General features: G+C 43.0%; 1 protein-coding gene and 1 pseudogene across 2 annotated transcripts; one reads left to right on the top strand and one right to left on the bottom strand.

Annotated features, from left to right (window-relative positions):
- Positions 1 to 29,334: 29,334 nt before the first annotated feature.
- Positions 29,335 to 29,544, bottom strand: LOC144509608 (U2 spliceosomal RNA; annotated as a pseudogene).
- A 35,194-nt stretch (positions 29,545 to 64,738) lies between these two features.
- runx3 (RUNX family transcription factor 3) lies at positions 64,739 to 131,181 on the top strand. 2 transcript variants are annotated; one of them, XM_078237926.1, is made up of 6 exons: positions 64,739 to 65,811; positions 67,471 to 67,627; positions 74,342 to 74,446; positions 94,927 to 95,007; positions 109,989 to 110,162; positions 125,417 to 131,181. In XM_078237926.1, the coding sequence occupies exons 1-6, from the start codon at positions 65,542 to 65,544 to the stop codon at positions 125,938 to 125,940; spliced, it is 1,311 nt and encodes a 436-aa protein (XP_078094052.1). In that variant the 5' UTR covers positions 64,739 to 65,541; the 3' UTR covers positions 125,941 to 131,181. The 2 variants fall into 2 exon arrangements, with proteins under 2 accessions (XP_078094052.1, XP_078094053.1); XM_078237927.1 differs by lacking the exon at positions 94,927 to 95,007 and having other exon boundaries at positions 64,747 to 65,811.
- The last annotated feature ends 12,998 nt before the right edge of the window (positions 131,182 to 144,179 follow it).

Genomic DNA, 144,179 nt, shown 5'->3' with positions numbered 1-144,179 from the left:
TTCCGATTCCAGCATCCACAGTATTTTGCTTTTATGTTATGGAAGCTAATGTATTTCAGGAAGCACAGGGTTGATGTGTGGAATAGGATAGAGGCAACACAAGTTTATGATGAGCCTAACTCTAACCCTAACCCAGTTGGAATGAGCTGAATGAAAAGTGGCAGAGCAAGTAGAAAAGGGGACATGTCCTCTCTCTGTCCAATCCCAAAAACCTAACCCTAACAAGTTAGGCCATGACTCTGCCCAGGAGAACTTTGGAATAATTGTATCTGGAGGTGACAAAGGCATCGATTAGTGTTTCATCAACAGGTGACCTAAGGCAGAAGCGGAGATGGACAATGTTACAGAATTGGAAGCAAGCAGCGATGATGATGTCTTCTTTACAAGATGAGTAGAGAAGGTATGATGAGAGATAGAAGGGAAACTAGAGAAAGATGCAAATTCAAGGCTAGGACAAGGGGAACACTGGGGGAAGTTTGGTTTAGTGTGCTTGGGGAAAGGAGAAAAGCTAAATGGATAGTTTCAATCTTAGTCACAAAGAACTCTTTCCCTTGTTGAAGGTGAGGGTGAAAGTGACACGGGTCCATTTAAGAAGATGGCTTGAAGCAGAAAAGAGAAGCTGGGATTTATCTTTGAAAACCAGGAAAATCCTGGAATCGTGAGCAGAATTGGCAGAGAAAAGCAGGATCTAAAAGTGCGAAATGTGGTTCAGTCAGGTTTGATGAGGAGTGGTGGAACGAGTTGTCTGTCAGCAACCTTCAAGTCTTCATTCTCTGCACTAAAGGAAACAGAGTTGGGGGCCTTATCAGAGAAACAGCCAGGTAAGAGAAATTAATTATTTAAATTGAAACAATGGTATCAAAAGTGAAAGTGAGGATGTGATTGAGCAGATGGGCAGCTGGAGAAATATGGTGAATGGAGGGTCAATAGCCAGACAGAAGGGAATTTGAAAGTGTCATTGTAAGTGACTTGGGAAAAGCTTTATTCATAGGGGTAGGGGACGTGAGTGAAGGGAGATAAATGAGATGGCTTTATCTCTGAGTGCATGCTGGTAGTAGAGAGGCCAAGTGAGACTATAAGACCATAAGACCATAAGACATAGGAGCAGAATTAGGCCACTCGGCCCATCGAGTCTGCTCCACCATTCAATCATGGCTGATATTTGTCTCATCCCCATTCTCCTGCCTTTTCCCCCATAACTCCTGATCCCCTTATTAATCAAGAACCTATCTATTTCTGTCTTAAAAACACTCAATGACCTGGCCTCCACAGCCTTCTGCGGCAAAGAGTTCCACAGATTCACCACTCACTGGCTGAAGAAATTCCACCTCAGCTCTGTTTTAAAGGATCGTCCCTTTAGCCTGAGGTTGTGCCCTCTGGTTCTATTTTTTCCTACGAGTGGAAACATCCTTTCCACCTCCAGATGTCAAGGTTGAGAGGATGACTGTGGGAAGAAACCGGAGCACCCGGAGGAAACCCACAGAGACACGAGGAGAACATGCAAACTCCACACAGACCTGAAGCCAGAATTGAACTTGGGTTCTTGGCGCTGTGAGCCACCATGCTGCCCACTGTTCTTTGGAACCAAGAAAACAATTCATGAAGTCCAATTAAGGTAGATGAAATTCAAATTCATATATAGATAGGTAAGTTTATATGAAGCAGTGATTAGCATGGACGTACATACGGAAAAGCTAGACAAATACATGAGAGGGATAGAATAGAATGATACAATGAGATGAAATGAAGTGGAAGGAGACTTGATTGGAGCATGCATACGGCACAGACCTTTTGGGCTGAATAGCCTGATTCTGTACAGTAATATTCTGTGCAATTCTATGTAAGGCTAGCGGAAACCCACATCTGAGGTTCTTTTCTAATTCTCTCACATGATCAAAACTAGGCTGAAGGCCACACAAGGCCTGATTAATATCATGCAGTAGCTACCTTGTGATCTCTGGTCTTCACAGAAACAGTTACAGGCCTTGCAAATTGGGATTGACTGAATGAGCTGGCAGCCTGATCCACAAAACCACCGTTCATCAGGTTTTAAATGCAGCAAAACAGATCATTTGGCCCAAAGTGCCCACTCCAGTGCTTATACTCCACGTGAGCCTCCTCCCACTTTGCTTTCCCTTAAATGCATCTATGCTAATCACCTAAACCACTCCATGTGGTAGTGAGTTCCACATTCTCACCGTTTTCTGAGTAAAGCAGTTTCCCATATTCTCTGGGCAAGGAGCCACGTCCTAACATCTAACCTAGCTCTGGCATTATATAACTTGAAATAGTGACCACCGGGTCCTCCCTAACCTAGTTAGTTGAAACAAGATGCCCACTCGAATACAATCTGTTCCCTTCATCATCTTATAAACCATGATCAAATCACCCCTAAATCTCTGCTTCTCCAAAGTATACAGTCCCAGCTCTTTTAGTCTATCTTGGTAATTAAGATAATTGTTTCTAAATGGTTGGCTTGCTTTACTTTTTCAAGTTTTCTGCCACCAGGCACGTAACTAGCTGCTTTTTCCAGCATTCATATTATTTAAGTTTTGGGTACGTTTGTTTTTTGTACCAGCCTTTGGAGATGATTCACCAACAAACAGACATTGCAACCACAAAACCTCTTGGATGGGACCAGCTTTAATCTCTCCAATGTTTCTAAAAGTTTAAAAAGCTTATTTATTAATGTCACAAGTAGGCTTACATTAACACTGCAATGAAGTTACTGAAAATCCCCTCGTCGCCATACTCCGGTGCCTGTTCAGGTACACTGAGGGAGAACTTAGCATGGCCAATCCACCTAACCAGCACGTCTTTCGGACTGTGGGAAGAAACCGGAGCACGCAGAGGAAACCCACAGAGACATGGGGAGAACATGCAAACTCCACACAGACCATCACCCGAAGCCGGAATTGAACTTGGGTCCCTGGCGCTGTGAGGCACTGGGCTAACCACTGTGCCACCGTGCTGCCCACTGTTCTTTGGAACCAAGAAAATATCACAATTCATGAAGTCCAATTAAGGTAGATGGAATTCAAATTCAAGAAAAATAAGACATCTACTTGTATTTAAAGTACAAAAAAAAATCAACGGATACAAAACTACAGTTGAGTGCAGAAAAGGTTAATTGCTAATAAATCATGTGTGCAGATTATATGCATATCATTCTCACAAATTAGGGTAAGATACATCTGAAATGATGTTTCCACGTGACAGATATTTTTTCTTTGGGAATTTGCCATTTAACTGTATCTGAGTATATATACCCTTCAGACTGTATGCTACCACAGATGAAAAACAAAACCAACATTGCAATTTGCTTCTGCAAGTCAAGCAACCTGCAAAGCTGTGCTCACAGATAAGGTTCAAACTTCACCACAAGAGCTATAGTCCTCACGCTATGCTAAACACATAACCCGCCATTTTGTCTGGCAAGTTCTGCATTTCGAGCAGGCTTCGAGCGTACCAAACCAATTTTCCTGCCTGCGAACGAGACACTTTTTTTTTTTCTCTCTTCTATGTCTGAAGCTTGAGTTTCAGTCCTGTCCACAGACAAACAGCTGACCAAGTCAGACAGACATCCTCTGTGTGGCCACAAACTCCCAATAAGGAACTGCTGCAGACTTCTCAAGAGCATAAAAGATTGTGGCAGCAATTGTTACTCAACCATCTGCTTCACATCAACTCATAGAAATGCTAAATCATTATAATAGAAATTATAAAGTAGCAAAATATAGCTTTAACGGGAAGGAAGAAGGTGGATACATTTTTAGTTTAATTCGACTGATTTACCAGACATGAAGATTTGAGAGAGTTTTGAATACTCTGTGCCTTTCATTTTGGAGCATTTTTAATTTCATATCAACATCAATCAATTTATTTCCAGTGTTGCCTCTTTCTAAAGAAGAATGTGAAGAAATGGCAATATCCTCCACGAGTCCTTGAAGTGATTCCTTACAGTTAACATGAACTGGACAGAATATCAGAATTTCCCACAAGAATAGACATTCTGGCCCCGATTTTAAAATAAGGTACAGATCACCTAAGCCCGAAAGCAGGTTTTGCACCCAGCCAGAGAGACCCTGCTGCTTTTAATGATTTAAGGAAAGCTTGCTGGAATCATACCCAGCACCCAGTCAACAGGAGTTTGGTTTCAAACAACCATGGCTGACAACCAGCAGGAGTGATTTCCCCTAGCAGCAGCAGTCAGCGGATGGATTGGTTCTGGTGGGAGGTGGCGTGGGGAGAAGCACTCCTGTTCCTCCTGGCCCACAGGAGTTCAAATGGCAGGACATCTCTGCTTGTCAGTCAGCCCCTCCCACTAAGGATCTGCTGCCAGGCAGCAGATTGTGCGGAACTCCCCCTGATTTGCCTATAGCATTACCTCGTGGCACAGATGATGTTAATGAGTCACAACTTTTGCATCTTAAGTAGGATCCACCTGCTTTCAAATCAATCTCTTTCAGAAACTGAGTTGACACCACCAATATTACAGCAACCAGGAACTGGTAACCAGGACTGGAGTGGGTATCAAAATTGGGGTTTAAAATCAAGGGCCCAATTCTCCAACCTCACCCGCAGTTGGGATTCTCCAGTCCCGCTGCAGTGAACGGAGATTTGGCTGAGTGCCAAATTCTCTGTTCTCGCCAGCAGCGGTGGTGGGTGTAAACGGCTGGAGAATTCTAGCCCCTGTGTGTCTATATCAAGACTCAGACCAAAGTGATTCTGTGCAGCACACATTTCATCATGTAAACATCTCTAAACAATAATTATCAAAAATCAGTTCAATGAGATATCAATGAGCTGGAAATACCCAAGACAGATTTAAATTCTTTGGAACGTAAATATTCCTAATGAAAATGGCACTTTCCGTCAATAAAAATAACATGGTTATAATTTCAATTAATTTACCAAATAGTAGCAAATTAATTAATGAACTGCAGATGTGCATTCCCCTGAAAGAATGCCACTGACTCAAATAACTAACATAAAACGGGTATCAAAATGCATCTACTTTTTAAAAGGTATTTTTAACCAAAGTTTATTTTTATATTAGAAAATGCTTTGGACTTAACCTAGTGTCAAATTAATAGTATTTGCAATTGTGCAGACATAAGAGTTCATTGACCCCAGGAAACCAGACTAGTCACCTCTCTAACCTGCTGATACATAAAATAAGTGCCTAAATTAGGAAGTGCTTTCGACAAAAGAAAACCATAAATTTGCACAAAATTTTACAACATCAATTTCTTTCTTTAGCAGATGCTATTTTTGAGGAACATATTTTCAGTAGTCTTGTCAAAATTAATACCAGGTGTTCAGTTGTGTCCAAGATATGTGGACCTTTATGTACATTATGTGCAGTTTCCAACAAGAAATTCGCTGCATATCCCATTTTGCCTTCAATTATTTACATTTTCAGTGGATCCGATTTGTTTCAAAATAAATTTGGCATGTTAAGATTTACATTCAAATAATCTTCAAACATGCAATCAATAAAACAATGGAACCATCAATATGGCGCAAACTTAAGAAGAAACTGGGCATGGAAAAACTCCTTCAGATCTGTACAATACTTCAAAATTTTAAAAACTCTGTCAAAGAATTGGAAAAATGATCTGAATTTTCTTATTTAGTGAGACAGTGAATTTAAAGCATGAGTTTTAGACTCCCAGTTAGGCCTGGAGATGGTGAAATTAATGAGGGGAAAGATTTCAAAGGATTGATCAGAATGGTGACAGAACTCAATAGCATTAAGAGATTTTCTGCCCTACAACGAAGGTATAGCTGTGAAGTATCTCTCAGTGGAGTAGCAGTTGAATAAGAGCAAGTAACTTGAAAGTATTAATTTCATCACAAAGTGCACAACACACAGCAAATACAACATCCTAATAATACAATTGTCAACTTCCTGAAATGACAGAGTCAATACGCGGGACTTTACAGCCTCGCTCATCCCGAAACTGTAAAATCCCACCCGAGGTCAACGGACCTTTCTGTTGTCCGCCCCCACCTGTTCCGATTCCCATGGCAGGCAGGGCAGTAAAATCCCAGCCAATGTACGAGAAGTTTCATTCACACAGTGAAACGTTGATGGGACTTATCAAACACAGAGCTACAGAAATATTTACTCACTTACCCTGAGCATTTATGCCACATGGCCCTTTGATTTGATTTGATTTATTATTGTCACATGTATTAGTATACAGTGAAAAATATTGTTTCTTGTGTGCAATACAGATAAAGCATACCGTATATAGAGAAGGAAAGGAGAGGGTGCAGAATGTAGTGTTACAGTCATAGCTAGGGTGCAGAGAAAGATCAACTTAATATGTGGTTGGTCCATTCAAAAGTCTGATGGCAGCACAGTTGTTATGTGACCTCAGACTTTTGTATTTTTTCTTGATGGAAGAAGGTGGAAGAGAGTATGTCCAGGGTATGTGGGGTGCTGGATTATGCTGGCTGCTTTTGCAAGGCAGCAGGAAGTTTAGGCAGTGTCAATGGATGGGAGGCTGGTTTGAGTGATGGACTGGGCTTTGTTCGCAACCCTTTGTAGTTTCTTGCAGTCTTGGGCAGAGCAGGAGCCATACCAAGCTGTGATACAACCAGAAAGAATGCTTTCTATGGTGCATCTGTAAAAGTTGGTGAGAGTCATAGTGGACATGCCAAATTTCCTTAGCCCCCTGAGGTGGGGTTTCTTTACTATAATGTTGGCGTGGAGGGGCCAGGACAGGTTGTTGGTGATCTGGACACCTAGAAATTTGAATCTCTCAACCATTTCCACTTCGTCCTTGTTGATGTAGACAGGGGCATGCCCTCCACTATGCTACCTGAAGTCAATGGCTATCTCCTTAGTTTTGTTGACATTGAGGGAGAGATTATTGTTGTTGCTGCACCAGTTCACCAGATTCTCTATCTCTTTCCTGTACTCTGTCTCATCATTGTTTGAGCTACCTAGAAGGCACAAGACAAGAGCCAGTTTACTTTATTTGAATTTTGGGCAACTGAAGATTTATTTATTTGTACAGCTCAAACCATTGGTAGACTGATGATTAATTAAAAAATACAGGCATGAGCATTGCTGGCCGGGCCAACATTTATTGCCCATCCCTAATTGCTCTCCAATTCAGAGGGCATTTGAGAATCAACTACATTTCTGTGGATCTGGAGTCACATATAGGCCAGACTCGGTAAGGACGGCAGATTTCCTTCCCTAAAGGATATTAGTGAACCAGATGGGTTTTTACGACAATCGTCATCATCAGACTTTTAATTACAGGTTTTTATTGAATTCAAATCTCACCATCTGTCATGGTGGGATTTAAACCCTGGTGCCCAGATCTTGCTCTGGATCTCTGGTTAATAGTTCAGTGACAACACCACTCTGCCACTTTCTCACCAATGACCTGCAAATGTACTGATAGACTGAGACACTGATAGAATGATACACTGACACATTGACAGACTGATACACTGTTAGACTGATAGACTCGTACATTGATAGACTGATAAACTGATACATTGATAGACTGATACACTGTTCGACTGATACACTGTTAGACTGATAGACTCATACATTGATCGACTGATAAACTGATACATTGATAGACTGATACACTGATACGTTGATGCAGTGATACAGTGATAGACTGATACATTAATAGACTAATACACCAATAGACTGATACACTGCTATGATCTAATAAATGTGAAAGAATTTTATTCAGTTGTGCAGTACTAGTTGGATTTTTGTTAAACATATTTGTCTCCAAGATGTGCCTTCTAAGCATATCTTCCTTTGCCTGAGGTGGCAGCACTGGTAGATAATGCAACAACTACTAAGTTTCAGTTGATGGAGAAAGTATTTCTGTAACTAGCCCAGATATCTCTGCATCATTGAAGAGGTTCCTTTGCTGTAGTTTGAGGTCATTGCTTTCAGCATCATTTACTATCACTAACTAGGGGCTATGTGACAGCACAGAATGGCCACCAAACACAAATGCCAACCAGATAATCCCAGTCACTTCATACATGATACTGCTGAAGGACATCTGCTTCTGATGTTCCCTGAACTACTTGAGCAGAGAACAGCGGACAGCTGTGAAACTTCAGAATCTGCCCAGGGTGTGAATGGCTGGTAAGATCACACTCAACATTCAACCAATGTTCCAGGGCATCACTCATGAGAGTGACAGTGAGTGTATCTGAGTGTTGGATTGGCCCACAATATCTATCTGACCATCTATTACAATAGGCAGGGGTTAAGCAATGAAATTATTTCTTTGAATGGTGACCCACTGATATCCAACCTGACAACAGCAGAGTGAATATTATGAGTACATAAAAACAATTATCCAGTTAGGTATTGTCATAACATCTTTAATATGAGAAGGGGAGGCAATGGCCCAGTGGTATTATCGCCAGACTATTAATCCAAAAGGTCAAATAATGTTCTGGGGACCCAGGTTCAAATCCCACCATGAGAGATGGTGGAATAAAATTCAATAAAATCTGATTCAATAAAAATCTGGAATTAAGAATCCACTGATGACCGTGACACCATTGTCAGAAAAACCCATCTAGTTCACTAATGTCCTTTAGGGAAGGAAGTTTGCTGTCCTTATCTGATCTACTGACATGTGACTCATCCAAAGATGTGGAGATAAAAACAAAATATTGTGGATGCTAAAATCTGGATGACTAAAGGTCATCCGGACTTGAAATATTGGCTCTGACGAAGGATCATCCAGACTTGAAACATTGACTCTATTCTCTGCTGTAAGACCGGCTGAGATTTTCCAGCATGTTCTGTTTTTGTTTGCCAAAGATGTGCAGGTGAGGTGCAGTGGCCATGTTAAATTATCCCTTAGTGTCAGGGGGATTAGTAGGGTAAATATGTGGGGTTACAGGGATAGGGCCTGGATGGGATTTGTTGTTAGTGCAGGCTCAATGGACCGAATGGCCTTTTTCTGTATTGTAGAGATTCAATGACTATGTTTGGTGATATATAGTCAAATCTGATTTTTCAACAGCTCAGCTCTTTTTCTACTGTCACAATTGGCAGGAAGATTAACAATTATAAAGCTTTATGAATTGCACTTCCACACACCAATTAAGACATATAAGGGTGGGATTCTCCAACCTTGTTCAACCTAGCCCCACTGCCAGTAAGAAGGGAGAAATTGGCACTCAGCCAAAACTCCATTCACCGCAGTGGCACTGAAGAATTCGGCCTGGGACGAGGTTGGAGGTTTCCGGCGATAACTTCTTAAGACATATAGGACATCTTAAAACATTTAAACTAGACTTCCAGCTGGGTCAGCTGAGTAATTAAAACAGTGGTGCACACACTACAGGCACCATCTCAATTGTCAACAGCCCTCTTGCATCATTTTTGAAGTTATATGCATTGCAGGATCTCATCATTAAATTGGGATTTTCTCATTTCTGAACTATTTACAATCAGAACTGTACACTCCAAACCTGGATTAGCAAACATTTGAATGCTTACTCTTATTAAGCGACCTAACATCTGACCGAGGAGTGTTACGATCAAGATGGCTCTCAAATTATATCTGTGAGTTTCCAATTGTTTCAAAGTTATATATTCTTGCAATTTTGTTTGCTGAAAAGATAAATGCTCTTTTTCTTTAATTAAGAGGGGTATTGGGATCACAAATGATTTGCCAGTGTTCTGTGGAAGGCAGAGTTACTATGCTGTTGTACGAATTGATTTGCAGAAAGGGATGGTTGTGTTTCCTATACTCTGTTTTTCAGTTGTGTTCAGCCCATTTAACTATGATAGGCATTTGATCATTAATCGTCACCAATGGGGAAGGCAATGGAAACAATGCTATTTTGTAAAAAATTGTTCATTTGAACATATGAAACTTTGGGGATTTCCACCACTTTTCGTTAACTTACACCTCATCTCAGTGCAGTTACAGTCACAGTTCGCTTAATGTCCTTGCAATTTTAATAACGTTTGGTGAAAACATATTGTTTTTGATCATTTTCTGTTCAGTTTTTTTAACAAGTATAGAATTTAGGTTATTTTTCTTTTAAAAATACAAGAGCAAAGAAGTTTGTGGAGGTTTCCTCAGGCACAGTCATTTTCTATTATAGGAAATGAACATGTTAGCAATGTAAATCGGAGAGAACAAAGTTAAAATTTCCGTGGTGATTGCAGAATCCCTGAGTGTGCATTTTATGGAATCTCAGGCGTGCACCTATAGTTTTCATAACAGCCTGTTCCAATGTTCAATTAGATCCTGGCTAATCTGTACTTCCATTTCCTCCATGTCTCTTACCTAATAAAAATCTATCAATTTCGGTTTTGAAAATTTCAATTTACTGAGCATCTTTAATGTTGCACATTTTCATTACACTTTGTGTGAAAAAGTGCTTCATAATATTCCTACTAAATGGCTTAACTCCAAACCTAAGGTCTTCTCATTCTGGATTCCCCACCAAGAGGAAATGGTGGGCAGAATTCTCTGGTTTCGCACACCTTGCTACAACTACCAGCGAGAATGGAAAATTTGGCACTCAGCCAAATCTCCATGCATTACAGCGGGACCTGAGAATCCCAGCCGCGGACGAGGTCAGAGAATTTCAGCCAGTTTCTCCGGCAAGGAAAACACATCAGAAGCCGGCGCGAACCTCATTTACATCTCATTAATGAGATGCAAGTGAAGGCCCACTCCCTCACGCCAGATTCTCTGCAATGCCGATGTAGACGTGAAGCATGTTTAGAACAGTGTGGTTTGCAAATGTTGGGGCTCACCTGAATAATGCCTGGAACTGCCTTCAGAGTTCAGGTTGGAGGCCACCCACAACACTGGACCCTGGAGCACCACAGCTGTGGGTCAGGAGTACATCTGCAGGTGAACCTTCCAGATTGGGGGTCCTGGAGAGGGTCCATCTTCCAGCCTCAGAATGTTCCTAGAGACCTATTTTTGTTCTAGGAAGGTCCATCTTCCGGCCTCAGAGTGCTCTCGGAGATTTATTTTCATTTGCAAGAGATCCACCTTCTGTCTTCAATAATGGGTCAATGATGTTGGGCATCTTTTCAATATGGCCCCTGGACACGATGTTGGACTAACCACCATCAGGCCTGCCCCGCCCCGGAATACAAGGTGAAACACCTGGGTGTATAATTAATGAGCTTGGTGCCGGATGATTTGATGTGTTCTCCTGCAGCCTGCTGCAGAGGGAAACATTCCACATTCCCGCCCTGGCCACAGCACGTAGGCTGGAATTCTCCGGCCACTCCCGCAGCAGGGATTCTCCGGTCCCGCTGCAGTGATTGAGATTTGGCTGGACACCAAATTCTCCGTTTTTGCTGGTAGCAGTATTGGGGTTTACGAGACCGGAGAAATCCGGCTTTCATCTCAAAATGGGGGAATTCCGTTCATTGTTTTGAGTCCAATGTGACTCTTCTTCGGAACTCCTTACTTCCAAGATTTCCTTTCTTCCTGAGTCCAAAACTGAATACTCCAGATGGAGTCCAGCAAAGGCTGTGTACAACTGAGGGATTCACCTTCTCACTTTTGAATTCTACCACCTTTCAACCCTTAATATGAAAGTCAGCTTTCCCTGAGACTTGCTTGCTAAGTTTTGGACCTGCACACTAGCAGTGATTTTTATAAATGGCGTCTAAACCTCTTTGCTCCTCCACTAGTCTCTAGCTTTCTCGGGTCCAAAATGGATGACCTCTCACTTCCACACTTTGAACTCTATCATAGTTTTGCTTGCTCTGTTAGTCTATATGTCTTTTTTAAATCCTTTCATGGGATGTAGATGTTGCAGGCTGGGCCATTTGTTGCCCGTCCCAAATTGCCCTTGAACTGAGTGGTTTGCTAGGCCATTTCGGAGGGCAGTTAGGAGTAAACCACATTACTGTGGCTCCAGAGTCACATGTCGGCCAGACCAGGAAAGGAAAGCAGATTTCCTTCCCTAAAGAACATTAGTGGACCAGATGGGCTTTTCCGACAATCGACAATGGTTTCATGTCATCAGTAGATTCTTAATTCCAGATATTTTTTATTGAATTCAAATTCCACCATTGTCCCTTTGTAACCTGCTGATCCGATCCAAAGAAGTTAGTGTGCATCTATCCATTAGCTCTGATAAATCAAAAATCAAGGACTTCACCCCTACAATGAGATTCTTATGAGTATTGCCCCTACCCAATTGGACCATGGAATTAGATACCTTGAATAGGGATTCTTCATCTGAAGTCTAGCAGTTGGAACTGCTTACCACCCAAATTGACAGATCTGCTGTGTACCCCTGCATTATTAGTTGTTATTTCTGTGTCAGCACATTACTGTGGCTCTGGAGTCACGTGTAGGGCAAACCAGGTAAGGAGAGTAGATTTCCTTCCCTAAAGAATATTAATAGACCAGATAGGTTTTTCTGACAATTGGAACTGGGAGAACTCCCTCCTCTTCTTAAACTCTTCTTGGTGCTATTTAAGCATGGCTTTCAACCTACCTCTTATATTTGCAATTTTGTTTTAGTTCTTAGTTCCTATTATATTGTTTTCAAGCAAGTAAGTCAATCAAGTTGGCAACTGGCAGTCACTTAGACATCGGTGTTTCGCCACCATTGCTAACTGAACATGTTCACATTGGATTTAATCTTAAACTATGAGGGTTGTAATTTTTCACAAGAATGGTAAGGTTCACCATTAAGTAAGCTCAGGTTTCAAGTCATTTTATTCTTAAACTAATTTCGAAAACATTTTACTTTCAGTTTTACAAAATGAGTTTGAGTTTGCCTCACTAAATGGAATGGAAACAGAAACTATGACATGGAACTGTGGTCGGGTTGCCTCACACCAGGGGGCTGATGTTAACTTGGTCAAATCAGTGTTAACAAATGGGGTTCTCACGTGTGCCACACCAGATGAGACCACTTTAAGGGGGACCAGCCATTGGGTGTTCCAAGTGCCCGTCTATTTTGGATGGTGGACGCTTTTAAATATTTAAATCAGGTCCTATGAAATACATAGAACCCCGATTGTTATTTTAGGACATAACAGAGCAAAGTGTGGAATTTCATCAAAGAAATAATACATGACGTTAACAAGGGCTGAAATAACTGGTCAATATCTGATTCCATTATAAAATACCATTGTTTGGTTTGATCTATCATCATAGCGAGACAACCGAACATCCTTTCTCCATCGCCTACTGGCCTAAGGAACTAATCAAATTCTGTCACTGCCATTGTGAATAGAGTAATCCCTATTTGTTACCAAGACTATCAGCTACCAGTGTTTTTAAAAAAAAGACAAAATTCCTCTTGTTAGTGCCAGCACCTATTCATCCTTCTAATGTGACAGCGTTAAGTAGGGTATGCACAGTAGCAGCTCACCTATAGAAGACATGTTTTCATTAATCAGTCCATTTCTAATATAAACTGAAATGGGTGATATGTATGGCTTTTCATAATGAATGTAAGATTGTGTTGGGTTGAGAATCCGTAATGACTGTTATTTCTGAGCATCTGGAAATTTTCCAGATGACATTGCTGACAACCATGTTCACAATCCTTACTGATGCACCATGTCATGGACTCATCCTGAATTTAGTGCATGCACACCTCACCCTCTCCTACCCCTTTTTATATAGCATGAAGCTAACATGGAATTGTTAAGCTCGAATAAATGAGTCAATAAGAAAGAACTATTGTTTATATAGCACATTCATTTCTGGCCCAAAGTCCTTTGCAGCCAATTAAAATGTTTTTTGAAGTGTAGGTAACTGTTACATTGTAGGAAAATGCAACAGCCATTGTGTGCACAGGAAGATCCCATGAACTGCAATGTAATAAATGTCCAGGAAATGTATTTTGGTTGTGTTTTAAAGTCTTTTTGGTGCTATTTAAGCATGATTTTCAACCTATTTTGAGGACGGCACAGTGGTTAACACTGCTGCCTCACAGCACCAGGTTTGATTCTCGGCTTGGGTCACTGTCTGTGTGGAGTTGCACGTTCTTCCCGTGTCTGTGTGGTTTTACCCTGGATGCTCCGCTTTCTTCCCAAACTCCAAAGATGTGCAGGTTAGGTGGATTGGCCACGCTAAATTGCCCCTTAGTGCCCAAAGATGTGCGGGTTAGAAAGAGTAGTGAGTTAAATGCGTGGGGTTACAGGGATAGGCCGGGGCGGTTGGGCTTGGGTAAGATGTTGAGTCGGTGGAGACTTGATGGGCCGAATGGCCCTCCTTCTGTACTGTAGGAATTCTATGATTCGATGAAATGGGTTAACCTCTGTGACAGCGAAATTTATGTCAGCATTTCAACAAGTAATCCAAAAGTAGCCCAGAGGTAATTAAGTTTGCAAGGGTCAAAAGCGTTTCTTCTATAATTTACATGTGCTGCATCATGCCTTCTCATTACATGTAATTTTTAACAGCATCAGAGACTTAACAGCAAAACTCATTCGAGTGTGGTGTCAATCCTAACTTCTTCTCACTCTAGGGAATGATTGTTGGTCACAAAAAGGGTTAGCCTTTTGTGATTCTCTCTCGAAAAAGAGGCGCAGGATCAATGTGAGATTCTAATGGGTTTTCCCCAAACCCGCAATTTAAACAAAGTACGACCTATTGCTTTTATCTGTTGTAGTCATATCAATATCATAGCTCTGAAATGACCTTTACTTGCTCTGAGTAAGTTTCTCATGGGTGCTCGGTTCAATGAGACTAGTTACCTGTCGACTGTTTAAGAAGCCACAATAGGCATGATGCAAGATTGGAAATGAGATTATCGTTACCTCATTACATAAAATCATAAAACTGAAATGAGACTATCTCCCCTCTACATAGCGAATGTAACTTTCCAAGATGGACATTTTTGATCATTTAGTGTAAGCAAACACAATTACAGATCTTTAAAAAGCAGCTTTAGCAGGGGTGAAGAATAGGAAGTGTTTTTTTAATGTGTTCTTCCTGGACTGAAATTCTATCGCTTGCACCATTCTTTTTCAGTAGTTCTACATTAGTCCTCAGAATGTTTAGTGTTAGCCCCTTACGTGACTGCATGACAATAAATTTCTAATGCTTAAAAAAATTGACACTAATCAACATCTCTCTGATTTAATTCGATTCGCTATTGTCACATGTATTGGTATACAGTGAAGAGTATTGTTTCTTGCGCGCTATACAGATAAAACATACCGTTCATAGAGTACATAGAGGAGAAGGAAAGGAGAGGGTGCAGAATATAGTCTTACAGTTACAGATCGGATGAAGAGAAAGATCAGCTTAATATATAATAGGTCCATCCAAAAGTTTGATGGCAATAGGGAAGAAGTTGTTCTTGACTCAGTTGGTACATGTTCCCAGACTTCTGTATCTTTTTCGCGATGGAAGAAGGTGGAACAGTGTATGTCTGGGGTGCGTGGGGTCCTTAATTATTCTGGCTGCTTTGCCGAGGCAGCAGGAAGTGCAGACGGAGTCAATGGATGGGAGGCTGGTTTGCGTGAAGGACTGGGCTACATTCACAACCCTTTGTAGTTTTTTGCGATCTTGTAAGATCGTAAGGAGCCATACCAAGCTGTGAGACATCCGGAAATTATCAATCAGCTTGAATCAGTGCGAACACGGCAATGTTACATGGTATGAAGTCCACTCCTTTTCACCGGTCAAAGAATTAGAGATCACTATCCCTTTAACCAATCATATCACAGAACTTTTAATCAATCAAGTCCCTTTCCTTTTGTCTGCTGAACCAATCCAGACCTAGAACCAGAAAGGAAACCAATGACAGAGCCACATTGTGGGGAAGAATCTGATTTCTGTTGTGTCATTCCTGACTGGCTTACCATGTTAGAGCAACAAAAATTCAACTGCTTCACGATGAATCACTAAATTTTATCATATAAAGAACAAAAGAACAAAGAAAAGTACAGCACAGGAACAGGCCCTTCAACCCTCCAAGCTTGCGCCGATCATGATGCCCGACTGAACTAAAACCGTATGCATTTATGGAGTCTGTATCCTTCCATTCCCATCCTATTCATGTATTTGTCTAGTTGCCCCTTAAAAATGCCGCTATCGTACCTGCTCCCACCACCTCCCCGGGCAGCGCATTCCAGACATTCACCACCCCCTGTGTCAAAAACTTGCCTGGCACATCTCCTCTAAACTTTTCCCCACGCACCTTAAAACTATGTCCCCTGGTACTTGACACTTCGACCCTAGGAAAGAGCATCTGACTATCCACTTTGCCTATGCCACTCATAATCTTGTAAATCTCTATCAGGTCACCCCTCAACCTCTGTCATTCTAGTGAGAACAAATCGAGTTTATCCAACCTCTCCTCATAGCTAATACCCTCCAGACCAGGCAACATCCTGGTAAACCTCTTCTGTACCCTCTTCAAAGCTTCCACATCCTTCTGGTAGTGTGGCGATCAGAACTGTACACAATATTCTAACTGAGGCCTAACTAAGGTTCTGTACAGTTGCAACATGACCTGCCAATTTTTATACTCAATGCCCCAACCGATGAAGGCAAGCATGCCGTATGCTTTCATCTACCTATCCACCTGCGTTGCCACTTTCAGTGATAGGTGGACATGTACCCCTAGATTGCTCTGCCTGTCAACACTCCTAAAGGTTCTACCATTTATTGTATAATTCCTACATGCATTAGACCTTCCAAAATGTATTATCTCACACTTGTCTGGATTAAACTCCATCTGCCATTGCTCAGCCCAAGTCTCCAATCAGTCTTTATCTTGCTGTATCCTCTGACAATCCTCTTCACTATCCACAACTCCACTAATATATAACTGACATATTTTTTAAATGTCAATATTGTCACTCATTCCAGGTTCTGAACCAATTTGAGCCTAATGTCCTATGGCCTTACAAAATGAATTCCTGATTTTTTCAGGATATGAATGCATTCATCTGCTGACAACTCTATCACCTCCCACTTCCCAGTGTTTTTCAAGACCTCAGGGCATATCAATGAAGCATTTTGAAAGTGTATTAATGTAATGTAGGAAATATGGCAGCTAATTCGCTCAGCAAACTCCCACAAATAGCAATACATGTTAAACGAACTGGAATAAACACCAATTGGGAAGTTTGTTCCTGACTGCTTTAGCTATCAGCATACTACAGCTTTTCTTCCATTGTCCTCATATTCTTGAGGAAAGCTAAGAATGAAGAAATGGAACAAGGTTCTTTCCAGCATGCAGACTCAACAATAAGTGCCTGGTATACTTCTGTTTAGGCTCATTGACCTTAATCTTTCGCTCATTGGGCACACGCACTGAGTGGGCCTGGAAACGGGCACAAAATGCGCTTTCGGTCACGAGTGACCCCAAAACGCAATTCCACTCTACCTGGCCAATTGACGGACAGCCAGAATGAAACACACATTGGGAAAGACTCAGTGCTGCCGGAGAGGGTGGGAAGAGGATGGGCACAGAGAGAAGGGGAGGGGGCAGTGCCAGGCTGGCAATTCTAATGTGCTTGCTCAGGGGGACAGCTGCTGCGGAGCTGTCTCAGGGAGCTGCAGACATGTCAAAAGTAAATTGCGATGGAAACTCTATGCAAGGGGTGTCGAGGCAGCACAGTCAAACACAAACCTCAGTCACTTTTAAACTGTATTTCAGCCCAGACAGTTCATCCCGCCCTGGATCGAGGTTGCAGTTGAAAGATAAAGGCCCCCTTGCCAACCGTCCCAGCCGCCAACCTTAACAGCAGTCGGGCCACATAAAATTGAGGTGAACTGGCCACTTCAGGGGCTAAATTGTCGGCTTGATTGTCGGTGGGCACACTTCTGACTCACATGCACATCCGTCAACTGAAATATTGCGCAAATGCACCATGATGTTGGGACATATGCCTGACATCTTTTCGCGTGATTTCATGCACTTCTGGATCAGGAGAGCAACATTAAAATTCCAGCCATCAAATTGCTTCTTGTCCTCAAATTGATAAAGAAAACATATATCTAATCTCTCTCTCTACGCCCTTCAATGTTGCTTTCATATGGTTCCCAAAGGGAGTGTTATAGAGACAGGCTACTGTAATTTTCAGCATTAGAAATTTATAGAAAATCCAATACAGTTGACCCTAACTATAACAAAGTTCTCAGGAGCCAGACGTTTACTGTGTTACAATGAGGTGCATGCATAAAGCAAGAGGCGGTGAAACTCAGCTCCCTAAGCTACCTTACTCTCTGCGTGTCTCCATTACTTAACAAAAGACTGCAGACTGAGCAGTCTGAGTGTCTCAGTAAGAGTAATTGCCTCTGGCAAATAATGCTGCTCTCCTAAATACTGAGACCAGATAGTACAAAGAATGAAATTAAGGACTGCGTGAATTTCTGATTTGCTGTTATTAGACCGTAATTAAGGATGGGGGTCAATGATGAGTGTCCCTTCTAATATAATCTAATTCTCCTGTTGGCCTCTAACTGGCTGACAGCTATTTCAATTATTTACTTAGGAGGAAGCACTTGTTCAGCAGACTGATACTTGCTCTTAACTGGACTGTTGTAACATCACTGACATACGCAGTGTCACAATGTGTTACAATTACAAATGGCTTAACTTCTAGGGGGTTGCAGTGACAATCCTGTGATGAAAATTGGAAGTTTGCAAAGAGATCCATGTGTAAGGAATCATTTAAAAGTGAGGCCCTACTCCCAGCATGGAGACTCGCCAGTTACAAATGTGGGTGGCAGTATTTGCCCCATTTCCAATCTATGCAACCACCTAAGTGCGATTCCATCTGCTAGCCTCACCTCACGGAAGTTTCTCTACTATTCACTTCTCCTCACCTCCGATTCCCCACTGTTATTCTTCTCCCTTCGCTGGGGCAGGATGGGGCAGTTTGGTTGGCAAACTCATTTCTTTTCATTTCATTCAGGGAACGTGGGCATCGCTGGGCAGGTCCAATTACCCTTGAGAAGGTGCCAATGAGCTGCCTTCTTAAGTACAATTATGTGGCTTGCTAGGCCATTGCAGAGAGCAATTAAGAGTAAACCACATTACTGTGGGTCTGGAGTCACATAAAGACCAGACTGGGTAAAGATGACACGTTTCCTTCTGTGGACGATATTAGTGAACCAGATGAGTTTTTACAACAATTCGGTGGTTTCATGGTCACCATTACTGATACCAGCTTTTTACTCCAGATTTAATGAATTAATTGAATTTAAATTCCCTAGCTGCCATGGTGGGATATGAATTCACGTCTCCGGGTAATTAGTCCAGACCAGTAACATCACCACTGTAGTAAGTGCTCCTAAAATTGTCCTGAGTTTTTTAACAGGAGAAACATTACTGCGTTTGGTCCAGCAAGCCCCACTCCCACCCCACGCTCTCTTTTAGAGAGACAGATCTTTACGATGCTACAGAGTATTCAATTCAGCCAATGAAATGCCTCTGTTGAGTTTGCTTTGAAAGTTGAATTTGAGTTTCCTGCGCAGGAATAAAGGTTTGGGCTGTTAAAATAACTCTGGGATATTCCGGGATTTCAGTGAACAACGGGGATCAATAAAGTGGTTACCAACTCCATCAGAATCAAGAAGGAGTGCATTTAATGGCTTATTTACCTCCTGTAGCACTTTTACAGTTTATTGATGACACCGCGATTATTACAAGAACGTATATCGTTCAAGTCACATGAACGTTCCCACAAAAGATCTGCTAGGAGTATATTAAATATCTTCATTTGTGCATACTTGCTGCAACTGTCACACTAATTCCTGTAACACATTCTACCACAGATTTCTGTCACATTATTTCAATAATGTTACTACCATTACACCTCTCTGTCACATTTTCGTCCATATATGCCTATTGCTATTTCTTATCTTGTGTCAATTTTTCACGGTGGCACAGCGGTTAGCATTTCTTGCCTCACAGCGCCAGGGACCCGGGTTCAATTCCCAGCTTGGGTCACTGTCTGTGTGGAGTCTGCACGTTCTCCCTGTGTTTGCGTGTGTTTCCTCCGGTTTCCTCCCACAGTCCAAAAGACGTGCTGGTTAGGTGCATTGGCCGTGCTAAATTCTCCCTCAGTTACCCAAACAGGTGCCGGAGTGTGGCGGCTAGGGGATTTTCACAGTAACTTCATTGCAGTGTTAATGTAAGCCTACTTGTGACACTAATAAATAAACTTCAAACATTAAAAACTTTAACTTGTGTCTCCTCTTTGTTACCTAATCAACCATGAGTTCTGGGGGGATTCACTAGTAAGGCACACTGGAGAACAGTTAAGGGCAAGTTTTACTTACTCCCACAATAATACTGACATCAGAAAATTCTGCATCGTTACCATCTGCCTGACCGCTAATAACAAAAATCAACCACAGAAGCATTAAATCCACCACCACTCCTGTGGGTGTCCTATAGAAATTACTGGCAGGTACAGAAAGGCAGGTACAGCCCTCTGAAAGTAACTGAGGTTAGGCCATGAAATTATTTAAGACGCAGGGCCAGATTTTCATTCCCGGGTCGGGTATGCTCATCAGGAGAAATTGCTGCTCTGCGAACCTGACATTTAGAAATTTCTGTCCAAATGTCAGATTTTCAGGCTGGGACACGGGCAGGAATTAGAATTGGGACAGGCTATCACGGAAGAAGTGAGGAGTCTGTCAGGTGGTGATGTGGGCTGGACTGTCTGGGGGCTCCGTATTCTGTCATAAGATAACAAATGACGATTAAAACTAAACATCCCTCCAGTCCTCACCCCTCCATACACTCCCCATTCCCCATCAATGCCAACTCATGCCACTTTATGCCCTCTGCCCACCTTCATGGCCCTTCATAGTTTCTATGCCAACTTATTGCCAATTCATGCCAACTCATGCCCACACCCACCACTTGTCCTTATACCATGTCTACTCGCCTTGTATCCATCATGGGCAGACCTCAGGACCCATGCAGAGATGAGATAAAACAAGGCTTTATAAAATAAAGTTCTAAATTTCCATTGCAGACTTTATAAATTGAAAATTACATTTCTTCAATTAAATACATCTTATTAACAACAAACATTTCATTAAAGTGCATAATCCCTTATAACAACAAACATTTGAATTCATGGTCCCCATATCAAAGAGTCTATAACCACTTGTAGCTGTCAATCAAACCATAAAATGGAAGGCACCTATGATAATGGATGGTTGTGAAATCAGTCTTGCAACACTAATCCAGTAATAGAATCCTTCAGGCTAATGTCAACAGACAAGAGTGAAATAACAAGCAATCTTTTCTTTAACTCTCCAGACACCTTTTCAGAGATTTACGAGATTGGACTTTTAATTGTTTTTAACAGCTTGACAGTTACCCTTGACAAGACTTTTGACAGATGCTTCTGACTGTTTTGGTGGTTGCTTTTGACAGTCTGTTGATAGTTAATGGTCGGAATTCTCCAGCCATGCTGGTCTAAAAGCCGGAAATTCCCACCCGACTGGTAATGGAGTTTCACATTGTCTGCCAATCGGCCACTAAAATTCCAGTGGCAGGCAGAATGGGAGAATACTGACCAATGAGTTTGACAGTAATACATTTATGCACTTTTGACGCATGTTTATGGCTACTTTTACATTTCAAAAGGACACTTGACCTACCCCAAAGGGCACCTGACTTCCCCCAAAGGTGTCTGGAACCAGATCAAAAAAGGGTTCTTTGCCTCCCTAAAGTCTGGCTATCCAAATAAATTCACCAGCTCTCCCTGGTCTGATCTGCACATAGGTTTCACACTCCTTCAGGACTTCTGATTTTCAGCCATTTCCATTATTCTCACCACAGTCAGAAATCTGGGCCATTGTGTTCCTCATCCAACCCATATGTAGAAATAGAAACTCACTTTTCAATCTGAGAATTGTATGATTAAATCAAACAAAAATTCAGTTTAATTTCACACAGAAGCTTGTCTGACAGATTGAAAGATAAAATCGTTATAATTTCTCAGTGAAACAAACTGCAGGCTCCTTGAAAATCGTGCTTGTAAGATAGATAAAAATCAGATAATATAGGGCATTAGGTTTTTCATTATAAGTCTACAGCTTATACAGAGATGGTAGAAATAACTGTTCACCTTCATTCTATATTTTCTGCAAGTAAGTTTGAACCGTAACACTTTGTCTCTTGTACTTAGTGTTAAACTGATAGTTTTACCTTATACTTCGATACCTGTTTTATCACATCGTTGGAAATTGAAGTGATTGCACAATAGAAAGAAGAAACTCAAAATGCTACAAGGAGTTTATTTGAGTGTAACACTTAATTAGCGCGGCACGGTGGCAGAGTGATTAGCACTGCTGCCTCACAACTACAGGGAATCAGGTTCAATTCCAGTCTAGGGTGACTGTGCGGAGTCTGCACATTCTCCCCATGTCTGTGTGGGTTTCCTCCAGGTGCTCCGGTTTCCTCGCACAGTCCGAAAGACGTGCAGGCTAGGTGGATTGGACATGCTAAATTGCCCATTAGTGTTCCAAGACGCTTAGGTTAGATGTATGGTAAATGTGTGGGGTTCAGAGAGAGGGTGGGCGAGAGGGCCTAGGTGAGACACTCTGTTAGGGAGTTGGAGCAGGCTTGATGGGCCTAAAAGCCTCTTCTGCACTGTAGGGATTCTACGATTAATTAGATTTAAATTAAAATAAGGTTTTTCTCTTCCCTGTACCTCCCTGAGCATACTGGTGCCTTGCTAAGGACCAGGTTGTGCAAATAGCAAACACTTTCCAGCATCTTTCTGAAGTGGCCATTATTTTGTCTGCATTTTGTGAGCGACTGCTGATAGGGCCAAGTAATACAACAGATGGTGCTTTCACCCACAAAGCCACAGAGGGGGGACTGAGGGAAGCAAAGTGGTTCATGTATCACCAACACAGTATGGCTGCATAAATATAAGAGCTTGCATTGATGCAGAATGTTTTGACTCTATATTAATGCACATAGTGTGGTGTGACCTAGGTGCGAGGTCACCAGAAGTGCACTTAAGTGAGAGGAGTGACACGACCTTGACAACATGACCCCCATTGAGTTTGAACTTCACACCCACTGAGGTACAACTGCAGCCCAGTTTAACAAGTTCATTAGATTCATTTCACCATCTGGGAATTATTGTAACTTATTTTTCCGTGCTAGCAACAAACCACTGAGACAAACAGTTCCGTGCTAATATTCAATGAATATTCAACAAGCATTTAGCTGGTACTGAAGGGATCTCTCTGCAAACACGCATAGTTCCTTTCTCACAGACCAAAGACTGACACAGGCCTGGCAGTGTAGCTTCTGCCAGGAGGTTCCAGAGCTCTCAGCAGGGTACAGGACTCCAACCAAGGCCTGTGATAACGCACCTTCAAAAGCTTTTAAGATGGGCGCGTGGATCATGCAACTAATAGGGTCATTCACTTGCACAGCAGAGTGTGATTGCAGTCTTTTGACTTCTGTAATTAAGTAGCACTGAAGGTTGAAGGGCTACATGAGTGTGATCATGTACACTAACCGCAATGTCTCAAACAATGATTAGGGATCCCAGTATCTCATTCGAGAGAATCTGCAGCATAGTACTGGGTTTTACCTCACAATAGTTCACAGTATAGTTCGACAATCTTTTGGTATAGAATTGAATAATCAAATAAATAATTGTATCTCACTCATACCAGAACCAATGTAGTGCTATAGCCTGAGGTAAGAGGCTTTAAAGGTTTCTTGGTCGGATCACAAAAAAAACCTCTCCTGTTCCTCGCTACAATAAGCAAATATTATCCTATTTTTCCCAACAAAGCTGCACCTTGTAGGACTGAGGGGAAGAGAAATTTCTTCACCCAGAGAGTGGTGAATGTGTGGAATTCACCACCACAGAATTTAGTTGAGGCCAGAATGTTGTGATTTCAAGAAACAATTAGATATTGCTCTTGAAGCTAAAAGAATCAAGGGGTATGCGGGGAAGGCAGGATATTGAATTTGATGATCAGCTGTGATCAAAATGAATGGCGGAGCAGGCTCGAAGGGCTGAATAGCCCATTCCTGCTTCTAGTTTCTATGTTTCTCTTTCTCTTTTATGCACACGTACAAGCACACACTCATTGAGCTACTCAAGCACAGAAATGGGGCTTCCATGCACTCTTACACATGGAAACACACACTCTCTCTCTCTCACACACACACACTCACACACACACACACACACACAGTGGTCCCATTCATTCACTTACTTCTCATTAACTCTACTCTAACTCTCTCACAGACACATGGAAATCCTATCAGTCAATCTTACACATGGCGCTTTCGTTCAGCCAATCACAATGCTCCCCCTCTCTTACCCACAGACAACACTCCCATTCAATCAACTTCAGATATAAATGGACTTCCTGTCACTCAATGACACACTCAGACTGACCATCCGACCCCCCCCCCCCCCCCCCCCCCCCGCCGCCCCAACCATTCACTTGTTCTTGCACAAATGCAGAACATTCTAGAATCCATGGCGCTCACCCTCTGGATTCTGCTACATTGCAGTTAAATGTTTTTGAATTTAAAATGTAGTCATTAGTCCACCTCGTATCCAATCAGTGGAAAGAGCCAGAAGACAAAGCCAGGAAATGGACACACTGCAGTGCCGCACACCTGCACAAAACAGATGTTTTCAGTAGCATTTTTGGTGCCAAGCCTTAATAGATTGCATTGTTTTAATGGGAGGAGTGAGAGTTGGAGAGGGAGAACTGCAACTTGGAATCAAAATGCAAAACTTTACTATCTTTGGCAGCTTGATCAGACTGAAAACAAAAATGCTTTCCACTCAGTTTTTTTCAAGCTCCAATTATGGTGGGCTCCTTCATCCAGAACTATGAAAATAGTCCTACTCCATCAACAATAGGGTGAGAATTGGTGTTTTGGAGGACGGTGCAATTCACTCACATTGGAAGCTGGCCAGGCCTCTCAAGTCTCCCAATACTGTACTAATGGTGAGGATTGCCCAGTCAGCAGCCTGGGTGGTTCTCGGGCTGCTGTTCCACATTGCCATCTGAGACAAAAAAGTGATGAGCACTTGCCACTTGGACAGCACGGTGGCACAGTGGTTAGCACTGCTGCCTCACAGCACCAGGGACCCGGATTCAATTCCGTCCACTGGTTTGTGTTTGCATGTTCTCCCTGTGTCTGCGTGGGTTTCCTCCGGGTGCTCCGGTTTCCTCCCACAGTCCAAAAATGTGCGGTTTAGATTAATTGGCCTTGTTAAATTGACCCATAGTGTCAGGGGGATTAGCAGGGTTTAAATACATGGACAGGGCCTGGGTGGGATTATTGTCGGTGCAGACTCAATGAGCCAGGTGGCCTCCTCTGCACTGTATGATTCTGTAAGTCAATTTTCGCCAGGGTCCTGAACATCTGAGAACTTCATTGCTGGTCACAGATTGTAAACTTTCAGCTAAGGGATTGTAATAGCAGAAATCTGGGCATCAATGTCAGTGGAGTGGATTGTATTTGCCCTGGTTTTCCACTGAGCAGGTGCTGTTCTGCAGCATCAAGTCCCATTACAGCACTCATTAGGGGATTTTCGCTGCTGGTCTGGAAATCCACCTTAAACAGGCCTGCACTCTTCACTTTCCGAATGAAAACAGATAGCACTTTTTAGATGCACAACAGCTATGGAAAGCTTTGCTGAGAGTAGCCCTCAATTTTATTGCCATTTTTGATTTTATTTTATTCACTCACGGGACATGGGCATCGCTGGCTGGCCAGCATTTATTGCCCATCCCTAATTGCCCGAGGGCAGTTGAGAGACAACCACATTGCTGTGGCTCTGGAGTCACATGTAGGCCACACCAGGTAAGGTCGGCAGATTTCCTTCCCTAAAGGAAATTGGTGAACCAGATGGGTTTTTCCGACAACTGACAATGGTTTCATGGTTCTTAATTCCAGATATTTTTTATTGAATTCAAATTCCACCTTCTGCCGTGGTGGTATTTGAACCCGGGGACCCCAGAACATTAGCTGAGTTTCTGGATTAATAGTCTAGTGATAATACCACTAAGCCACCGCCTCCCCAATACAACTTCTTGCTGGTTAGCATTGGTTTATTTATTACTTGTTAATTTGGTTTCAATTTAGCTGCTGAACCTCCATCCAAAGCATCAGTCCTAACTTTGTATTTTATTAATTTGAACTTCAGACTAAACGTCCGTCCCTCACAGTTTAATTTGGGGTAATTTTCTTGATGTAACGTTTTCATGTAATTTATCCTTGCATCTTGTTTTTAAGGAACAAGGTATAACTGATGCCCATTCACAGGTAGAATGACAGCAGGCAAGTAATGAGACATGTGTTACACACTTCTGTTTAATGGATATGGGTACACATTCATTGTATTTTTAAATTTGCTACTGTTTTGTATGTGATGATTATCATTAATGGCATGTAATATTATTTTGGATGGAAACATGAAAAGGCATTGCAAGTATTGCCATGTTGGAATAGCAGCGGTCAGGTTCTGTGCACTGTTCAGAAAAATCATCATCTATAAATAGTCAGAGTTTGTTTCTCGATCGCCAATATGAATGGTTGTATTGTACGAAAAGTTATGTTCAAGGATAAACAAGTGCTTAAAAAGTTTTTAAAAATCCAAATACTGAAGTTCTGTGGGTAATCTCATCTACGAAGACAGTGAGTTAGACTGCCTGTTCTACAGTGAATTGTGTTAAGTTTTGCCTCAAGGGAAGTCGCGTAGACTAGATAAAAACAAATTAATGCGGATGCTGGAATCTGCAACAATACAGAAAACGATGGAAAATCTCAGCAGGTCTGACAGCATCAGTGGAGAGAGAACAATGCTGGAATTCTCCAGTCTCGTATGCCCCACCACTGTTGCCAGCGAGAATGGAGAATTTGGCACACAGCCAAATCTCCATTCAGAGCAGCGGGCCTGGAGAATTCCTACCGTGGGCGAGTTCGGAGAATTCTGGCCCAGCACTAACATTTCAAGTCTGAATGACCCTTCATCAACTCTGATGAAGAATCACCCAGACTCGGAATGTTGGCTCTGTTCTCTCTCCACAGCTGCTGTCAGGTCTGCTGAGGTTTTCCAGCACTTTCTGTTTTTGTTCCACCGAGACTAGAACTATCCAAGTAAACTTCCATTTGAAGGAAAGCGGTAGATTTCCATCTTCGCCACAAGTGTGATTGGTGAATGTTAGTGGGATCAAAATAAGACAGGTTCTATAAAAGGGAAAGTGATCCACCAGAGGACGGAACTGTACCCTAAGATCAAATGTCACTTTCTTCTGTTTCGAAAGGGAGCAGGCGGCATTTTTGTCATTTTATGTACCAAACAAAGTGGAAGGATGGAATATTCAGTTTTACAGTTCATCATTCATTCACCTAAAGTTAATTTATTAGTGTCACAAGTAGGCTTACATTAACACTGTGATGAAGTTACTGTGAAAATCCCCTGGTCGCCACACTCTAGCACCTGTTCGGGTACACTGAGGGAGAATTTAGCATGGCCAATGTACCTAACCAGCACGTCTTTCAGACTGTGGGAGGAAACTGGAGCACACAGAGGAAACCCACACAGACATGGGGAGAACATGCAAACTCCACACAGACAGTGACCCAAGCTGGGAATCAAACCCAGGTCCCTGGTGCTGTGAGGCAGCAGTGCTAACCACTGTGCCACTGTGCTGCCCTACCTTGTATAACAAAAACATTTGTCAGTTTGGAGCTCGGACTTTGTTCTGTTACAGTCAAATCCACTTTTCAGAGAGTGGAGAATTGTGTGGCAGCACACGATATATTCAAGAAACGTGTAAGGGAGAGAATATAAATTCCCTGTTACTATCCCTGATCTCACTGAATATTGAGCAAAGAAAGGCAGTATGGGTTGTTGGGGGTATGAGGTTTGCTTACAATATAGTCAGCAATACTGAACATATCTCGCATAAAACTTACAAAATGTGTTGGGCCACACAGTTTTTGTTTGGGGCGGCACGGTGGCACAGTGGTTAGTACGACTGCCTCACAGCGCCAGGGACCCTGGTTCGATTCCCTTGGGTCACTGTCTGTGTGGAGTTTGCACGTTCTCCCCGTATCTGCGTGGGCTTCCTCCGGGTGCTCCGGTTTCCTCCCACAGTCCGAAAGACGTGATGGTTAGGTGCATTGGCTATGCTAAATTCTCCCTCAGTGTACCCCAACAGGTGCTGGAGTGTGGCGACTGGGGGATTTTCACAGTAACTTCACTGCAGTGTTTATGTAAGCCTACTTGTGGCACTAATACTTAAACTTAAAACTTAATTAGCAATGGAGAAGACAGAAAGGAGTTCTTCTTCAAATAATAATGTTAACAACAGCTGCTTTTTTAAACGTAGGCTAAGATAAGGACAAATTGGCATTAAAGACCTGGCCTAATCCCATGCCTTCTGCATGCATCAGATGCCCTCCTTCTTACCTACTTCAATCAGAACAAAAAGCATTAGAGACACTGAGAAGTTAAACATTTGAAAGTTCTTAAATCACTGTTTAGTCACAGAGTTGAAAGTTTTCAGTAGCTTTACGATGTAAAAAGTTGTGCTTTTACAACCCAAGCTATTTTCCTAAATCCCAGAATTTTCATTCATGTAGCAAAGTGCTGCGTGTGAGAGAGGGGGAGGGAAGTGATGGGAAATTGACTTGGTTGAAAAGTTATTCTACACCTGGGTGTATAAATAATGTCTTTTTTGATTCCATGGGGAATGGGCAATATGAACGGTGCAAAAAGGAAATAATTACTGGTTTACACTGGGTATTTGAATGCGATGTTGTACAATGACATCAGTCCCATCAGAGGCTGTAATTCAGCTTAATATCCACCGCTACTTTCCAAATCTACACACTGTCAGTGACAAGGCAACTTCTTCAATGATTATTTATAATCACTGAAAATTATAGAATTGCCCCAGTCAAAGCTGTGTTTTCCAACCACAGGCATGACAGCGTCAAGTGTGCCACCAGAAACCACAGCAAACCTGGGTAAGGTAGGGAAATATCAACAGTTGCTGATTGCTGTCCAGTGACCTCTGCTGGACACAGCATATGTATGGATGCCAAGTGATTGAGGCAGCATTAGACTTGGCTATGATGCCTCCATAGTCAAATTGCTCACTGCCACTCAGTCTCTGTACCCATGCACGTAGAAACAGTTACTATCTTCAGAATACTTTGTGGTCAATAGAATGTGGAGACCCAATATCAAATTATTTTTTTAAAATATTTTTCCAATTCAATCAAATCAAATCCAATTCAGAGTCTCAACAAGTTGAGACATTTCAGATCCAGGCTGACAAGACAGGGCGAGCGACCAAACCACCCTGTCCTAGGCCTGATCTACATGAGCCAAGTTGATTAGAGAAGGGGGAGGTTCCTCCTCCAAGACTTGAGCTCATTTGCATCTTAGCCAAAAGGCCGAGATGCCACTTTTAAAAATTGCTTCATATGAAACATATGAAGCTTCAATGTAACCCAATGACCTCAACCAAGTGCAGCATCCTCTCCATACTACACTTGATCTTAGCCAAAAGGCCAAGAAGCGATATCAAATACTATATAAATCCAAGGTGTACTCGCTTTTCACTTGGAGTAAAGAGCCAGAAGAAACCATGCCAGATAATGAGTTAATGCCTTCATAGTGAAGAGGATACTGTTTCAGGAGCAGACATGGGCAGACAATTAGGGGAATGATGAGAACCAGACAACTTTCCACTATTTTTAGTATAGAAATGTCCCAAAGTTCCTAAATGAAAAGTATGAAAGCCTCCCACCTATTCCTCATCCCAATCTTACCCAACCAGGTTATTCATCAGTCAACCTCCCATACCATCCTAATTCTACCTACCAAATGCGTAAAGCCACGTGTACAACCACTGGATTCGTTATTCCATGAAGAATTAGCAGATAACTGGGGTGGGACTTTACAGCCTCGCTCGACCGTGGACCGGAAAATCCTGCCCGAGGTCAATGGGGCTTCCCACTGTCTGCGCCTCACCGCTCTGATTCCCATAGCGGGCGGGGTGGTAGAATTCCAGCGCTGGTGTCATCTTGTGCATCCAGATTCCTCACCCATTGGGAGTTCATATTGGAAATTGTGCACATCGACATTAAAAAATAACCCCATCATAGGATGATTGAATCTTACCCCATTTAAGGGACCACTTGCCCAGCGTGCCTGTATTGTCCCACTGAAAGAGCTACCCTATTATTCCCACTCTCCTGCTTTTTTCTCTGTAGCCCTGCAGACCTTTCCTTTCCAAATATTGAGGGGGAGGCGATGGTCTACTGGTGTTATCGCTAGACTATTAATCCAGAAACTCAGCTAATGACCTGCGAATCCCACAATGGATGTTGGTGGACTTTGAATTCAATAAAAAATATCTGGAATTAAGAATCTACTGATGATTATGAAACCATTGTCGATTGTCGGAAAAACCCATCTGGTTCACTAATGTCCTTTAAAGAAGGAAATCTGCCGTCCTTAACTGGTCTGGCCTACATGTGAGTCCAGTGCCACTCTCAATTGCCCTCTGAACATGGGCAACTAGAGATGGGCAATAAATGCTGGCTCGCCAGCGATGCCCATGTCCCACGAATGAATAAAACAAAACTGCCTTGCGCATTCAGAACATTTCTGCCCTCCCTGTCCACCAATGCTGTTTACTCTGAGGTAAAAAATAAGCAAGATCAATCACTGAACAAAGAACAAAGAACAAAGAACAGTACAGCACAGGAAACAGGCCCTTCGGCCCTCCAAGCCTGTGCCGCTCCTTGGTCCAACTAGACCAATCGTTTGTATCCCTCCATTCCCAGGCTGCTCATGTGACTATCCAGGTAAGTCTTAAACGATGTCAGCGTGCCTGCCTCCACCACCCTACTTGGCAGCGCATTCCAGGCCCCCACCACCCTCTGTGTAAAAAACGTCCCTCTGATATCTGAGTTATACTTCGCCCCTCTCAGCTTGAGCCCGTGAACCCTCGTGATCGTCACCTCCGACCTGGGAAAAAGCTTCCCACTGTTCACCCTATCTATACCCTTCATAATCTTGTACACCTCTATTAGATCGCCCCTCATTCTCCGTCTTTCCAAGGAGAACAACCCCAGTCTACCCAATCTCTCCTCATAGCTAAGACCCTCCATACCAGGCAACATCCTGATAAACCTTCTCTGCACTCTCTCTAACGCCTCCACGTCCTTCTGGTAGTGCGGTGACCAGAACTGGATGCAGTACTCCAAATGTGGCCTAACCAGCGTTCTATACAGCTGCATCATCAGACTCCAGCTTTTATACTCTATACCCCGTCCTATAAAGGCAAGCATACCATATGCCTTCTTCACCACCTTCTCCACCTGTGTTGCCACTTCAAGGATTTGTGGACTTGCACACCTAGGTCCCTCTGTGTTTCTATACTCCTGATGACTCTGCCATTTATTGTATAACTCCTCCCTACATTATTTCTTCCAAAATGCATCACTTCGCATTTATCCGGATTAAACTCCATCTGCCACCTCTCCGCCCAATTTTCCAGCCTATTTATATCCTGCTGTATTGCCCGACAATGCTCTTCGCTATCCGCAAGTCCAGCCATCTTCGTGTCATCCGCAAACTTGCTGATTACACCAGTTACACCTTCTTCCAAATCATTTATATATATCACAAATAGCAGAGGTCCCAGTACAGAGCCCTGCGGAACACCACTGGTCACAGACCTCCAGCCGGAAAAAGACCCTTCGACCACTACCCTCTGTCTCCTATGGCCAAGCCAGTTCTCCACCCATCTCGCCACTTCTCCTTATATCCCATGAGCCTTAACCTTCTTAACCAACCTGCCATGTGGGACTTTGTCAAATGCCTTACTGAAATCCATATAGACGACATCCACGGCCCTTCCTTCATCAACCGTTTTTGTCACTTCCTCAAAAAACTCCACCAAATTTGTAAGGCACGACCTCCCTCTTACAAAACCATGCTGTCTGTCACTAATGAGATTGTTCCGTTCTAAATGCACATACATCCTGTCTCTAAGAATCCTCTCCAACAACTTCCCTACCACGGACGTCAAGCTCACCGGCCTATAATTTCCTGGGTTATCCCTGCTACCCTTCTTAAACAACGGGACCACATTCGCTATCCTCCAATCCTCAGGGACCTCACCCGTGTCCAAAGAAGCGACAAAGATTTCCGTCAGAGGCCCAGCAATTTCATCTCTCGTCTCCCTGGAGCACTGTGCTCCATGCCAGTGCTGAAAACTGCTGCCTCTGCTTTTGGCAGCTCACCTCCCAATGATTCTTCTTCTGGAAATTTATTATGACAAATTAAAAATTCAAAACTCCTTCCTGAACTTTGGTGACCTGAAATTTTTTATATAGTTCAGCAGATCCAAATCTGTGATCAATAAGGTATTTTTAGTCTTCTGAGATCATCTTCCAGTTTCCATTCTTTGATAGAGAAAAGTGCATCCGGTCAGCCGGTATGGGAAATAATAGTTTTGAAATATGTTTCATTAAAATTACTCGAACTCTGAAGTGAAAAAAGGACAGAGAAGGGCAAAGAAAGAGAAGAAATTGATGTTCCAATTTCTTCACTCTGAAGTTATGATTCCTTGTGGAGTGCAGGAAGGCAATGGTGTCGTGAGATTGTCACTGGGCTAGTAATTCAAAGACCCAGGATAATGCTCTGGGAACCCGGGTTTGAATCCCAAAGTGGCAGTTATTGAAATTTTACAAAACCCTGGAATTAACAGTCTAATGATGAACATGAAATTGTTGCCGATTGTAATTAAAACCCTCCTGCTCTGGCCGACATGTGACTCCCAGGGCCTGAATTCTCTGGCCGCTCACGCCGACGGGATTCTCCGGTCCTGCCGGCCCATGGGTTTCCCGCCAGCATGGGGTGATGTCAACGGGAGTCCCCATTGACAATGGCAGGATCAGAGAATCCCACCACGAACAAACAACGTGCCACCTCCCACTGGTGGGAAACACACGGCTGGAAGGCAGGAGAATCTCGCCCCAGATCCACAGCAATATGGCTGACTCCTAACTGCCCTCAGCAAATAGGGATGGGCAATAAATGCTGGCCCAGCCAGTGATGCCCGCATCCCATGAATAAATAAAACAAAAGTTCCAGCTACCCTTCAGTATCTTGTCCATCTAGTTAGTCTTAATGGTTGGGCCCACTTGACTCTAAAGGTGCCGGAGCGCATTCTCACCTGATATCTGCACAAGTGCATTTCCAATAGGGATTGTTTCTCAGCAGGAACCTTATTAACTTTTTCTCTTCACTTCTTGGGGAGGCTGTGGTGAACTTTAGTGTTCTTCGGAATCTGAGCAGGCATCCCGGATCAGACTAGAGACCTGCTCAATATGACCCCGAACAACATTCTCACCCGTTGAGCCATCTGAGCCACAATCATAGCAGGTAGTAAGTTCAATGCCACCATGGCAGATCGAAAATTTGAAATAAGGAAATTTATTAATTTTTCAACACCAATAAGAGAAGTGACAGTGAAGCTGGTGGTAAAAACTCAGCTGGTTCACTGGTGTCCTTAAGGGAGAGAAACCTGTTATATTTACCCAGTCTAATCAATATGTAACTTCACTCCCACAGCAATATGGTTGATTCATACCTGCTCTCTAAAGTAGCTTTTCATCATTAGATTTCAGGCCACTAGGCATAGACAATAAATGCCAGCCGCTTCAGCAATTTTAAGAATTAATTTTGAAAGAAAAATGTATTCTTATTTGTGAGGCCACAGCATTAAGATTTGCGCAGAAGACCTGCTATCACCCCTGTGGGCATGAGATTCCATAAATTTTCAATAGATCTTGCTCAGGATTTGGGGATAGCAGCAGAATCCCTGTCTTTCAGTTGAAAAAAGTAATCAGTTACACAGCAAAGCAAGTGGCGGTCTCTACATGGGACTTTCGTTTCACTGAAATTATGTATCAGGAACCCACTTTTCCATCAGCTGCTCCAATGCAGTGGGGAAACCAACTCTCAAAAATCACTTGCTGTCAGAGCAACTTTTGGAAACCAATGGAGTGAACTTCAAAAATGAAGCATTTTGTTTCATAACTGGTTGTAAGACATCTAATAGGAAATCCCTCAGCATTTACTGACTAATAGATAGCAATGTGTCATCTTCCTGAACCTTTCACAAACTGAATACTGACACTTTCTCATGCTTTTGTCATGGGTCATAATTGGGTGACTAATGCACAAGCCCTTAGATAAAAGGGCACAAAGTCCACGATTTACACCACATGTTCTTTGGACTCATTCATAAAAGAATACGTTGAATGTACTGGCATTTGAAAAGTTTTCAGAATTTTCCTGGACAAGCTGATTAACAACTACTAGGCATTCCACAACCATTTCTCGTTGTGGTGATTTGGACAAGGTCAACATTTATTGTCCATCTTTAGAATGACCCTGGGAAATGGTGGCAGGCCTTCTGCTTAAACCACTGTGGTCCCTGCTAAATTGCCTCCTAGTGTCCCACAATGTATAGGTTAGGGGGAATAGTGGGGTAAATGTTGGGGTTATGGAGATAAGGAGGAGGGGATGGGCTTGGTTAAGACATTGGAGATATCTATCAGAAAGTCGGTGCAGACTTAATGGACTGAATGGCCTCCTTCTGCACTGTAGGGTCTCTATGAATACTGCACTCATTCCCTGGCATTTGGTGTGCTTTGTGGCATCTTGAGTAATTGTTACTAACTTTATATTTTATTCATTGAAGAATGTTACCAATGGTAAAAAGGCTTCTTTTTGTGCAATGCAATTGCAATAATATCCTCATCCAAAATGGCATGGTGCCATCGGCAGCCATTAATCCCTATGTGAGAATCAACTAAAGTTCCCAGTTTACAGTGTACATGCTAATATGGATCAATCCAGGAGAAAATTGATATGATTGGAAAGTGAAATGGTTCATCCATAATGGTAATATTGCTTCATAAACTGATAGGCACAGACTCTGCTCTGGATCAAAGGCACATGTAACAGGAGTTTGATGGGATAGAAGTTTGTCTAGTTTGTATTTTCAAGCAATATCATAAAAGTACCAAGAAAATTCCCTTCCATTCTTATCTCTAGCAATGTGTAGACTCCTGTTTCAGAGGCGGCACGGTAGCACAGTGGTTAGCCCTGCTGCCACACAGTGCCCAGGGACCTGTGTTCAATTCTGGCCTCGGCTGACTGTCTGTATGGAGTTTACAAATTCTCCCTGTGTCTGCGTGGCTTTCCTCGAGATGCTCTAGTTTCCTCCCACACTTCAAAGGATTAGGTGGATTGGCCATGCTAAATTACCCCTTAGTGTCAGAGGGACTAGCAGGGTAAATATGTTGGGTTATGAGGATAGGGTTTGGGTTGGATTGTTGTCAGTGTAGGGATTCTATGATGAATGCTTTCACAATTTTGCTAGGAATAGCACATACAGGAAATATTTCTGTGACATTCGCGATATAACTGGAATATATTAGCAAAGGGAAACCTTTCCCAAACTTATCCAACAAGTCGTGGTTACAAATTTAACCTACCTACAGCAAGAACAATTTGCTTTATAAAGCACCTTTAGCATTGCAAAACATACAAAGGCTTTTCACAGGAGCATGATAAACAAAATGCTGTCAAGCTAAAGAACGAGGTATTAAGACATGATCAAAAGCTTGGTCAGAATGTTTGTTTAAAAGGATGGGTTCAAAGGAGCAAAGAGAGCTGGGTTGGTTTAGTGAGGGAATTCTTGAGGTTTCAATTGGCTGAAGGCTCAGGTATTGACGATAGGATGAAAGAGGTCAGGCATGTAAACACTCCAGAATTTGGGGTGGCATGGTGGCATGGTGGTTAGCACTACTGCCTCATAGCGCCAGGGACCCGGGTTCAATTCCTGGCTTGGGTCACCGACTGTGTGGAGTTTGCACATTCTCCCCATGTCCATGTGGGTTTCCTCCGGGTGCTCCAGTTTCCTCCCACAATCCAAGGAGATGTAGGTTAGGTGGATTGGCCATGCTAAATTGATCCTTAGTGCCAGGGGGACTAGCTAGGGCAAATACATGGGGTTATGGGGATAGGGCCTGGGTGGGACTGCTGTCGGTGCAGGCACGATGGGCTGAATAAACTCCTTCTGCACTGTGAGGGTTCTACTCTATGAAATTGGAGAGAAGCAGAACTCTCAGAGGGTTGCCAGGCTGGAGGAGGCTACAAAAGTAAGAAGTGAGAGGCCATGGAAGACAAGAGTGGGAATTTTAACTTCCAAGTCTTTATTTTGGCGTATCACCACAAACACGTATTCCCAAATATGTATTCCCTTTGGGGAATAGTGGGAAATGGGAGAACCATTCCCGAGCTGATTATCAGTCCATTGAAGCACATTTTGAATACTCCTTCCATGACCAACAAGTCCTGGTAATGAGGTAGAACTTCTGCTCCAGCATTAGGGATGCTACCATTGTGCCACAAGACCTCTCTTTTCCAGGTGTTAGTGGCCCAAGATTTTAGATAGAGACTTTACTGGCTCAACTTTATAGCCCTTTTTATAGCCTACAGATTAGGAGGAGTAAGTGATCTGATCCTTTTAGTCTGCTCCACTCTTTGATAGGATTGTGGCTTCAATTCAACTTTTCTGTCTACTCCCTATACAGTTTGACCACCTTGTCAATCAAGAATCATAGAATCCTACAGGGGGCCATTCAGCCCATCGTGTCTGTACTGACCACAATCCCACCCAGGCCCTATCCCCACTACCGCATGCATTTACCTTAGCTAGTCCCCCTGACTATTCTAAGAATCTTAAAAAGACCATTCAAGTAAAAAACACAAAAATTGTTTCAGAATATTATGTTGTAATGTCATAGAATAGAAGAACCCCTCCAGTGCAGAAGAGGCCATTTGGCCCATCGGGTCTGCACCCACTCTCTGACAGAGTATCTTATCCAGGTTCTCTCTCCCACCCTATCCCTGTAACCCCACATGTTTACCATGGCTAATCCATCTAACCTAATCCATCTAACCTACCATCTAATCCATCTAACCTACCCCTCTTGGTGACACTAAGGGGTACTTTAGCACAGCCAACCTACCTAACCCGCACATGTTGGAGTGTGGGAGGAAACCGGAGCACCCGGAGGAAACCCACACAGACACAGACACAGAAACTCCACACAGTCACCCAAGATCAGAATTGAACCTGAGGTCATGTACCAATTGACTCAAGAATAGCTTCTTCCCTGCTGCCATCAGACTTTTGAATGGCCTTACCTTGCATTAAGTTGATCTTTCTGTACACCCTAGAACAAACCAATCTCATCTTGGTAATGTTTGCATCCTGCTGATTTAGCTGGCTGATGCATGATATTAGAGGAAATTATATTTGAAGATAGATCAATAAAAGGAAATCACAACACTCAAACACAGCATAAGCTAGTGATAAGCTCCACTAGCTATGACTGTAACACTACATTCTGCACTCTCTCATTTTCTTCTCTATGAACGGTATGCTTTGTCTGTGCAGTGCGCAAGAAATAATACTTTTCACTGTATGTTAATACATGTGACAATAATTAATCAAATCAAATCAAAGAAAACCATGCAGACACAGGGAGAATGTGCAAACTCCACACAGACAGTCACCTAAGGCTGGAATTGAACCCGGGTTTCTGGAGCTGTGAGGCAGCAGTGCTAACCACTGTGCCAGTGTGCCACTGTGCTGTGGGCTACAGTCAACCCCAAAGCTGATCCAAGCAGAATTCTAAACAGAGTATTCTATTGCACCATCCAATTCCCTTTCCCTTTGATCCAAGCAAAGCAATTAGATACAAAATCTCAAACTGGAGTGAAAATATTTCCCTTGCTCTAAAAGTCAGAACACAGAAAATAATCACCTGAAACACTTGAAGATACTGACATGTCAATTGCTTGCTTCTATTTAAATCCGCCTGGTTTTTTTTGGTCCTAAATGTTCTCTTCTTTTCGTTTTGGCTGATTCGCAGAATGGATAATTAAGTGATTGTCATTCAAGTATTTGATAATTGCCTGTTTTTTAACTGAAGATTATATATGTTGCAACCCCAGCATAACATTTATTCGCAAAGTAGTTATGCTTTTATCAGGATTTAACTGTAATGCAAATTGATTTCTTTGAATTTGTGAAATATTAATTAGAATTAGTAATGAATGAGACTTAAACCCCCTCCCCCAGCCCTTCCTCCATTCATGCATTAGTAAGAGTAGGCTCCATTAAAGGGCTCAACCTTTGCCCACTCTGTTGAGGATTATAAGATCTCTATTGATCAGAAATGGAACAGTTGGATCAGTCAAAAGGTCGGCAATGATTTTGAATGTTACTGTAGCAAGCAGCTATCGTAAGAGAGAAGCTCGTTTCTCAGAAGGCAGAATCAACATTTTGAAGGGTTGATTTTGAATGTGGCCTAGCAATGAAACGGTTAAGCCACGTCAGTCCTGGTTCTGAGGATAACCTGCTTTGGTTAACACTGTCCCCTCTGCATGGGAAGTAGTGGGTGGTTGATTCATGCCAATTCAACAGAAGGTGTAAGAAATGTATACGTCAAAACATAAGTAAGCTAAACATAGTAAACGAGTGTTGGTGATGTTTGCTCGTCATCCCCTGTCAGAATGAAGTCCTGACATCCTGTTTAACCCTTAGCTCCCTGTGACATTTCCACAACCTCATTTCCATCACTATAAATGTGCATTTCTTCTATCGCAGCAGTGCCCACCTTCATTCATTCTCCTGCTGCCAATCCTTAGAAAATCCCTCAAGACTCAACCAATTCAACATTCTCCTTGCTGGCCTCCCATCCTCCGTGAACTCTAACTTATCTAGAACCTCAAATAAAAATAGAAAATGCTGGAGAAACTCAGCAGGTCTGGCAGCATCTATGGAGAGAGAAACAGAGGCCGGAATTCTCCGGCCGTTCACACCCCGCCACCACTGCAAGCGAGAACAGAGAGCTTGGTGCTCAGCCAAATCTCCGTTCACTGCAGTGGGACCAGAGAATCATAGAATTCCTACAGTGCAGAATGAGGCTATTTGGCCCATCAAGCCTGCACCAACAATCCCAGTAACAAGTCTCACAACACCAGGTTAAACCTGGTGTTGTGAGACATCTTACTGTGCTTACCCCAGTCCAACGCTGGCATCTCCACATCATGGTCAACAATCCCACCCAGGCCCTTATCCCCTTATCTCCATAACCCCGCGTATTTACCCTGCTAGTCCCCCTGACACTAAGAGGCAATTTACCATGGCCAATCAACTTAACCCACACACCTTTGGATTGTGGGAGGAAACCAGAGCACCCGGAGGAAACCCACGCAGACATAGGGAGACGGTGATCTGAAGCCGTAATTGAACCTGGGTCCCTGACGCTGTGAGGCAGCAATGCTAACAACTATGCCACCGTGCCGCCTGCTTGCATGAACAGCCAGAGAATTCTGGTCAGAGTTAACATTGAGAGTCTGTATAACTCTTCTTCAGGGCTCTAAGACCTCACTGTGCATATGCTGTCCCATACCAAGTCCTGTTCTCATTTGTCTTTCCCAGTGCTTCGAGTTTAGCATCCTTGTACTTGTCTTTAAATCTCTCCACTGCCTTGCCCCATGCACTATCCACAACCTTTCCCAACTCTTTGTTGCTTTGACTCCGGCCTGTTGTGCAACGCCACCAACATCCTACCCCTACCAGCTCAACCCTTCTCCTATCACCTCCCCATTGATGGCAGTCTCTTCAGTTGTCTGAGTTCTACTTGCCGTAATTTCCTCCCTCAACCTTTCTGCAACCCCCCCTTATTACCTTCCCTGCAAAACCCCTTCAGGGGTCCCATGCACCCCGGACATTCTCTCTTCCACCTTCCTCTGTCGGGAAAAAGATACAAAAATCTGAGGACACATACCAACCGACTCAAGAACAGTTTCTTCCCGGCTGCCATCAGACTTTTGAATGGATTTATCTTGCATTAAGTTGATCTTTCTCTACACCCTAGCTATGACTGTAACACTACATTCTGCACTCTCTCCTTTCCTTCTCTATGAACGGTATGCTTTGTCTGTACAGCATGCAAGAAACAATGGGCAGAATTCTCCTGGCCTAAAAGCCAGAAATTCCTGCCCAATCGTCAATGGCGTTTCACATTCTCCGCAACCCGCCCACTAAAACTCCAGTGGCAGGAGGGATGGGAGAATTTGGGCCAATATTTTTCACTGTATACCAATACATGTGACAATAATAAATCAAATCACGTCAAATCAAAGCCCAACATCCAGAAGTTGAGGACCGTTTAAGAAGGGAATTAATGGTGAAAGCTGCCAGTTAGCCATTAACCCTTTCATAAAATCCACACCAATGATCTTTAGCCAATTATAATAGAGGTAACTAGCCATAATGCAAAGGGGACCATAGGCATCTCTCTCTGTTACAGAGTGAGAGAGAGAGAGAGAGAAGTGGTTATATAAATTGAGGAACAATACTCCACAACAAGCATAGGGCAAGGCAGCGAGGCGGGCATGACACAGCCTGTACGGAATATGAACCTGTGCCCTTGGCATCATTCTGCGCCACACTCGAGCCAATTGAGATAACTGATCCTCACATAACATTGGAATATTAAAAAATTTCAGGAAATAATTATCGTGGGTGAGGGGGATGGGGTTGGGGGTGGATAGGGAGGGGTTTTTTGTAAACTCTTCTGCTGCAAATCCTGAAGCAGATGAAACGTCAAAATAGCCACAAAAAAAATGGACTCAGATTGAGATTAATTCATTTTTGATCCAATGTATGCAGCAAGGTGCGGTGATGGAGAGCTGTATTAATAAGAAGCTAGGATTGTTGTTGCTGATTAATGGAATACAATTATTAGTTTGAAATGAGAGGAGGAGGATGACTGGAATGTTCAAAAATGAAAAATTCATGAGTAAGTCATGTTCAGTCTCACTGATGGAAACTAAAATTACGTAGGGGATGATCATTCATTTTGCCACACTTGTATTTTCACAAGTTTCAAGATTGGACAAAACGTTTTTTTTTAAAATTGGACTGTATAATCATTGGGCAATAGTTCTGAGCAGCTGAATTGTAGCAATCCTAGAAAAGAGAGAGATATTTTTAAACCCTGTCAGGCCATGAGTGCCAATAATTCAAAATAAAACACAAGACAACAGTTTTTGATATTACTTAAAGTTTAAAGTTTTAAACTTTATTTATTAGTGTCATAAGTAGGCTTATGTTAACACTGAAATGAAGTTACCGTGAATATTCCCTAGTTGTCACACTCCAGCACCTCTTTGGATCCACTGAGGGAGAATTTAGCATGGCCAATGCACCTAACTGGCATGTCTTTCCAACTGTGGGAGGAAACTGGAGCACTCAGAGGAAACCCACGCAGACACAGGAAGAACATGCAGACCTGCACAGGCAGTGACCCAAGCTGGGAATCGAACCCAAATCCCTGGCGCTGTGAGGCAGCCAAATGAGAGCATTGAGTTTTGATAATTGTAGAAGACATGTAAAGGGAGAGCAAAGGTACGACCAACTGAGTACAGAAGCTGGATGAAAGAGATATCTTAGAAAACAGGACTGTTGTGGTACATCTGGCCCTTTCCCGATACAGGCGGTTGAGTTGTTATTTCTATTTGACTTCTGCAGGACAAGATGTAAAATGAGCTTCTGTCTCACGGTCATGCATTTGACACCATTGCACAAACTCATGACCTGCCCCACAATGGTTTGTTTATATTACATGGTAGTGGGGGCAGGGAAAGATGAAAATAATTTTCTAAATGATTCAAACTTTCACTGGTGTTCAGGACACTGTAAGTGGGCATGGAGAGGCATCTGTTGGATGCTCGCATTAATGCCATCTCCCGCGTGGTAGCCCTGGCAGTTAACAGAAGTGGTGAAGGTGGGTCAGAAGCTTTGATTAGCTGGGAAAATACATTTATCATTTGTGTAAAATCTACAGCTTTCATTCCCCGTTCAAATTATACTCTGCTTCCCTCCCATTGCCCTTTCCGTCTCAGAGCAGGGCACTTTCTAACACAGAAACTTGGACATAAACGGGGTATGAATTAGCAATTGATTGATTTATTTGCTTATTAATTTATTTGGTTTGAGGTTGTGAATAAAGCTTTGAAATAATACATGTGACCATTTCCCAGATTGTAACATTGGGCTGGATTTCACAGCCTGCTACTGGGGGGTGGTGGGGGGGGCGTGTTTTCGGCAGGAGTTGGGGTGGGGGTGGGCGGGGTGGGGAGCATATGAAATGTGTTGGGTAGCTCACCTACCACCTTCCCGTCCACCCCCAGGCTGACCTTTGTAATACACTAGGTGGGTGGGTGCTGAAATTGGCACCCATATTTAAAAGAATTATTATAAGTCAATTAGGTTTATTAGCAAGCCTATTGACTGGGATAAGATGCATCCCATCCCATAATACAGTTAGCATGGGTGAGAGTGAGCAGGTTGTTTTTTGTGGTCTAGATTAAAAAGGGCAGGAAGGAAGGGAGGGCAATTCATTGGGGGGGATGCCCTGTGTGTATCGGGGCAACCTTCCCAAGATGTCACCCACGCACCCCCCCCCCCCCCCCCCCCCCGCCCCCGCACCCCCCCCCCCCCCCCACTTCCTTCCTCTCCGGCTACCCTCCAAAACATGGCCCCTGCCTCCCTCTCCCCCATTCCTTAAGCTCTCAGACCCATCCACACCAGGATGGGTCTGAGAGCTTAAGGCTCAGTTTTCTCTTTTTGCAGCAGCTTTCGCTTGCCTTCGAGCTTCTTCCTGCAGTCCTGGCAGTGCCCACTACTGATCTCCGGCCAATCTGGTTAGTCAGTAGCTCTTGAGGGCACGGCTTCTTCCCACTGAGGGACGGAAGGCCCACTCTCAGCAAATTTAGCCCACTCCAGCATGTTATGGCTGTATGGTGGTGGGCTTCTTTCTGGTGCGTGGGCAGTTGTCTGATTTTCCTTCCAGGGATAGCGAGCAGTTCGCATCACACACACCCCTCCCTCCCACCCCAATAATATACAGCCCATTGTTTCAAATAAGCAATGTCTTCCTGTTGCAGAATGTCAATGATAAATGTGGTACTTCAAATAAATAGGGTGTTTCTTTATTCATTCGTGGGACAAGGGGGTTTCTGGCTGGCCAGCATTTATTACCCTTCCCTGGTTGCCCGAGGGCAATTGAGAGTCAACCACATTGCTGTGGCTCTGGGGTCACATTTAGGTCAGATCAGGTAAGAACGGCAGGTTTCTTTTCCTAAAGGACATTAATGAACCAGATGGGTTTTTCCGACAATCGACAATGGTTTCACGGTCATCAGTAAATTCTTAATTCCAGATATTTTTTATTGAATTCAAATTTCACTATTTGCCATAGCGGAATTGGAACCTGGGTCCCCAGAACATTAGCTGAGTTCCTGAATTAATTGTCGAGCGATAATACCACTAGGCCATCACTCTTCAATCTGGGGTTCTGGGTAGGTGCAGCAACATGCACGTTTGCTGTAGTCTGGAGCTATGGACAGTGATGATAGAGTCTCCAACTTTCTTTCCATCGCATGACTGACCAGCAATCTCTTGCACTCCTACAATACTGGCTTGTGTTGGAAGGCTTTGCAGGTTGATACTCAACTTGTTTGGCCACGTTATGAATGCACCTTCCTTGGCCATCAGGTCCAGGAGTGGAACTCAAACCCAGAGCTTCTGACTTAGAGGCAGCGACAATACCCACAGTGCCACAAGACCTCCTCATATTAATATGAGTATATTTGTAAACTATCAATTCTTCTGTGTCTATTTAATACCTTTGATGCAATATTGAATGAAAAATTTCTAATCTGAATGAGATTATTAATGCTGTAGCAAATATATTAAAACAGAGATGAGGAGGAATTTCTTCAGCCACAGAGTGGTGAATCTGTGGAACTCTTTGCCGCAGAAGATTATGGAGGCCAGGTCATTGAGTGTCTTTAAGACAGAGATAGATCGGTTCTTGATTGATAAGGTGATCAGGGGTTATGGGGAAAAGGCAGGAGAATGGGGATGAGAAAAATATCAGCCATGGCGGAGCAGACTCAATGGGCCGAGTGGCCTAATTCTGCTCCTATGTCTTATGGTCTTATGGTCTATATTATAAATGGATATTGGATATTGTTATAGAGTGTTATAATAAACATCTTCCCATTTGAATGTTATATACTGATGTTTTTAGCGGATATGAGCTTGCGTGCGAGACATCACCTTTAACATGTGTTTAGTCTGACCACGAGGGAGCTGTGTGACTAGCTGCTTCCAGTCCTGAGTCCGTGCTGTACTGTATTTCCATATTTTTATAAGTAAAGAAGATTGAATAGATGAGCTCGACTACCTTCTTGTGGCCAAGGTGCCACAGATATATTTGCAGTACAAGTTCCAGATAGGCAGGTGATGAGGCTGTATACCACATGTTGTCAATAAATTGACCCCAGTTTCAAGTATTAAATCCTCTCCTATCTTAAAGGCTAATTGTTGCATGCAAGAAAATGGTTGACATAGTTCTCTGGGGGAGATATATTGGCCGGAATTTTCCAGCTGTTCATGCCGGTGGGATTCTCTGGTCCCGTGGACGGAGATTTGGCTGAGCACTTAATTCTCTATCCTCGCCAGGGTGAATGGCCGGAAAATTCCAGCCATGATCTGCATTTTCTTCCAAGAAACCTCCTCCCATCAGGAGGGAATCTTCCTCTATGCAAGCTCTTGCTGTTGGGAGGGAAGATGAGTTGACAGCCTTCTGCCCACAGCTTCCTTTGGCTGTTGAGGTTGAGCATATTCTTCTTCACAAAGTTTCTGTCTGTCAAGAAATTTGGTGAGTTGGTGAGAACCTTCAAAGACTAGCCATAGACCATAGTTGTTTGATGTGTATTTCATATTTAGAATATGGAACCCAGCGCACATCCCTCAACCTTCAAAGATAACACTTCAAAGTGTCAGAATTCCACACAACTCCCTGTTGAGATAATGAGTGAGACATTCATTGCTTGTGCTGATCTGTGACTTGCTTTTTAAAAATTCTTTCATGGGATGTGGTCTTCACTGGTTGGGTCATCATTTTTATTGCGCACCCCTAATTGCTCTTGAGAAGGCGGTGGTGAGTCACCTTCTTGAACTGCTGCAGTCCATGTGCCGTAGGTACACCCACAGTGCAGTTAGTGATGAGGAAGCTCCAGGATGGAACGGATACTTCCAAGTCAGGATGGTGAGTGGCTTGGAAGGAAACTTGCTGCCCTTGTCCTTCTTGGTGGCAGAGGTTGCAGGTTTGGAAGGTGCTGTCGAAAGCACCTTATCAGCCTAATGGCACAGGCATATGGAAACTGAAAAGGCAATCAAAGATAAGAATCCAGTAGGCCTGTGGATCTGAACTCTTAACTCAAGAACATGAAAATATTATCTTAGTTTCTGTTAAGATATCAGAAAAGTAGAGACTTAACACTATCAAGTAGATAATATTGTGTAATAGTAAAACAACAAAGAAGTTTCAACTAGCTATGGCTGCAAAAGTAGTGAGAATCTCACTTTAAACCCAGGTTGAATGAAAGACTGTCATTGAGAAAGGGAATAAGGCGGAGATGTGAAAATATTTACCCTTGCAATTAGGATCCACCTGATTGTAAAAAATGTGTGTGTATGTGTGCATGCACCAATTTTACAACTTAGTGGTAATGTTACTGGACTGGTCATCCAGAGGACAAAGCCAATGCTCTGGGGACATGAGTTCAAATCCCATCACGGCAGCTGGTGGAATTTAAATTCAATTCAATTAATAAACTCTGGAATTGAAAGCCAGTCTCGGTACCAGTGACCACAAAGCTATTGTCAACTGTTGTAAAAGCCCATCTGGTTCACTAATGTCCTTTAGGGAAGGAAATCTGCTGTCTTTACTCGGTCTGGCCTACATGTCACTCCAGGCACACAGCAATGAGGTTGACTCTTAAACTGCCTTCTGAAATGGCCAAGCAAGCCATACAGTTGCAAGAGCAATTAGCGATGGGCAACAAATGCTGTCCTTCCGGTAATGTCCACATCCCATGAAAGAACAATAAAAAGTAAACAATCTTGTCAAGCTTACAAACTTGCTGATGATATCAAAATGTAGCTGATATGGGAAGAAGAAACATATACAATGTATGCTTCAATTTGTTGTCGACTGGACGTATTGCCTCATCTTCTCTGCACCTTGGAGAATAGGAAGTTGAGCAGTAGGTTGGGGAGTTGAGTAAAGATGAACAATTAAGGGGAAAATTTGTCGATAGAAGATAAATAAAGTCAAAGTTTCAAGCCAAAAGATCATGAAGGAAATTCATGATAAACAGAGTGCATATGATTATGTACATTATGTTATTTGAGTCCAATATTAGGTTATGTTCTTTAATTTTCTGTTGAAAGGTCATTAATTTTTATTCTTTAATACGAACTTACTCTTTGCTTCCATTCGCAAGTTTTCCTCTCCTCTCCTGAAGATGTGGCTCATTCTTAAGTATAATTGATTGGGAATCAGTGGTCTTCTGTTTTTCATCTAAGCAACTACTCTGCATGCATCAGCCTAGAACATTAGCTTTATGAATGTTATCTGATTGAAACGGGAATCACAGTTAAACCTAATCCTATTCACATCCTACCATCCAGTCTCGAGATGTCTATGCGAAGGTGATCAGAAGCTGACTCCCTGTCCCACGTACACAGAATATTGACAAGAACAACTAACAAACGAGGCTCTCCAGCATTCATAAACTAAACCTTGTGGTGCCAGGAATTGAACCTGGGACGTACCTGACCTCTGTAGCTCAGTGATAACCACCACCCGGCACATTTGTCCCTGAGATAATCAGTGTTCTAACAGAGTGCACATTTTGAACTTTGGCTTGTGGAATCTCCACACATCTTTAAAAAAAACTTGCATTTATATAGCGCTTTTCATGACCACCAGACAATCTCAAAGCATTTTACAGCCAACTTAGGACTTTGGAAATGTAGTCGCTGTTGTGAATTTTTGCAATTACTTCAGTTCCTTGGCCAGTGGAATCAATTAATTCATGTTGCAGACACACCAAGATAAGCCAGGTGAGTTGTTGTTTCCCTTCCTCCACCTAGTCATGCACTAAGGCAGGCTTTCATCTATTCCCATAGCAACTTTTCCTGGAACAGTTTGCTAGCCTGTTGCCACTCCGCATCAAACATGGCTGACCATGGGTCTCTCTTACCGCCAGCCATTGGCGTGTTAGAAAGATTTGCAGGTTGACACAGTCACCCTATTAGACCGTGTTATGGATGCACCTTCCTTGGCCATCAAGTCCTGGGGTGCGACTCGAACCCGGAGCTTCTGGCTCAGAGGCAGGGGAAGTTACCCACTCTGCCGCAAGACATCAGTCAGGCGAGTGGTACCAATCATGTGGATGACAGAAGTCTGCAACAGGATCATAGCAATGAAATAGAATTTTAAATAACATACTGAATCCTGGCACCATCCAACTTAAGCATATTTTCAACCAAATCCAAGTTTATTCCTGACTCAGGCCGAGCCGTTCCTGTAAAATGGAATTCAAATTATAAACACCTCTTTCTCAGCCAAAGCCCACCTCACACAATGGGAATGTCCTAAATTACCAGCCTTAGGAACCTGGGGTGGCGGGGGTGGGGCGGGGGGGGGGGGGGGGGGGGGGGGGGTGGGGGGGGGGCAGGGAGGATGTTGGCGGGTGGAATAATGCAACTGGCAGATATTCAGACTACGTTCAATTGGGAACAATATTTGTTCATTCTGGGGCATTTTTTTTGTAAAAATGATTTCAGAGGAAAATGATCACTGCAGCATGTGGTTTGTGCCTTGAGGAGGAATGTTTTGAACAGCGTTCCATTGTAACCACAGTCAAAGAAAGATTGAGGTCTTACTGTGCAAAGGGCAGCCACTCAGCTCTCTTCTCATGGAAACTAATTGTATCTGAAAAAGGCATTAGGCAATCCTTAATGTTTCAGAAAACTCTTGTCGGTCTTTCCAGAACACACATACTTGGACACACCAGGGCAAAGGATTTGGGTCTGCATGTGTTTGACATACTTCACTGTTTCACTGATTGCTGCTAGTTGAAAGTAGAGATGTTGGAGATATGTATCAGTGAGCCATAGCTCACAGATAGCAGTAACATCGGAACTCGTAGCTCTTGAGTGACAGAGTGAGCAGTAACAAAGACCCACACTGAGTTGTTTTTTTTTAAACCCGAGTTTTTTGATGTGCATTTTATGCATGGTAAATCTATGTAAAACATTAGTTCTGCCCCAGTTGAAGTATTCTGTCTAATTCTGGCCACAACACTTTGGGAAGGAAGTGAAGGCTTTGGAGAGGATACAGAAAAGATTTACTGGAATAGTTCCAGGGATAAGGAGTTACAGTTAGATAGACTGGGCATGCTGGTGGTGTTCACCTTACAGCAGAAAGGTTTAAGAGGAGATTTGATGGAGATGATTAAGATTATGAAGGGTTTGGATAAGGTAATAGACAGATAAAGAGAAACTGTTTCTTTGTGGCTGAAGTGTTGATAAAGTATTTTTCACATCACCCTTAGTTCCATTGGAAGGGAGGGAAGAGATTTAAGGTGGTCAGCAATGAAACTAAGGGGTGATGTGAAAAATACTTTACACAGTATTTGGAATGCATTGTCTCATCGGGGGATTGATACGGATTCAAAGTAACCTTAAAAATGGAATTGAACGAATACTTGAAAGGGAGGGGATTGCAGGGATCTGGGGAAAGTGGGACTAACTAGATTGCTCTTAGCATCATAGAATCATAGAATCCCTACAGTGCAGAAGGAGGCCATTCGGCCCATCGAGTCTGCACTGACCACAATTCCACCCAGGCCCTATTTCCGTAACCCCACAGATTTACCCTGCTAATCCCCTGACACTAGGGTCAATTTAGCCTGGCCAATCAACCTAACCTGCACATCTTTGGAGTGTTGGGAGGAAACTGGAGCACCCGGAGGAAACCCACGCAGACACGGGGAGAATGTGCAAACTCCACACAGAAATCACCCGAGGCTGGAATTGAACCCGGGTCCCTGGCACTGTGAGCACAGAGAATAATGGGCAGAACGGCCTCCTTCTTTATTGAATGACTCTATGATTCTCTATCACATAAAACATGACATTTAGTGCACATCCCTCAACATTAGCACTCAACATAGTGCTTCAGATTGTCACACGTTGATTAGAAACAGAAAAATGGGGGAGGAAATCATGTCAAGCTACTTTTCCCTGACCCAATATCTGAAACTTTTGAGCAGTTATCATTGTCTTCTAATTAATTACAGAGCCTGGATTTCAACCCCGAGTGGAAATGATGCATGCAAGATTTTCTAATTTTGGCAGCATATTACTAACCATCTTCTCTCCAACTGCACATCACATATCATTTTAACAGATACATTTTGGGCAGCATGTATGCTGGGAGAGGTTAAAGTTAGGATCTGATGACAGCATTGATTCAGACCTCACTTGACGTTATTATAACTCTGGGATGTGTGATTCACACACAGTGAAAATCATACCTGGAGAAGTTGCTGCGAATAGCTTACTGGGCCAGAAGGATTTTAATTTTACTTTAAGATTATGTTGTACTCCAGGCTGGAATATCTCCTCTGGCCTCCACAAAGAAACTTTGGGTCTCTCCTACACCTGGCATTCTTGGTCTTTCCCAAAAATGCCATCAGCCCTGACACTAAGCCACTAACCTTATTCTGGGGACTCTGGCAGTGACATTCTGCAATTTTCCTCTTCTACCCACCAGCTACTTTTGCTGGCATCTGACGGGAACTGGGCCTGGGCTATAATACTGATACCAGGGAGTTAAACTGATTCTCATCAACAAATTGGGGTGAAAATGGGCCACTTGCCATGTAGCTTCTATGCTGAACTCTAACCTGGAGTTACAATCGGGGCTCATAGGGTTTACAGGCAGGACAAACGTCACAGGTCTTGTGGCGCAGTGGGAAGCATCTCTACCTGCTTCTGAGCTGGAAGCTCTGCGTTCGGGTTGCACCCCAGGACTAGAGGTCCAAGGAAGGTGCATTTGCAACATAGTCAATAGATTGATTATCAACCTGACGACACGATGGCACTGTGGTTAGCACTGTTCCATCACAGCGCCAGGGACCTGGGTTCAATTCTGGCCACAGGTCACTGTCTGTGTGCAGTTTGCACATTCTCCCAGTGTACGCGTGGTTTTCCTCCGGGTGCTCCAATTTCCTCCAATGCTCCAAAGATATGCGGGTTAGGTTGATTGGCCTTGCTAAATTGCCCCTTAGTGTCAGGGGGATTAGCAGGGTAAATACCTGGGGGTTACGGGGATAGGGCCTGGGTGGGATTGTTGTTGCTGCTGGCTCAATGGGCCAAATGGCCTCCTTCTGCACTGTAGGGATTCCATGGATTCTATGGAAAACCCTTCCAAATACCCCAAAGGCAAGCGGTAAGAGCGAGAGAGACACCTGGTCAGCCATGCTTGATATGGAGTGGCCCCCCTGAGGCCAAAAACCTCTGGTGACAGACTAGTGACCTGTTCCAGGGAAAAGCTCACAACGGGAACGATAAAAGGCTGCCTTGTGTATCACTAGGTGTGGGAAGAGAAACAACAACAACAAACATTAAAGCTATGATGCAGGTCCCCATCCAGCCATGGGAAATCTGCCAGTCAATATATACAATATATGCAGCGTATATTCAATGTAACACCAGATTCAAGAGCATAAGTACTCATGTCATATGATTACACCCTCCAAAATTTGGATACTTTGCAATAACATATTTGTTAGTAATCACTCTCCTGTGAGTTGATTATCCATTCACACTGTGCTGTACCTGGCCCAGTAGGTTCAGAGAGCTATAATGTCATTGTTGCTACCAGGCATGGGCTGAAATCGATCTACTGACTAAGTAATTGAGCTGGAGTTATTTCCAGCCTTGTGACCATAGTGACTCAACATTTTTAACAAAATGAAAAGATTTGGAGCACTGAAAAAGTGAAATGCTTGTATAAAGAAACAAATAAAAATCTTCAATGTAAGGATCACATCATTTTTTTGGTTTGATTTATTATTGTCACATGTATTAGCATACAGTCAAAAGGATTGTTTCTTGCGCACTATACAGACAAAGCATACTGTGCATTGAGAAGGAAAAGAGAGGGTGCAGAATGTAGTGTTACAGTCATAGCTAGGGTGTAGAGAATGCCCAACTTATTATAAGGAGGTCCATTCAAAAGTCTGATGGCAGCAGGGAAGAAGCTGTTCTTGAGTTATCATAGAAATCATAGAAACCCTACAGTGCAGAAGGAGGCCATTCGGCCCATCGAGTCTGCACCGACCACAATCCCACCCAGGCCCTACCCCCACACATTTTACCCACTAATCCCTCTAACCTACACATCTCAGGACTCTAAGGGGCAATTTTTAACCTGGCCAATCAACCTAACCCGCACATCTTTGGACTGTGGGAGGAAACCGGAGCACCCGGAGGAAACCCACGCAGACACGAGGAGAATGTGCAAACTCCACACAGACAGTGACCCGAGCCGGGAATCGAACCCAGGACCCTGGAGCTGTGAAGCAGCAGCGCTAACCACTGTGCTACCGTGCTGCCCACGGTAGCTTGAAATATATTTGGAAAACCAATGAGATGGGGCACAGGGAGAAAAGTCAGGTAGGGGGGGATTGCCCACCAATAAGAGAACCCACCTTTACCCTAGTGGAATGGAAATCACTGCTTCTGGCACAGGTATTACTTCCACCTGGGTTTTCCTCTCTGCCTCTGTGCCCACGCAATCCTTAATGGCCAGGCACTGAAGACAATAATCTGGAAATCTATCTAGAAGGATATGCTTCAGAAGAGGAGAGGAGCCTGCAGCACAAATGCCAGAATAGACCATTTGGGCCTTTGTGCCATTTATGGAACCCATTGAAGATATTTCTTTTTGAACAATGTTGTGGTAATTTTACATTGATTCTAGTCATTCTAGCCCTGGTGAAACCTAGTCAGGAATACAGAGCATTGTGTTGAGAGCAAAGTGATTCTTTGCAAGTGTCTGTCATCTTATTTTAATTCTGGTCAATGTTGGGAGTAGGGGAAACCTCAATTTCACATTAATAGAGTAGGTGAAAATGCAGCATCAGGACTGCCTTTTTAAATTAGTAATTATACAAGTTTAATAACACCAATCAATATTACTTTGATGATAATGTAACAGGCACTACCTCATGCCCATAACGGTCTCCTGATGTTCATAGTTCTGTCAATACATTTTCAAACGACTGTTTTAATTACTATGCTCGCAATCATTTATGCAAACAAATAAGTTGTTGTTCAGGAAACCGTTTTTTGCGTCTTTAATGTTCAGAGGCTGGTACACATGCTGGTACTTCAAATAAATTTCATTCACAAAAGCAAAACAGTTCCTGACATTAATTAGTATGTTTTTCCACAAGTACTGCCAATATTGTCAAGCCAAATCCTGTTACAAACTTCCCACTCCACCAAATACATTTTTAAAAAAACTTTGTAGTACATCCTTTGGTAATTTTTTGTATGAACTATGAAAGGAAAAAAAAATTACTAGATGAAGTATTTTTTATTGTTTCAGTGAAGTACCTCATTAGAGATATTCAAAACATCCACCCAAATGTTGCACCTATATTGAGCACAGTGAAGCCAGTTAGTAGGTAATAAATTGTTGGACCCCGTGTACCCACTACACACACACACAAACACACACACGCACACACACTGAAATCCTGGACTCTTTTCCTCAGGAATCAGCCCAAATATTTAAGTGTGAAGTAAGTGCAGGGCACAATGTGAGATGTGATCCTTATATAACAAAGTGATCCAATCCAAATGAGAAGCCACGTGTTCTGTTTTTGTTTGCTGGATGGAATTGAGATTTTTGTGAATGTTGAGGCTGCCTCAGGAGTGTTAGCTGTTTCTCCTGGTGAAAACAGCATGGCTGAAGGGATGTGGAAATTATGGCTGGAACTTGCCAGCGGGTGCAACTTCTAACCTTGTAGCTGGAGACCTGGTTAGTCCACTGCGCCTTAAGGTTTTATATATGTTGCTCACATATTTTATATCCTTCAGCATTAAGCCAACATAAAGTAAACACAAAGTCAAAATAACACAGTCGGCTTCATATGTCAAATCACACGCACTAATATTTGGAACTGGATTTGGGCAACTGCCTTTTATTTTCAAAGTGGTGAAACGCTCCCAAAATGGCCTTTTTTTTTTACCCTGTGTGCCAAATACTGTTGGGAGACACCCCACCGGAATGCAGAGAAAGAAAACATCTGCCAATCCAGGGCACATCATTGGGTCAAAGTCAAAATTCATCGGTGCTTGGCGTAGTATTTTTGCTGTTATTCTTGATTTAAAAGCATAGGATAAAAAAAGATGTGGTCCTCTTGGGAAATAAAAGGGTTGTTTCGTGAGTAAGGAAACAAGTAAGAAATGAGTAAGGATTTGACATCTGAATTAATTGGGGGTTTTGGAACGAAGATTCATCAGAAAATCGCCAGCCCAGCACAACTCTAGAGTTGACCTCCTGCTCTCTGTGATCACATCACTGTTTCTGACCCACTATAATGGCGAGAGGAATTGAGGATTTGCTGTAATATCCTAGTAAACGGTTTGATAAAGTGAAGGCATTCGGTGTGGTTTATTTAAATAAACAGTTACTTCATAACTGTTGATTCTAATGGACGTCACTCGAAAATATACTGAGGGAGTGAAGGACCCCTATTGTTCTACTGTGGAATCTGCACTGCTAATAGATTTATTTTAACCTATAGACTATACCATGGATTGCACTAGCTGAGTGTAGGTGTTTTCTTTTTCTCTTAAGCAGGTTTACTTTTCAATTTGTCAGCCAAATTGTGCTTCTGGACTCAGGGATCCCCATTGTTCCATTGCAAAATGTGCATGAACTTATCATTTCCCTTCATTTGATTTGACTTAATTCACTATTGTCACATGACGTGGTATACAGTGAAAAGTATTGTTTCTTGTGCACTATACAGATAAAGCATACCATTCATGGAGAAGGAAAGAAGAGAATTCTGAATTCTGTATTATAATTAGCATGACATCATTGACCCATTTCTTTCCAGGTTAAGAATAAAATCTTAACTCTGAAGCTCATTAAATTAAATTATGCTATTTAGAATTTGCAGCACAAAAGCAGGATATTTACCCTAACTGATATACCATACACCACCCTACTCGCACCGTACCTGATCTAACCTTATTTATTGTACTTTTCTCCCTCATATATTTCTCTAACTATGCCTTAGATCAGGTTGTCCAGCAGGCCAGACTCCTGCTTGCCAACCAGCCTGTGGATCAGTGAGCAAACTGCAGATAAGTGGAAGTGACAGATTCTGCAAGGAACTGCTCCTCCAATTATAGGCTGGTTTGCTCCCACATTTGCTGCTTATAGGTTCATTAGTGAACCTATCAGCAGCGAATGCGGGAAGTAAAGCAGTCTGTGATTGGAGGAACGGTGAGCAGTGTGGAAGGTGGGTGGTTGTGCTGTGGCCTAAACATTGGAGCAGTGCCAGTGAGTGTGCAGGGAGGGAAGACAGGCTGCGAGGAAGAGGCTGCCTCCTGGGGGTGGGGAAGGGGCTTCAAGGGAGAGATGCCTGCGAGAGGTGTGAGGGAGAGACTGCGAGGGAGAGGCTGTCTGCTAGGGGTGGGGGACAGACTGTGAGGGACAGGCTGTCTGCCAGGGATGGGGGACAGATTGTGAGGTAAAGGTTGTCAGTTAGGGGTGGGGTCCACACTGCGAAAGAGAGGCTGTCTGCTGGCAGGTGGGACAGATTGTGAAGGAGAGGCTATCTGCCAGTGGTAGTGGACAGACAGCCAGAGAGAGGCTGTCTGCTGGCAGGGGAGACAGTCTGGAAGTTGACAGTGTCCTCTATGATTATCTGTACAGGTAATTAATGGTGGCACAGTATTCAACCATCCAGAATCTCACAGCCAAGTCTGATTCTGTCCTGTGCACAGCACTTGCAGCGAGACTTACTGAACAGTGACCAAAGGCAGACTGATTTCTTCTTTCACTTCACAAGGTCTGGAGTAAAGAGGCCAATTATTGTCTGCTTGCTTCCAGCCAAACTAAGGTTATCCAGTCAGCCTTTGAATTTGGAATCTTCCTGGTCACATAGTTAGACTCGGCACATTGAGGTGCCTTTAGCTTTGGGCCTTCAATGACATTTGTTCTGTACTGCCTTGGGAATAGATGCATTATTTGCACAGAATGAATTGGGTGCTTTATTACACAGAATATGACAGATCAATAAGAGTCTAAGTCAAATTTTACTGATGTCGGTTTGAGAACAAAACGCTTTGGTAATATCTGGATGCTTAGGCGTGATTTTCCAGTCCCTCTGGTAGTGGGATCTTCCAGTCCCGCTGAAGTTAACAGAGATTTGAATAGGTTGCCGTATCCACCAGCGGAGACTGGAAAATCCTGGTCTTTGATCTTCTTGTTGCGGTCAGTGTCTGAATTTCCTCCGACTTTGATTTCAATGCAGCAGGATAGTATAGTCTGAAACCTGAAAGGATGGTACAAAACTAGTGACTAATGATTGTGGAAAGGATGCTCTTATACTATTTATACTGTGACATTTATCGCCGTTTGGGTTCCTGTGACCATTTGTGACACAGTGGTTAGCACTGCTGACTCACTGTGCCAGGGACCCAGGTTCGATTCCCACCTTGGGTGACTGTCTGTGTGGAGGTTTGCACGTTTTTCCTGCAACTGCTTGGGTTTCCTCTGGGTGCTCCGGATTCCTGCCATAGTCCAAAAATGTGCAGGTTAAGTGCATTGGCCATGCTAAATTGCCCCATTAGTGTCCAAAGATATGTAGATTAGGGAGATTAGCTATGGTAAATATGCGGGTGGGGAGGTGGGCCTGGTTAAGATGGTCTTTTGGAAAGTCAGTGCAGATTTGATGGGCCAAATGGCCTCCTTCTGCATTGTAGGCATTCTATTGTCCTATGGCTCTTGTTGCCTGATTAACAAGCGCATATAGGCCAGAATTCTCCGACATTATTGCAGATGGGATTTTCCAGCCCTGCTGCAGTGAATGGAGCCCCAGAAATCCACCATGATGGGTTGTGCGTGATAAGTACATGAGAGGTAATTTCTATGCAACATCAGGTCATTTAGAAATCACCTCCGACCTTGTTTCAGCAGCTACAGTGTCAGATACCTCATTAAATCAGTCTTCAACATTGTGACGAGAAAATAAGCTAATAAATTAGTCTTTTCAGTTGAAGCCTGTTCATAAAAATGCACATTTTCATTGTTTCAATTAATAGCAAGATAAATTTCTAATGCCTTATCTTTCTGAAACTTGCTCACTGGGCCTGTGAATGAAAAAAAAATAAAGTGTGGCCCCTGGTGTGGAAAGATTGGAAACCCCTGCCTTAGAAGTATCTAGATATTTATGTCAACCACTTTATGTGGTAGCAAGTTTCACAATATACCATTATCTGGTTTAGAATGCTTCTTCTGAATTCTCTGTCAGAGTATTGTGACTGTCTTATTTATATGTATGACCTCTAGTTTTGGACTCCCCCATAAAAAGACAACTTCTCTACAATTGCTTTTATCAAACCTGTCCATGCTTTTAAAGACTTCCACCATCCTCAACACCTCTCCACCCCACCCTCTCTCTGACAACATCACAAAATGTTCACCTCTCTATATAAAAGAGGCTCAGCCTGTTTAGTCTTGGCTGATATTCTGTAACCTCTCAGTCCAGAAACCTACTGTTCAGGAACAGCAGAGGCCATTTCCTCTGTTGAAACTGTGAGAAAGTTAAGATATTTGACTAATGAGGAAAAGGAGGTTAGTGATGGTCAAATTGTTTTCAAGGTCTTGGGGTTTTTGTTTGACGAGAGGGGTGTTGATGGTGAATTTGAAGGGGAGGGGAACAGCACCGACTCAACAGAAATTTCCCCATTTAAATAGCAGAAGCTATTGTCTCCAGTCAGTAATACAAACATTGCTCCCTGACCATCAATAGCATTTTTTCTCATTCACCACTGCCCAAGGTTGCATCAGACTGTTTGCAACTTTTGCATTGTATTTGACCCTGACCTGCATGTCTGACCTCATCTCCTCCCCATCACCAGAACCGTCTACTTCCATACCTGTGATATTGGTCATCCCTGTCCCAGCTTTAGCTCGTCTGTTGTTGAAATCATCATCTACACTCGAGACTTGACTATTCTGATGCCCTCATGGCCAGCCTCCCACCTTGTCCCCTCCATAACTTTGTTTTCTTCCAAATCTCTGTTTCCCTTATCCTAATTGACACCAAGTCCCTTTCGCCCATCGTCCCTGTGCTCGCTGACATACATTTGCTTCAGTCCAACATTTCAATTTAAAAATTTTCATCCCTATTTTTAATTCCCTCCAAATGGATTCATCCTTGTGTAACCTCCTCGAGCTCTCTCCGATTCTAACCTTTCTAATTCTCCAATTCACAATTTTCACCATTGGCAGCTCTGCCTTGGTCCCTGAGCTCTTGCTTTTGAAAGGAAACTCGTCCTTTCCTAAACCTCGCTGCCTCTCTCTCTTTCTTTAAGACACTCCCTAAAACCTATCACTTTGACCAAGCTTTCGACCATCTGTCTTAATGTTTCTTTATGTGGCTCGCTCTCAAGTTATACTTGATAACATGACTGTGATGCGTGACTGTTTTATTCTGTTCAATGTACTGTTTAAATGCAAATTACTGGTGCTGAATTATCAGAATGTGGATGCATTAAACTATTCTCTGATCATTGATAAAAATATAAAGCAATTCTTTTTTCAGATATTTCATACTGCAGTCCATTTAATTTTTTTTAGCTGCATGTAGAATCAATATAGAAAACATTATGGAAAATAGTCATGGATAAGTACTATCAGCATGCTTATAACAGACCACTCACAAATATGACTCAATTATTTTTTACCTCGCAAATATTCTATGAAACAGACTGTTTTGCGTATCAATAAACCTACTTTGGCTCAAGAGACTTAGGACAGTAACATCTCTGTGATGGGACAATAACATTTTAAACATCAATTTTGAATAACTTGTTCCAGTCCACCTTATTAAATTTTAATTCATAAAAAATTCCTTTTGTAGAATATACACTACTTTTTTCCTGGAGTTACAATCCCAGACCTATTATCCAAGACCTTTGCTAATACTACCCTTGATTTGATTTGATTTATTATTGTCTCATGCATTAACATACAGTGAAAAGTATTGTTTCTTGCATGCTATACAGACAAAGCATACTGTTCATAGAGAAGGAGAGGAGAGAGTGCAGAATGTAATGTTACATTAAGCATCGGTCAAAGCAAATCCTGGGCAACTTCATCGCTAATGTTCCAAAACTCTCAGTGAAAATTAAAATTCCCCTCCTGCACTCAGGACCAAAGCTGATATTGGGAATTCAGCAGGTGGAGGGCTACAAGTGCAACAAACGCCTATATCCCGCCACTGGCTCATTCTATTTAACTCCAGAATACCTGCCCCTGCAGTTTCCTGGAGGTGGAAGTTGTTTATTCTTTTCTTCCTTATCTCTGTTATAGGTGCTGGGGGATTTTACATAATAATTGATGCATGGCAAACCCTTAAGTGCGAACGAACAATTTATAAAATCAACTTGTTGTTCTGAGAAGATTGTTTTCCCTTGCACTGCATTAAGCACAACTTGGTACCTCACACTCGATCTTACAAGACCATTAATCAGCCAATGCTCCATCAGGATAAACCAGAGCGAAGAAATGCGAGAGATTTTCATTCACTTGTATTGGCACACATGGAGATATTTCCAGTATCTCCACACTTACTGAGATCACTATCATGTGGCTTAGGTGAGATTGATTTGATTTGATTTGTTATTGTCACATGTATTAGTATACAGTGAAAAGTATTATTTCTTGCGCGCTAAACAGACAAAGCACACCATACATAGGGAAGGAAAGGAGAGAGTGCCGAATGTAGTGTTACAGTCAAAGCGAGGGTGTAGAGAAAGATCAACTTTATGCTAGTTAGGTCCATTCAAAAGCCTAATGGCAGCAGGAAAGAAGCTGTTTTTGAGTTGGTTGGTATGGGTCCTCAGACTTTTGTATTTTTTTCCCGATAGAAGGAGGTGGAAGAGAGGTTGCATGGGACTCTTGATTATGCTGGCTACCGTTCCAAGGCAGCGGGAAGTGTAGACAGTGTCAATGGATGAGAGGCTGGTTTGAGTGATGGTCTGGGCTATGTTCACGACCCTTTAGGCAGGAGCCTAAACAAGCTGTGATACAATCGGAAAGAATGCTTTCTATAGCGCATCTGTAGAACTTGGTGAGAGTTGTTGCAGACAAGCCAAATTTCCTTAGTCTCCTGAGAAAGTGGAGGTGTTGGAGGGCTTTCTTAACTATAGCGTCTGCATGGAGGGAGCAGGATAGGTTGTTGGTGATTTGGACACCTAAAAACTTGAACCTCGACCATTTCTACTTGTCCCCATTGATGTAGCCGGGGGCATGCCCTCCACTATGCTTCCTGAAGTCGATGACTATCTCCTTCATTTTGTTAACATTGAAGGAGAGATCATTGTCATCACACCAGTTCACCAAATTCTCTATCTCTTTCCTGTACTGTGTCTCATCATTATTTGAGATCCAACCCACAACAGTGATGTCATCAGCAAACTTGAAAATCAAGTTGGAGGGGAATTTGGCCATATACTGAGAGGTGTATAAGTGTAGGTGTATAAGGAGTATAGTAAGGGGCTGAGGACACAGCCTTGCGGAGCACCGGTGTTGAGGATGATTGTGGAGGAGGTGTTGTTGCCTATCCTTACTGGCTGCATTCTGTGGGTTAGGAAGTCTAGGATCCAGTTGCAGAGGGAGGAGCCAAGCTCCAGGCCACGAAGTTTGGAGAAGAGTCTCGTGGAATAACAGTGTTAAAGGCTGAGCTGTAGTCTTTGAATAGGTGTCTGATATAGGTGTCTTTGGTATCTAGGTATTCCAGGGTTGAGTGTATGGTCAGGGACATGGCATCTGCTGTGGACCTGTTTTGGCGACAGGCAAACTGTGGTGGATCCAGGCAGTCTAGGAGGCAGGAATTGATTTGTGCCATGACTAACCTTTCAAAGCACTTCATAATGATGGATGTCAGAACCACTGGGCGATAGTCATTAAGGCACCTTGCATGGCCTTTCTTTGGTACCGGGATGATGGTTGTCTTTTTGAAGCAGGTAGGGACCTCAGATAGGCGTAAAGAGAAGTTGAAGATGTCTGCAAATATCCCCGCCAGCTGGTCCACACTTGACCTGAGTGCTCATCCGGGTACCCCAACTGGGCCAGTCGCTTTCCGTGGGTTAACTTTCGGCCATAGTGACCTCGGATACTGGTTTGTCTGAGGCTTCCGGGATGGAGGGAGTGCTCTCGCTGACCTCTTGCTCAAAACGGGCATAGAATGCATTGAACTCATTGAGATGGGGATGGTCGCAAAATGCATGAAAATAAGATTTAATCAAACGAAACGTGCGAATCCCATAAACTGCATTAAACTCATTCAGGATTGCAATGCTTGAGAGCTATGATCCTCTGTTACAAAAATGTTTAAAAACCTAAATATTGATACCTGCATCTGTAAAAACAAAATGCAGTAATGTCACTTGTGGAAACAGTCAGATTTACATTTTACAAACACAACTTTTTCACAGCTACCTACAACTTTGCTGAATGTTTTGCCTCCATTAGTACAACAGAGGCGCCAACTAGCGTCGACATGGTGATATTAGCGGCCAACAATTCCGAACCAGAGCAACATCTATTGAGGGAATTGCTATCTCCTGTACAGAGATGCGCTCTCCTTATATAGACTGAGAATCTAACCGCATTCTGTCCGTGAATGTAATCTCTCACTGAATATTTCGAGGGGGAGCTTTTTAATTTGATAATTTATAATAATTATGGCCTCAATTAAGGAACTAACGACAATTAGAATTTGAGACAAAATTTCAAAGAAATGCTGCCTCTAACTCATGAAAAGATTGCTGACTCAAATTTCTGAACTTAAAACGAAGATCAGGTGTGAAGTGCAAAAGGTGGTCGTGCCTTTAAGAGATGAGTTATTGTTGACTTGAGCCTTGTTTGCTTCTTATTCGGGGTGGGGTGGGGATAGCTCCCAGCTAGGAAACTGAACGATGCTGGGTATAAATAACACTGTGACCCATCCACACATCCCACAACCTGGAAGAATCTCCGGGAATGGGCATATTATAGCTTCGCTTTCGGGTTTACCTATTTGGCCTGTTTTACTTCGAAACAATATGGTTTTGCAAAGGCATCACTGATCGTCAATGCCAAAGCACTTAAGTTTGTAACGGGGGGGGGGGGGGGATAGTCCAAGCTGATGTTTGGATAATTTGAGAATAGGGAAAGGCTGGAGAATATAGTTTTATTTTCCCGAAACCGAAAAAGCAGGATTCGGAGCGAATAATTCCCCATTCCATCATTCAAACAGATTTTGTTTATAAAAACGCATTTATTCTTATAGACCAGACAGATTTCATTTACAGTTTGGATTGTGAAACAGTCATGAGTCTATATCCAACTCAATCATTTTGAAATCAAGGAGGGGGGATTTATTCGAGTGCACACCTTCAGTGGGGGGTTGGTCCAAGTTGATTTGAGGCGTCGGTCCCACAATTTGGAAAGATTGACGCCTCTCGGTGTCTGTGAATCAGCAAGATCGCGCGTGTTCGTTCAATAAATTTGCACCACTTTTTCTTCATTGCAAAATCTGGAGCTGTGTAATAACTGTCTAGTAGTTCCAGGTCGCCAGTCAACTGGCGGCAGACACAACGAGACACCCTCTCAGTGAGACACACTTACCTGTAAAAACGTCCTCTTCCCGAGTTTTCGTTGCTTGATTAGTGCTGAAATCTCTGGAACAGGGAATAAATAGTTAGTGAAAGGAACTACGGAGGGAGCTCTTAGAACAAGTATGAGGTCACACACCAACCGACTCAAGAACAACTTCTTCCCTGCTGCCATCAGACTTCTGAATGGACCTACCTCGCACTAAATTGATCTTTCTCTGCACCCTAGCTATGACTGTAACACTACATTCTGCACCCCCTCATTTCATTCTCTATGAACGGTATGCTTTGTCTGTATAGCGCACAATAAACAATACTTTTCACTGTATCCCAATACATGTGACAATAATAAATCAAATCAAATATTTGATGACTGGCCGATCCTTTCCACGATGCCTTAAATAACCAAGAGCCCGAAGCAATTTTATTTGGATAGTAAACCTTTGCCAGGAGCGGATTGTGTGTGTGTGTGTTGTGGAAACGGAACATATGAGGCGTCAGTGATTTCAACATTTTGATGAATAATGGCTTAGATTCCATATTTTGTAATTTACAAAAAGGCGCTACTTAAAACAAAACCGTGTTGGAGCCAGTATTACCTGTAGTAACTTGCACTCCAATGGGCAGATGAAAACAGCATCAGATCTCGGCAAGTACGCGCAGTACATGAGGAATTATGGCAATTTTCTTTTACCAGATTTGCTTATTCTCTCAAAAGCCAGAAGCCCTACCCATCTCAGTGCACTGTCTACATGCAACTGGGGCCGAGAGAGAGAGAAAGAGAGAAATCCTGAGAAGAAGCGGCTTCTGGTAAATTCTTGTGGCTATTTTATGGTGAAGTTTATTGACAGGTCTCTCACCGCACTTAACAAACAATCTGTCACCATTCGACAATTCTACCTGTCATTTCAACCAGCTAGCCACATACTTGGAAAACCTAATGTAAGTTTAAAGAGCCCTTGTTAAGTGGTCTGAGCGGTACTTTGGCGGGGAGGGGGGTAAGGGGGGTGGGGGGTGGAATCACTGGGTTTTACCACAAACAAACACTTTGAAACTAGGCTATTAAACAGAAAGACAATGATATCTTCAGAAAAATTAATTCAGATCTCAGTGCGATCTAAAATAAAGTAACGGAACAGCTTCGAGTTCAGCATCAAATTCACCAATTTCATTAGGCCAATCTGGAAAAAAAAGCCAGAAGGAAAATATTTTTTCTTGATTTTTATTGATCAATTAAATAACTGCAATTTAAATTCTTCGTTTGACGAAGAGGTGTTTTAAGCTCTTCGATTGGGTATTTGAGTTCGTCAGGCTTTCCTGTATCATTGAGTTCGTCAGGCTTTCCTGTATCATTTTAATTTCGCAACATTTCAGGAGAGAAGGGGGGAAACCCCTTTGATTTCCTGATTACAACTCTGCAAGAATTGGACAGGGATGTTCCTGCGTTGAGAGAATTCTGACCGCTACATTCGATTGTCTATCGGGTTTGATTGGGAGTGTGCGTGCTGACTTTATTTGTTGTAAGGGGATCGAGCAATCCTGCAGCTGGTCAAACACAATTCAAATCGCAAGCGTCTTGTAGCGGGGAAATGGCTGATTAATGCTCAGCAGAGGCATATGTATTTCCATCTAATCACACTTGCTTCCAAAATGTATGAATTATAGCGGATCATGTTGTATTTAATCAGTAAGGGAGCACACAGTATAGAACTGGTGATGATTATGTGCCAAATAAATCAGTCGAGTCGAATTTCATCCATGAATATTAAAGATGGTGATTTTGCCCGTTTACTGAACGGGCGATGAGTACAATGCCACATTCCTGGAAGGATTCCTGGGTCACTCCCCTCCACACACACACACACAAATTATGACATTAATCTAAGTTTTACCTGTCCTCGTCTAGTTGTGATGAAGACACCTTAATGATCCCCCCCCCTCCCCCTCATTAATGGAGTGGGCGGCTGTGTCATTATTAAAGTTACACCCATAATCAGTTAAATTATGCTATAGAAAATACACCATGACCCGCACACAAAATATCGTCCCGAAGGGGAGGGAAAACACCTAACAATCTAGCCAAACCTGTATGCTATCGCAATTATAAACGCGTGATTTATACACAGCACATGTAAATGACAGAACGACCCCCTGTTCCTGTAAACACGCGTGTAATATAAGGATAGTCATAAGCAACAGATTTTGTTTTAATCGTTTAGAATATTTATGTAAATATGTAGTACACGTGCAGGCATTCCATTTAATCTTTGTCCACAGGAATCTGAACATTGTACAGATAATTCTACATTACTGTTGTTTCGCCTGATCTGTTCCCCACAATTTTTGTTCGCCCTGAGCTGTGTCAGTCCTACTGATTTCAGCCTTTCGTTAGAATACAAACTAATCCCGTTCTAAACAGCACTGACTTGTCGCTCTTTACCCAAGGAAAGTACTGTTTGTGATATTCTGTTGAACTATGTCAGCTATGTAAACATATTAACAAAGCGCAAAAAAAAACACACACACACACAGGCATCTGAATAAGGTTGGGCTGAAAAGAATCGTGGGGCGGGGTGGGGGAGGTGGAAGAGAGGCTCCTCCTTCTTCTGGGGCGTGACCCATCCTCATTGGCTTTCAGTGTGTCAAGGGCGACATTGTAAGAGGTGATTGGCTGGGAGAGCTGTCAATCACTGCTGTTCCCTCCTCCCACCCCTCGCTCCCACCCTCCCCACACTCAGGTTAGGTGGCTGAATCTCTATATTGGCAGCTCAGTGCTCGAATCAGAGAAAAGCGGGGCAAACTTTCTGAAAGAAACCCAAGGATTTCAAGTGCATTGATGTGGAGATTCGTCTGAGCAGGCTGCAACCTTTAGGGATACTTTGTTTTTGAAAAAAAAAGATACTTTTTTTTTCTTGAGTGTCTGTACAGAGCTGTGCTCTGGAAGTCGCTGCAGCGCCGGTTGTGTGTGTGAGCAGACTGGAAGTGGCCAAGAGCTCAGTTTCTTGACAGAGGCAGCCGGGGGTGGGGGAACTGAAAGTGATCGTCGCCTCTCCCGGGGAGTTGGAAGTCGCGGCTCTTGACGATATGCTGTGACCACGGCGAGCCACAACGGAGGGGGGGGTGAAAATGCCGCTTTAAAGTTGCAGGACTCTTTGGCTTGAAGAGATCTTTTTCTTGCCCCATTCTGAGGTCGTTTGCAACAACAACAGCACAATAATAATAAGAAGCCTCTTGGCACCAGACGCGGATCCTCATACTTTCTGAGTGATCTATGGACCAGGAGGAATGGACTATTCAGTATCTCAATAGATAGGAAGGAGACAAGTATTTGGACATTTCCATTGACGATCTGAAACGCGATTGCGTTGGACTGAAAAAAAAGTTGCAGTTTGTTTTTAAAAAGTTGGCGTTTGAGGGGAAAGACTTTTTTTTCAAGCAATTTTTTTTTAAAACACACAAGAGACCAGAGGGGGTTATTTGATCGCAGCCACTATTGGAAGCGGTTGGTTTGCCGTTGTTCTGAACCCTTGTCTTTGCTGTTGTCTCTCTAACCCCGAGTGTTGTGATGCGTATTCCCGTAGATCCGAGCACCAGCCGGCGCTTCACTCCTCCCTCCACCACACTGACTCCCACCTCGGGCAAGATGAGCGAACCGGTCTCACTGAACCAGCCCAACCCCGCAGGGCTGTCCCGGATCCGGCCCGACACCCGCACAGTGGTCGACGTCCTGCAGGATCACGCCGGCGAGTTAGTGCGGACCGACAGCCCCAACTTCCTCTGCTCGGTGCTTCCCTCGCACTGGAGGTGTAACAAGACGCTGCCGGTGGCATTTAAGGTCAGTATCTTTCTCTGTTTGGCTGAAACTTATATATACATATATATATATATATATTCTCACTCTGTTGTTGGTTGTTTTGTCAAATTGGGAAAGTTTGCGTCGCATTACAACCACAACCGCAATATTTATACACGGCTCAGTATCTGGGTAGAGACGCAAGATCCGATTGGAATGAAAACATGAAAAACGTGTTTTAAATAAATATATATTTAAATAAACAAACAACTACTTTTAATGCCTTCAATATTAAACAGTGTTCCTGACAATGCAAGTGTGGGTTTTCTTAAAAGTTTAGACATGGTGCTCTTTAATTAATATATTGCTGTTATTAATTTAATGGAATTGACAAGGCAAGTGTATATTATTGGATTGTACCTCCAGACAGTGCGGGGGATGTAATGCCTGTCTGGTAGGAATATAATTAAACGGCAGCTCAAATACACAAGTGCAATATATATATATATATATGTATAATGGTGCGTGGTGCGGGACCTGTGATAACTCTGCCCTGGCAAATTGCAGAGAATCTGTGCTGAATTCACCCAAACATACACAAAATTGGCGGTAACTAACCTCCCCGGCAGTTTTTCGCCGTTTTAAGAAAATACTTAAATATGTTAGCCCCCTCCCTTTCTTCTTGGAATTAAGCAAGCATTACAAATGATTGGAAACTTCTTAATATTTCACCGTTCTCTTTCTAAGCGTGAGCCTCTCAGCTAAGGAGAATGTCCTGTAAGCTCAGTCAGAAAGTTGGGCCCTGTTGCTCTCTCTTCCTCTCTCTCTCTCTCTCTGCCGTGTTAAACACTGCATTCGGCAGATGAGGAACTGCTTGAATTTTTGTCAGTGAGAATTATGGCCAATGCGATAAAAGCAGCATCAATTCCACACGCAAATTGGACCATTCAGAGTTTTCAGATAGCCAGCCTGGACCAAGATGTTGGAGCAAACTCAAAAGAGAAAGCAGCCAAATCCGCCGTTATAAACGTGCAGGATATAATAAATCGAAATGGATTCAGCCTTCGAATTGTGTAGGTTTGAGCCGAACTCGCCTTGTGTAGGTGTTTAGTAAATATGCAATTCCTGTAGTTTTAGAAGAAAGGGATTGGAGAGAACCATGTTTATTCTCTCTCATCCCCAATGACTTAACCCAGTCTTGGTGCTGTCGGCAAATTGGGAAAAATAATAATAACGATGCGGGTTTTTCATTCCGCCAAAGTCTGGAGTGATGGAATGACACCGGATTGCTGCTATTAAACTGACCGAAAAGCAGGGCAGCCTGAAATTGGGTGGGAATAGATCCCAGTTCTGTCTCTTGTCTTTGTTGAAGATTCTGTTTTATCCTAAGATATTTAAAGACATGTTTCTTTACACAGGCGCCCACTCAGTGCACAGAATGTTAGTGTTTAACTCACTTTGCTTCCAAATAATATGAGGGGAGGGAGTAATAATGGAATCATTTATAGTTATATCTAAATGGTGTTGATTTTATGAATTTAGATGCACAGATTGCCTGTCTTGTCGTGTGGGCAGACTTTCCGAGCTGTCAGCGCTTTTTTTTTGGTTAGTGTGTAGGTTTCAGATGTTTATTTAATTTTCTGTGTGTGTGGAGATGCTTTAACCCCGAGTAACGGGCGATGGATTGGCTTTCTGTGGCAGGTGGTGGCTTTGGGAGATGTTCCGGACGGAACCCTGGTCACCGTGATGGCTGGAAACGACGAGAACTACTCGGCCGAGCTCCGGAACGCTTCGGCAGTGATGAAAAACACAGTCGCCCGATTCAATGACCTCAGATTTGTGGGGAGAAGCGGACGAGGTATTTGCACCAACGACACTCGAATGATTTGTGGTTTCTGGGGGTTCGGGGGTTGACAGCAACCTCCGTTTTTTGGTTTCTCCAGGGAATGTTTTGCGGGCTATGAGATATTTTACACACTTTTCCCTCCACCGACGTGAGATTATTTTAAAATTAACCTGCAATCATTTCACACCGCAGTTCCCCAACAATTCGACCCCACAAATCTTCTGTTCGAAAGGCTTTGATAAATCTTTCCTTTCCCTCAATTCACGCCTCTTTCTTTGAATTTATTCAATGCTTTCATTTGGAGTTGTTTATTTTAACATAAAGTGAAATTGACATTGAGGCTGATTTTCCTTATTTTTACACGAATTGATGCAATTTCTGCTCTTCTTGCGTTCCCATGTAAACACCTTACAACATTCTCACCTGTTCTGACTTTACTTCTCCTAAAAAAAACAGAATCAGTTTGCACACACTCAAGCAAAGCCCATTCGATTGTCTACATTAGTACAATTTCCCGTGATCAGAAAATATACACTCGAGTTATTTCCCCAGCGCCTAGCTTTTAACAACGGCTCGTTTCAAAACCCTAAACTCAAATTACTGACAGGGATTTTTTTTTGGCTTTTTCCTTTTTCCTCCCCATTCGCTCCCGATTTTACCACTAAACAAATCCCAACTACTTGCAGAACGATGATAGGTTATTTTCTTTGAGGACTTTGTATGAACAGATCCTGCTGAAATTGAATTACTTCTTATGGTGTGGGCGAGAGTTGTGTTCGAGCCGTTATCCACAGATTTTAAAAAATACAAACCGCATACATCTTCAATCTGGACCGATTTGGAGGTTTAATCTAGGTCCCTTTGTTCCATCCAAAGGATCTCGTCGCCTTTCGCGTTTGAGGACTCTAATCTTCTGCAGGGGGCCGGGGTTCGTTAGAATTATATTATTTCTCAATTAACTATTTAGAGAAATTAGTCAATCATACGTGAGCAACAAAAAAGAGCGGTAACTGAAGTGCGAATGTGCAGAGGAATAAGTTTATGGGTTAAAAATCGCAAGCTGTGTAGCAGTTGAATGCACCGATTTGTAGATAAGGCCAGTTAATAATGAAAAACACGCCTTCTACTTGGAAATCGTTGCGAGTAAACGCTACAGTTAATTTATTCCGAAATTAATCCCTGCCTATGTTTTGCCTCATGCATTAATTTATCAGTCAGAATGGCCTATAATAACCATTCACAATTACCCCTTATATTAGCCTTCATAGACAAAGCGGATGCTCTTAAATACCATACATACCGTCCTGGTTAAAAAGTACAAATGTTGCTCCCTATTACACTTAAGGCACATAAACTTCTGGGTACCTTAAAACTATTAGCTACAATCCGATTATATGCACATCTGTTTGTTTATAAGTAAGATTTTAACATTCGCTGTTAGAGTTATTGAATAAAGCAAGAAAATGTAAGACTGTTGCCATAAGAAAATTGGCATGCAATTCAAGTTATAAAAATGGTTCAGAAAATATTTAAGAAGGGAAGGCAATGTTTTATTAGCTGCATGACATATCTCTCGGAGACAATTTCCTTAGCAAGTGCTCTGTGTAGATGTGAAGCCAATGGTGATGATGTAGATGCTTTTTTTTATTCTTCCATGGGACCTTGCCATCACTAGCAAGGCCTACATTTCTCAACCCCAACTGCCTCTGTGAACCTGATCTTGGATTTTCCTTCTGCTTCTTAATTATTGGTACCTATTTTTGAATATCCCTGCTGGACTCCATCTGCTGTTTAATCAGCATTCCATTCACAAAATGCCACACAAAATGTTACTGCTTGCATGAGGATCTTATTTTAGCACTCACATAAAATGTTAATACAACCCCAGGTTCGATTTAGATTTTGGTTTCTGCATAATCAGCTTTATGATTGTAATTTAATTCTTATAATAGAAGGATTTGGCCATATTAGGACAATTTTAAAATCTATTTTAATGGTTTTATCATTTTTTTAAAAAGCCTTTGCTGATGATTGGAAAATCCTCTAGATTTTGTCACCAGATGCATTTTGTGGCCAAAACATTGAAAATAATTTCTGTTTGCATGAGGTACTGTAGAATAACACATCTCAGATAAATTTGGTCAAACTCAGTGCAAGAATAGGTCAGTGGCTGGAAGCTATTGGAGTATATTTGTGTACATTCATTGTGATTGATTATTTTATAAAACTGCAATGGGGGCAGTGGCCCCTTTCACTGTGTTTAGCTTATTCAGCTTTCTGCAATTCCAACTCTCACAATTGTATCTGTAGAAAGTGTTTCCATAACATACACACATGTATAGGAACCACAAAAGAAGATTCCGTTCTAATGAGTTGGCAATAATTGACAGGTGTATTCTTTTAATGCCCCGAAAAGCTTTTTTTTATAAAAGCCATTCCAAAACGTGAAACAGATTCAGGCAAACAGTAAACTTTATTTACTTATATAATTGCAGTGTTTGAACATGATGTGAAGCAACTAGTAGCTTGGAAAAACAAAAACTCCAGATAAATATTGTATATAATAAACCAAACCCGCAATTATACAATATAAAATTATATACAGAAGGAAATTTTGAACAATCAATTGACTTTGACATGGAACAGTTTTAGCAATTAAACTGACTTGTAAATATAGTATTCGATCTCCTGGCTCAAGCATTATTCTGCAAAGTTGGGGTTAACAAAAAAAAATGTTCAGAAGAAAATGAAGGAATTATTCCCACTTTTTGGTACTTGTGGCAGATAAAAAGTATCAGTTGACTTTTGAAGGCAGTCTGTAAATAAAGATACACTTGCACCTTTTTTTTGTAAAACAAAATGCTCCAGTTTAAAATTTAGCTTAATGAAAATTCTATGGCGTCTCTAGTGTTATGGTACAGTTTTAAAAATTGAGATTATTGTTGTTTTTTCAGTGATCTTACTATCCTATTAGTATTTCAATAGTCATTTTCACTATGCTAATATTCACAATGGCCTTACAAATGTAGTCCTCCTGTCAGAATGCAGTGGAGTACAGAATTCTATGTTAACATGTACCCCTGCTTGCTGTCCTCTACCTTACATTCTTAACAAAACAAATCTGCCTACTTAGAACCTATCACATTTCTTGTGCAGTACGCAGAGCTCCTTTCAATCAGTTCTAATTAATATGAATTCTCAGCTAATTACTTAGAAACTGTAGTGACCCATTTTCTGTGGGTTTTGGCTAGTGACGATAGGTGATGATATATATTGTATCAAAAATAGAAGCCAGTTCCTGTTGAGTGGAACCCCTGTTTACCACAATTTAATGCCAGCTTGGTGGCATTTCACTCAGTACGTTGCAAGAATATAAACAGATGATTGACTATTTCTGGTAATAAAATTGAAAACAAAGCAATGTGCTAAAATATCAGTCCAAATCATTTGTATATATATAAAATTTGACTTCTTCATTTCATTGAACATTTCTGTCAAGTGAATGGTTTCCCTTTCCCCTGGCCCACGTTTACATTTACAATCCCTGTTTCCATGCAATTATATGAGAAAAATCTATTCACAAATCCAACAAGAACATGGTAAGGGGACTAAGTCTTGCTTGGTGTTGTGCAATTTATCGTTAAATGAGAAAACTAACGGTAATTCAGGACTGCAAACAATGATTCCTATTGGTGGAACATCATTTCATTCATCACTTTTACTGTCAATATTTTTACCTGAAAGGTGTATTGTAACACACAGGACAATTCCACTTTAATCAGGTCAAACGCTACCAGATTTTCCTGTAATAATATTAATTCCCAAGCTTACCCAAATACCATCTGACGTGCTCTGTTCGAACATCGCCTTCTAACATCTGCGGGTGCTAATGTGCACAAAACTAGGGAAAGCATAGTGACATTATGGAAATGTTGTAGAGGATTGCCCAGACTATTATTTCCTTTCAATCTATTTGATACGTATTGCTGATCAGTGAATAGGATCTGAGTTGATAAATCTGACGACCGAGAAGCGGTTTGTTTTAAATATAATACTATTAATGAGGTGAATGCTGACTCAGGGCCTATTCGATTCTCCTTCTCACAGGCCGCAGCGAACCACAATAATGCCCCATCACAGCAGTAGATGATGGACCACATCACAGGACAGGGTTGAGAGCCACGTCACCGCTATTAAATGTTGAGCAGCCGCATCAAAATTTCAAATTGAAAACTTTAAGAACTAGTTCTTTAAATCTTATGAAAATTGGAATGCCCATTGTAATCCCAAGACCTTAATTCTCATTTGTGATCTGGCAAATCGTCAAAGCTGTTCAATTTGTGTGTAGTGTGATGCAAAAACAAAAGGAAGAAAATTGGAAGACGGTTGAATAATGGATAAGCTGGCCTGGTATAAAACCAGTTGTAATACTGCAGTGGCCACACACTCAGCTTGAGAAGTATGATTTTATCCATATTGTGTGCTCTCTTTTCCAGTAGCAAGCATTTATTTATTTACTGTTGCCAATGCAAATTTTCATTGAACCAAAATTTGGTGTAACAGTAGGTGGATTGTTCCCCGCAGTTGAAAGTCTATATGGTTACTGTTCTCAGCTGCGGTCACCACATTGTGAACAACCTCTCCAGACTTTAAAATGTTTAGGCTTTTTGCTTCCAATTTTCGTTCCTTAATGATTTTTCCCTTAACTTCCCAACCTTTGGAGATCGGGGTTTTGAGGACACTAAACAAAAATGTATTTCTCGACCTCACAAAGACTTGGGATTTCTCCTCACCTGTGTAGGAAAGACCAGCTGATTCTTTCCCATTCAAAAGCATAAGAAAGATTTATGGGATTATAACTGCTTATTCTCCAATCATTTCCATCTGCTTTAACTAACTAGATTCTAAAAAGATGCAAGATGATTTTTAATATTTAATGATACCACCTTAGGACTTCTCGTGCAATTTGAAAATTACACACACGAGGATAGAACCTCCATTTTGGGTGCTATTGTTGGTTTGGGTGAAAATTCTGCCCAAAACTGTGACTGTTTTAAAAAGTGTCCCATTCCCCCACCCCCCACAGAGTTTTGCTTCAACCTATTTGCATAAATTCAAAATCTGCCATGAGTCAATGCAATCAGGTAGTATTTTAAATGCTAATTGAAAAAAGAGTTTGTGATGAATAATTTTCCTTTAAATGTTTAAAAGGTGAAGTTTGATTAAAACAAGCTGAAATTAAGTTGATCGCAAAGATCAGCGTGACAACTCACCATCTCTGAGCCACGCAAATTTAAATGACCAAAATTCACCTTTTAAAGATATATGCAAAACTATTTTCCAGCTATATTGAAGTGCAGCAGTCAGTTTCTTTGCAAGTTAAAGCAGAAGTCACACTTTTAAAATCCTGGAAGTCCACCTTCGAATGTCTTCGCAAAAATTTATTTCTTACAAAATGTTTGCCAAAACAACCAGCTCCTCAAAGGCCTGCAAGCAAGTGTCGAAACCCCGAAATGTCATTCATTCACCCTAGGGCCGTGGTCAGTTTTGTGGACAGGGCCTGTTCACAAATATGTTTTTCAAATGAGCTCAATAGACTCGGCAACATGAGTTGCGCTGAACTTAAATCGCACATAAATTCTGCAAACCTTTGCGCTGTGTGCACTGATTCCACCTGAATTTCTCTGCAAAATTCGGCACAATCAAGTGCAAATTCCACCCCCTGTTTTCTATGCTTTGGCAAGGGTCAATGTTCAGTGGAGAGGACGTGCTGAACTGTATGAAGAGGGATATGATGAATTTGTTGATGAGTTTATCTATATTTTATCCATGAAATTATCTATATTTTATCTATAAAATTCTCCAGCGGCACTGCTGGATAAATTATTTTCGATTCAAAAGAAAGGACACAGTGAAAGTTCTGAGAGTAAGATAGTTAATTAAAGCACATTCCCTTTCAGAACACAGGAGTTCCTATTGTCCTCTGATGGACTGTACCACCCTGTCAGACTAACATGAATGACATCTATGTGTGAAAATAGGGAATTGTCTCATTCAGTGAATAGACACTTACAGAATGGCATTGGCAAATTAATTCACTTTAAGTATTGGTTGCAACCTCAATGTGAGTCAACGTTTGAAAGTGACCAGAAGATTTAGCTTCATGGTGAAGGCTGCCTGGATTTTCCACCCACCGCTCACAGCTGGGTGATTTCTTGATAGCCAAGGCAGTTGATGCCCACTGTCCTGCTGGGCATCACCTTCACGAGAACAGGAAAAGCCCAAGTCGTTCTATTTGAATTCCACCTTCATATAACATCCCATGGGGCAGTAGAGATGGTCACCAGGAGATGGCAACTAAGAAAGATCCCACTTTGTCAATGTGGGACAAGTCTAGAGGGGAGTGGGAATGGCCAAGAGGACATTTTTTAAGAGCAGGTTGAGATAAGGCGAGTTAGCTGTCCGTTCGCGAATGGTACTCCCATAGAGGTGTAGGCTGGAACCAATGAAATCCACCCGTAATACATCAATCAGGGTTTATTTCATAATAAACTTTACTTTGCGTGTTTTAAAAAAAATCAGCAGTGCACGGCAAAACTACTCTACATTGACAGGCTGGGGAATGTTGTTCCCTTCCTGTTCCCTTTCCTCCCCAGTCTTCAATGCTTGACGTGTCTGGCAGAAACATGGCAAAATAAACAATATTTTCTATTTCTCCCCTTGTAGGTAAAAGCTTCACACTGACAATCACTGTATTCACCAGCCCTCCTCAAGTTGCCACCTACCACAGAGCCATTAAAGTCACTGTGGACGGACCCAGAGAGCCACGCAGTAAGTTAGAACTCATTTTATAAATATCAAACATAGAATACATTCATTCAGGATTAATTATCAACTGAGATTGGTGCTTTAATCAGCAGTAATTACTGCAAGCAACGTGTTCATGAATGGGTTTATTCACTGCTTGAAATGTGAATTCAGAGTTGTGTTGTACAGTGATATCAATTATTACATATGTACACTGAAAATTTAAATACACGGCATAAAGATAACATGGAAAGTATTCATACAGGATTAACAGTCATTTCAAATCTGAGGTTACAATCAACATTGATTAATTACAGTACTTAACCCATGGAAGGGCAGATCCAGTGCTAAAATTGCAACTGATCTCTGAAGAATTATTCAGTATTTTTAAGCTGATGATAGGGATCTGAAGCTACGATGTTTAATAGTTAAAGAGGAAATTGCATCTGGAAAAACAAGGAATCAGCCAACATGAAGTACAACTTGCATTCTTAGTTATGGAATTGGTATGAGGTGCTGATGTTAAATCATGGTTGTAAATGAAACGGTGACATTGAATGGTTTATTTGCTCCTTACAGTAGTGTGTACATTATAAATATTCAACTTCTTTAGCCGGATAATTTGTTCCTGCTCCCTTACAATCAATAAATAAATTCCAGCATTAAAATAGACAAAATAGATGATTTTGTTCGACTTAGCCTTTCAGGCTATACTCATGATTGAAGTGTCCACTGTACTTACCCTTTATGTTCAGATAGTTAAAGCCATTGGCCGGAATTCTCCAGCCGTTCAAGCTGGCGGGATTCTCCAGTCCCGCCAGCAGCACAACCCCCACCCGTGGGTTTCCCCGCATGGGGTGACGTCAATGGAAATTCCCATTGACAGCAGCAGGATCAGAGGATCTCGCCACCAACAAACAACCTGCCACCTCCCACCGGTAGGAAACATGCGGCTGGGAGGCTGGAAAATCTTGCCCCTAATGTTTTCCAGCTAGAGTTTTGGTATACAGCAGTTTTTAAAATCAGGTTGCTGGGTCACAGAAATGTTGTACTTTCTATGTGTCAGAGACTGAATAGTGGAACTGTGCAGTTTATTTACTAACTGGGCTGAACTCCCCTTCTTCATTGGGAGTTCCAGTCAATCAAAGAATGAGGGACCGACAATGAAGAGGAGAGATCAGTGGCATGAGTGGCCAAGCTGGGAGTACAATCCCATTTGTATCAATAATAGGAAGAAAAGGTCAGGTCTGAATATGTTGTAATTTAGAAAAGGATAGAAAAGCAGGTTACGAAAAGCATACCTCCTTTCCAGCACTGGAATTCTGCGATCTCGCTCACAACTGGGATTTTTCAGTCCCGCTGCAGTGAATGGAGATTTGGCTGAGCGCCAAATTCTCCATTCTCACTGGCAACAGTGGCGGAACGAATGGGATTGGAGAATTCCGGACAAAGGAAGTTCAGAAGATGCCATTTTCTGTCAGTTCCAACGAGGTTTATGACATGCCTCGCTTTTCATGTGTTCAAAAGAATGCTTTGTGCGGGCAGCCATGGATAAGAAAGTGTTTATTCCATCATTTGCAGTTGTGCTGGGAGTGCTGAACCTAGACTATACTTAGAGATGGCTGTGACCGTTGATGGTGACATGATAATTTAATGGAAGGGTCTTCATTTAATCCAAGTAAATTATTGCCTGACAGTTAAGCGAAAACAATATTTACAAGGGATTTTGTAAAAGAAAAATAGTAAATTCTCTGTAATCTGTTCTAGTAGATTTGAGAAATACAGAATGGTTCATTGAGTTTCCAAACTGTACAATAACCACATATGAAAATAAATAAAATTTGTAATGACATGATAGGTGTTCACCCCTGAGAAATTGCCACTGAAGATCAACTCTGCAATAGCATTAATTATTTAACACAAAGGTTCCTCAAAATGGACACATCCAAGTAAGAAGGTTCTAGCTGTGTGAAAACAGGGAAGTAGCCCATCAAAGCTAACAGACTGCCTTGATGTGTATTTGGTTCCCATATGAGGTTAAGAGAGTCTTAGAGCAGGCCCAACTAGATCTGGGAACAACAATTAACTCTTTAAAATTACCCCCAAGTTTGAATGATTGGCAATTGAAGTCTTCCAGGAAGAAATAAATAAACCAGTCATCCAAATGGCCATTGGCACATGTGAAAGTGTCATGCTGTTACAATGAGGAACTTATGGAGGAGCTTGGCTTCCACAATAGCCAGGAACATGTCAAGAATGTCACTTAAATTGTGATTATCTAGCTTTGTTGAGAATGCATTGTCTGTTTTTATCTGTTGCTTCAGAGTGCATCCATTATAGATTTTTCCAATTTAAAGCCTATGCTGCTTTGCTTTTAATTGAGAAACCTCAAGTGATGTCCAAGGCCCATACTTCATGAACCTACCAGATATGAAAAGAGAGAAGATGAAGTAAAATGAGGAGTACAGATTCGGTAACACCCAGATCTGGTTCAAATGCCTATAGACTGTAAGAGGAAGGGAAGTCTAAGAAGTTCCTTGGTTTTGCAGTCATGAGGTTTAGAGGAGACTTTGCAGTGGGTTTGAGTGCAGTAAGTGAGGCCACCTGTTGGGTGCAAGTGGACAATCATTCCGCCAAAAGAATGGGGAATGATATGACATCCCAATCCTGCTGACGATGTGGCCAATGCCATCTTCCCGAGGGAACTCCTACTGGGCACCCAGAGGACAGGCCCTGTTAATATGCAAACTCGGGTACCATGACATACATTGATCCATAGCTCAACCAAAGGAAAGTACATCATGCAGATTATGCATGGGGATTATTTCAGCAGGGGATCTAGCGCTCAAAGAGCCCAGAAATTAAGAAAGGAAGAGAAGAAATGTTTCTCAAAGTTCCACCAAAACAAGCTGAGCCATTGTTGCAATGAGTCTTCCTCCATCTATCACCCAAAGCTTACATGAGGCCTGACCAGGCCCCTCAAAATAGAATGGATGCCCTTTTCAGCATTATTGACCGTTTGGTTAACTCACTGACTGAGTTGACTGACTAACTTGAACTGAGCTCCCAAAAGCTGACAGGAGCAAAAGATCTACTCCCAGATTCTAACAAAGGAAGATGACAAGATGAAATGTTATTTGCAGCTTGACCAGCTTCTGTCCTCACCTGACATCCACACCTGTGCATTTCCAGTCAGATTCATAATCCCCACCAATACCCTGGCATTGGGTCAGGTAACTTCATAGAGACAAGCGATTGATCATACCTGGGACTGTTTTTAAAAAATCATTTTTGGCACTTGGACAAGACCGAAAAGGGTCACATTTAGTATCCAGCTCCACTTGTGCTGGCAGCCTTTGTGGTGAGAATACTCTTGTAGTAGTGTTAGGTAGGGAGATTCAGATAGGTGCATGACGCTGGCGCGGACACGATGGGCCAAAGGGCCTCTTCCTGTGCAGTAATGACTCTATGACCATAGAATCCTAGAGTGCAGAAGGAAGCCATTTGGCCCATCGAGTCAGCACCAACCACAATCCCACCCAGGCCCTATCCCCATAATCCCATGCATTTACCCTAGCTAGTCCCCCTGACACTAAGGGGCAATTTAGCATAGCCAATCCACCTAATCCTGCACATCTTTGGACTGTGGGAGGAAACCAGAGCACACGGAGGAAACCCATGCAGACACGGGGAGAATGTGCAAACTCCACACAGACAGTGATCCAAGTTGGTAATTGAACCCAGGTGCTGTGAGGCAGCAGTGCTAACACTGCGCCACTGTGCCACCCCCATGAAGGAACAGAATTATATATATTTTGTTTTTTATAAATTACTCCATTCTTGAAGTTACAAAGCCAATGCTCAGAGTGGACCAGGCAAGTCCAAATCCATCTCCTCACTTGCTCCGAAAAGCAAATTCAAATTGAATCCAATTTATGGTCTCTACAAGAGAAACATACAAGATCCAAGCTGACAAGATAAGGCATTGCAACCCATCTTGGGCGTGATCCAATGCTTGATCTTAGCCGAAAGGTTGAGAGTGACCATGAAGGAACAGAATTAGGATGGTGCATGCCATTTAACTGAATGGCTTGGATCTTCAGGGGTCACGATCATGGGAGCACCCTTACCTTCATTATCTGGAAAGCCCAAGCATAACATTTCTTGGCTAGTTATTGTTTTCATCAAGGTTTAAAATATCATTGCAATTTTTTTTTTAATTTGTTCATGGGACATGGGCGTCACTGGCCAGTATTTATTGCCCATCCCTAGTTGCGCTTGGAGGGCACTTGAGACTCAACCACATTGCTGTGGCTCTGGAGTCACGTGTAGGCCAGAGCAGGTAAGGATGGCAGATTTCCTTCCCTAAAGGACATTAGTAAACCAGATGGGTTTTTCCGACAATCAACTATGGTTTCATGGTCATCAGTAGAATTTTAATTTCAGATTTTTAAAAAATTGAATTCAAGTTCCACCATCTGCCGTGGCAGGATTCGAACCCAGGTCCTCAGAACATTAGCTGAGTTTCTGGATTAATTGTCTAGTGATAATATCACTCGGCCATTGCCTCCCAGTTACTTCCAGTAAGTTTAGTTTATGGAAGTGTTTATTTCACCGTCCCAATATTTTAAGCTAGAAACTGTTGCATAGAAACATCTTTCCATCACAAAAAGAAATGAACACTTTTAAAAAGGGCAAGGAAGGAATTTTCCAGCTGTTCTGTCCTCACTGCCGCAGCAAGCGAGGACGGAGCGCTTGGTGTTCAGCCAAACATCCATTCACCGCAGCGGGATCAGAAAATCCCGCTGGAGTGAACGGCTGGAAAATTCCATCAAAGGGGAGTGAATTTTTAATGACAACAATTCCCTTCCTCACGTAATTGACCAATTGAGGATATTCCTGTTTTTAAAAAAAGTCAGCCAAATTTTTCTGTTCCACCCGCCATGGGGATCGGAACGGGCGAGGGGCGGACCATGGAAAGGTCCATTGACCTCTGGCGGAATTTTTCAGTTTTGGGGCGAGCGCGGCCAAACAACCCCGCCCCGTGTCAGTTACATGGCCTTGAGGTGATTTATTTTTGAAATAGAAGATTTTATGAGAAGATTCATATCAGTGAGGGAGCTCTCCTCGTACATTGCCTTTGTTCTCCACATGAGTTGAAGTGAGAGTTCATTCAAGTAGGGTGCAGTGATTTTAGTCTGTCTGCGAGACATCGGCTCTTTGCAAGTGGGCAGGACAATAATAAATTCAATGCAACTGTTGGCATGTCAAGCAACCAAGCTGATAACGCCACCCACTTTCACCATTGCAATATCCACAAAGTTCACAGGCCTGTCCCACAGCTTTGAAGTTCGCTGCTCGTCTTGTACAATTTATTACCTACTCACATTTGTAGAACATTTCAAGACAACTAAAATTAGGTGGCTCAATGTGGTGCAGAAAATTAGACCCAGAAGAAGGATTAATTGAAAATTCCCACATTGGCTGCCCGCCTTCATAGAATAGAATCATAGAAGTGCAGAAGGAGGCCATTCTGCCCTTGAACCTGCACCAACAACAATCTCTGTAACCCCAGGTATTTACCCTGCTAATCCCCCTGACACCAAGGGGCAATTTATCATGGCCAATCCACCTAACCCGCACATCTTATTGTGATAACAGTTTTAGCTTTAGGCATGAACGCGATTGCTACCCTGAGTGTTACATTTCAGAACCACTCCTGATTATGCTGTCACAGATCATGTTCAGGGTCTGGTCCAGATCCCCATTCATTTACAGCAAGTTACATATCTTTGAAATCTGTATTCTTTTCAAATGTCGCAGGAGCGATTTTCAGTGAGATTACCATGTCGGTTATGCAGCAAAGTTGGAAGTGATCTAGTGATTGTGGTGAGCTGCACCAATCTAACATTGAAGTCATTTCCAAACAAATGATGTATTATTCCCCACTAAACAAACTAAATATTCAGCCACCATGTTTACCCAACTTTACTTGGACTCGGTTTCTTGATATTAGATCATTTCTAAATGAGTGGCAGTCAACTGTCCTAAATCCAACAAACCGCTTGCTGCTGCTCTGAACTGTGGACTGTCAAACACAATTTTCCTTAAATGCTAAGATCATCCTCAGACAGCACCCTCCAAACCCAAGACCACTTCCATCTAGAAGGACAAGGACAACAGATACATGGGAACACCACCATCCACAAGTTCCCCTCCAAGTCACTCATCATCCTGACTTGGAAATATATCACCACTCCTTCACAGTCGTTGGGTCAAAATCCTGGAATTCCCTCCCTAATGGCATTGTGAGTCAACCCACAGAACATGGACTGCAGCGATTCAAGAAGGCAGCTTACCACCTCCTTCTCAAGGGCAACTAGGAATGGGCAATAAATGCTGGCCAGCCAGCAACACCCATGTCCCACGAATGAATTAAAAAAAAACACTTGGTGTTCAAGTGTTGGGTCAACAGTGACCACCTGAGGTTCACTAATGATTAGTACTGACTGAGCAAAATGATGCTTTGTTGTTTTGTGCCATTTGGTGGGACTTACAAAGGCCAATCGTTATCCTGCGGGATATGAAACAAAATGTAAAGATCTATTGTGCTGTCGCTGTACAAGCTTGTTCACTGATTCAGGTGTAATTTTTAAAAACAGTTGAAAGGCCCAGCAGTGCAGCTGCAGAATATCAAACGGCAAGTTTAACTATCCATTAAAAAGTAGAACACTGATCAAGTGTGTGACAGAGCAAAGCGTGAGAGTATTTTTGAAAGTTGCCAATCACACCTCATAGTAAAAGGTTTTAGCATGTAACACGCAGATACAAAGAAATGTTACTCTGAGTGTGATATATCGCTTTGAGGAGATGGTTATCATCTATGTTTTTCCGTTAAGAAACCACGCCTGCTGGTTTTAAAAAAAATACTGAGGTACAAAGTTGTGGTAGGAAGCTGCTTAACCCTTTGAGCACTGTAATATCTTCTCATACCTAAATGCATACTGCATATTACAGTGTGAACTGACAACGTGATAACAGTGTACAAGGAAAAACATTGTCAGCTTGTGTGAACTCCTGTTATCTGATTTAAAAATATTACTTTCAGACGTGCAAGGGAGTACGTCAGTGGTTGCATACTGCAAAAGGCTTTACTAACTTGTAGACCTGAACCAGTCTTTGGAGATTAAACATTTCCTGGTGAGCTCTCATTGTTGCAGCATTGATGAAACTGGACATGAACCAAAAATATAAACGGAAAACAAGAAGTAAAATAAAAATGAATCCTTTGAGGGCTTCATGATATTTCTGTACTGGTTAGCTAACATCTAAGCAGCTCGTTGAGTAGAAATAAAGGTGGGTTATAGTCAAATTAGCGTAACTCAACAATGGACAGACCATCATTGTGCCTTGAATAAGGGGTGATCTAATAGAAATGCTTCAGGACTTTAATGCATTAAAGGACTCAATCGTGTTCAGAGAGGGAAACAAGAGAAAATAACCTTAAAATTAGAGCTAGGCTTTTCAGGGATGATGCCAGAAAACAATTCATCGCATAAAGAGTAGTGGAAATCTGGAACTGACTTCCTCAAAGAGCTGTTGAAGCTGGGGGGGGAGGGGGGGGGGGGGGGTGTTGGTTGGAGCGGTGGAGGGTGCATTCAAAATTGCAAAACTGAGACTGATAGATTTTTGTTAGACATGGATATTAAGGGTTATGGAGCCTGGCGGGTAATTGGAGTTAAGGTACAGATCAGCCACCATCCAACTGAATGTTGGAACAGATTCAAGGAATTGAATGACTGCCCAAGTAAGAACCAGGGTTGGGACTGAACAATGGTGTATTTATCTTTGCAATGTATTTATATATGATTTGCATAAGTGTACTCTGGTTTATTACACGTCTTCACATAAATATAGAGCCCAATACACTTGGAAGTCTCCTTTACATTTAAAAAAAAAAATCACCTGATGAAAGACTATGCTTAAGGCAGCAAAACTGTAAGCAGTGTCATCACAACCACAGCGATACCAAACCTGCTCTGATAGTTACTTTATAAGTAAATTTGTTGATTGCTTTAGTGGAAGGACTGAGTGACACACTGCACACCATAACATTTGGTGTGTACTGCATACTCTTACATAACACATATTCCTAACATTTTTGTAAACGTAGGTTCTTAGGTTACACACATCTCAGTATTGTATCTATTTTCCAATAATGTTTGATTCGTAAAATCTATTCAATTGTTCCGTGGTTCCATGCAGAATAATTAGCATCGTTACCCACTCATTTTTTGGAATGTAATGTATTTTTCTAATAAGGACTGTAGTGAAGTATCTGGTAATTAGGGCTGCGAATTTGGAGAAATTTGAACTTTACGGGCGGGACTTTCCAGCCGCACTCGCCCCCAAACCAGAAAATCCCGCCCCAGGCCAACGGAGCTTTCCATGGTCCGTCCCTCGCCCGCCATGATTCCCGTGGTGGGCGGAATGGGAACATTCGCTCCTACATTTAAGTTGGGGGTATTTTGGAGGGAGGGAGGGAATTACAAAATTTGGATTCCATCAATTTGACATTTCAACAATGTGCCTTAAAGTTAGAGTTTATTTATTAGTCACAAGTAGGCTTATATTAACACTGCAGTGAAGTTACTATGAAAATCCTCTAGTCGCCACACTCCAGCGCCTGTTAGGGGTACGCTGAGGGAGAATTTAGCAAGGCCAATACATCTAACCTGCACATCTTTGGACTGTGGGAGGAAACAGGAGCACCCGGTGGAAACCCATGCAGACACAAGGAGAATGTGCAAACTCCACACAGACAGTGACCCAAGCCGGGCATTGAACCCGGGTCCTTGGCGCTGTGAGGCAGCAGTGCTAACCACTGTGCCAGTGGTGAGACAAGGAAGGCCGAACATACGTAGCCTATCGTTCTCAGGTTCAGATATATTTGCCTCAGTCAGGCTCAGGGAAAATAGCTGCATTGTTTTGCCCAACCAATGTCAGCTGAAAATGTGGACACATCCCAACTATTGGGAAACTTAACACAAAAGCAACTAAATCACAGGAACTCATCTGCCATCATTAACACAAATAGAAACTCAACCTAAACCATCAATTAAACAATCAGAATTCCAACTCAACCATGATGAAAACCGAAAACCAGCTAAAGCATTTCTATAGCACTAATCAAACTAATCATCAGTGGTAATGCCACTTCCGTGGTAATGCAAAACAGCTTAAGGTGAACATTGATGTGAAATTGGCACTGTAACAAAGAAAAGTAGTCACACACTGACTCTCGAGTGCACAACTAGAGTGACACAGTTTCCCCAAAAGACTTTACAAACTATTTGGGCTTTTTTTTCGCAAAATGGCAAAAAACTTCAAATTGATGTGAAGCCGTGAACTAAAAAGGTTGTACAAATCTGGTGGATTTCTGGGCGCTGTATAAACTTACAATCAAGAGTATTTGAAGAATTTCAGGAAGTCTGCCTATTACCCTGGCGAGTATTTCTCCTCAAAACACCAGTACTAAAATCTGTTTAACTAGTTATCTGTGGCATTATTATTTGTGGAATTTTGCTGGAACGGCACGGTGGCATAGTGGTTAATGCTGCCTCATAGCGTCAGGGACCCGGGTGACTGTCTGTGCGGAGTCTGCACGTTTTCCCTGTATCTGTGTGGGTTTCCTCCGGGTGCTCCAGTTTCCTCCCACACTCCAAAGGTGTGTGGGTTAGGTGGATTGGCCGTGATAAATTGCCCCTTAATGTCAGGGGGATTAGCAGGGTGAATGGGTGGGCCTGGGTGGAATTGTTGTTAGTACAGGCCTGATGGGCCGAATGGCCTCCTTCTGCACTGTAGGGATTCTACGGTTCGATGAGTGAAATGGCTGCTGCACTGGCTACATAATGAATGAAGGTCCCTGCACTTTATACTGGTCATCTGAGCCATTTGTAAGATGTGGTAAGGTGCTATATAAATGCAACACCCTCTGTAATGATGTGCACATTGCAATTCACACTCTGCTGTCATTAATAAGAACAGCTAAAAGAATACATCGTTGCTATGGTAGGTGTAAATATGTGAATGCGCATCTATTTTCCAATGGGCAGAGTGAGAGGTATCAGTCGTACTTTGCACTTGATGGCTATCAACTTCAATTTGTTAGTGTTTTAGGAAGGGCAGCCTAAAACAAGTGCAGAACTAGCGAAATGATAACTGCTTAACACTCAACAAAAATACGTATTAGTCTACTAAACCCCAATTTTAAAAGATGGGCTTATGGCATTAAAACACAAGTAAAGTACTGCCTACATTTTAACCACTTCCCTTTACCTGCAAACATCTATCCTGCTGAAAGAAATAAAATCAAACTCGAGGAGAGAAAATATTCCAGTAAATTGTGCACGTGCAGGTTGCCATTTTATTAAAGACTCAGACACACTCCAATGTGAAGTGTCCTAAATCAGTCCATATTTGAACTTATCAAAGTAAGCCAGTTAAGATTTGTATTGCCACAGTATACCATCACCTCAGAGATTTGGGTTAAAATCCAATGAGAAAATCGGGGGGGATGATAGAGAGCTAAGACTCCCGCATGGAAGCGAGGGTATTTAAAGCATCAAGGCTACTGTCCTTCTGTTTCAGTGAACAAAGTTTCATCGAATTATTCTTTATCTTACTGTGTACCTATATTCCCAAAGAATCTTACCGTGTACCTATATTCCCAAAGATCATCGTATAAGCATTCCGTCCATTTCACAGTATCCAGGGTTACACCAATTATTCACTATGGTCTTGGTCTCAGCTGAGTTTTTGCAGAGAATCCACATGTAAATACCAAAGGTTCTTCAGAGGTGATTTAGAGACAACGAAAAAGTCAGGGAGAGACTCATTGAAGTGACCACTTCGATCATTACTCAGTGGGCGAGCATTTTGAGCCTTTAGTGATCATTTAGTTGACTTTGAGCATATTGGCAAGATGAGTTCTTCGTGTTTGTTTTTTATGATGTGGAATTATTTTTTAGAAAAAAATGAAACACGTACCTCAGTTTGTTGCTTATACTAACACAGCCAATCTCCCTGTCACTTTATCTTCATGTAGAGTGGTAGATGTGAGGGAATCTGTTACCTGTGCCCCTGTACTCATAAGGCTGAAACTCATATAATAGATACACATGATTGACAGGTTAGTGTTAAATGTAACTTGAACAGTTATACCAAAGAAAGAAAGCCCCGTGTCATTTTGAAAATACCATTTTGATGGTGATTATGAGTTTAGAAAGCTGTGGTTACTAATTCTATTTCATTATCCAGTCCAGATTTTTAAAATTTGCATTCTGCAATCAGCTTGGCACAATGAATAAGAAATAAATATGGAAGTTATGTCATTGTGGAGTAAACTTGGAGATTGAATAGTGGAATGTTTCCCTTCTCCCATCCCGTTTGACCTTGTGGTTTGGAGGCAGATGCTCCAATTCTTTGGAACAACATTAGAGAAACTAAGTCTGTACACACTACTACTAAAACCAGGCCCACAGGGGTTCATAATCTCTTCTTTTATAAGTTTTGACTAACACGCATCCATCACACTTCAGATGGCGCACTTTGTTGCAGATGTAAACTAAGCTGCGATACAGAGAGAAAGAGAGCCAGCTCCTTTCATGTCGGGCTCATCTAACCTGCAGCCAGAGTTACAAGATCTGACAATTACTCTCTGATTGATCCCAGGAGTTTACCAACAGCTCCATCTAGCTGGCTTTGTCTATTTAGCTATCTTATTTGAACAGTGGCCTTAAATGAGGCAGACCACTTTAAACGTCACAACCACATTCAAGGCCCCCATTACCCTCCCCACAAGCAACACTTAGGGAAATCTGTGATTGTAGGATTAAATGCACCACCATGTTTGATTGCATTTATCTTATTCCTCCAGATTTTTTATCTGTCTGTTTTGAACTTTGAAAAACTCAAAAGCTGGGGAACCTGTTCCCATCTGATCCAATTTCTTTACCCTGTACTTACTCGCATTTCAAAGAACTACGTTGATATTTGATCGTGGATGGAGGCAAGACTGGAAGCATGATTGAAGCTTTGAGGGCTCCTTACTTGACCAGGCAAACTCCACCCTTAGTTAAATGCCATCAGCTTCAGATGTGGGCAATAACAGATTTCACTCGTTTCCAATGCACAACACTTAATTCGCAGGTTAAGGCAAATAAACTAAACATGTGATGCATAAACACCACTAGTTTAATTGAAATATTGGCTTAGATAAATGAGATATTTCATAAAGTTAAAATTTATTTATTAGTCATAAATAAGGCTCACACTAACACTGCAATGAAGTTACTGTGAAATTCCCCTAGTCGCCACACTCCGGCGCCTGTTCAGGTCAATGCACCTAACCAGCACGTCTTTCAGACTGTGGGAGGAAACCGGAGCACCCGGAGGAAATCCACGCAGACATGGGGAAAAGGTGCAGGCTCTGCACAGACAGTAACCCAAGCCGGGAATCGAACCCAGGTTATTGGCGCTGTGAGGCAGCAGTGCTAACCACTGTGCCGCCCATATTTTACCTTAGTACTTGCATCATGTACCATACTTATAACATTAACAAAAAAGGAACATTTTCATGTGAATCATTCTTAATTTTGCGTGCAAAATGTTGAATTTCATGATGCGGTTTACCACAACCCTTCGTTGTTTTTAGCAAAGTAATATTAATAGACTCTAGTCTTCCATTCCATGGTTTCTGTTAATGGCAGATGCCGAATTATGTTCCCTTTAGTCTATGTCACCTATAACAGTGTGATAGATATTTCTTTAACAAAAGGCAGCACTAAAGCTGTGCCTAATAACTCCCAAACGCTCTACATGCTGAATGTCCCACAAAGCACAAAGTGTGGATCACATGGTAAAGCTCGAAGTGACTCCTCCAGAAATCTCACTCAGCTTGTTTCTACACCTCCACATCAAGCTGCAGCACCATTTAGAATATTGTATACAATCCTGGTCGTCACACTACCAGAAGGATGTGGAGGCTTTGGAGAGGGTACGGAAGAGGTTTACCAGGATTTGCCTGGTCTGGAGGGTATTAGCTATGAGGAGAGGTTAGAGAAACTCGGTTTGTTCTCACTGGAACAATGGAGGTTGAGAGGTGACCTGATAGAGGTTTACAAGATTATGAGTAGCATGGACAGAGTGGATAGTCAGATGCTCGTTCCTAGGGTAGAAAAGTCAAGTACTAGGGGACATAGGTTTAAGGTGCATGGGGAAAAATTTAGAGGGGATGTGCAAGGCAAGTGTTTTGCGCAAAGGGTGGTGAATGTCTGGAACGCACTGCTGGGGAGGAGGTGGGAGCAGGTACGATAGCGGCTTTTAAGGGGCAGCTCGACAAATACATGAATAGGATGGGAATGGAAGGATACGGACTCCGTTAAGTGCATTCAATTTTAGTCTAGGCAGGCTTCATGATCGGCACAGGCTTGGAGGGCCGAAGGGCCTGTTCCTGTGCAGTACTTTTCTTTGTTCTTTGTTCAGTGCAAAAGCCAAACTGCTTCTTTACAATGTTACGACTGGGTTGTGAATGCATCAAAAATCTCAAATAATCTGGTGTATCTACATTGCAATGTGGTGAGACCTCAGTAGCACCTGGTGCAATGTCACCTACCCGTCCAATGCTCAACAGCAGAGTCGCAACAACAGTTTTCTGCACTATTCTAATATTTCACATAGGCACATAGCAAAGCCTTCAAATATCTCTGGTACCCAACCCATTGCATCTTTATTAAAACTAAATAAAGAGCTTTTTTTTTATTGGCACCAGTCTTAAACTTCCCATCAGATTGTAAAACTGAAAAGATACATAGTCAAGAATTTGTAAAAACCTAAATGGAATACATGCTGGCATCAATTTATCCTAAATTCCAGGTTGGAGATGGTAACCATGCACGGTTCAGACTTTTAACAAGTTACTGCAGCGAAATATGAAACGATATATCAGTGTCTTAGGTGCTGTCTTACACTGAGGACATTAACCATATCATGTGGTGTGGTCTTGCAAATGTTATGGGGCTTATCCTTTAAATGGATATTTCTCCCAGCGTAATGGTTGCTTTGCATCATAATGGTACCCAATTCTGATTTGAAGAAAAAAATACTTTTACTTAGCACCTCATCATATTCTTAGGAAGCGGCAAAGTATTTTGGAACCAGTAAATTTCCTCACACCACCCTTCCCCCTCGGCCCCTACCTGAATATAGCACTGTTGTGTAGACAGACTTGGTGGCCAATCTGCACTTAGCAAAGTGGCAAATGAATGAATAGTTAATCTGTTCAGGTGGTGTTGGGTGAGGGAGGAATGTTGGCCGGTACTCCAGGAGAACTGCCTGTTCTTCAAATAGTGTCATGAGATCGACTATGTACATTTCAGGGGGCAAATAGGGTCTGGGTTTAACATCCCATTTCTGACATTGCATCGCTCTCACTGTACTCCCTCTCCCTCTGTTGTCCAGAATATGTCCTCAATTCCTGGAGCGGGACTTGAATCCATACTCTTCAAGCTCAGAGCCAAGCTGATCGGGCTGATTAAAATATCCATGGAGTGGAATCTTTTGGTTCTGCCAGCACTGGGAAGTTTGGCGGGCCCGGTAACTTAATTTGGCATGAGGCCAAAAATCATTTTCAGGATGGAGGGAAGAACTTCAGCAATTATGTTCTCGGGACGTTAAAGGTGGGTTCGAGGCAGGTTGAGCTCCCAACAACCAATGCCAGGAAGCCCTTTGATTATGGATTAGCATATCATGCATGCTCGCCAGACTTAAGATCCCATTTCAAACTAAATTCCCCACCAGCGAGAAATTTGTGTTCACTTTTACGACTGCAAGGAACTGGGTGCGCTCAGCGAGCTTGACTTCTTCCATGATCAATGGTGAGCTGCCGCGATACTGTTGGATAGTGGCAGTGCTAGTCAAGTGTCGGGTGACCCAGGAAGGGTTAGTGGGGAAGGGTGGCCAGTGGCCAGACAAAGGTGGCAGGGGCAGTGCAGCTTATTCAGGTCCCTTTAAATATGGCACAGAAACCTTCAACCCCATGGGATAACGGCAAGTAAGGCGACCCGATTCTGTTGGCAAGTGGGATTAGGTGGGCAGGTCAGGGCCTTTCATGCATCGGTGCAGACTTGATGGGCCGAAGGGTCTCTTCTACACTGTAGTATTATGTGATTCTATAACCTCTGGCTTGCCCCCCATCCCCCGCCCCAAGAATCGGTGAATGCCTTTGCGGATGCATATTTAATGAGCTGGACAGCACAAGATAGCCATTCCTCCCCAATCCCCCCTCCCCTTCTCCCACAGCGGAAATCACTGCCCACTGCCGCTCCTACACCCGCCACCGAACTTGGACTTCAGAACAGAAGATTCCGGCCATTCAATTCTTTTTTCACATTTCACTCACTTCCATGGTGCAAAGTAGTTCAATGTCAAACGTCAAGCAACTAAAAGAAGCAGGACTGATCAAATTATTCAAGCAGCAACCCAGATTCTTAATATGAAATCAGCTTTTACTGGTAAAGTTGAAAGATATGCCTGGAGGCCAGAACCTCCACAGTCATGCTAGTAAAGCTTGTTTTTCTCAGCAAAACAGATGATGTCAGTCAATGGGAGTTGTTTTGCTGAAACATTCTCTCACTCACCATCCTGGCTGAAGAAAATGCTTCAAACGGTGGGCTAAGGAGGCAGGTTTTATTCGCAAACCTTGTGCCCCCTTGAAGGAAAATGCCAAGGAATAAATCTGCGTGGAATCGTCCACTTCCTCTCAAGTTACTTTAGTGTTAAAACGTAACATTCAGATATATTTTTGCAAAGATGGTTTGACTGGGGCCGGGATTTTCCGACTTCGTCAAGGCTGGACCCGTCACGGGAGATTTGCCAGCCCAGACAAAAATTCATTGACTGTCGGAGGGTCTGGACAATCCCGACAGTGGGCGGGGCTGGAAAATCCCACCCCGGATTTGAAAGAGATACCCAGCGATCTGAGAGGGCCCAACGGTTTTCCAGTGTATAACCCAATCTGACAGTTAAATCAAACAGATAATTGTTTTATTCGTGCGTGGGACATGGGCATTGCTGGCTGGACCAACATTTATTGCCCATCCCTAGTTGCCCTTGAGAAGGTGGTGGTGAGCTGAGTGGCTTGCTTGGCCATTTCAGAGGGCAGTTGAGAGTCAACCATGTTGTGTGGCTCTAGAGTCACATGTAGGCCAGCCTAGGTAAGGACGGCAGGTTTCCTTTCCTAAAGGACATTAGTGAACCAGATGTGTTTTTCTGACAATCGACAATGGTTTCATGGTCATCAGTAGATTCTTAATTCCAAGTAGTTTTTTTTTATTGAATTCAAATTCCCACATCTGCCGTGGCGGGATTCAAACCCGGGTCCCCAGAACATTAGCTGACTTTCTGGATTAACAGTCAAGTGATAACACCACTAGGCCACCGCTTAACATAATATTTTAAACATTTTCCCCATTGTTGTGTAACCTGTTTCATTCTCACTCCATTTACTTTATCTGACTGGCATAGACATTCTGTACTGATTGAGCCAGAACACAAGCAGCTCATAAAGCACAAGCCACCTACACAGTCGCACAACCTTCATAAGCAGAAAGTCACACGGGCCAGGCACTGGGCTTATTGAGAGTAGGGCAGACAACTTTTATCCGGAGTCACATTGGGTTGGCACAGTGCTTATAAAAGCCACCTATCCCATTTACAGAGCTTTCATATCAAGAGGATCACATAAGGCAGGCACAATGCTCATTGAAAGCCACTTTGCAGGCCACACAGCTCTGAGGCGGAGAATGTCGCAGAGAGATTAGTGACTGCCATCATACTGAGAAACGTATGTGCTGTTCATGAGGGAAATGCAGGCAATGGACCTCTGTCACGTTGATCTTAAACCTTCTGCTAGTAGCTATGTCAGGGCAATGTCTTGCCATCCCATTGTCCCCACTCAGTCCTGAGGGAAAGAAGCTTTGACACTTGAGCTGAGATACGAGTAACGGGAATCACGACCCAACTATTCAGCAGATTGATCCAACGCGTAGGCCATAAGTGGCAATATTTTGATACAGTGGCCCCATCTCCACTGCAATAATATCAGGGAAGGGGGAGAAGAAAGGAAAATCGAGGACCATAGAATTTCTGTGAAATCTTAATTAAGTTCAGACGATTTACCTTCATCCCAAGCATCAACGTCAAATCCTGTAACATGAAGCAGACGACTTTTAAGATGCGAGTCAACATGCCCTCACCTTCATTTCAGTAGCTGGGTTTAATTCTGACACTCCCCTTTAATTCAAAGCACTGTCTCTCTCCCCCGTCAATGTCTTTGAGTTCAGGTTGCTGTTTCAGTCCTGACACTCCTCTATAATGCTGAGTACATCCAAGCTTTGCAGCCACCAGTCAGTGCATGCTTTTATTTTCACTGCTAGCTCCTGTGCTAGCAAGTCGACAAAGTAAACAAATCACAGAATTGAGGAACCAGTTTTATTGTGCCACTTTATTTTAATGCAAATACCAGGATAGCTAGTCAACCTAGGGAGTCTTCATTACAGGGGAAGCTGACACACATAAATAATGTCTAGACTGCAGGCGTCTAGTCAAGTTCGATTTACAGCTGGGAGCATGTTAAGCAGTAGCACCCGTCTTTTGGCCAATATCTGAATGGATGGAGGACAAACTTGGAGGTCGCTGGCTGCTTATATACTGCCGCACTTCTTGTGAATGTGCAGCTCGTCCATTGCACAATGAAGAGAAGCATTTCTTTAATTAGAATCAATCGATTAACTCCCTCCTTCCAGTCCTGATTGGCTTTGTTAACTGGGCCTCACAGTTCAACACATTTGCTTCCTTACTTAAAACTGGTGAGAAAAGGTGCTTCAACATTAACCCTTTAGCTCCCGAATGCCTTGAAAACGTACAGCACTTCATGTGTGAAGACAAGTAGCACAGAATCAACCTTCATTGAGTCAGTGATGCCGTGGGTATTTTGTATCATTTTTATTTCTTTGTTGTCCACAGCAAGGCAAAGGGTGTTTGTGATGTGCAATAGAAATCTCTTCATTTCAGGCAGCCTGTGTCAGCTAAAGCACTGATAGAAAGTTCCCTCTGCTTTGCCGTAATCCCAGAAGAGCACCCTCTACTGCAGCAGTGCTGCACTTTCTCCATTTAACACAACAACCATTTTTATGGCTGTTTGAGTCAGACATATCCGATTAATTAGTGCTGTGGACCAATGCACACAACACCATTTGACTGAGATTGCCTGAACTTATTTTACATGTAGGTCTTACACACACACACACACACACACACACACACACACACACACACACACAGGATACTGCAAAGTCTAAGGGCCCCTGACAACATTCCGGCAAAAATACTGAAGATTCATGCTCCAAACTAGCCTATCCAAGTTGTTCCATTGCAGCTACAGCACAAGCATCTACCCAGCAATGTGGAAATTTGCCCAGGAACGTCTTGCCCACAAAAGCTAGGAAATATCCAACCTGGCCAATAACCGTCCCATCAGCCTACTCTCGGTCATCAGCAAAGTGATTGGAAGGTGTCATCAATGGCGTTATAATACGCAGCACTTACACAGCAAGACCTTGCTTGCTGATGCTCAGGCCAGGATTTTCTGGCTCCATCATGGCGGAACTCATCATGGGGAGCGCAGCAAGATAGCCAAAAGTCCACTGCTTTCCAATGGGACTGGACGATCCCAGCGGCAGGTGGGGCTGGAAAAACCCATCCTCGCTTTGGGTCCTATCATGGCCACTCAGCTCCTGACCTCTTTACAGCCTTGGTCCAGGCATGGACAAAAGAGCTGGACTCCAGAAATGAGGTGAGAGTGACTGCCCTTGACATCCACTGGTCACACAAAGGAAGGCGGTTGTAGTTGTTGGAGGGCAATCATCTCAGCCCCAGGACATTGCCGCAGGAGTTCCTTAGGACAGTGTTCCAGGCCCAGCCATCTTCTTTTGTATTAGGTATGACTCCGACCAGTGGAGAGTTTTCCTCTTGAACCCCATTGACTCCAGTTTTGCCAGGGATTCTTCATGCCATACTTGATCAAATGCTGCCCTGATGTCAAGGGCAGTCACTCTCATCTTGTCTCAATGCAATGTTCAGTACCATTCACCTCTCCTCAGATACTAAAGTAGTCTGTGTCCTTATACGGCAAGACCTGAACAACATTAAGACTTGGGCTGATAAGGTTCAAGCAACATTTGCATTACAAAAGTGCTGGGTAATCACAATCTCCAAAAAAAACCAATCCAACCATTGACATTCAGTGGTATTATTATCACTGAATTGCATTATCAACATCCTGAGGTTTACCATGTTCTAGAAACTGAACTAGCCAAATAAATACTGTGGCTACACAAGCAGATCAGAGGCTAGGAATCCTGTGGTGAGTAACACCTCCTGATTCCCCAAAGCCTGCCCACCATCTACAAGGCATAATTCAGGAATGTGGTGGAATACTCTCCACTTGTCTGGATGAGTGCAGCTCCAAAAATCCCCAAGAAGTTCGACACCATTTAGGATGAAGCAGCCTGCTTGACTGGCGGTCCATGCATCATCTTCAACATTCACATCCTCCACCACCGATACACTTAACAATAGTGTGTACCAACTACGAGATGCACTGCAGCAACTCACCAAGGGTTCCTTTGGCAGCACCTTTCAAACCGAAGACTCCATCGCCTAGAAAAACAAGGGCAGCAGGTGCATAGAAACACCACCACCTTCAGCTTCCCTTCTAAGTCACTCACCATCCTGACTTGAAAAGATATCGCTATTCCTTCTCTGTCGCTGGGTCAAAATTCAGGAACTCCCTCCCTAACAGCACCATGGGTGTACCGACACCACATGGATTGCAGCAGCTCAAGAAGCCAGCTGACCACCACCTTCTCAAGGGCAAATTGGGATGGGCAACAAATGTTGGCCAAGCCCGCAATGCCCACATCATGTGAAAGAATTTTAAAAAAACACAAACTGGAGAGACTATCCCTCCCACGTGTCAGGTTTTAATTTGAACCTATGATTCAGCAATGTAAAAGCATTGTCCACCCCTCTGCTTTGCCACCCAGTTCCCTTATTTTCAATTTTATTTCAATGTATGAATGCCATTGGCACCCAGAAAGTTAAAGTCCAGATCAGCTAACCATAACTTAATTGAATAACAGGACGGGCTTGAGGGGATGAGTAACCTACTTCTGTGCCTATGTTCCTAAAGGGGGTAAGTCAATCCCTGCCATTTATCTGAAAGCATGGCTGACCCTGATGCTACAGTGTTAAATGGTGATAGTTTCCAGCACTTAAATGACAGGCAGGGAAGCCCAGACATACATTTGTACGTCCGGAGATTGTAGGAAATGTTAGTAAAATGTGATTTCTTTTCCCTTTTCCACCCTTTACTTTCACTTCAGAAACCATTCAGTTCCAGACCGCCTTCTTCAACCAAGAGAGTCATTACCTCAATCAAAGATACAACATAACCATTCAGCAAGGTGAAAGACAATAGAAGACAGTTTCAGGATCGAGGCTAAAGTATTATATTGTGTTCATGTGTCCCAGGTTTGACCATACCAGACTTTTTACAGGGCATGTAATTGTGCAAATGGCTAAGCACTGGGTATAATCAAACTGAATATAGTTGTTAATTGATATGTATCTATATAAACAATAACAACAAGATTAGAAATTATTATCTTGGTGGCTGCACCAGTTTGCTTTTCCAGTTAATAGTGTTTGCACAGCGTGAAGTGATCAATGTAGCCAAACCTTTCAAATACTTAGCAGATTAGGGAAACTGCTTTATTGGCCAATATAACTAAGTATTGCAGATACTTTAAGTGATAAAGTTTGAAAGCGCATCCAAAAGACTCTCAATGTTACTAGAGACTACTTTGCTCTGTTGCATGTGAGAATGTCGATGGGTCTTTATACCAGGACAGGTTGGATCACAGTCATCTAGAACTGTGGCCAACTTCGATGTGCAATGAAAACGCAACTCTGAGCAAGGCTGTTTATGTGGTTTCATCAGTGACTTTAAGCTCCATCGAATAGCTTGGCTGAAATTGGATGAGACATGTCCTCAGATGCAACATGGCAAATCTGCTGATAGAATTTGAATCCGAAGGTTGGGGAGCCATGTTTGTCTGTTCCAGTTGGAGGATGGGGGAGAGAATGGCTGGATAGAATGGGAAGAAACTTAAGTTTGACAATCTCTGCCTAGGCCCGAGAAAACAACCTCTCAATATTACAAATGTCGAGCAATGGTTTGCAGGACTGTTTTAAGATTACAAAGGAGTTTGCGATGAGGATTTCTCCACCTCTGTGGGAATCCAAAACTATGAGCCATAAATATCATTAGTAATAAATTCAATAAGAAATTCAGTCAAAACACCTTTATTCAGAAAGTGGCAAAAATGTGGAACTTGCAACCATGTGGACTGAGGCAAACAGCAGAGGTACATTTGAAAATAAACTGAATAAACACGAGGGACAGAAAGGGTACGTTGCTGAGGCACAGCGAGAGGAGGCTTATCTGGAGCATAAACACTAGTATAGATATTAGGCCACATGACCTGTTTCTGTGCTCTAAACTCTGCGAAATTCCATCTGCTGCAATATGTTGGGGTTCAAATTAACTTAACTTCTCCCAGTCTGGTCATGCTTTGTCACCTCCACATATAAACCTGCACTGTTTACCAGCCAAGGTAGTTGGCCATGGCACATCTATTGGATGCAAGCCATATCCTAGTTGAAAGAGAAGCTTCATTTAATGCATGCTTGCTAACTCTGCTCACTGAAAAACAACAGGAGGAAAACTTTTAACTGGAAATTTACATTACAGGTGTGTCCTTGGTCAACTTTATTTGCACTGGCATTGTTTATTCGTGTATGCGTTTATTGTCCTGAGTCTAAACAGAAGGGATTTGTATCATGGGGGATCCATCAATCATATCTAGTTGCTGATCATGAAGAGCCTTCATTACCTCGGAATGAACAAACATTCAGGTTCGCTAGAACTGGCAGAAAGTCAACACATAGATACTCTGGCAAGTAAATTATGGGATGTGCAATCAATGCTTCCACATTTTCATTTCTCTCCTGCTGTTTCCTTTCTTTAAAGACTCATCACTGCTGCCTTTCACCCCCACTACTTCCTTCTGGACTCAGAATTATTTTTATTGACAGTCCTAGCATGGCGTTTTCCTAGCAGAAAACACCATGGTCCACAGTGCACGGAAACATAGAAAATAGAAGCAGAATTAGGCCATTTGGCCCTTCCAGTCTGCTCCACCATTCATTCTGATCATGGCTGATCATCCAATTTAATATCCTGATCCCGCCTTCCCCCCATATCCCTTGATCCCTTTAGCCCTATGCATGGGTTGAAAAAGGTAGAAGCTGAGTTAAGGCATGGACTAGTGAGTAACTGAGGCCAAACTTGACCATTCAAAGTCTAAAGGTTGTCAGGAGAAGGAAAGACTGTGGGAGGCATCCTAACACCAGGCCAAAAGATTCTTTGCCGTGCGTCTGATTCAACAGTGAAGCAGAGCGAGCGAGAGGAGTGTGTACTCACAGCTTGAGGAGGGGAGCTGGTCAGCCTTTAGTTAATAAAATAGAGAGAGGGGCGCCTGTCCAGTGGGTTCCTTCCTGATCCATCACAGTAGTGATCTATAATTAGTCAGTATGAGGTGCACTCTTGCAGGGTGGATTTGGTCTTGTATGCTGCTCTTTTCATTGCTGCATTTCAACAAGTGCTTGACCAAGAACATTATGATTTTCCTAAAGGCAACAGGGAAACTTAAATGCTATTCTGGATTTACATTCAGGTACAGCCCAATGATAGGGCATCTTTTTCATTTGATCTTAGAATTAGTTTGGCGTCAGCAACTGTACATTGCCAATTAGGTCACATTACAATTGATTGCTGATTGAGCTGGCAACATTAGAGTGCAGCCAGTAAGCACTATGTGTTTTACAATATATTTCTGTCTCCTAAGCACCTCGTAGATTATAAATGGCTGGATGAATTTGTACCATTATTAACGGGCCAGAAATTATTGCCAGAATCGGGGTGTGTATAATTTGCCTGCTATATTTTTTGTGCAAATTGTCCGGCAATTTGTGGTAAGGAAGGGGTGGCCAGTGCTTTGCAAGTCACCACAAACTGCTGGATGCTCTCCACCAACTCCACTATTACCGCATAGAACTCACAGCTCACCCTCCATTTCACCAACATTTTCAAGCAATTGCTGCATTTGTCCCTTAATTGTCCAGTAAACTCACTGAAGAAACGTAGGGCTGGTACTTAACTGAGTAAACACTCTTTCAAATGAGATTGATGTTCCTGCAATATCATTTAAAGTTGCCAGCCCAGAAAGGGAGGAATTGAAACTGCAGGTAGTAAATTGTTGTTTGGAAATTGTTAACATTTTGAATGTTTTAATATTGTTCTTTTCTCTTTTTTTTCCTGCTCTTTCTTAATCCAATCTCCCTTTCACTCTTTATTTCACTTTCAGTACCTCACTTTGCCTTTAATTCACTCAATTTCCTTCTCTGGCATTCCTCTGTTTCTTTCTCAATCCTTAGATAAGATTGGTTAAAGATTTCTGTAGGTTCCTCCATTTACTTAAGATCACAGATCCCTGTTGTCCTCGCCGCACTATTATCAACTCACACTTCCAACAAGTTGCGCGTAATATTCTTTAGAAGGATGGGGGTGGTGGGGGGGGGGGAAGAATTCTAGCTAACAGGACAGATTACAAGGTGGCCCATTCTAAAAGATTCCGAGCCAATGGTTCAGTGCACTTTCTAATATAAGTATCCATGTTGATCAATGTATTATATTTCTATAATCTACCATGGGCGGCACGGTAGCACAGTGGTTAGCACTGCTGCTTCACAGCTCCAGGGTCCCGGGTTCGATTCCTGGCTCGGGTCACTGTCTGTGTGGAGTTTGCACATTCTCCTCGTGTCTGCGTGGGTTTCCTCCGGGTGCTCCGGTTTCCTCCCACAGTCCAAAGATGTGCGGGTTAGGTTGATTGGCCAGGTTAAAAATTGCCCCTTAGAGTCCTGGGATATGTAGGTTAGAGGGATTAGCGGGTAAAATATGTGGGGGTAGGGCCTGGGTGGGATTGTGGTCGGTGCAGACTCGATGGGCCGAATGGCCTCCTTCTGCACTGTAGGGTTTCTATGATATTTTCTATGATATTCAAAAGTATTTTCAGCACATGGTTTCATGAAGGATGCCCTGTTAGAAATTGCTTCGCAAACATTTCCATGTTTCCACTGGTGGGTGAAACCAGAATTAGGGGGCATAGCCTCAAGATAAGGGGGAGCAGATTTAGGACTGAGTTGAGGAGGAACCTCTTCACCCAAAGGGTTGTGAATCTGTGAATTCCCTGCCCAGTGAAGCAGTTGAGGCTACCTCGTTGAATGTTTTTAAGGCAAGCATGGATAGATTTTTGAACAGTAAAGGAATTAAGGGTTATGATGAGCGGGCAGGTAAGTGAAGCTGAGTCCACAAAAAGATCAGCCATGATCTTATTGAATGGTGGAGTAGGCTCGAGAGGCCAAGTGGCCTACTCCTGCTCCTAGTTCTTATGTTCTTATTATCATTAAAACGTATAAAGACTCTAATGGCTAAGTCAGTTTACCAGTGGGGATTTAAGCCATATCAATCAAAAAAAATCCCTGCTCTCTGCTGCGTTGGCTGATCTCAGCTAGGTTGTTGATCGTGGTGATATAAGTGCCCATAGCACTGGTTGGTTTGGAAAGAGGAAATCAAGATGCTTTTGATGACTATTCATTCTACCCTGCTGGGAAAGCATGTGTGAATGCCACATGAGGACAGGGTTAGGTTGTGGGTGATGCCCGCACAGTCAAATATCCTGCTAAGGTCCATTCTTTGAGTTCACAGGGGAATAAGGCCATTTGGGAAAGTTATCAGGCATCACATTACGTGCCTATTGCAACAAGAAGTTAATGTCTCCAGGTTCCATGGAATGGTTGGCTGAGGGTGAAACGTGTCAGTGACAAAGGAAGGAGGAAGGGAAAATACGTAGAAACAATATCAACCCAGGGAGGGATAAGGGGATGCAGGAACAGCAATAAAAACTACCTTGAACTGAACTAGCTACCGAACTGATATGGAATCATTATGGATGAAAAGGCTGATAAAGAGAGCTCACACTTGAATGTCTATAAAATGCAGTAAGGTCCACCTACCTGTATTCCTTTCAATACATTTTCATCTGTAACCTTCAGCGTTCTTGAAATCTCAAAATCATTTACTATTAATCCAGTAACTATTTTCATGACGAAAAAACTGCCACAAAAGGGTTCCCCGGATATTTTCCAAAAAATCTGCTTCACCATAGATCCATCAGGGCTCGTCTGAAATGGGGGAGTCAGTGGGGAGGTGGCGGGGGGTTGGCCATTGCATATGTGAGAATGTGAAAGATAAGTGGGCAGCCAGACCCTGTGACATGTAAAAGAATTGAAAATATCAGTTATCCCAAGAGGAAGAGCTAAGATGCCTGCTCAACTATTGCAACTGAATGAATTTGGACAAAAGGAATGGATGTCTTGGAGTGTTATTCCAACATATACTACCCATTCATGCATCGGGAGAGAGATAACAATATCATAGAAACCCTACAGTGCAGAAGGAGGCCATTCGGCCCATCGAGTCTGCACCGACCACAATCCCACCCAGGCCCTACCCCCACATATTGACCCGCTAATCCCTCCAACCTACGCATCCCAGGACTCTAAGGGGCAATTTTTAATCTGGCCAATCAACCTAACCCGCACATCTTTGGACTGTGGGAGGAAACCGGAGCACCCGGAGGAAACCCACGCAGACACGAGGAGAATGTGCAAACTCCACACAGATAGTGACCCGAGCCGGGAATCGAACCCGGGACCCTAGAGCTGTGAAGCAGCAGTGCTAACCACTGTGCTACCGTGCCGCCCTTTTATAAATTTTAATCCCGGATGCGCCCCCTGTTCTGATAATCTATGTCAGAAACTCCAATGCATTTTATGATTTCAGCCTAGACCATATCATAGAAATCATAGAAACCCTACAGTGCAGAAGGAGGCCATTCGGCCCATCGAGTCTGCACCGAATTCGGCCCATCGAGTCTGCACCGAATTCGGCCCATCGAGTCTGCATCGAGGATGTACCTCCTCCTGTTGCTTGTGTTAAATATGAGGAAAGTTAGAAACAAGACTTAACGTTGGTATCTTTTTGGGTGCATGCCTTTTTTTCTATTCATCCATGGGATGTGGCGGCTTGGTGACACATCGGTTAGCACTGCTGCCTCACGGAGCCAGGGATCTAGGTTTGATTCCAGTCTTTGGTGACTGCTTGTGTTGGAGTTTGCATATTCTCCCCATGTCTGTGTAGGTTTCCTCCGGGAGCTCTGGTTTCCTCCCACACTCCAAAGATGTACAGGTTAGGTGGATTAGCCATGCTAAATTGCCCCTTAATATCCAAAGATGTACAGGTTTGGTGTATTAACCATGGTAAATGCGCAGCGTTACGGGCATAGGGTGGAGGGGAGGGCCAGGGTAGGATGCTCTTTCGGAGAGTCAGTGTGAACTCGATGGGCCGGATGGCGTCTTTCTACATTGTAGGGATTCCATGGTGGGCATTGCTGGCTGGGCCAGCATTTATTGCCCATCCCTAATTGTCCTTGAATTGAGTGCTTGAGCAAGTTTTATATAACTGAGTATCTATTTGTACAACCACTTGACAATGTTTATCAAAGATTTCCTGCTATAGAGACATGATGAACTTCACAATTTAATTCAGAGAGAACTTCTTGACAATGTCATGTTGCTTTCCATGCTAGACCACTTCATCCTCCTAATCTTTCTCCTCGCTATTGGTTTATCTTTGATTCTCTCCTTTCAGTCTGACCCCGCTCTTGCATCTCATATCCAATGTCTTTCCTGTGTAGATTTCAGAGATAAATGAATTTGAATATTTTGGTGGTATTTAAGTTTCTTCAAGTGATCTTACTGATCTTACCAAACACTAACCTGCACCACATGTGTTGGAAATGGCATTAGATCTCCTAGAGGCTGAAGTGATTACTAACGTGATAGCGATACTGGGAGCAACTGGAAATGTTTTGCTTTAAAACAAAATCTGCCTTTGTTCCCAAGGTCCACTTAAAGAAGGTGTGCTCTTTCACTCCCCCGTTTGGCCTAATGATACTTGAGTTTGCAGATACCCGCTTCAAACATGCAGTGGTAAAATTACTGCTGTGGCTAAACAACACTTCCATTTTAAAATCCCCACTGTCGTTTTCAAATCTCTCCACGGTTCCTCTATCTCTGTAACCTCCTCCAGCTCAACAGCGCTGTGAGATCCCTCTCTTCTCCACTTCTGGCCTCTTAAGCATTCCTGATTTTAAATTGGTCCACCATTGGTGGCTGAGCTTTTAGCTGTCAAGGCTCTAAGCTCTGGAATTTCCTCCCTCACCCTTTTTGCCTCGGTATCGCTCTTTCTTCCTTATAGTCACTCATTAAAAACCACCTCCTTGTACAAGCTTTGCCCTAACATCTGCCGATGAGGCTCAGTATTAAATCCTGACTGATTATGCTCTTGTGGGACATGCTTCTATATTAAAGGTGCTATATAAATACACGTTGTTGATGGCAGCTCTTACTATCCCATTGAACACAATTTAGGAAATGTTGGTAGGAGAAACCTTACAATCTAAATCCAGGCTATTCCCTATTACCTCATACTGTATTCCCATAATCTCCTTTACATAGAAACAAGAAACAGGAGTGGCCATTCGGCCCTTTGAGCCTGCTCTGCGATTCATTTTGACCATGACTAATCATTAAATTCAATATCTTAATTCCGGCTTTCCTCCATATCCCTTGATCCCTTTAGCCCCAAGAGCTATATCTAATTTGTTCTTGAAATCAGACAACGTTTTGGCCTCAACTACTTTCTGTGGTAGTGAATTCCAAGAAATTTCCCCTCACCTCAGCCCTTATCCTCAAACTATGACCCCTAGTTCTGGACTCCCCCACCATCGGGAACATTCTTTCTGAATCTACCCTGTCTAATCCTGTTAGAATTTAATAAATTCCTATGAGATCCCCTCTCACTCTCCTAAGCTCCAATGAATATAATCCTAACTGACTTAGTCTCTCCTCATATGACAGAGCTGCCATCCCAAGAATCAACTTGGTAAACCTTCACTCCCTCTATAGCTTTGATATCAGATGGCGAGCAAAAGACTTCTTCCTATACTAGCACACCTCATTTAGGTGATATATTGGGTTGACAGAGAGACATCAAGCACTTCCTGTATCCCAGGTACTCACCAACATGATACAAGGGCCCAGTGCGTCATCATCTGCTAAATGTCTGTCCTATATTATTAATAATTTTACTGTTCAGAATATGCTTTTGTTGTTGAAATTAAGAGAAAGAGCGTAATGGGTATTTCCTTAATTATTCAGCTGCTCAGTATATTAATTCCACTTCTTGAAATAATTATAAACAGTTCAGTTCATTCATGACCAAGTAATTCACAATAAAAATGTGCATAATAAATGTGTTCTCAGGGTATAATGTGTATAATATAAACAGTAATTGTTAGCTGCACATCCTTCTTAGATGCAATGAGAGTGTTACAAGTGTGCTGTAACAGCGCAAGAGAGCTGTTATTATAAATGTTCAGGTGTTTATCTCATGTTCATGTTACTCAGAATAAGACAGCACTATTGGTATATTATGAGAGGAATATACATTTCACAAACGGTTCATCTGCTCAGCACAAATTCCTGGTGCTTGCAATGTGACAGGTGTGTTAAAAGTGTAACATGTGGTTTATAAGCAGTTAAACACCTCAGTGAGGGTCCCTGTAAGTGACAGTATTAAGGGCAAGCATGTAATGGGTAGGCTACAAGAGCATAAGAGTTTGTTATTAGCAATTTCACTGCTTGATGCAGGTTCCCTTTTCCTGGGAACGAGAGAGAGAGAGTGCATTACGACTATTTTATAAATAGTTCATCTGGCCGGCACAGACTTCCATTACTTTCAACAGGACAGAATGTGATCGGTGTGTTATAAAACTGACTATTATGCTTCCGACTGCTTTTGCCTTCTGTATAGTCACGGACTTCTGGAAACTTTACCTCCACATAATCAACATCAGGCCTTTAATGAACATTTCTCCCACTGTTCTGACTAAAGGCAGTCCAAATCTCTCAGACTTCAGCAGCTGACATCCTTTTGCCAACTGGATGCCAGCCAGCCTATTTCCCTTTAAATGGATATTTTCTTTACGCCTTTAGAGTCAGCCAATTCATCACAAGTGTAATATAACCTTAAGCAATATGAATTATTGTAGTGTTGGAACGATTCTTTTTTTCTCCCTTGCCCTATATTTGTTAAAGCTGGGTTTTTTTTTATAAAAATCTGATCGCAGCGCAGACACATTGGCTTTGGGCGGGTTTCTTTTCTAAAAGTTGACATTTGGAACGTTGTAGGGTGTAGACAGTAGCTGCAGTGTTTAAACAGAACAGAGTGCAGCCAAGGCAAAGACTTGGCGTGACTGGATCCTTTTCCAAATGGCGCAAGCAAGCCAACTTCAAACATGTGAATAATAATCTATCTGTGACTGCCTCTGTTAGTCGCTAGAAGAGTCTGTTCCCTCCTAAATATTTCTCTGGCTGTTTATGCTGGATCTTGTGGCTTTTGCGTGTGTTCAATTATAAGATGGGCATCTGTGTTTGGAATTTTTTTTTTTCTTAAAACTGGGAGTTTTAACTGAAAAGTCTCCTGAATAAAAACACAAAACCAAAGCACTAGCGGTGAAGAGGTGTGGAAATTGCCAGATTGCAAGGGTGTAGGGGTGTTCACGTAACAATTACGTCTTGGCAATAGGATTTAGAAAACCCCTTTGTCTACTTTTCCTGACTGGTGAATATCAACAGCATATTGCTGCCTTACCAATATTACCTCATCCCTATTTCGGGTGAAGTTACTCTTCTTCAGTGCTGGCAAGTGTCAGGACTGAGCCGTCTTCTATTTTAGACTGGGGAACGAAAAGCGAGCTCAATGTTTTTCTTCTTGTGGGGCAGGAGGTTCCGCTTACTGGAGGACAAGTGGTACGCAGCACAACTGGCTCCTTGTCAGGCAATTAAGAAAAATAATGCAGATTTTTTACCAATAGTGGGCCAAGTAGCAATGGTCTCTGTATTTTCAGAGGCCTTGCCATCTTGTTGAAACCACAGAGTGTAGAGAGCAGGGTGGCATGCCATGGGCATTTGACTGGCGATGCAGCCAACATGAAATGGAGTGCTGCAATTCCACATGGTGACATCTCAATCTCAGCTACATATTAGATGGAGAACTCTAATAATGACAAAGCATTTCCCCGCTAGGTGCAGGAAGTGGAGAGTGAGCTACTCTGAAGCTCTCCTGGGAGAGCAGCATCAGTAAATTCCTACCAGGTTGAAATAGTTCCCGTTCTTATACATATTAACACCCTTTGCTGCCATTCCACCTCCGCACTGAGAGGCGGACACAGTCGATGTCAGTCCTGCTCACACTTGAGAATCCCGCGGGAGGTGCCTTACATTGGAATGGTTTGTCTTGCTAGTTGTATCCCCATGTAGAATTTTCCGGGATTACATTTTGAGTGAAGATCCAATTAGTGTTGCCCAGTGAAACGGAATGAGGGAAATTGATGGTCAGGGCTGTAGATTTGATTCAGTCCAATACATTCCCATGGCCGTAAGGGCATAAGATATAGGAGCAAAATTAGGCCATTTGGCCCATCGAGTCTGCTCCACCATTCAATCATAGCTGATATGATTCTCATCCCCATTCTCCTGTCTTCTCCCCGTAACCCTTGATCCCCTTATTGATCAAGAACGTATCTATCTCTGTCTTAAAGACACTCAATAACCTGGCCTCCACAGCCCTCTCTGCAATGACTTCCACAGATTCACCACCCACTGGTTGAAGAAATTCCTCCTCATCTCAGTTTAAAGGAGCGTCCCTTCACTCTGAGGTTGCGCCCGCAATTGTGACTATCCAGGAGTGTCCACCTCAGTGTGCATTTTAATTGATCAATCCTATCTTTGTTATTTTTGGACATCATGATATATAAATGTAGGTATCATTGACCCTGCTGAAGCCTAGTTTTCCAAAATGAAAAGAGTAACGAGTATTAAAAACCAAATCTAACCTACATTCCTATGTTGTAACACAGCGATTAATGGGTTAACTTGGAGATTGGGCTCATTGCTATACCTTCTCCTACCTGTTTCCGTGTTCAGTAATTCCCATTAAAGACTATGGGATCTGAGTCTGTGCTACCGTACTCAATTGCCTTCATGCTCGCAATGAGCGAAAAGCACCGCTTCTCGAACAGTCACTGCGACAGAGTTGAGCTCGCCGCTTATTCTGGGCACTGGTGAACCTGCCATGAGGTGATAGAAAATTAAATATATTTTAAATGTTGAAATTATGATGCAAGATAAAGCAAAGGTTTCACATTGGGACCTAGATAAATATAAAACAGAGATGCTATTCAAGAAATTGAATGCTGCCGGCTTTGAACCAGATGATTGTTAATAATACTTGCATTTATAACATATCTTGTCACGCTGAAAAGTTTCAAAGCATTTGATTCAGTGAATTTCTTTGAAGTGCAGGAACAGTTGCATAGGCAAATGCTGTGTCCATCTTGTTTCAGCAATATCCCACAATTAACTAGAGGTTCTATCAGCCTCCATATTCAAAGGATATTTTTTTTTAGTTCTTTCATGGGATGTAGTTCCCCATCCCTAATTGCCCTTGAGCGGGGTGGCTGGCTGCCTCAACCATTTCCTCCACCTCCAGCATGATGCCACCAACAAACGTGTTTTCCCCTCCCCTTGCCAGCATTCCAAAGAGACCGTTCCCTGTGCCCTTCTCTATCATCCCCACCAACTCGCCCCCTTCGCACTGGACCTTCCCATGCCGGGGGCGTAACACCTGCCCTTTTACCTCCCCTCTCCTCACTGTCCCAGGTCCCGAATGCTCCTTCCCGGTGAAGCAGTGATCCTCCTTGGACTTCTTTGCTATATTCACCGTTCACAAAGCTGATTCCTCCACACTGGGGAGACCAAACGCAAATTGGGTGACGGCTTTGCGGAACACCTCCCAGCATGACCCCAAATGTCTGCTTGCCTGCTGTCTTAATTCACTGCCTCGCTCTCACGCTCCCATTTCTTTCCTCAGCCTGCTGCAGTGTTCCAATGCAGCTCAAAGCAAACTCGAGGAAATGGCACCTCATCTTCTAAGTAGGCACTTATAGCCTTTTGGACTCAACATTGAGTTCAACAATTTCAGACCATAAAACTCTTGCTCCCTGTTTTATTTGGGTTTATTTTTTGCCCTTTGCAGTCTGAATCCTGTTTTCATGTTTTGCTTTCATACAGTGTTCAATATTCTGTCATTCGCATTCCCTCTGAAAAAATGCTTTGTTTCTTTACGACAACCATTACCACTCCCTTTGCCTTTCATTCCATGACATCTGCTGCCCTATCACTGTACCAACTGTCCTGGTTTGAGACAATTCACACCTTTTTAACCTGTGATTATCCCTCTCTCCACTTGCACTGTCTGTACCTGTAAAGACTCGATAACCTGAAAAGACTCGCATTCCAACCAATATCTTGCAATTGTGTCTTTGTCTATATATGCCATGTTTGTGAAACCTACCTCTCCACTCACCTGATGAAGGAGCAGTGCTCCGAAAGCTCGTTGATTCCAAATAAACCTGTTGGACTTTAACCTGGTGTTGTGAGACTTCTTACTGTGCCCACCCCAGTCCAACACCGGCATCTCCACACCACCTTCTCCCAGACCTTCCCTTGTGACTTTCTGCCTTCAATGATATAAAACCCACCACATTTCTACCTCCCTTCAGTTCTGAAGGATCATCATGTTCAACTCAAAACACTAACTCTGGGTGGGATTCTCCGGCCATGTTTGCCCCAAAACCGGAGAATCCTGCCAGAGGTCAATGGACTTGTGCGTGGTCCGTCCCCCATCCGTTACAGTTCCTGGGGTGGATGGGATGGGAGAATTCCAGCCTCTGTTTCTTCCTCCATGGATGCTGCCAGACCTGCTGAGTATTTCCAACACATTCTATGTCTATTTCAGATTTCCAGCATCTGCAGTTCTTTGCTTTTATTTTACTATAATTGAAACAGTAGATTTGGCCTATTTAAGCGATAAATTTAGTGATAAACTTTACGAACACTGGATTTATTCAGCCTTGCTGTCTCTAATAAAAAATGTTTTCATAAATTGATACAAGATATTCTAAGTCATTACTTGCTCGGCCAAATCGGAATTGAAACTATGCTTTAATTGCCAATTTATTAAGTAGCATAGGTTAAGATTAGTTCTAAATACTTAATTTCATCTCAAGACCAAACTGATCCCTCTGCACATTAATTAGCAATTAACACATTCCTTCAGTTGTTCTGTTGCTTAATCTCATAACCAAGTAGGATGGGCAGGAAAGTACAGTGACTTTCAAGTACTTTGCTTGAAGGCTGTTTGTGAAACTTTTGGGCACATTTACAGTATGAGAAATTTCAAAGACATCTTTGTCGCTTTCATCTCTAGGCTGCACTAGGTGAAGACCTGGCTTTGATGAACTCTGATCCGGGTGTGTCTATTTGTCTGCTTTTAAAATATGTTCAGAAATAAGCATCATTGCACAATGGGCCAAAAATAAATTTGAATGAGAACTTTTTAAAATTTAAAGGTTATTTATTAGTCACAAGTAAGGCTTACATTAACATTGCAATGAAGTTACTGTGAAATTCCCCTAGCCGCCACACTCCGGCACCTGTTCAGGTCTGGTGTAAATAGCAACAAGAGCAGCAGATGCTTGGGAACACCATCACCTGCAAGTTCCCTTCCAGTCTCATCCTGACTTGGAACAACAATCGCCATTCCTTCACTGTCGCTGGGACAAAAACCTGGAACTTCCCCTCTCCCTAACAGCACTGTGAATGTACCTATGTTGCATAGACTGTAGGGCTTCAAGAAGGCAGCTGACCTCCATCTTAGTAAGAAGTCTCACAACATCAGATTAAAGTCCGACAGGTTTATTTGGAATCACGAGCTTTCGGAGCGCTGCTCTTTCATCAGGATTTTTCAAGGGAAATTAGGGTTGGGCAACAAATATTGACCTAGCCAGCAACATTTTCAAATCATTAATGAATAAGAGAAAGGTAACAATAACTAATCAGCCCACCTCTATTAAGTCCCAGTTTATTTACAAAGCTCTTAGAAATGGGGAATGATTGCGGCTATAGTTATACGGCAGGGGCTGCTTTAGTAATAGAATCATAGAATCCCTACAGTGCAGAAGGAGGCCATTCAGCCCATTGAGCCTGCACTGACAACAATCCCACCCAGGCCCCACACCCATAACTCCATGTATTTAACCTGCTAGTTCCCTGACACTAAGGGGCAATTTTAGCATGTCCAATCCACCGAACTCGCACACCTTTGGACTGTGGGAGGAAGCCGGAGCACTCAGAGGAAACCCACGCAGACACGGGGAGAACGTGCAGACCCCATGCAGGCAGTGACCCCCGAGGCTAGAATTGAACCTGGGTCACCGGCACTACGAGGCAGCAGTGCTAACCACTGTGCCACCGTGCCGCCCTTAAGCTCGTGGAGCTGAATCAGTTTAGAAATTGAATAAACTGAGCAAATGATTCTGAGGAGAGTATCTAAATTACCATTAGGCTGATTGAATTTGTAACATTTAATGGATTTAATTTCATGAAGTCAATGATATTCAGTAGAGATCATCAGACATCGAGACATAATGCGTAATCTCAGTGCCTAACTCCGGCAAGGTTATGAAACGTTGATCAGTTCAAAACAAGGGAGGCTGTTCGGGAAGCACTCCTTTATTTCCTACAGGTGGCCATGGGTTTTGTAAGCCTTAATTGCATATGTTTTGTCAGTTCTTTACTGGACCAGCAGGTGGAGTCATTTGTTAATGCTGTCCAACTGATTCTCCATCATATGAGAGACAATCGTATTCAAAAAGATGGATGTGGCGGAGTAGCCATTTTGAATGAAAAGACTGGGCAGAGAACACTTGTCGCATACTGCAATAGGAAGCTAATTCCCTTCCGAAAGACAGTAAAATAATAAAAGATGTCCATATTTTGTTCACATCTGGACAAGAAAGTCTCTGTCTTTAATTTTAATTTTTACCATAAAGGATGCCAATTTACCCACCTCTTCCCAACTCCTGCTAGCTCATGATAAAGATTTCTTTTTCCTTTCACATGTTTGTACAGCAGAAGGTTTAATGTTAACTGGTAGAGGCTAGAGGTGTGGATGATCATGAGGAAAAAGCAAAGAGACTAAAACATTTTAACGTGATATATTTATTTTTCATTGCAGGACATAGACAAAAGCTCGAAGACCAGACGAAACCTGGCACACTCTTCTCGGATCGTCTGAGTGAATTGGAACGATATCGCCAGACGGCTATGAGGGTTGGTCCATCAACTCCCAGCCCGCGACCTCTGGGTGTGCCCACCCACTTCAGCCCACAAACTCAAACACAGATGCAGGGTGAGTGGAACCATAAATGTGCCCTTGGGAATATCTCTGCGAAATTCAGAGAAGTAAAATATTTCCACGAAATGGTGCTTCATCAAAATTAATTAATGTAGGGAGGAAAGCATAGTCACAAATTACAATAAAACACTTACTTTTGTCCTGGTCATGAGAAGCTTTCAGTGTTCCTGTGACTTGCATGGGTTTTCTCTGGGTGCACCGGTTTCCTCCCACAGTCCAAAGCTGTGCAGGTTAGGTTGATTGACCAAGCTAAATTGTCCCTTACCATCAGCAGGGCTAGCAGGGTAATTACAGGGGGTTACGGGGATAGGGCCTGGGTGGGATTGTGGCTGGTGCAGACTCAATGGCTGAATGGCCTCCTTCTGCACTGTAGGGATTCGAGGTTACCTGACAGGAAAGTTTATTTATTATTGTCACAAGTAGGCTTACATTGGACTGTGGGAGGAAACCGGAGCACCCGGAGGAAACCCACGCTGACACGGGGAGAATGTGCAGATTCCGCACAGACAGTGACCCAAGCCGGGAATCAAACCCGGGTCCCTGGCACTGTGAGGCAGCAATGCTAACCACTGTGCCACCGTGCCACCCAGTGCCACTTTTGCTACATTTTTATGATGTCACATGCAAATATTGTGCTGGTTTAATGACATCAGTGTGCATACATATCAAACTAAACTGAAAAACAGTCTTAATGACCACTTGTGTTTGGTTATTATATAATTCCAGCCATTAGGCTTGTTTTCCTGCACAGGGCTCAATAATCTTTATGCAATAATCTTTCACAATTATAAAGTACAATGTTTCCTGAAGGAATAAGCTAAGCAGGATGTAATGCACTTACGGGACAGTGTAACTGTTGATCTTGAGATATATTTGCAATGGAATGCTTGCTTGACTACTCATGCCCCGTCCATGTTGCTGCACTCCTGCTGCCAGTAATATACTCCCACGCGTGCATTTTTACTTAACGACAAACACACCCACCTTAGTGCGTTTCCAGTTAAAACAATTAGGCTGGGAGGTGGGGATCAAACAAATTTCTTTTTACATTGAGAAAACAAACACACGGCATTCCTTCAGTGGGGCAATACAGACCCTACATGGAAAAAGGAGAACTCTTTTTCAAATAAATCCAGCCAGAATAAGATGTCCAAAGATGTGCAGGTTAGGCAGATTGGTCGTGCAAAATTGCCCCTGAGTGTCAGGGGGACTAGCTAGGTAAATACGTGGGTTATGGGGATAAGGCTTGGGTGGGATTGTTGTTGGTGTGGCCTCAATGGGCCGAATGGCTTCCTTCTGCACTGTAGGATTCTATGATTCTCTGACTAAAGCGCACCTTTATGAGGAGGCACAGAATGCTGGCACATTCATCCCATTCAAACCATCTTTTGTAACATGATGAAAATAAAAATCACAAGGTTTCGTAATGTGATTTCAAATTTCATATAAATCGGAACAAAGAAAATCAAACAAATGTCATCTCTCGTGGCTCTTAATATAGAATGTCCACTTTCATACCAACTGGATGTTGGTTAAAATTCTTTGTCTGCTTAATATTCAAATCAGCTCGTGAGAATAAACCCTTTGAGGAAGATCAGAAAAATTGAACAAGCTTCTTACAAGTGATCATAGAGTAGAAATGAGTGTTCCTACACATCTTGGGACACTAAGGGACAATTTAGCACGGCCAATCCACCTAACCTGCAAATCTTTGGTCGTGGAGAAATGTGAAGATCATCCTACTGTAATAAGTCTTCGGAGGCAGAAGTGCCTTCATCCAAAATCCCTTTATCTACAGTTCCAACAGCAGTACACAGAGTCAGCAGTCTACATTCGGGAGTGTCAGAGGAACTGACATTCCCGGTTAAATGCAAGGAAAAGACTCTCTGATTAGCCCATCGATTGACTCCTTAATCAGGGAGTTCATATTCCAATAGGCCAACCTCAACGGCCTGATTAAAGTCATTACACCTACCACCCACTGTCCTGGAGATGGGAAGCTCTGATTGGAAATAAGGGAAACAAAGTTTGGGAGGAGATGGGGGTCAGGATGAGATGGGAGGTTAAGTGAGCAACAGTTAATATTATGGAAAGGAACCTTGGGATAGATCTCCAGTGTCATAGGACTGAGTCATCAGGAAAGAAAGTAAAAATTTGTGCGTTCTAGACTTGAAAAGAATTGACCTTAAAGGGAGATAAGCTGATACATTTCATTTCATTTATTTATTAGTGTCACAAGTAGGCTTATATTAACACTGCAAAGAAATTATGCACTGATGCATACCGTAGTCACCACACTCCAGCGCCTGTTTGGTTACACTGAGGGAGAATTTAGCATGGCCAATGCACCTAACGAGCACGTCTTTTGGACTGTGGGAGGAAACCGGAGCACCCAGAGGAAACCCATGCAGACACGGGGAGAACGTGCAGACTCCGCACAGACAATGACCCAAGCCGGGAATCAAACGTTGTGAGGTTGTGAGGCAGTTGTGAGGCAGCAGTGCTAACCACTGTGCCACCATGCCACGATATGGAGAAACAATATTTCAAAGCAATCCATGACATTAGGACGAGGGGAGACAAATTCAAAACAAGTTAATTTTGCTGCAAAGAATGGTCACATGGTTTGGAGTTAGGTGTCGGATAGTGAAGTGGAAAAACTTGGAATCTTTTAGGGGGCAGTTGGATGCTATGCCAGGGGGTATTTCTAGACAAATAGGCTTCAATGGGCCAAATAGGCTTCTTCACCTTTGTGGAGCTTGCGACTTGATGATTTGGTTTGAAAAAAGATGATAGGCTGGTAATAATTGTTGTCAACATTAGCAGTCAGTGTTGTGTTTCCCTGTTCATTATTGTAACAGAGATGTGAACTTCTGCTTGTTTAAAAAGGTCAATAGCTGCTTTAAGATGACGGGCGGGGTCATTGTCCACTCCTTTTGCCAAAAGTAATGGATTACATTTTAACTGGTGGAGATTGTTTTAGGTGTCATTCCCAAAGCAAAAATACAAACAGTGTGCAGTTATGGAAACTCAGAAGAACAGCCAGGGTGTTTGTTCTGGCACAGGTCTGTGGTCTTATTACAAAACAGACTGAAAACCACATAGATTGCAACTCATAATAGTGATTCTATTACACACAACTCCAGCGAGACATTCCACAAATCCAATTTCAGGCTTCCTTCTCCGGTTTTTTAATTAGGTCCAGCTCCTGTTATTATTTAGCTTTCTTCACTGCTTGGAGTAACACATTGCCTGCAAAGAATATTGCATCCACTTTCGGGATCTTTTAAGGTCTGAGTGTGGTGATGGCATGGCTAATTATAATGAACTGGCCACATTTTCATATTGTCAGAGCTATTTTTAGCAAGTAAACAAAGCTGAAAACCATTGGCACCAATAGTCTGGATCTGACTACCCTACTAGACATCATACAGCACTGTCCTACTTTGTTACAGGAAACAACTCTCAAAATGAAAATAGATGGACAAATGGACAAACAAATCAATTCTCCATTCATGAAGTGCCTTTTGTGACCTTAGGAGAGCCCAGAGCACTGATTTCCCCTTCAAGTCACTCACATGACTTTTACTCCCAGATTATTTTTATTGAATTCAAGTTTCACCATCCGCCATGGTGGGATTCAAACCCAGATCCTCAGCTTATGTGCCATGTGTTCTTAGACTGGCAGTGCGGATTGAAATCCTGTGGCAGAATTTAAAACGTGTAGGCCGGAATGTTATGGTCGTTCATGCCGGGAGGATTTTCCCATCCTGCTGCAGTGAACGGAGATTTGGCTGGACTCCAAATTCCCCGACCTCGACGCAGTGGGAGCGTGGTGTGAATGGCCAGTAAGATCAGTCCCGGTAGTGTTTGGAGAAGCCTTGTTCAGGCAAGACTGGCTTTATGAGTGATTCTGGCGGAGATTGTGTGACTTCTAGAATTTTCCATCCTGTGAGAGCCTGTTGCAAATGCACCAAGTCACAGCTGAGGTTGATTAAGTTTGTACCCAGCAGAGCACAGTCACAGGAACATGCAGAGTACATCTCCAGGGAGGCCACCCACACTAGAAATATGGTTGGAATAAACAGTGATGCCACTGTGCCTGCTGGGCACGCATAAACTTCTGAGCACAGACTCACAGCAGACACAGCGCAGTGACGAGAGGGGAAATTTTAACTCCTCTGCCTAGAATAAATCAGCAGAGGTTGGAGCTAAAACTAACCATTTCCACCCCATGGCACCCAACCCCAGGCAGATACTTTGATGCAAATCAGAGTCCACATTATATACAGCATCCCAGAGACTATTTAAACAGCTGAATGAGCAGAGCTCCTACCTTGGCTACCCTATTAAGAAGTCTCACAACATCAGGTTAAAGTCTAGCAGGTTGATATGGAATCACAAGCTTTCGGAGCGCTGCTCCTTCATCAGGTGGCTATCCTAGATTGAATGAAACCCGGACCCTGTAGGGGAAGTTTGAAACTCTCCCTTGCGGGGCTAAGGAGAGCAGAAATCTGCTCCAGGCCTGACAAGGAAAGTCTGGGCCTCACTGGCCCTGGCTCTGCCACTCCTCACCTGCCAATGAAACCGTGTCTGCTAAGATAGCAAGTTACTGTCATACCATGGCATTCATTCAGTAATATCTCAGGGCCGTATTTTAATGGTTAGGAGACCTGATCAAGGAAGAATTGTGAAAGTGGTTAGACACTTGGAGCAGAGAAACATACAGGGCAATGGGATTACTTTTGTATTGTCCCAATAAACAGTTAGCAAAAACATGATGGACCAATATTGTTACATTTTTCGTTTGACCATTTTGTAGTAGCTAACAGAACAATCTTCCCTTTGCTGATCCATTTGCAAATAGTTAATTTTTTTTAAAAATCGCACACTTAGTCAAAATATATCTTTTGAATCAATAAGGTTTAATGGGAGAAATTCCTAAACATTAGGCTGTGTATTACAGGGGTGCGGACGGCTCGCTTGCCCACCTCACCCCTGAAGCAAAGTCTCTCCATGCCATTAGGCACTGCGGCCAATGGGACCTCTGCCCCTCTCTGGGGAGGAGATCCTGCCCTTGGGGAGTGCCAGTCCAGTTGGCCGGCACCTCCAGTAGTCCTGGCAGCGCCAAGATCGCAATAGTGGCCGCTGCTGGGACTGTAAGCGTTCCCAAGAAAAAGGCCCGTGGATCCCAGGACAAGGTAAGCCCGGGATATTGGGCAGAGAGTGTTGGGGCAGCTTAGGGTGGGGAGAGGGGATGGCGAGTTTTGAGGAGCAGGCAAGTAGGAAGAAAGGAGGGCACTATCTGAGGGGGGGGGGTCTGCTCTTCGATGTACAAACGGTACCTCCTGAAGATGGTAACCTCCCCATTCTGTCCACCCTCTTGAAAAGCTTTATCTTTAACATTGTCCTGCCCATTTCCACCTGGTTGCCCATGCCAACCATATTATGGGATGGGCAGCGTATTACCAGCATTAGTTGAGCTTGATTATTCATTTAAATATCACAGGCGTGCTGCTGATTTTAGAGCCTACCCACCTAATGGATTGTGGGGCTGAATTTGGGGGAGGGGTTGGCACCTGCCTTATTTCCGCCCCCCCCACCCAACCCCCACCCACCCCCCACCCAACTTCACCCACCACCCATCCCCACCCCCCCCACCCACCACCCCCCCACCCACCACCCAACCCACCACCCACATCCCCACCCACCCCCCCCACCCACCACCCACACCCCCACCCACCACCCACCCCCTCCACCCACCACCCCCCCACCCACCACCCACCCCCTCCACCCACCATCCCCCCCACCCCCCCACCCACCACCCCCCCACCTCCAACCCCCCTCAACCACCACCCCCCCACCCACCCCCCCCAATAACCCGGAGGAGGAGGCACGTTCTTTCACAGCTAGCGCAATACTGAAAACTTCAACCGAAAGCAGAAACATTTCAAAACCCCTAGAGCTTTACCGAAGCAGAACAATGTTACTGCACACAAACCCCCTCACCCACACTCTCTCACTTCCCTGTCCAAATATTTACTGCACACTTGGGTGGCATGGTGGCACAGTGGTTAGCACTGCTGCCTCACAGGCACCAGGGACCCGGTTCAAATCCCAGCTCGGGTGACTGTCTGTGTAGAGTTTGCATGTTCTCCCCGTATCTGCATGGGTTTTCCCCGAGTGTTCCGGTTTCCCCCCACAGTTTGAAAGATGTGCTGGTTAGGTGGATTGACCATGCTAAATTACCCCTCAGTGTCAGGGGGACTAGCTAGGGTAAATGCATGGGGTTACGGGATAGGGTCTGGGTGGGATTGTGGTCGGTGCAGACTCAATGGGCCAAGTGGCCTCCTTCCACACTATAGGATTCTATGATTGTCAGCTCTGAACTTCAAATTACGCTCACGTAAGAAGTGGAATGGAATATCCTTTCTCAGGATATATTCCTTTTGCCTCATGCCAGGGTAAAGGGTTAAGACACTACGGCCACCTCCGGAACCTTAGCTTGAGTTCAGTCCAAGCTGAGGGTGTACTCACCACCTTTTACTGCGTGGTCAGCATACAGACACTAGCTCCTCACCTCAGTTTGAATGTATCCTCAGTAATAGAGCAAAGATAATCTGGAGGGCATTCTAAATGCTGTTTGTTCGTCACTGGGATCTGGGGTAAAAAAGGGATGGAAAGTCTTTGTTTCTCTCTTGAATAAAATGAGCTTGAAAGTGTGGGAAGTGTTAAAGCAATAGAACTGGGGGACTAGAGTTAAGTCCTGTTCTTGACTGGCATTTGGCCTCAGGCTTGCCTCAGGAGAATTTGTCAATACTGGCTATACAGCCAGGTGAGATGAAGGTGGAGAATTAGTTCCATTCACCCCCTGCTCAAGATCGTGTGCTCATACATTGCCTCCAGAGCAACATTAACAGAGGGTATGGAAATTCTAGAACCTATTTTTCTTTCTTCTGAAAGATATACTGTGTCTATGCATGTATACCTCAGTCTGTGTATGTGTGTGAGTACCTCAGCATGTGTATGTGTGTACCTTAGTATATGTGTGTCCATGCATGTGCACCTCAGCATGTGTGTGTATCTGCGTGTGTACCTCAGTGTGTATGTGCACTTCAGTATGTCTGTGTCTGTGCATGTGTACCTCAGTACGTGTGTGTGTGTGCATGTGCACCTCAGTCTGTGTATGTGTGTCTGTGCGTGTGTACCTCAGGGTGTATGTGTGCGTGCATGTGTACCTCTGTGTGTGTGTGTGTGCGCATGCGTGTGCACCTTAGTATATGTGCGTGTGTGCGTGCGTGTGTACCTTAGTATATGTGTGTCAGTGTGTACCTCAGGGTGTATGTGTGTGTGCGTGTGTACCTCAGTGTGTGTGTGTATGTGTACCTCAGTATGTGTGTGTGTGTCTGTGCGTGTGTATCTTAGTATGTGTGTGTGCATGTGTACCTCAATCTGTGTGTGTCTGTGTGTGTAACCTCAGTCTGTGTGTGTCTGTGCGTGTGTACCTCAGTCTGTGTGTGTGTCTGTGTGTGTGTACCTCAGTCTGTGTGTGTCTGTGTGTGTGTACCTCAATATGTGTGTGTGTCTGTGTGAGTGTACCTCAGTCTGTGTGTGTCTGTGCGTGTGTACCTCAGTCTGTGTGTGTGTACCTCAGTCTGTGTGTGTCTGTGTGTGTGTACCTCAGTCTGTGTGTGTGTCTGTGCGTGTGTACCTCAGTCTGTGTGTGTGTCTGTGTGAGTGTACCTCAGTCTGTGTGTGTCTGTGCGTGTGTACCTCAGTCTGTGTGTGTGTACCTCAGTCTGCGTATGCGCACGCACATGTGCGGAAGAGCCTGTCCAAAAAATAATTTCCGTTCTCATTGCACAAATATTCCCTCAAATTAAACATTTACTAAGAGCAAAGTAACATAAGATTCAAACTAAAAGTGAACACGGAGTTTGAATGTCTAACTGGGTGGGAGCCAAAACAGTGGAATTGGTTGTCTGACTAAACTCAAGAGGCTATTTCCACAAAATGGGCCAGTGACCAATGTGGTTAGGTTACAGTTACCATTCTGTTAACCAGTCTAGGTAAGGTATTTATCTGATGGCTTGTGTGTAACTCACGTGTGTGCGCTGTGACCTGGTCAGAGGCAAAAACCTGCCACTGCTAGCATCCAACTCACAGCCTTGATGTCCTGGTGCCTAAATGACCACTTGTTCTCATCTCGTATTAATCTCTCTCTGTTGTAGGTTGCACTGAAAATATGTTTCTTTTTTAATTGGCTTTTAAGAAAGAAGAGCTTTGAAGGACTAGCTGGAGTAAATGCATAGGGGTTATGGGGATAGGGCCTGGGTGGGATTGTGGTCGGCGCAGGCTCGATAGGCCGAATGGCCTCCTTCTGCACTGTAGGATTCTATGATTCTAAAAAGGGCAGTTTCAGCTCTATTTTTCGGCAGAGTTACCGACTATAATCACCCAAGATCAGTGCAGTTCTTTGGCTGATTTTAAAAAGATATCACCAAACGTAACTGTGACCCGTGGCTGAGTTCAGAACGTGAGCCAGTTTGGCAAAGCTACAGCAAAGCTCCCTGAACTGGCGTGTGTTGATAATGTGATTTATTTACCAAATCGCCCTGATAACAGTTGTTTCCAAAGTCGCGTACAGCTTATTGAATAGCTGCCTTTGGAATGATCATTTATGATCATTACATCACTGCAGAATAGTTCGCTAAGAGCCAGCTAATAGAAATGTCCAAGATTGTCAGGAACTCCATAAGAGATGAAACTTGGAAAAGATGTGATGACTACAATGACATGAAAATTTGTCAGGTCTGTGGCAAGTGATTGATCCAGACTAACACGATGAAACAATCAGGCTTGGCAACCATATGTCACTTAGATTTATATAGCGCCTTTAATATAACAAAATATCCCAAGGCACTTAATCGGAGCATTATTGAAAAAAGTATGACTCTGAGCTACATAAGGTAGATCAGATGGCTAACAGCTCGGTCAAAGAGGATAGAAGTGTCTTAAAGGAGGAAAGTAAGGTAAAGAAGCAGAGGTGGATAGGAAGGAATTCCAGAGTTTTGGGTCTGGGAACTGAAGGAATTGCCATCAATTGTGGGACAGTTGTGATCGGGACTGCACAAGGGGCCAGAGCTAGAGGAGTGCTGGTATCTCAGTGGTGGTGGGGTTGGGGGAGATTACAGAGATAGGGAGGAGCAGGGAGGGATCTGAAAACAAGGATGAGAATTTTAACATTAACATTTTGTTGTTTGACTGGGAACTAATGTAGGCCAGTGAGCACAGAGTGATAGAGAAAGGGACTTGATGTGAGTTGAAACACAGCTGACAAAACGACTTACTAAAATGCACACATTCTGGTGGCACAGTGGTTAGTACTGTTGCTTCACAACACCAGGGACTTGGGTTCAATTCTGGCCTTGGGCGACTGTGTGGAGTTTGCGCTTCTCCCCGTGTCTGCGTGGGTTTCCTCCGGGTGCTTCGGTTTCCTCCCACAGTCTAAAGATGTGCAGGTTAGGTGGATTGGCCAGGCTAAATTGCCCCTTAGTGTCACAAGATGTGCAGGTTAGGGGGATGAGCAGGGTAAATGCGTGGGGTTGTAGGGATAGGACAGGGATTTGGCCAGGGTGGGCTGTTTTGTTGAAGAGATGGTATAGACTCGATGGGTTGAATGGCCTCCTTCCGCACTGTTGGTATTCTATGATTCTCTGAGAGAATAGGCTGAATTTGGATCACTTGTAATCTGTATTCTGCAGTAATTAAAAGATATGTCAGACTGGAAAGAAATAGTCAGCTACAGCATGTTCAAGTAGAGTCATCTCATACTGGAACATCTACACAAGCATTATGGCTTCAAACATACCCTGTTAATGATCATGTTGCTCGCACACCGATACTTCAGTTAACAACAACTTGCATTTATATAGCCCACATAGTGACACATCCCAGGGGGCTTCATAGAAACTTTACCAAATAAAATTTAACACAGAGTGGTATGAATCAATGATGCTTGGTTAAAAAGGTGGGTTTTATGGAGCATTTTAAAGGAGAGAAAAACAGATGGAATGGAAGAGGAGGCAGGTCCAGAGCTTGTTGTACTTCATTCATGGGATGTGGGCGCCGCTAGTTGGACCATCCCTGACTGCCCTCCATTTCAGAGCATTTGAGAGTCAACCACACACATTACAATGGGTCTGGAGTCACATGTAGGCCAGACCAGGTAAGGACGGCAGATTTCCTTCCCTAAAGGACATTAGTGAACCAGATGGGTTTTTACAACAATCAACAATGGTTTCATGGTCATCGTTAGACTTTTAATTCCAGCACAGTGACACAAAGTTAGCACTGCTGCCTCACAGCGCCAGGGACCCCGGTTTGATTCTGGCCTTGGGTGCCCCTCTCTGTGGAGTTCACACATTCTCCCCGTGTCTGCGTGGTTTTCCTCCCACAGACCAAAGATGTGTGGGTTAGGTTGATTGGCCATGCTAAATTGCCCCTTAGTGTCACGGGGATTAGCAGGGGATTAAATATGTGGGGTCACGGAGATAGGGCCTGGGTGGGATTGTTGTCATAGAATCATAGAATCACCAGTGCAAAGGGAGGCCATTTAGCCCATTGAGTCTCCAGGGATAGGACCTGAGTGGGATTGTTGAAGGTGCAGGCTCGATGGGCTTGCACTGTAGGGATTCTATGATTCAATACAAATTTCACCATCTGCTGTGGTGGGATTTGAACCCGGGTGCCCAGATCTTGCCCTGGGTCTCTGGATTACCGGTCCAGTGACAATACCACTATGCCACCCCAATGCAATTGAAGGCATGGCCATAAAATTGGGGATGAGCAAGAGGCCAGTTAACTGGGGACAGTCGTAGGCTGGAAGAGGTTGTTGTATTTCGATAAGGAATCTTGTAATATCTCCCCTTTCTCTGGGCGGCCTGTCATGGTGACCACGGTAACAATTATAGAGAGCAGGTCAATGACCTTTTCAAGTAACAAATCTTGCCCACAGCAAAGAAAATTTCATCCCTTCCCCACAGGGTGGAGAAATTGGTGAGTGAATCATCCCAAGGCTGCTCTTGCACAACTGCTCTAAATACAGCCAGGGAACGGCTCATAGCACCGAGTGGGCTAAACAAAATTGGGAAGGGATGAGGTAAATACATTTGAAAAACAAACAAACCCTGTCGGTTTTGTAACACTCATTACCTGCACGTGGGTGCTTAATCAGAGATGAAAGGGTTCACTGTAATTCATTATTTCTTGCTGTTCAGCCCTTTGATTACCAGGAGCAGCAATTTTCTTTAAATTACTGTCTCACACCTCTCAGTCCACCCTAAAATTCAGACTTCATATCATCATTTAATTATACTGTTGTAAACCATCTCAAGTATGCTGATTAACTGTCTGCCCTGTAGCATATTGTGTGTGCATGCCAGAGGAGTCAGATTGAGGTGTTGGCATACGCGATAGGAATTATAGTTTAACGCAGGAGCTCAGCTGCTTACAACGCACAGACAGCCAGCCTGATTTTAAAATAAACCTAAAATTTGCCTTGCAATTCTGTGGAAATATTGCTAAATTACTATTTAAGGACATCAGTTGAGCCATTGTTCTTAACTTTTACTTGTCACGTGAAGCGTCAGTGCTGAAAATTCTTTGCAAAAATGTTTTGGCGTTGAGTTAAATTAGATGACGCTATTTCCAACAACTCCGTGACCAGATCTTGCCAGCTAACCTTAATATAATCTTATTGCACAGTGGTGACCTCCTACTATCCTCTCGTTATGTTCACTGGCCCTAGTAACGCCAAGCAAATGTGCGGAGATGTTAGTCGCAACTCTTGTGACCCCAGTTCACTCCTTGTAAATATAGCTACCTGCCTGGAAATTGGGAGCACAAAATTGACTTAAATGATTTCACTACTTGCCCAGGTGGGGGTGGTTGCACACCAGACTTATTTTATGTGGAACCTTTGGCTTGTGTTTTGAGTGAAAAGTACACTGCAGCTTCTCGATTTAACATAAATAGAAAAGCAGCTAATAGCTTGTAGCAGTTTTTTCAACTATAATCAGAGCTCCTGAAGCCATAGTCTTCTCTAAGTCATAGAATCATGGAATCCCTACAGTGCAGAAGAAGGCTATTCGACCCATTGAACCTGCACCGACAACAATCCCACTTAGGCCCTATCCCTGTAGCCCCACATGTTTAACCCGCTAATCCCCCTGACACTAAGGGTCAATTTGGCATGGTCAATCCACCTAACCCACACCTCTTTGGAGTGCAGGAGGAAACTGGAGCACCCGGAGGAAACCCATGCAGACACAGACGGGGAGAAGGTGCAAACTCCACACAGACAGTCATAATCAAATTGCATTTATTTTTCCTTCAGTTCATCTGGTGTGTTAACCAGATTTCCGCCACACAAAAATAAATGCAATTTGATTGTGACTGGATGTGTGGAGTTTGCATGTTCTCCCCGTGTCTGTGTGGGTTTCCTCTGAAGCTCCGGTTTCCTCCCACAGTCCAAAGATGTGCAGGTTAGGTTGATTGGCCATGCTAAATTGACACTTAGTGCCGGGGGATTAGCAGGGTAAATACGTGGGGTTACGGGGATAGGATGGGATTATTGTCGGTGCAGATTCGGCACTGTAGGGATTCTACGATTCTATGATACGTCAGGGGTAATTTTATCCAAACCAGGGAGGCAGGAAACCAGAGGATCAGGTAGAGCACAGACACCCATCGGCTTCAGTGGAGAGTAAAACTGGGTGGGCACCCGAGCCTATCAGTTTCCCTTTGGGTGAGTTAATCTCTGACCTCTAACACGGTATCACTAATGAACACAGAACTCACTGTCATGGGTGCAATTTGCCTTTGCCTCTCCGTACATCCACATTTATTTCTTTGTCAATCTGGAGACAAAGTCGCCTGAGGAGAAGATGGGGGTTGAACTGTTGCAATCTCAGTTTGGGTTCTCCACAGAATCCAGATGATGAAAGTCGAATATTTCAGATTTCTGGAGTTGATGCAATTCATAGCGGAGGCTGGGCTGGCAGTGGCCCAGATGATCCTTCAGGACTCCACAGGAAGCATTGCTCTTGGCCCAACAAGAATCATTTTAAGCTGACTGTTTCTGCTCCTCCAAGTGACTGCACCAGCCTGCTAGTTATGTCTCAAAGTGGCAATTAAAGTCCTAATTTTTTAAATTATTATTCATTCATGGGATATGGGCGTCGCTGGCTGGCCAGCATTTTATTGCCCATCGCTAATTGCGCTTGGAGGGCAGTTGAGAGTCAACCATTGCTGTGGCTCTGGAGTCACATGTAGGCCAGACCAGGTAAGGATGGCAGATTTCCTTCCCGAAAGAACGCTAGTGAACCAGATGGGTTTTTCCGACAATCGGCAATGGTTTCATGGTCATCAGTAGATTCTTAACTCCAAAAATTTTATATTGAATTCAAATTCCACCAGCTGCCAGGGTGGGATTCGAACCTGGGTCCCCAGAACATTAGCTGTGTTTCTGGATTAATAGCCTAGCGATAATACCACTAGGCCATCGCCTCCGTAATGGGCATCATACGATCCCAATTGGCATATTAAAAGCACCTATCACCTGGAACAAGTGAGTGCTCCACCCTTCCAGTGGTTGGCTCATCTCAGGATTGCAGGGGAATGGGGTGGTAGATTTTTGTTGGTGATTTTCGGAGCAGTATGATTAAAATCTGGAAGACAGTAAGAAATCCAGTCTACGCCAAAAAATGGCCAAGTAGATAGGAATTGGTTTGATACTTAAAAACAAGCAAATTATGATATAAAGTTGCATGACATAATAAAGAGCCAGGAGAAATGAGACCGAAAACAGTCACATTTAACAAGCTGAGATATTTTGGTTAGTTTTTGTGGCCACTTGGAATGACTCCGGAGATACACAGATCCTGCAGAACGACAGACAACCCTTTTCTAGTTGTGCAAGCCATTCCACACGGAAAATCATTGGAGTCAAGGGGTTTCCAGCAGTAGTACACAGTCTGTTGCTTGGCTTTGTGACTCAGCGTTTTGGCTGGGTACTTTCCTGTTTGGGTTTAGCACTCCTTCATTGACCAGTAGCATTGCTCAATGCCGAAGCCCTTTCTGATTGTTTATGCAGAGTTCTGCGCTCACAAGGCCTTTATTCAGCAGCAGGTTATAATATAAGATGAGCGTGTTTATACTCGCTTTTGAATGATGCAGCTGGATTTTACAATTACTTCCAAATGGTGCTGAACTGAACACAAACAATTCCAGATTTAGAAAAAAATAAAGGAGTTATCCACAGTTCAGTGAAATACTCCTTCATTTCTTCTGTTTTGACTTCATTTTTTAAAACTTTAACTCTCCTATGCTCAGAAATTAATCAAAATGTTTCTACAGCACCAGCCATTATAAGAGTGTTATTTTTTCAAATGCAGTCCACTATCCTATTGAAGGGAAATGCGACAATCTAGTTGCCCACACCCAACAATGAGGTAAATGACCAATCGCACTGATTAAGGGATTAGAGTCATAGAATCCCTACAGTGCAGAAGGAGGCCATTCAGCCCATCGAGCAAGCACTGACAACAATCCCACTCAGGCCCTATTTCCATAACCCCATGTATTTACCCCACTAATCCAGAGAAGCAGAGTTTACAAAGTCGACTTTGTTGTTATCACGGAGTGCAAAACAGTGCAATCTTAAAAAATAATATTACAATATTATTTAGAATGCACTTTCTAAACTTTTATAAACTTTAGTGAGATAAAAATTATAAAAGTTTAGAAAGTGCATTCTAAACAGTATATATTTTTTAAAATTGCGCTGTTTCGCATTCTGCGATAGCCACTAGAGGCAGTTTGGCATGGCCAATTCACCTAACCTGGATTAAAAATTGGCCAGCGTGCTGAGAGAATTTGACTGCTCTTTTTTGAATGCTACCACGGGATCTTTATAACCCATCTGAGAGGGCCTCGGTGGTACCGGTTTGATTGTAATATGTGAAATATAGGGTGGGATTTTCCAGGTTGAGCAGGTTAAACATAGATGAAATAGCCGGAAAATCCTGCCCGAGGTCAACAAACCTTTGCATGGTCCATGTCCCGCCCGCTATGATTCCCTGGAAAATTCTGCCCACAGTTTCTCCAACAGTATTTTATAGAATGCTGAATTTGAAATGGCCTTGACCTTGCAAGCATTTACTTTAATTTACTTTTTTCCCTCTTAGGCAGCTCAGATATCAACCCATTTGCAGATCCTCGCCAATTTGAACGCCAGTTTCCTGGACTATCTTCGCTTACAGAATCCCGTTTTTCAGATCCTCGCATGAACTATCCTGGCGCCATGTCTGCCGCTGCCTTCACCTACGCCACCACTCCATCCACCGGTGGCATTGGGGGCATTAGCATGACAGGCATGGCAGCCACAGCCCGGTACCATACCTACCTGCCACCACCTTATCCTGGATCAGCCCAGAACCAAAGTGGACCCTTTCAGACCAGCGTCTCGCCGTACCATCTCTACTATGGCACCTCGGCTGGATCGTACCAATTTTCCATGGTTGCAGGAGGAGAGCGCTCACCCACCAGAATGCTGCCTTCTTGCACCAGTGCATCTAGTGGGAGCACACTCATGAATCCCAATTTGGCCAATCAGAATGATGTTGTGGATGCCGATGGCAGCCAGAGCAATTCTCCAACAGCAATGAGTACCACAGGGCGAATGGACGAGTCAGTCTGGCGGCCTTATTAGAAAACCAAAGATGCACGAGCAACAGTAATTGTTCAAAATTCAAGAAAACCTTCTCTCTGTGTACATTAATTAATTCTAGCTGTAGCTGGCAGAATAGTGGAAAGAAAAGATCCTGATTTTTCCATGTATAGAGTACGATTTTTGGTTAAAGTTTTTATTGTATGTACATATTGACAAATGGTGAGCCATGGGGGAAAATAATCAGTTCATCTTATATTGGCCAAATAGCCTCTAAGTCAAAATGACTTCCAACCAAAGATGATAACCATCACATTTAACAAATAACAAACATATTGGCATAGGTTGGATATAATTAACATTTTAGCCTCTCGCAACCATTGTTTGTTGGTCAATTGCAGTTACAGAATTGTGATTGGCTATGTGGATACATGATTGTTTTCTGCTATGGTGGGACCATACATGGTGTTTCGGCGCTTGTGTTTTTAAACTCAATTGAAGTGACAGTGCGTTCTCTTCACCTGCACAAAATTGCCACCGCAGCTATCAAACATCTGATTGGCCTCTTCTAATCGACTACTATGTAAAGGGTAGAAGAATCCTGAAGTCATCCACTCTTACCTTTAGAACACGCACAATACTTGTGTGTATTTTACCAGAAGTTCAAACAAGCCACGCTGAAGTTCTCATGAAGCCCAACAACTGAAAATAAGGACCACAAGATTTTATCGAACGACTGTTGAGTTAAATTTTGGAAAATTATATTTTGATGTTTTTGTGCCCGTTACTTTTCTTGTCACAAATGAGGCAGTTGTGCATGAGCTAAATGATTATAGTAGCATTAGACCTTCATGTTTGGAAGTCATCCAAGTCCAGGTACTTCAGTTTACAGCCTGTGTGTGATGAACGAAGACCAAGCCCAAACTTAGGTCCCAACCAAAGGACACACTTGGAAATGTTTCTGAAAACCTGTATGATGTATTGTATGTGTGTAAGAAATGTTTTGGAATAGCAATTTGGCATACTTAAAGATACTTACTTACATTTTTGTTCCCCAATGAGCAGAGTTATATTCATGAAATAACTGGATATTGGTTTTATTGCACACCTTAGGGTAAGCTGTGTATGCTGATTTAGGACACTCTTCAGCTGAAGTACTGCATACTATACTGGCAAACACTGTTCATTTTAATCTTTGAGTTATTCACCACAAATGAACTGCAAATGTCTTTACGTCCTTGTTACATTTATAAATAGCAGAATATTTCTTCATATTTACCACTGATCCGACAAAAACTAAATATATGCTCAGATGGATCCCAGGAGTAGGTTGAATTAGAGTCCAAGTAATGATTTCACTCGCTGTGACCTACAATTTGAAATGCACGGAGACATATTATCAATCAGCTGGTGAAACTGTAAACAGTTGGTAGATTTGTGATCAATACGGTCTTACGGTCATAGCAGGGTAACAATTTAATGGCGCGTTATTTGGGATTGCCTCTGTCCTCTATGAGCCTTGCATGGCTAATGTGCACGTGCAGTATGTATTCCAAAAGCAGCGTTACAATGAAGCTTTCAGTTGATCATCCATCCTTCACACTCAATAACCACTGAATGGTTACTCCGAATGGTTAAAAATTAATTGATCAAATGTAAGTACTTCTTCAAATAATAACAGCGTAGCCTTGTGGTTCTTTCCTCAGATTTGTGATTGTTCACATAAGTGTAAAGTGAAGCATTGCTAATCATTTACGAAAAAGCAATACCTCTGATTAAGATGATTTAATAAAAATGATACACCGCAGTCTTGGTTATCCAGAATAATCCTCATTGAACAGACCAGTAAGTGACAAACATTGTAACTAAATGAGGGCTATCTTTAAATTTATTTTCACTTTGCTTTCTATCATCCTAACTTTGTTCCATTTAGTTCCATGTTTCAAACAGGCATCCCACAATTTTTTTACACTCAGCATACAGTACGATAGCATGACAAGATGTACACTTACCACACCACCCAAGAGGAAACCTTCCAGTTTCTTTGTCCAATGAATTCATTTCTTCAGCATTCTGAAGGTGTGTAGTGTCTACCTAAAATTGCCCTGTAAAACACTGATCATAGAATCATAGAATAGAATAGAATCATAGAATCCCTACAGTGCAGAAGCAGGTCATTCAGCCTATCAAGTCTATACCGACAACAATCCCATCCAGGCCATATCCCAGTAACCACACATATTTACCCCGCTAAGCCCCCTAACCTGCACATCCAAGGACACTAAAGGGCAACTTAGCATGGCCAATCCACCTAACCTGCAGATCTTTGGACTGTGGGAGGAAACCAGAACACCTGGAAGAAACCCACGCAGACACGGGAAGAAAGTGGCAAACTCCACACAGACATTATGGAGTACATTATGGTTTAATTGGAAATTATTTGTAAGTAGCCATTGGCAGCCAAGATAATATATATTTAGTTTCTGTGTCCCAATTAACCCTTCCCCATCAATAACATGGCTGTGAATCTGTTCTTTCAGGGATTATTTTGGATATGTAAGGTGAAAAATTGGAAGCTTTGTTGCACCTGTGCTTTGAAATCATCCAGTCACATTTGGGGGAATTAAAATCCAGCAAAAACTTAAAAAGATATTTGCTTTATTCTCGATTCCCGATTCTCTTCGATTCTTCATGGGGTTTGCACACCGACAATGAGTAAGATTTTCTTTCTGAATGTCCGACTTGAAATCCATGTTGATTAAATCAATGTTCTTAAGCCTTTGTAAACAATTTTTAAGGTCAATTGTAAATTGCCAACCTTTCAATTTCTCAACACGTTTCTTACAAAGAAGATGGTGCCCTTTAAATCCTCAGTTAGGTACATTTTAATGTTGTCAAGTATAGACCATGAAACTTCCACGATTGCAGTATCTCCCTGAACATTCAAAGATCTTTGTCTTAGGAATTCAATAAAGTACAATTCATGATGAATGTTCAGATAAGACATAGATGCCACTACAACTACCCATTGCATGCTATGGATAATGCTGCTTCGTGGCAAACAATACTTCGTCATATGTGGAGGGCGGGGACGATCTCACTTAAGTGCAAGTAGGTATTAAAGGTTTTACAGGGTGAACAGTAAACAGTATTCCATTGTTCCTTATTCCTTAGGCATGGATCTAGACTGGGACAACACTCGCTGAAGGGTACATTTCAAACCACGTGAAAACTGTTTTGACATCCAAGATGTTATTACAAGTAATATGTTCACCCACCAATGTTATTTGGTTGACCTAAAGCAATACATTTTTTAGCCAATGGTTTGTATTACATACCTTTGGTATAAATATATTTATTTTCCAAAAAGAGAAGCAAAAAATAACCTTATTGAATACAGCCTTGTAGCTTCAGAAGGTCCAAAGCAGACCTGCCTCTTTAAAATAAACAGTGCCTGCTTAACTTTTTCCGGCTTATCTCTTTTAAGCATAAAGTCGCCTTTGTAATTTATTTATTAAGAGTGGGAGCTGGAAGCTGTCCACATACAGACATTTATATTTCTGTACAGATGTATCTTATTTGGATTAAGCAGTAGCACTTATACAAGGGTGTCGGGTTACACACTTTTACGTTTGTGTCAGTACGATTCCATCCTATTTAATAATTGAATATATTTGTTTTTCGAAAGATTAATTATCTGCCAAGCTGTGCTTTTTAAAAGATTGGAATTTTTTTTTCTGACTCGAGAAATGACAATTCTACGCTAAGCTGTGAGTAGGCTGCAGGCAGCAACCTGGAAGGTTAAGTACCATATCAATTTGTTCAGACGTATCAAATGTTACAAACTTGTTCCTCACAAGGGGGTTTTCCAGTTAACTCAGTACAGTGAGTCACAATGGGGGCATGGGATAGGAAATCCCTTGTTTGGTAACGGTCAATTGAGCCATTAAGAAACCAAAGACATGGTCATTTAACAAGCTTAAAGCAGCTGCTCCACTTTTGGCCACTTTCCATTATCCGGTTTGAGTCGACACGCTTGGCCTTTTTAAGAGCACCGTGTGGTTTCCCAGTGCTGCGTAACCGACCATGCGAGTCGATTTCTGGCACTGATTTGTTGGGCCAAATGGCCTCGTTCTGTGCCGCATGATTCTACAAGTTATCCGTTATTGGGGACCAGCATCTAACGGTTGCTAACAGCTGCCTGGCCACAGTTTCTTCACTGCCCCCATCACTCAGCCCATCCCCTATTCCCCCCACACCTGCCCAGCCTACCCCATTGTGACTGGAGGGTAGGCAGTCACCCTCCAGTCACAATGGAGGGTGACTGCACCCTCTGTGCAGTCAGCCAGAAATTTGCGGGAATATTTAGAGTAGAAGCTACAGGATAGGTGTTCAGATAATCTCACAGGTCGTTGGCACTTGAGATATTTGGTGACCATTACTGTGTACATGGGTGAGTGGATTGGGAAATCCAAAGTTATCTTCAGTTCCATTTGAACAAGACAGAAATCTTATAGAACCCAGCACTGGCATTAAGCCAACAAAGCAGAATTATATATATATATTATAATCTCCAATGAAAATATCACATGCACTTATTTTTTTGGATCCTGATTTGAGTTTGTAATTTTTTGATGTCACTGAATAGTTGCGAGAGATCTCTTCCAAAATATTGATATTGAGTTGGGCTTGCTTTTGAGGACCCCAGTGTGTACCCCTACCAAGATTCAGATCAATGAAGGTATCTTCTAGGGGAGGAGAGGTGATGATGTATAATTCTGTGATTCTTTTTTTTGTTGAAAAGATATCTTTATTTTTGGCCTAGATTTCCACGCTTGAAGATATCAGCCTAAAAAAAATTGAGGAGAATTCAATTCTGTAAGATAACCATGTTCCAAGTGTAAATGTACATTCTATAAACATAGCAAAACAATGGAATGCTTGCGATATATTACCGTATGCAACGAAACTGCTGCCTGTTTTGTTTTAAGAGTATACTTCCTCAAGTCAACCCTGTCACTGCTATATGCTTTGTCTGTATGAAGTAATTGCTTTCTTCCAACATTAATAAAATGAAAAGAAATCTGCCTTTGAAACTGCTTTTGATGGTTTGATGTTGTAAAATAACTTTAAAAATGTCGTTGAAATGGAATTACTGTACTTAGAATTCATGTACAACATAGATTATATTCGGTCAAGATGTTTTTCATTTTGTTCTCTTGATTAATCACTGGATTTAAGGCTTGTGCTTCAATAAAAAATGGCCTTTTTCTGATATAATAATTTCAGTCTAAGAGTTTGAATTGACACCCTTGAGCACCTTGTACCTTTCTCCTTTGATTTTCCTGTGCCGTTTAACTAGCCAGATGCGTCAATTTCTAGCACCGACCTGTCAGGCCGAGTGGCCTCATCCTGTGCCGTATTGGTCTAAATATTTGGGTCACTATTCTTTCACAGGCACCATCAATTCATTTTTAGTTGACAGAAAGTTTGCTTCAGGGGTTAGGGGAATGGGGAGTGGTTTAGATCCATTTGTTTCCCATCCCTTCATAGAATCATAGGGCGGGATTTTCCAGCCGCCCTCGCCCCAGAGCCAGAAATTCCCACCCGAGGCCAATAGACCTTTGGATGGTCTGTCCATGGCGGGTGGGACAGGGAAATTTTGTCCATCGAATTCCTACAGTGCGGAAAGAGGCCATTTGGCCCATCAAGCCTGCACCGTAACCCCGCATATTTACCCTGCTAACCTCCCTGATACTAAGGGGCAATTGGGCATGGAAACTGGAGCGCCCAGAGGAAACCCACTCAGATATGGGAAGAATGTGCAAACTCCACACAGTTACCCAAGGCTGGAATTGAACCCAGGTCCCTGGTGCTGTGAGGCAGTAGTGCTAACCACTGTGCCACTCTTTGAGTGTGTTATCTTAAAACAGTTGACTGTTGGGTGGTAATTTGGCAAATCTCTCTGAGTCATAAACCGGATATGCTGAGAACAGGGACTCCGATCTCTGGCCTTTATTAGTGGTAGTCATGATGTGGAGATGCCGGCGTTGGACTGGAGTAAACACAGCAAGAGTTTTAACAACACCAGGTTAAAAAACACCAGGTTCCAAGTGGAGAGGATCTCCAAGAAGATCGCGCATATCGACACAGACATCAAGTTTCTACAAAGACTTTAACCTGGTGTTGTTAAAACTCTTACTTTATTAGTGCCACATTCCTGTAAAATGTCCTGAAGTTTGGTACGTGGCTCACAGTAATTTTTTTTTGTCCTAACACACTTTTCCCCAGATACAATGTTTAAAAATCTTGTAATATTTGGCAAAGTTAGGATAACAATGAAATTATTTTTATATAGATCTTTATTTCTTGCTTTTGGTTTCAATAGTAGAAGGACACCTGTTATAAAGACCTGTCAACCATTCCTAATGCAGCTGCTTGCTACAGGCAAGTTCCTCTTTTTATTCAAGAGTCTGATCGAGTTTACAGCACAGAAACAAGCCATTCAGCCCAAATGGTGAATGTTAGCATTTATGTTTCACACAACCCTATCAACATACCCTTCCATTCCTTTCTCTCTCATGTACTTATTGAGATTCACATTAAAAGCATCTATTGTATTTGCTTCGGCTATTCCCTGTGGCAATGTGTTCCCCATTCATAGAATCATAGAACCCTTACAATGCAGAAGGAGGCCATTCGGCCCATCGAGTCTGCACCCACCACAATCCCACCCAGACCCTCTCCCCATAACCACATGCATTTAGCCTAGCTAGTTCCCCTGACACTAAGGGGCAACTTAGCATGGCCAACCCACCTAACCTGCACATCTTTCTAACCACTCCTTTGGCAAGGAAGTTTCTCTTGAATTCTGTTGCATTTACTGGTAAATCTTATATTTACGACTTCTAATTTTGGACACTCCACAAGTGGAAACATTTTCTCTATGTCTAGCCGATCAAACTTTTTCATTACCTTTAAACCTCGGCCCTCGGCCTTCTCTTTTCCAGAGAAAATAGAGCCTCATCCTCTTCAGCCTTTCCTGATAAGCATAGGCTCTAAGTATGGGAATTGTCTATTTGTACCTTCTCCAATGTCCCCATGACCCTTTTGATAATGTACAGACCAGTGCTATTCATAGTGCTTCAAGTGTGGTCTAATGAAGGGTTGGAAGGAACTAAAAGATCAGCACAGTATAACTGAGCAGCTGGATCAATTTGTACCAAGGACCACCCAAAATTCAGAATGGTCGCAATCTGAGGTATAAATAAAGACCCTCCTTGAAATACCACGGAAATGTTATGTAAACCCCCACGGTATCGTCATAAATATCAGATTTTCCTGCTCTTAGGTGACCGACGAACTTGAATGAAGTTTTTTTAAAAAATGCGAACAGTGACTTCATCTCAGCCAACATAATCTGCCCACCAAATGTGGAGGCACACACTATTTGGCACAGTTTAAAAATTGACACTGAATCTATGTGCGTAAGAAACAAGGATAGAACAGCATATACAAACTGCACACTATACAAACAACCCACTAGACGAACTACACACTATACAGACAAGTTTATTTTTTAAAATTTATTAGTCGCAAGGAGGCTTATGTTCACACTGCAGTGAAGTTATCCCCTAATCGCCATACTCCCAACACCTGTTCGGGTACACTGAGGGAGAATTTGTCATGGCCAATTCACCTAACTTGCACATCTTTGGAGTGTGGGAGGAAACCAGAGCACCCAGAGGAAATCCACGCAGACACAGGGAGAATGTGCAAACTCCCTACAGACAGTGACCCAAGCAAGGAATTGAACCCAGGTCCCTGACACTGTGAGGCAGCAATGCTAACCACTGTGCTACCATGCTGCCCACAACACACTATGCAAACACCACAGTATACAAATAACACACTACACAAACTATACACTATACAAACACCACACTATACAAACAACACACTATACAAACTACCCCCTATACTAAATAACACAGTATACAAACTACCCACTATACAAACAACACTCTATGCAAACAGCACAGTATACAAACCACCCCCTGTACAAATAACACACTGTACAAATAACACACTATACAAACTACCCACTATACAAACAACACACAATACAAGCTATCCACTATTTTCTTAAAGGCAGAGATATAACCAATCCAAGTAATCTGAAAAGATCCAATATTATCTACCTTTCAATATCTAAATTTTGTCCAATCTGAAATATTTCAGATTGTTACGTTAACCATACAGAATATACAGTACTAATCTTAGCTGGTGATGCACAGAGAATATGATTTGTGGTTTAACAATATAGGGTTCATGTTGATGCAACAAGTTAAACACTAATCACAGCTTGTGATGTACAAATGGAGTATCTGCACATTTAGCAGAATGAAAGGATTAACTGTTTAAGGCACTACTAATCATAACAATGATTGTGTTCAGCATGTCAGGTTCGTGGAGCACAGTAAGGGTTAGCACAAAGGTGACTTGAAAAAATGGCACGTTAGTTACTTGCCACTCCAAATGATGACATTCAAAGACAAGGCAGAGCTTAGTTAGACTGCACACAGTGACTGCCACGTAAGCCCTATGTTTTCAGCATATTTCCTGTTCAAGGATATAGAACACAGTCAGTTTCAGTACCACGTGTCTACCATGCAGCAGCAGCTAGTTTGTGTTGTGAAACATTAATCAGTTACAGTGCTCTTAAAAAGTACTGTACTCAGTGATGTGCAGTGACCTCAATCCCAGCCACCACAAAAATGCTTCTTTAAAACAGAATAATAACATGGCTATACTAAATTAACCCACTCCCACCCAAAGCGTTGCCAGCAAGATTTTTTTTAAATCCCTGACTCCCAGAAAACAGGATGAGCTCAATGTGGTCAGTGCCAAAATCCAGCAGATTTTTAAAAAAACTGACTCCATTTAACTTTACTAAGCACCAACAAAGCTTTACTTAACAATAGTGCAGAGCTGAAACACCAGGATAATTGGGTATTAAAATTAGAAACTATCATTTATACAGATACATTCTATACCTACTTTCGATGGGTTGTCTGGTAATTGTCATTATTTTGGACTCTGAGTGGAGGGGATAAAGAGAAAAATTAATTACAGTTTCCGGTCACAAAATAAATTACTAGAAAACTGTAGTGCAAACATGACTTGAAAGAGAAACACGAGTCACAGAATTAGATTTGGCTCTTTTCTCTCTCCACAAATGCTGTCAGACCTGCTGAGATTTTCCAGCATTTTTCTGTTTTTGTTTCATATTCCAGCATCTGCAGTATTTTGCCCTTATATTAGATTGGGTGTTTCATTTAACAGGCCAACTGCCTTATTTTATAACTGCGTATATAGCCAAGGAAATAAGAGTCAACAGAGCTTTAGAGAAGAAGATTCCACCTGGTGGACTTCTTTATCTGCACTTGAACGCCTTTAGTGGCAAACACAAATGGGGAATGCCTAAACTGGCCTTTTGGCTAAGAATGGGTTAAGTAAAGTTCTGGGCAGCACGGTGGCACCGTGGTTAGCACTGCTGCCTCACAGCCCCAGGGGCCCGGGTTCAATCCCAGCCTCGGGTCACTGTGTGGAGTTTGCATGTTCTCCGGCTTGTCTGTGTGGGTTTCCTCTGGGTGCTCCGGTTTCCTTCCACATTCCAAAGATGTGCGGGTTAGGGTGACTGGCCATGGTAAATTGTCTCTTCGTGTCAGGGGATTAGCAGGGTAAATATGTGGGGTCATGGGTATAGGGCCTGGGTGGGATTGCGGTTGGTTCAGACTCAATGGGCTGAATGGCCACCTTCTGCACTGTAGGGTTTCTATAATTCTATGAAGATGAAGCCCAAGATGGGATGCAATGCCTTGTTTTGTTAACTTGGATCTTGTTTGTGTCTCTTGTGGGGACTTTGAGTTGGATTCAATTGAATCTGGATTTTGGAGCAAGCAAGGAATGGATTTGGGTTTGCCTGGTCCATTCTGAGCATTGGCTTTGTAACTTTAAGGATGGAGTAAAAAATAAAAAAAAACTATGAACCAAAAATCTCTTGTCGCGCCCAAGGATCATGGATCCTGAAAGCTCCCCGGAAACCTCAAACTAATCTTCCTGAGTGTGTTTCACCAGGAACAGGGAACCCATTCAGCTGCCAGCATGCATCAGAGAGCTATGGGGTATGCCGCCTGCGATTTTCCATCCGTGGACAAAAGAATCGTATCCACTGTGCCAGCGATTCGCCAACATGTGCTGGCAGTTGGGCAAGGTTCCTTGTTGCCAGCAGATCTTTGGAAAATTCTCCAAGTCCTTGTGCCTCATTTCCAGTAGGCAATATCAGTGTTGTTTTCTTGACAGCCTTTTTTGGGCAATGCCGCATGTATAACAGGAACCCACAGAATACTGCAGCATCACTGATCACATCAGGGTATATTGCTCCGTATACAAGCATGATAACATATCTTGCAAAGCAATTTAATATAATAGTACGGTGGCACAGTAGTTAGCACTGCCGCCTCACAGCACCAGGGACCTGGGTTCGACTCCCAGCTTTGTGACTGTCTGTGCAGATTCTGCACTTTCTCTCTGTGTCTGCGTGGGTTTCCTCTAGGTGCTCTAGTTTCCTCCCACAGTCCAAAAGATGTGCTGGTTAGGTGCATTGGCCATGCTAAATTCTCTCTCAGTGTACCCAAACAGGCGCTGGAGTGTGGCGACTAGGGGATTTTCACAATGACTTCATTTTCTCATCCCCATTCTCCTGCCTTTTCCCCATAACCCCTGATCCCCTTATTAATCAAGAACCTATCTATCTCTGTCTTAAAGACACTCAATGACCTGACCTCCACAGTCTCCTGTGGCAAAGAGTTCCACAGATTCACCACTCTCTGGCTGAAGAAATTCTTCCTCATCCCTGTTTTAAAGGATCATCCCTTTAGCCTGAGGTTGTGCCCTCTGGTTCTAGTTTTTCCTACTGGTGGAAACATCCAAAGAACAAAGAACAATACAGCACAGGAACAGGCCCTTCGGCCCTCCAAGCCCGCGCCACTCCCCGGTCCAGGATTGAATCCTGAATCCAGGATCCCCGCCCAATTTTCCAGCCTATCTACATACCAAAATCCTATCCACCGAGCTGTCCCTCACAGCTACGATGCTTTGTTCATTACAACCTATTAACTCACCCCCACCCCCCCATTCCAGACCATGTGATCTCCAGGGAGAGGCGAAAACCCAGAGTGAAAAACCCCAGGGCCAATATGGGGAAAAAAATCTGGGAAATTCCTCTCCGACCCCCTGAGGCGATCAAAACGAGTCCAGGAGATCATAATGGCCCTGATCGGGAAATGCTTCCCAACGCTAGTCATTTCCACTTCCACGAACACCATATGAATTCCCTGCCCCCGAGACAGGTTCCCAACTATCCGCAGTCTCGCTCTGTACTGGCACCAGCAAGATGATCATAGAATGAAGCCTTGAAACGAGAAACAAGGAACAATTAGCCCGCGCCGCTCCCTGGTCCAAACTAGACCACTCTTTTGTATCCCTCCATTCCCACTCCGTTCATATAGCTGTCTAGATAAGTCTTAAACGTTCCCAGTGTGTCCGCCTCCACCACCTTGCCCGGCAACACATTCCAGGTCCCCACGACCCTCTGTGTGAAATATGTCCTTCTGATATCTGTGTTAAACCTCCCCCCCTTCACCTTGAACCTATGACCCCTCGTGAACGTCACCACCGACCCGGGGAAAAGCTTCCCACCGTTCACCCTATCTATGCCTTTCATAATTTTATACACCTCTATTAAGTCTCCCCTCATCCTCCGTCTTTCCAAGGAGAACAACCCCAGTTTCCCCAATCTTTCCTCATAACCAAGCCCCTCCATACCAGGCAACATCCTGGTAAACCTCCTCTGTACTCTCTCCAAAGCCTCCACGTCTTTCTGGTAGTGTGGCGACCAGAACTGGACGCAGTATTCCAAATGCGGCCGAACCAACGTTCTATACATCTGCAACATCAGACCCCAACTCTTATACTCTATGCCCCGTCCTATAAAGGCAAGCATGCCATATGCCTTCTTCACCACCTTCTCCACCTGTGACGTCACCTTCAAAGATCTGTGGACTTGCACACCCAGGTCCCTCTGCGTCTCTACACCCTTTATGGTTCTTCCATTTATCGTGTAGCTCCTCCCTACATTATTCCCACCAAAATGCATCACTTCACATTTATCAGGATTGAACTCCATCTGCCATTTCCTTGCCCAAATTTCCAGCCTATCTATATCCTTCTGTAGCCTCTGACAATGTTCCTCACTATCTGCAAGTCCTGCCAGTTTTGTGTCATCCGCAATCTTACTGATCACCCCAGTTACTCCTTCTTCCAGATCATTTATATAAATCACAAACAGCAGAGGTCCCAATACAGAGCCCTGCGGTACACCACTAGTCACAGGCCTCCAGCCGGAAAAAGACCCTTCCACTACCACCCTCTGTCTTCTATGACCAAGCCAGTTCTCCACCCATCTAGCCACCTCCCCCTTTATCCCATGAGATCCAACCTTTTTCACTAGCCTACCATGAGGGACTTTGTCAAACGCTTTACTAAAGTCCATATAGACAACATCCACGGCCCTTCCTTCGTCAACCATTTTGGTCACTTCTTCAAAAAACACCACCAGGTTAGTGAGGCATGACCTCCCTCTCACAAAACCATGCTGACTCTCGTTAATGAGTTTATTCCTTTCTAAATGCGCATACATCCTATCTCTAAGAACCTTCTCCAACAACTTCTCCACCACGGACGTCAAGCTCACCGGCCTATAATTACCCGGGTTATCCTTCCTACCCTTCTTAAATAACGGGACCACATTGGCTATCCTCCAATCCTCTGGGACCTCACCTGTGTCCAGTGACGAGACAAAGATTTGCGTCAGAGGCCCAACGATTTCACCTCTCGTCTCCCTGAGCAGCCTTGGATAGATTCCATCAGGCCCTGGGGATTTATCAGTCTTTATATTCTCTAACAAACCTAACATTTCCTCCTTTGTAATGGAGATTTTCTCCAACGGTTCAACACTCCCCTCCGAGACACTCCCAGTCAACACATCCCTCTCCTTTGTGAATACCGACGCAAAGTATTCATTTAGGATCTCCCCTACTTCTTTGGGCTCCAAGCATAAGTCCCCACTTTTGTCCCTGAGAGGTCCAATTTTTTCCCTAACAACCCTTTTGTTCCTAACGTATGAATAAAATGCCTTGGGATTCTCCTTAATCCTGTCTGCCAAGAACATTTCGTGACCCCTTTTTGCTCTTCTAATTCCCCGTTTGAGTATTTTCCTACTTTCATTGTACTCCACCAGAGCTCCCTCCGTTTTTAGCTGCTTGGACCTAACATACGCCTCTCTTTTCCTTTTGACCAGTCCCTCAATTTCCCTGGTTATCCACGGTTCTCTAATCTACCCTTCCTATCCTTCTTTTTTACAGGCACATGCTTGTCCTGTAGCCCTAACAACCGTTCCTTAAAAGACTGCCACATACCAGATGTGGATTTACCCTCAAACAACCTCTCCCAATCAAGAGCTGCCAATTTCTGCCTGATCCCAATAAAGTTAGCCTTCCCCCAATCCAACACCTTACCCTTGGGACACCACTCATCCTTTTCCATCACTATCCTAAAGCTAACAGAATTGTGGTCACTATTTGCCACATGTTCCCCAACCAAAACTTTGAAGACCTGACCGGGCTCATTCCCCAGTACCAGGTCCAGTATAGCCCCCTCTCTAGTTGGGCTGTCCACATATTGTTCCAACGAACCCTCCTGTACACATTTTACAAATTCCTCCCCATCCAGAGTCCCTGCCCTCAGCGATTTCCAGTCTATACCAGGGAAATTGAAGTCTCCCACTACAACAACCCTGTATTTCCTGCACCTATCCAGTATCTCCTGACATATCCATTCTTCCACTTCCCTTGGGCTGTTGGGGGGCCTGTAGTACACCCCCAACATAGTGACTGCGCCTTTCCTGTTTCTAAGCTCCACCCAGAGTGACTCGCTACACGACTCCTCCGAATTGTCACCTCCCTCTGCACCGCTGTAATATGCTCTCCAACCAATACCGCTACTCCCCCACCTCTTTTGGCCCCTCCTCTGTCTCGCCTAAAACACTTGTACCCTGGAATATTCAGCTGCCAGTCCTGCCCTTCTTTCAACCAAGTCTCTGTCACCGCAACCACATCCAAATTCCTCGTGCGCATTAAGGCCCCAAGTTCGTCTGTTTTACCTGCTACGCTCCTTGCATTGAAGTATAAGCACTCCAGACCCCCAGGCTCAGTGTGGTCGTCCTCCCCCAGAGTGCTCTTCTTCTTTGCCGGCCTTGTCCCAGCCCCAAGCTCATCCCCAGCCACCACACTTATAGACCTAATAGTTTGATCCCCACCCCCCTGCCATACTAGTTTAAACCCCCCCGAACTGCACTAGCAAAGCTCCCAGCCAGGATATTTGTGCCCTTCCAACTTAGTTGTGACCCCTCCCTCTTGTACAGGTGCCATCCTCTCCTGAAAACCTCCCATTGGTCTATGAAAATAAAGCCCTCCCTCCTGGACCAGTCCTTTAGCCAGGCATTCATTTGAACCAACTCCCTATTCTTAGCCTCACTGGCACGAGGCATTGGGAGCAGCCCAGAGATGGCCACCCTAGTGACCCTACTTTTTAACCTATTTCCCAACTCCCTGAATTGCTCTCTTAGGACCCCCCTACTCTTCCTATCTACGTCATTTCCACCAATGTGTATAATGACATCCGTTTCTTTATCTTCCCCTTTTAATATGCCCCCTATCCGCTCGGAGACATCCGTGACCCCAGCACCAGGTAGGCAGACTACCATCCTGGAGTCCCGTTCGCCCCCACAGAATCGCCTGTCTGTGCCTCTAACTGATGCATCCCCCACCACTATCGCTCTCCTAACCCCTCTCTTCCCTTTCCGGGCCACAGAGCCTGACTGTGTGCCAGTGACCTGGTCACTGTGTCTTACCCCTGGAGAGGCACACTCCTCCACACTATCTAAAACAATGTACCTGTTTTGGAGTGGGACAACCACAGGTGACCCCTCTTCTAACTGTCCACTCCCCTCCCCTCTCACACCTGTCACCAAACCCTTCCTATTTTGAGAGACCACCACTGGAGTCCTCCCTTGTACTTTACCCTTCTGCCCTTTACTCCTCCTAACTGTGACCCACGTGTCATTCTCCCGATGCCCCGATGTAACTAGTTGCCCATAACTGCTGTCAATTTTTCTCCCATTTTCCCTGACTAGGCTAAGGTCAGCGATCTGCAGCTCCAGTTCCCTAACACGGTCCCTCAAGAGATCCTCTCCGCATCCACTCTATTGAGGCCTCGCAGTATCCTGTAAGTTTCAATATGATTCCGCCCTCATCTTCTGAACACCAATGAATACAGACCCAGAGTCCTCAACCATTCCTCATACGACAAGCTCTTCATTCCAGGGATCATTCTTGTGAACCTCTTCTGGACCCTTTCCAAGGCCAGCACATCCTTCCTTAGATACGGGGCCCAAAACTGCTCACAATGCTCCAAATGGGATCTGACCAGAGCCTTATACAGCCTCAGAAAAGTACATCCCTGCTCTTGTATTCTAGCCCTCTCGACATGAATGCTAACATTACATTTGCCTTCCTAACTGCTGACTGAACCTGTACGTTAACCTTAAGAGAACCTTGAACAATGACTCCCAAGTCCCTTTGTGCTTCTGATTTCCTAAGCATTTAGAAAATAGTCTATGTCTCCATTCTTCCTTCCAAAGTGCATAACCGCACACTTTTCCACATTGTATTCTATCTGCCACTTCTTTGCCCACTCTCCCAGCCTATCCAAGTTCTTCTGCAGCACCCTCCCTCCACTGCTTCCTCAATACTACCTGTCTCTCTACATATCTTTGCATCATCAAACTCACCCGCAACAAAGGTTTAATCATTTAATTTAAGGTTTAATTTTAAAAGTTAGATTACTCGTTTTTTTAATAGATTCAATTCCACATTGCAGGTAACTTTGAAGCTGAGCCATTTGTTTTATTCTAGTTTAGATTTGGCTTCAATGGAGTGGAATCAGTACTGGGTGAAACCAGTCTGAGAGTTTAAGCATGACTCCTATTTACTCATCCCGACAGTCTGGAGGCAAATTTTACGTGTCTGTGCAAGAGCTTAAAGTTTTTAAAATTGGTTTACATTAAGGATTAACAAATGCTTAACACTGAATCATAACGGAGCAAAAACTACTGAAATTGCCATTATCTAATTTTCCATGAAGACAAGAGAACGTAGCTCATCATCAAGTTTCTATTTTGACAATGGGGAAAATTGAACTAGAATAGAATTCTTTACTTAACCGCCTGTTGGAGCTTGTTTCTTTGTTTTTTGCTGAATTTAACCATTAAGATCCAGCATTTCAGCCCCGCGTTTTAATTTTTCTTGCTGAAATGTAGCTTCAACATTTCAGTGGGTTATTGTTATATTCCATCGCATTGGGCAGGACAGTATTGTTGACGAAGCGTAACAGGGGCGGCATGGTGACACAGTGGTTAGCACTGCTGCCTCACAGCGCCAAGGACCCAGGTTTGATTCCTGGCTTGGGTCACCCTATGTGTGGAGTTTGCACGTTCTCCCCGTGTCTGCGTGGGTTTCCTCCGGGTGTTCCGGTTTCCTCCCACAGTCTGAAAGACGTGCTGGTTGGGTGTATTGACCCGAACAGGCGTCGGAGTGTGGCGACTAGAGGAATTGCACAGTAACTTCATTGCCGTGTTAATGTGAGCCTTACTTGTGACTAATAAACACACTTTGAAAAAAGCTTTAAAAGGAAAATGACTGATGCCCATAGTCTTCTGTGCATTGAGGGGTAATTTCAGCTATGCCACTTTGGGATTCTACCAAGCAGAGGGTAGGGACCCAGCTGCCAGTGCCCCAACCAAAAATAATACACGGAACTTAGAGAGTTAGGCAAAAAAGGGGGAAAAAACCTTTAAAACAACACATGTAGCTGTTGCACAAAGCAGAAAGCTATAGATAATTATTTCAGATTTGTCTAATAGAGTAGCCAATGTTAGCATTCTCCACAATTATACATAGTTAATGATATTTCTATCCCAAATAGCCAGTGAGGATGTATATTCTCTAAGAAAATGGATTAGTGATCAGATTTCTTTGCATTTGGGAGAAGCATTCTCAAGGGCAACTCGGGGTGAGCAAACTAGGGGTGGTTAGGTGCATTGACCCGACCAGGCGCCAGAGTGTGGCGACTAAGGGAATTACACAGTAACTTCATTGCAGTGTTGATGTAAGCCTTACTTGTGACTAATAAATAAAAACAAACAATAAATAAAAACAAACAAAGAATTGTTGGCCAAGACAGCGATGCCCACGTCCCATAAATTAATTTCTGAAGTGTTCTACAGATTTTGGGTTTGTCTTTACCCTTGATTGACAGGGCTGCAATTGATAACTATACTTCAGGAAAAATATAATCAAGAATGAGAAAGAGCCATCAGATGACCCATTAGGTCAACAAGAAACCCAAGTACAAATCCAACACTCAATAGACCACAATGGACCTGGTGGTTATTCAGCAATAGCTTGCCAGCAACCTCAGGTCTCGCTAACAGATCAGTGAGTTTATTCAATGTGCACATGTAGCAGTAACTCCTCAATTCAATTCCTGCTCTGAATGAATTGATCTCCGCTACCAGTAGGCTAACTCCAATTGGCGTTAGTACTTCTGCGTTATGGATAGAAACATTCTCCAAAATTCCGGCTCATTATTATTAAGCAGAAAATGTGGACACAATTTTAACCTAACTTTCAGTTTGAGGAGCTGATGGAATTAGATGCAATGCTGGTTTGTTCTCTCTAATATCAATTCCTAGATGACTCCATTAAGTATTCCCTCCATACTGACATTGTTCCCCTGACAAGTACTATTGTTTCCATGCCTATCTATACCTTCAATTCTGATTCCTTTGTGTGGTGGAGTTCTTTATTTTGGGGGGGGTTAAAATTTGGTGATGTAGTGCAACGTTATTAAGGGTTTATTGGATGATTCAGCACTGTGGTGAGGTATTTAGTGATGTATTGAGGGGCTATTGGGGGAATGAAGAGTTAGTGGTGTGGTGAGGGCCTTTTGGGGGGTTCTAGTGCTGTGATTTTATTTAATTTGATTTGATTTATTATTGTCACATGTATTGGGATACAGTGAAAAATATTGTGTCTTGC

Source organism: Mustelus asterias, chromosome 21, assembly GCF_964213995.1.
Source record: "Mustelus asterias chromosome 21, sMusAst1.hap1.1, whole genome shotgun sequence".
In the NCBI taxonomy this organism is placed as follows: Eukaryota; Metazoa; Chordata; class Chondrichthyes; order Carcharhiniformes; family Triakidae; genus Mustelus; species Mustelus asterias.
Note: the sequence above shows the minus strand (reverse complement) of the source record. Positions and strands in the feature narration are given on the sequence as shown.

What these genes read in the sequence shown, in the direction of transcription:
- runx3 (XM_078237926.1), top strand. Translation starts at nt 65,542, where the DNA reads ATGCGTATTCCCGTAGATCCGAGCACCAGCCGGCGCTTCACTCCTCCC. An exon ending in CGCTGCCGGTGGCATTTAAG is followed by an intron (nt 65,812 to 67,470) that starts GTCAGTATCTTT and finishes TTTCTGTGGCAG; the next exon opens with GTGGTGGCTTTGGGAGATGT. An exon ending in AACTCAAACACAGATGCAGG is followed by an intron (nt 110,163 to 125,416) that starts GTGAGTGGAACC and finishes TTTCCCTCTTAG; the next exon opens with GCAGCTCAGATATCAACCCA.